General features: G+C 31.2%; 5 protein-coding genes and 1 long non-coding RNA gene across 14 annotated transcripts; 4 read left to right on the top strand and 2 right to left on the bottom strand.

Annotated features, from left to right (window-relative positions):
• The first annotated feature begins 2144 nt into the window (after positions 1–2144).
• LOC139491419 (mucin-2-like) lies at positions 2145–21811 on the top strand. The gene is made up of 10 exons (XM_071279107.1): positions 2145–2315; positions 3261–3346; positions 5360–8992; positions 10220–10335; positions 13484–13542; positions 15667–15842; positions 16099–16264; positions 16998–17186; positions 18287–18428; positions 21250–21811. Exons 2-10 carry the CDS (start codon positions 3265–3267, stop codon positions 21265–21267), a joined length of 4581 nt encoding a protein of 1526 aa, XP_071135208.1. The 5' UTR covers positions 2145–2315; positions 3261–3264; the 3' UTR covers positions 21268–21811.
• A 5054-nt stretch (positions 21812–26865) lies between these two features.
• Positions 26866–82420, top strand: LOC139491412 (intraflagellar transport protein 88 homolog). 6 transcript variants are annotated; one of them, XM_071279095.1, is made up of 25 exons: positions 26866–26900; positions 54264–54403; positions 54817–54885; positions 55595–55742; positions 56710–56776; positions 57808–57898; positions 58345–58449; positions 58939–59041; positions 59326–59440; positions 60251–60482; positions 61423–61493; positions 62072–62158; positions 62571–62670; positions 62858–62944; positions 67947–68016; positions 68676–68792; positions 70112–70220; positions 71707–71745; positions 72288–72399; positions 72979–73094; positions 73844–73962; positions 75179–75285; positions 77205–77268; positions 78760–78882; positions 81852–82420. In XM_071279095.1, the coding sequence occupies exons 2-25, from the start codon at positions 54302–54304 to the stop codon at positions 81971–81973; spliced, it is 2475 nt and encodes an 824-aa protein (XP_071135196.1). In that variant the 5' UTR covers positions 26866–26900; positions 54264–54301; the 3' UTR covers positions 81974–82420. The 6 variants fall into 6 exon arrangements, with proteins under 6 accessions (XP_071135196.1, XP_071135198.1, XP_071135195.1 ...); XM_071279097.1 differs by having other exon boundaries at positions 26876–26900; positions 54293–54403; XM_071279094.1 differs by lacking the exon at positions 26866–26900 and adding an exon at positions 50367–50456 and having other exon boundaries at positions 54297–54403.
• Positions 27152–39157, top strand: LOC139491414 (transaldolase-like). The gene is made up of 9 exons (XM_071279100.1): positions 27152–27396; positions 28725–28848; positions 29500–29607; positions 31010–31141; positions 32801–32861; positions 33497–33611; positions 34552–34681; positions 37222–37289; positions 38608–39157. The coding sequence occupies exons 1-9, from the start codon at positions 27303–27305 to the stop codon at positions 38766–38768; spliced, it is 993 nt and encodes a 330-aa protein (XP_071135201.1). The 5' UTR covers positions 27152–27302; the 3' UTR covers positions 38769–39157.
• Positions 44013–45373, bottom strand: LOC139491415 (uncharacterized). The gene is made up of 3 exons (XR_011656536.1): positions 45332–45373; positions 44690–44758; positions 44013–44146 (listed from the first exon to the last, which is right to left on the bottom strand). It is a non-coding gene; the product is annotated as an uncharacterized lncRNA (long non-coding RNA).
• A 2377-nt stretch (positions 82421–84797) lies between the features above and the next one.
• On the bottom strand, positions 84798–96946 carry LOC139491411 (transmembrane protein 45B-like). 3 transcript variants are annotated; one of them, XM_071279090.1, is made up of 4 exons: positions 96682–96946; positions 93272–93366; positions 89813–89944; positions 84798–86986 (listed from the first exon to the last, which is right to left on the bottom strand). In XM_071279090.1, the coding sequence occupies exon 4, from the start codon at positions 86981–86983 to the stop codon at positions 86102–86104; it is 882 nt and encodes a 293-aa protein (XP_071135191.1). In that variant the 5' UTR covers positions 86984–86986; positions 89813–89944; positions 93272–93366; positions 96682–96946; the 3' UTR covers positions 84798–86101. The 3 variants fall into 3 exon arrangements, with proteins under 3 accessions (XP_071135191.1, XP_071135192.1, XP_071135193.1); XM_071279091.1 differs by lacking the exons at positions 93272–93366; positions 96682–96946 and adding an exon at positions 92061–92378; XM_071279092.1 differs by lacking the exons at positions 89813–89944; positions 93272–93366; positions 96682–96946 and adding an exon at positions 88153–88286.
• Positions 96947–96987: 41 nt separating this feature from the next.
• LOC139491410 (uncharacterized) lies at positions 96988–109731 on the top strand. 2 transcript variants are annotated; one of them, XM_071279089.1, is made up of 6 exons: positions 96988–97111; positions 101503–101632; positions 102883–103383; positions 103693–103850; positions 105727–105893; positions 108682–109731. In XM_071279089.1, exons 2-6 carry the CDS (start codon positions 101605–101607, stop codon positions 109712–109714), a joined length of 1887 nt encoding a protein of 628 aa, XP_071135190.1. In that variant the 5' UTR covers positions 96988–97111; positions 101503–101604; the 3' UTR covers positions 109715–109731. The 2 variants fall into 2 exon arrangements, with proteins under 2 accessions (XP_071135190.1, XP_071135189.1); XM_071279088.1 differs by having other exon boundaries at positions 108646–109731.
• Positions 109732–112862: the final 3131 nt, after the last annotated feature.

Genomic DNA, 112862 nt, shown 5'->3' with positions numbered 1-112862 from the left:
CACTCATTGAAATGTGTGCAGCCTGTCTTTGGGGGGAGGGGTACGTAGTGTTTCGAATAATGCAAATCTATATAAACATGAAATTTTCAGAAAATTTATAATTTATAAATGCCAAAGACAAAAGTACTGAATACTGGTCTGCTTTTACTATGCAATATATCATTGATTTTTTTTAAAAACGGAATATACCTTTATAAAAGAAAATTTGCAATGGACTCAGTGAAAATACTACAATTGTTGAGATTTTGTGCTACATTAGAAATTATAAGTTTTTTCAGACAACACCCTTTTAAAGATGCTGAAAATCTTCATAATCAATAACGAGATTTCGGCATAAACATGATAAACTAAAGTCAACAGTAGATTGCGGATGCTCAAATCTTATCAACCAATTAAGAAAATACACATCGAGACAAAACAAAACAAAAAATTAAGAAGGGAGTCAAATAGACTCCAAAAGTATCAAAAAGTGAAGTAACAAAAACAAAAAAAGAACTCCGAGGAAAATTCAAAACGGAAAGTCCGTAATCATATGAAAAAATCAAAAGCTCAAACACACATCAACCCAAACGAATGGATAACAACATTCATATTCCTGACTTGGTACACGCATTTTCCCATGTACTTTATTTGTCAACAGGGTAAATGAACTTCTTATAGATATCAGGATTGAAATTGTGTATGCTAGAAGCGAGTTTCGACCCAAAAAAATATCAAATAAGCTCGATAAAAAAAATATAAGTAATAAGACCCAAAAAGTTCAGCTTCTCTTCCTCTGTCGGTATTTATATAACTCCAATGCGAATTCACGTTTTGTCTATATGGAACAACATGAAAGAAGACACAGTCGGTACATTTACAGATCCCACAACTATTCTGGTATTAGAATTGAGGTGACAGTAGAAGACCAGGAAAACATTCTCTACACAAGTAAGTTGAGACACAGTAACATCATATCGTTCAACCAATCCCTGATTATGACAGTGTCGACTTTAGTCGTTTATCTTCATATTTCTGTGTGATCAGTTTTTTGTTTCATGAGCACTCTCCAATCAATCAAGCTCATTAATTTAGCTTATGCATTTATTTTAGTGCAAGGGTATATTTTCATCTATGTACATTTTTGTAACTAAAACTATGTGAATAGCTTTAACCTTGAACAAGAAAAATTTATATCTAACAAAACTATGGAGGTTTGAAAATATATTGTGTAAAGATGAAATTTAAATCCATTCTTTCCATTCATATTTTTTAAAATAAGATCACTTTACATTATTAAAATTGATTTTTTGAAATGGTTGACTGAGTTTGAAATATTACATAAACAAAATAAATATCAATACATGCAGTAGCGAGCGATAGTCGTTATTATAAGCGTTCATAATAAGTTTAACAAAGTCTTATATGAATTCAGTTTGTCGGGGGGACATTTTAACCTTGTGTGCAATCTTGAGTTCTCTATTTTTTACTCGGATTTAAAACTTGTATCAATACCTTTGTTTGTACACTTCTATGTAAGTGGAATTCATTTTAGGTATTTTGTCCTATCCGCGAAAATAAGCGAAAAGTTACACCCCGCGAAAAAAATCCGCTATACGGTATTTCCTCGGAGTTCAGAATATTTGTTATTTTACTTTTTAAAATTACAAGTATTTCGCAATTGCAATCTAGCAAAAGATGTCAGTATTCTATCAACTTAAATGTACTAAATAGAAAATTAACAGTATTTTTCAGTGAATTTATCCGTATGTTTGTTTATAAAAAAAAGGTATTAGTGGATAAACACAATTCATTTGGTAAATTACAAAGAGCCAAAATTATCAACTAAGGTATGCATATGATTAACTGCTTGTCCAATATGCAATTTTCTAGGAAATTGTTTGGATCAACATGAAAACGTAGATTTATAATTTGAATAATATCATGGTTATTCATTAAGCCATAAAATAAATGTTGATAACATAATACTAATGTTTGACGTTACAGAATCATATCCATTGTCATTCTTTAACGTTTACGGGTTATTTTACTTAGAAAAATAATGTTTTGTTAGCACATAAAAGAACTGAAAATATTTATAAACATCTTTGAATTTAATATATTTAGGAGTATAGGTTGTGACAAGTACATTATTTATTCAAAACAGTTATGTGAGTCCTTTTACTCCATACCAGTAAAAATGCAATTCTCAGAAATGTTGTTGAAATACCTGTCGTATTTAACTACCTGAATAAATCTATATACTAGAAGTATTTAAATTTATCAAATCTGGATTCTGATGTTGCTGACCAGACTGAAGGTTGAAAAAATCATAAGTATGTATAAAATATTACCTATTAATGTAAAATTTATTTTTAAAAAATGGATGCAGCAGAAGACATGCCATTTATACAATTTTCTTGTTTTAATGGCAATTATACGATCAATTCCATCATGTAATAATGATAAGTATATATATATACTGTTACATTTTGTATATTCAAAAAAGATATGAAGACATATAGTCTTGTATTATTTTAATTTTAGTTTCTTGTGTACAATTTGGAAATTAGTATGGCGTTCATTATCACTGGACTAGTATATATTTGTTTAGGGGCCAGCTGAAGGACGCCTCCGGGTGCGGGAATTTCTCGCTACGTTGAAGACCTGTTGGTGACCCTCTGCTGTTGTTTTTTATTTGGTCGGGTTGTTGTCTCTTTGACACATTCCCCATTTCCATTCTCAATTTTATCTTTTAACATATGTCAAATGTAATATCCGAATTAAAACAAAATCTTTTTGTAGATTATATATTGTTCACATTCATAATAACATCTATTTAAAATATGCAATACCAGGAACTCTTTTGTTAATATTTTAAAATAGATTTAAATTGACAGAAATAACTAGACTAGAAAAATGTGCATATTGCAAGTCTTTATTCCTGGTACATATCATATATTATGTAAAAGCGAAACAAAATCTCTTATAAAGAACAGAAATTGGTCGACAAAAGTTATCTCGAAAAAGGAGAGATCAGAAATTAGTAATATAATGTCATCACAAATAAAAGGTAGGACAAAAAAAATAAAATAAAAACAACTATAAAATGTAAACTATAAAATTTTACACACGCCTTTAAACTTGTATGGACATTGCCTCCTTTTGATACGACACATGTCTTATTCAAACCCTTCTCATTCAAAATATCACCACTTGGGAATTATTTTTTACAAGATATAACACATAAATGCTGATAATGAAAATCTTATTTCTTTCAGAACAATGATCTATTCAGATTTACTGGCCATTTCGTCATTGCTTATTTTGAAAGGCATATCTACATCGAATGCGCAATGTTTTACTGGTAAGATATTCTTAGAGCAGTACAATAATAACCACAATCAAATTACTAAATTTACTGTTAAATTACTAGTATGTTATTATGTTCTATGTAATTCGATCTAATATACTCAAAATACTTTAGATGTCTTTTATTTTACTATTGTTCTCTGCTGTCTATTCATGTTTTATGTTATGTAATATGTATTGTTAATTTTGTCTTAGCATGCTTATGCTTTTGCAATTAAAGATTCATACATTCATTCAATAAAAATATAATAAACAAATATTCAAATAAATAAAACAAAACCAGCTCCGGTATACCTATTACATGCCTGTGACAAATTTTGTTACGACTCTATGAACTTTGTGGAATAAGGTTTTGTTGATTGTCGACGCAAACGTTTTCCCTTTTGTCCTCAATATTCAGATGAGAAAGGGAGACATTACGATTTTTCTTAAATTCATCATACTCTAAATTGTGTATGATTGTCGGTAACTTGCTGTTTGAAAATAGTCCATCGAAGTAAACGAAGAACCAAATATATGTGAGATTGACGTATGTTTGTGGGAGGCTGCTTAATTTATTCTTAAAATATGTATATTTAACAAGTATAATAATCGTTAGTCACATAATATCAAAATCATGACCAGGACTTTTAATTAGACATAGACTATGAATTGTACAGTTACTGTTGAACTATGTTATGTGACTGACTGCTTCACCTTCTCAAGATGGTTTATAGTAACAAGATTGTAAGTCACGATGTATCTAAAAGTGGGACGGAATATACCAGAGGGACAAACTCACAAAAACTGACAACGCCTGGCTAAAAATGAAAGAAGACAAACAGACAAACAATAGATTACATGAAACAACATAGAAAACTAAAGAAATACCAAAACACGAACCCAACTAAAAACTAGGGGTGATCTCATGTGCTCCGGAAGGTTAAGCAGATCCTGCTTCATATGTAAGAAATGAACAACTTGATGACAGACAATGCATCATGAACTATTCTATTGGTACGATAGGTATGGAACGCCACGACTTCTTCTGATGTTAATTGTTTAATATGTTCGGTGCTTTATGCATTATGTTCAGTTGTATGTATATTGTGTTCAGTAGTTTTCATATTATCTTCAGTCGTTTTCATATTATGTTCAGTAGTTTTGACATTATGTTCGTTGCTTTGGTTATTATGTTCAGTAGTTTCATTATTATAAGTCAAAACAACTGAACATAATATACATACTACTGAACATAATGCATAAAACACCGAACATATTAAAAAATCAACATCAGAAGACAGTCATGGCGTTCCATAGATAGGTCTCCATCTAATACCATATTGTTATGCATACCTAGTATAGATGCATTTTAGACAAAGTTGTTTTATTGTCAACGATTGCTGATCACAAAGTATTAGAAAACTAAATATTCGGACAAAAAACTAAATGAAGTTTACAAAGTAAACGAAAGCAACTGAACCCTACAAAGTATAACAAAAATACCAAACTCCAAGGAAATTAAAAAAAGGGGACTTCGATAAAACGGACAAAATCAAACACGTCATCAAACAACAAAACGAGTGAAAAACAACTGTAATATAATTTTGGTCATGGGAATTTCTTCTAATTGCACATGACCATAGTCTTTCCGATGTACATCTACCTGTGAAATTCAGCTATTCTTTGCTCTTAGTTAACTAGATATAGAGGCTTTATCCAACCAGATATGTATACTATCTTTGACACAAAGAGTACCGCAATGCCTACAAAATAGAACTTGGCATGTATTCCAATAAGAAACCAAACGGAGCTTTTCAAATAATGCTAATCAAATGTGAGATGATGTGGATTTATGCGTTTACCCAGTATATATAGAAATTACAAAATTCATACTTTCCTACTTGACTCCCTTTAGAAAAATGTTTAATAAAATATGATATAGAATTAAAAAATAATATATATACACAGCGACATAATGTATGAAGTCATTATAAAATCTTATTGAAACTTTGATTTGGGTTTTCAGTTGCAGATGTTTGTGAAAGCTACTGTCATGTACTAACAACACAGGAAATGACAACAACCGCAGAGATTACAACTACACCAGAGATAACAACGACCGAAGCAACTACTACACTAGAGATCACAACGACTGAACCTACTACTACTCCAGAGATAACAACGACCGAAGCTACTACTACACCAGTGATCACAACGACTGAAGGTACTACTACTCCAGAGATAACTACGACTGAAGCTACTACTACGCCAGTGATCACAACGATTGAAGCTACTACTACTCCAGAGATAACAACGACTGAATCTACTACTACGCCAGAGATAACAACGACTGAAGCTACTACTACACCAGTGATCACAACGACTGAATCTAATACTACTCCAGAGATAACAACGACTGAAGCTACTACTACGCCAGAGATAACAACGACCGAAGCTACTACTACACCAGAGATAACCACGACTGAAGCAACTACTACACCAGAGATAACAACGACTGAGGCTACTACTACACCAGAGATTACAACGACCGAAGCTACTACTACACCAGTGATAACTACGACCGAAGCTACTACTACACCAGTGATTACTACGACTGAAGCTACTACTACACCAGAGATATCCACGACTGAAGCTACTACTACACCAGAGATTACAACAACTGAAGCTACTACTACACCAGAGATTACAACAACTGAAGCTACTACTACAATAGAGATCACAACAACTGAAGCTACTACTACTCCGAAGATAACCACGACTGAAGCTACTACTACACCAGAGATAACTACGACTGAAGCTACTACTACACTAGAGATCACAACAACTGAAGCTACAACTACTCCGAAGATAACCACCACTGAAGCTACTACTACACCAGAGATAACCACTACTGAAGCTACTACTACACCAGAGATTACAACAACTGAAGCTTCTACTTCACCAGAGATAACTACGACTGAAGCTACTACTCCGAAGATAACAACGACTGAAGCTACTACTACTCCAGATATAACTACGATTGAAGCTACTACTACACCAGAGATAACAACGACTGAAGCTACTACTACACTAGAGATCACAACAACTGAAGCTACTACTACACCAGTGATCACAACGACTGAAGCTACTACTACTCCAGAAATAACAACAACTGAAGCTACTACTACACTAGAGATTACAACAGAAGCTACTACTACACTAGAGATCACAACAACTGAAGCTACTACTACACCAGAGATTACAACGACTGAAGCTACTACTACACCAGAGATTACAACAACTGAAGCTACTACTACACCAGTGATAACAACTACTGAAGCTACTACTACACTAGAGATCACAACAACTGAAGCTACTACTACACCAGAGATAACCACGACTGAAGCTACTACTACACCAGAGATTACAACAACTGAAGCTACTACGACACCGGAGATAACGACTGAAGCTACTACGACACCAGAGATTACAACAACTGAAGCTACTACTACACCAGTGATAACAACTACTGAAGCTACTACTACACCAGTGATAACAACTACGGAAGCTACTACTACACCAGAGATTACAACAACTGAAGCTACTACTACACCAGATATTACAACAACTGAAGCTACTACTACACCAGTGATAACAACTACTGAAGCTACTACTACACTAGAGATCACAACAACTGAAGCTACTACTACACCAGAGATAACCACGACTGAATCTACTACTACACCAGAGATTACAACAACTGAAGCTACTACTACACCAGAGATTACAACAACTGAAACTACTACTACACCAGTGATAACAACTACTGAAGCTACTACTACACTAGAGATCACAACAACTGAAGCTACTACTACACCAGAGATTACAACAACTGAAGCTACTACTACACCAGATATTACAACAACTGAAGCTACTACTACACCAGTGATAACAACTACTGAAGTTACTACTACTCCAGAGATCACAACAACTGAAGCTACTACTACACCAGAGATTACAACAACTGAAGCTACTACTACACCAGATATTACAACAACTGAAGCTACTACTACACCAGTGATAACAACTACTGAAGCTACTACTACACTAGAGATCACAACAACTGAAGCTACTACTACACCAGAGATAACCACGACTGAATCTACTACTACACCAGAGATTACAACAACTGAAGCTACTACTACACCAGAGATTACAACAACTGAAACTACTACTACACCAGTGATAACAACTACTGAAGCTACTACTACACTAGAGATCACAACAACTGAAGCTACTACTACACCAGAGATTACAACAACTGAAGCTACTACTACACCAGATATTACAACAACTGAAGCTACTACTACACCAGTGATAACAACTACTGAAGCTACTACTACACTAGAGATCACCACAACTGAAGCTACTACTACACCAGAGATAACCACGACTGAATCTACTACTACACCAGAGATTACAACAACTGAAGCTACTACTACACCAGAGATAACCACGACTGAAGCTACTACTACACCAGTGATAACAACAACTGAAGCTACTACTACACCAGAGATAACAACAACTGAAGCTACTAATTCACCAGAGATTACAACAACTGAAACTACTACTACACCAGTGATAACAACTACTGAAGCTACTACTACACTAGAGATCACAACAACTGAAGCTACTACTACACCAGAGATAACCACGACTGAAGCTACTACTACACTAGAGATAACCACGATTGAAGCTACTACTACACCAGAGATAACAACGACTGAAGCTACTACTACACCAGTTATAACTACTGAAACTACTACTACACTAGAGATCACAACTGAAGCTACTACTACACCAGAGATAACCACGACTGAGGCTACTACTACACCAGAGATTACAACAACTGAAGCTACTACTACACCAGAGATTGCAACAACTGAGGCTACTACTACACCAGTGATAACAACTACTGAAGCTACTACTACACCAGTGATAACAACTACTGAAGCTACTACTACACCAGTGATAACAACTACTGAAGCTACTACTACACTAGAGATCACCACAACTGAAGCTACTACTACACCAGTGATAACAACTACTGAAGCTACTACTACACTAGAGATCACAACAACTGAAGCTACTACTACTCCAGAGATAACCACGACTGAAGCTACTACTACATCAGAGATAACCACGACTGAAGCTACTACTACACCAGAGATTACAACAACTGAAGCTACTTCTTCACCAGTGATAACAACTACTGAAGCTACTACTACACTAGAGATCACAACAACTGAAGCTACTACTACACTAGAGATCACAACAACTGAAGCTACTTCTACACCAGAGATAACCACGACTGAAGCTACTACTACACCAGAGATTACAACAACTGAAGCTACTACTACACCAGTGATTACAACGACTGAAGCTACTACGACACCAGAGATTACAACGACTGAAGCTACTACGACACCAGAAATTACAACGACTGACATGACAACAACACCAACAACAACGCCATCAGAGAAGTTTATATGTGAATATTATTGTTATACAGTGGGAGGTTGGTGTAATATTTCTGTGTCAACACCACTATCTTATGCAGCCAAGGTAGCAAAGTATGATAATCAGGAACTACTTCTCGGTAAGCTGTTTAGTTATGCATTTTTGTATATATGAAAATGGTTTTAAATGACGGAAAACCTAAGCAAAAGCTTTATGTTGTCCCCTTTCATTATCATGTATCAAGTACCTTTCAACTTTTATAAGCAATTGATAATTATGGCAGCATAAAGGCCCATTCAATTATTAATTATTACAAGTAATAGTGGGTTTTTTTCTCATATGAACCTTGGGCATCAATAACAATGATTGTAGTACAAAAGTTAATTCACAAATTATAGGATAATTTATATTGTTAAACATTACAATTGGTGGTTTGACTATGCAAAAGAAATCTACATTTCATTAGAACCTAACGAATGATTAGGAATTTACAATACCTAAAATAATAAAAGTATTGCTTTGAATTATATTTAAAATTTCGCGATGTCACTTTATTATTCAAAATTAAGATAATATTTTGAATTATTATGTTTGACATAAAAAAGGAGTTAATAGGCAAACCAGTGAATAGTATGACAACATAAAATGTATTAAGGATGTTTGCTGCTAAATTTCAAAATAAATAACTTTCCATAAAACTAGTAAATATTGATAGGGGATTACAAAAATGTAATTGAGGAATCAAAAAATCCAAAAAAATATAGATGTCAATGTGCTTGTATTCGAGATATTAGCCATTGGAATTTTGGAGGGGAAATTTTCTCTCTTGATTTTTCTCAAAAAACTATAAAAAGATAAATAAGATTTTGTAAGACTTTTACAAATGGCTCATATTTACACGTAAAAGATTTATAAAAAGAAAAATGGGGGTTCATGGTCAAATTTTTTAAGGCATTCAAATGGATAAAACCAGCGGATTTCGATAATCTGACTAAAATTCCAAAACATGACAAGCGAACATCCTTAAGATTTTTAAAAACAATATAATTTCGAATGATTGAATTATAACTTGGGACAACCGGCAAAGACAGTAATTACTGTACCAAGATAACTCCTTTAGCTAATGAAAAGCAGTCACACCCACCTAAGCAATCACACACACAAAGTAATTAATCGCTTAGATGAAAATCTATTAAGTATGTTTTAATCAGGACTTATGAATATATTTTGCCCTCTTTCATAATTGGTGAGACACCCAGCAGTATTCAGGTTTCAGAAGTGTCTCAATATTTATACAGATTGAACGATATACTAGTATAAGTGCAACTGCTTCCATAATCTTAAAGTACTATGGGTTTTTTTTCAGATTCAGCATATTTTACCATTAAATTGACGATATCTTTGTGTATTAATTGGACAAACGATTACTACTATCCCCATACTGAAGCGTACCAGACTATCAGTAAACACATAAGTGAAGAGGTAAGATTTTAAATTAAGAAGATACATAAATAGAAATCAAGCTTTTCAAATTGATGTGTATGAGTGCAATTATTCCTGCAAATAATGGGATTCAAATAGCTAGACATTTTTATATATGGTTGTCAACATATTGTTGATTCGATGATGTCTCAATCGGGAACATATAGTCTTATGTCCAACCGGGAACGAAGAGGATTTGTAGGTAGAAAAGAGAATGCCGATCTAAGTATATGCTGTACCGATCTCTGGTAATAGAGTGTCTGTTTTTGTTACCCGCACGGTTTTTGTATGCAAAATGTGGCATGTTGAAACGTAAACAGAAATTTTAAAATAACCGATGTATTTATCATTTTAATCATAATCTAACATATGATGTTAAACCCTTAGGATTGATGTGAATGTATCTAAATCTCAGCATTATTCCAAAACCTTTCAGTTATCTGGCTAAAACATCTAAGCAAATAACTGCGTTTACTTGTTTCAATAAATGTTTATTTATAGGACTCGGCGGTTACTGTTTTTTAACCTTGAGTATCATATTCAATGTTCGTCAACCTGTTGTGAGTAAGGAAGTCTTTTCTGTATTATAGCGACTTTTTTAAAGTACATTTGATATACAAATATGTCGTTTAAATTTCAAAGTATTCATTGGACCAATACATCATCTTTTAAATTATCATTTTTTACAATATTATGTTTTGCTATTCATATCACAGGAACATATCAAAATATGTTAAGTTAAAAAAAAAACGGATAAAAAAACAATTATGTAAATTAATATATTATGTTCAGATGTGAAAAAAATAGCCAGTGGAATAAAAGATAAATTTCCCTTTGCTTAGGAAGATATGAAGATTTCTCCACACTCGATGCCCTCGTGAAATATGTTTTTCTTTCTTTGGTGAACAAATCATTCATATCTCACTCAAGCACTGGAAATAAATGTATATAATCCTTTGCTCATATACAATATATTTTTGAAAGGTTGCCCTAACAACAGTTAGATTGATATTTCCGAACAATGCAGTTTTTAAAACGAAACATATTCTGTAATCGGAAAACATGGAATTAAATTATTTTTTCGTTCAAATATTTGTTTTTAGATATTTAACCATTATACCACAAGATTAACAGTTTAAGAAACATTGTTTCTATGCATTTGTCCATGGAATGATTGAAAGTAAGACAGTTTTCGTGTAGATTTCATATTACAAAGTTTACTAGTCAACTGTACAAAAGTTGTGTAATTGTATTTTTTCAATAACTTAATTGGTATAGAATTTGATAACAGCCATAACTCTACGCATGCAATTATAATTCCCTATCTAAATTAATATTTATAACATTCCTTCGTCTCTCTCATATATCATAATATCATCTCTTGTAACGTTTAAAATCTTATGTTTGAGTGCTTTCTACTGTCATGTATTTTCAATTACATGTTCCTTTGTGTGGTACACAGTCTTTTAAGTTGTTCATGTTGTACGTGTGTGACATTTAACATTTGAATAGATTTTTAGAATATCTTTAACAAAATAGTAGTGTTAAGTGTTGTATTACACAATGTCGACAAAACGATGAACAGACACATTGTGGAAATCGATGCTCTATCAATCTAACATCCTAAAACGAACACATAACCTATTACCTTATATTTTCCTTACTCAGAATAGTTAAGGTTTTGACAATCGTGCTTTTTAATAATGTAAAGTTATGAATCATCTTGTTATAGGATATGATTTGTCTACAATTTTTTTCTTGGGTCATAGTATATACTTGTTTAACATTGTTTGATTTTTTTGGTGTTAAACGTTACTTTCAATATATTTGACTACATCGTTGCGGTCAGTTTTCAATAGTGGAGAAATTCGCAGTATGTATTATGATTGTTTAACATGTTAAGCTGATATAAAGTTCTGGAAGAGTAGATCTAAAGGTATTCGCAATAGTGAAACATCAATAATCACAAACTTTTAGCAAACGTAGCTTACTGATGCTCAAATCTCATCGATCATTCGCCGTTTAACAATCTAATGCATTCTGGGTAATATATTCAAAAGTGTACACCAAAACGTCGTGATTGGTTAAAATCGTCCTAAACAATGGAAGTTCAACCAATGACGTGGCGTTATTTTCATTTTAGGGTACGAACAATGAAATTACCCATAGTCCTTTAGATTCTGAAACGGCCAATTCGGAAGATACAAATAATAATCAGTTTTCGCTTAACACTTTTCAGCAATTCTTAGCATGATGGTGTACTTTTTCTCGGTCAACAAAGTGAAGATAGTATTCTTTTCTTATACAAAATGATTGCTGATCCATTATCAGCATAAATTTATCCTTGTCAAATGAATTAAAAACCAAGTTAGATAGTATTATTAAAATAATGCAAAACTTTGAATATATAGTTGAAGTCCCCTTTTCAGAATTATTTTGTTGAATTATGAAGTGATAACAACCACTCATAATGAAGATTAAAAAACATTTTTGAAAAACTGAAATCATTTAAACAAAATCATGTGAAGGACCACTTGTATCCATTCTTGAGTTATGTTACCAAAACCAGGTTCAAACATTTTGTCATTACCTAAATTATATATTGGACTAAAAATGTAATAAAAAATTGGTAAATAAAATTGAGAATGGAAATGGGGAATATGTCAAAGAGACAACAACCCGACCATTGAACAGTCAACATCAGAAGGTCACCAGCAGGTCTTCAATGCAGCGAGAAACTCCCGCACCCGGAGGCGTCCTTCAGCTGGTCCCTTAACAAGTATTTATACTAGTTCAGTGATAATGGACGGCATACTAAACTCCAAATTATACAAAGTCGTGTTGTGTACCAGTTGCAACCAATATTTGGTGAAATAAAACACTTTTTTATTCTCGTTGCATTCTGATTCACTGAAAACATGACAGAATAATGATTAAAGAAGTATTTCTTTACTCTGCTTGTTATGAAAATTAGTGAAGATTTTCCAAAAATGCCGTAGACGTTATTTGCTTCTTAATCAAAGAAGGTTGAATTGTTTTTGGCCATTGTTGACGCTAAAAACTAAAAACAAAAAATTAAGTTTAGCGTAAGATGTTTAAACAGTTGCTATGAATTTTTAAGTAGAATAAGTTCCTTGCATATTTTCAGTTGCTGGTGATGTACAAGCCTATGCCAGGGTTTATATCATTATCAATTGTAAGGTTCATGTAAGTATCTGTATATATTAGTCATCCATTTTATGATGTCTGTGTGAAATTACTTTTCCTTTGTATATCATGATTATGGCAGCTTGATTCTGGATAAATGACTTCCGTGCTGGTTTCTTTCGGCCATTGTTTTCGTTGTCTAGTGGGTGGACGAATCAATTGATGCAATAAATTTGATTTAGCGATGTGTCAACCAATACATTATATCATTCTTCAACAGTTATTTAAAAACCTTCTGATACAATTTCGTTAGATTACACTTTTGAAGTTCTTTGTAGTATTCAAAGTTAGTTTTATAAGCATTAAGTTTAGTACTGTATGTTCAAACAAATAAAGAAAAGATATAAGCCTTCTAATTTACTACACCAGGCGCGCGTTTCATCTACAAAACAACCCATGAGTTGTGCTTGTCTTAAAGCAGTTAGAAGGCCAAATACAAAGTAGAAGACCGTTTATAAAAAAAAACGAATATTTCGAGAGAAAAAAAATGAACCAATTAAAGGCGTCAGTAATTAGCGGATGTTCAAATCTCGTTAGTCGATTCGAAAGAGAATGAGTCAAAATGTCTTAATCATCAATAGGAAACATTTGATAAAAATAAAGAGCAGACGAATGTTTTGCTATTATTGAGACGGCTGAGGCAGTGTATGCCTAGGCTTAGAAATCCCAAAGTGTATCGAATTTCAACATGTTATGAACAGTAAAACTGATCCAGGTAACTTGTTTTTTGTGATACTTTCCTTTCTTTATTCTTTCATGCATGCAAGTATAATATGATCATATTAGCACAAGGAGAAGGGTAATTTTCTGTAGATTTTTACTGTGTGTGGCGTAAGTTTATGAACCTGGTGTAAAATAAGGGAAGAACAGAAAAGAAAAAAAAATAAGAGAGGATGAAATTTCTTTTTAGCGGGTATGTAAATGTTTGGCTTTCACAGTGAAAATAAATTACAAAAATTAAAAGAAGTTCGTAACTTTTAAGAAGCCCCGTTGGCGACATAGCTTTCAAGATGTTTCGGCCACGCGAACAGCTCGGCTATAGGTCGTATTGACAACAATACCAGTTCGGACATATTCGTTTTGAAAAGGAATGCTACTTTATTACCAAATAGTCGTTAGCAAAACAACGAACGTTAGACGCTTGACGATAGAGGGCATTCCTACCCTCATAAGTTTGAGAAAAATACGACTGCATAAAATTCTCAAACCATCACTGATATATCCTAAATATGACAGGATATGATTTTTAAGGAATTCGCCATTTTGGTTTCCTTTTTAGCTACAGGTTTGGAACTTCAAAGGGCTACTCTATATACTTAACAAATTTCATTAATAATCAGCATTTTACGATTTTTCTTAAAACATTCTATTTCACAGATAATAATGGATATGCTCCTAATGTCGTAACTACAATCCCTTTTCGCGAATGTGACCTCCCGAATTAGACGTATTATCAGGTTTGTACTAACATGAGCTGCACGACGGGTGCTACATTTTGAGCAGGACATGCTTACCCTTCTGGAGCACCTGAGAAAACCCCTAGTTGTGGACGGGTTCGTGTTGCTTAGTCTTTATTTTTCTATGGTGTATTTTGTGTACTATGATTTGTATGTTTGACTTTTTCTTAATTAGCAATGGCGTTGTCAGTTTATTTTCTATTTATGAGTTTGAATGTCCTTTTGATATCTTTCGCTCCTCTTTTTTGATACAAACTTTTATCAAGGACGTATAACTAAGTACATTGTACATACGTCCTTGCTTTTATCAATAAATGTATAGACCACCAATATGATAAAAAAAATGAACAAAAAAGAAAAGAAAAATGTATGGAAAATATATGGAAAGAATATGTTTATCATTTAGCGGGTATTTAACGCTTGGAGCTGAATATGATTGGATATGATTAAATGCAGATTTAAAACGTATTTTTCATTTGTTATTTTGACCTCTGATTCTAAAAGCAGATTTATTTTCTTCCCTTTGCAATAACTTAAAATAAGATGGCCGAACAAGCAATATGACCGAAGCGACTGTGGCCGAACTGGTAGATTGGCCAAAACGTTTTTCATCGTTGACATATTAGCCTCTGAGCGCAAGTAGAAATAAATGTATTATCTGTTTCAGACAAGGCAGTGTCGTTGTAGACTATCGAATTAAGGTATTGGCATCTGCTGACAGCGACGAGGTTTATGCCTATTTACATGAAAAGAAGGATGCACTAGAGAGTTCTGTAATATTTAAAGGTTATAGTTTAACAGATGATTACATAAAGGACCATGGGAACTATTTTCTTCGAAGTGGTAAATATAATGTTTGTGTCATGATGTCAATCAAGTTCTTGATTGTTTTTTTTAATCAAGTATATTTAGTGTGGTTGATAAAAGAATGCATTCTGTTTATTAGAATTTCGGTTTATTATAACCATGACTGTTCAATCTAGTTGTCTTTTAAGTAATAAATTGCTTTTGAATTTATTTTATCAACAGCGTTCCTGCTGATTATTTTTTAATAGATCATTAGGATTTCCATTAATTGGCATTTTTGTTTTTATTTCAGCAAAAACAACGCTTGAAAATAAATGTTCTGCCGCTGGTATCTGTCCAACGGGATACGTTTGCAAACAATCACTTGTATCATCGTTAATTTGTGAACATAAATGTAATAATCATGTATGCCTCAATGGTGGACTATGTTATTTAAATGAAAGCAACGCGTTTTGCAAGTAAGCTTAACAAATACGTTATTGATATGCAAATGCAGTATCTAAAATAAATGTACTTGTTTTCTTATATTTCACTTCTTTATTACGTCTAACTTGATCTACTGATCTTTTGAGAAAAACCTGCTTATATTAACAAAAAGTGGTCTTCAAGTAGGTCGAAATTTATATATTATATATTTACCAATCTAAAATTTTGAGTACTATTTGGTCTGAAAAACACGCCTTCAATTTGTAAGATTTTCAATTATCGGTTGTTTATTTTCTCAAGCTTTCTTTTACGTTTTATCTTTGAGCTAATTTATGCGAGTAATGACTGCCTAGCTTTGGTTCTCTCTTATTGATAAAATCTACGCATTCTTTTTTTTTACCCACAATCCGCGTGAATTTATTCATCAAACTAGGTTCTTAAAGATGAGATATTTTTCATGAATAAAAATTGCAAATGTTATGAGCAACGTTGAATAAGTTCTTAAATAATCAGATGACAATCAATTTTAGGAAATTATCAACTGTAATTATTGTAGTTGTAAGGCATACATGTATGTCTTATACAAAACATATGTCACAGCTTCTGAATATTTTTCTTGTAGGTTGAGATAATTCCTTTCTTTCATTATGTTTCATGATCAGTTGATTTGAGAAAGTTTATTTTGAACATACTAAATATTGATAAAATATAATGAAATTATATCTTCCCTTTCGCATAATTTCTATTTCCCTTTTTATATTCCAGTTGCCCGGAGAATGAAAAACATGTATATAGTGGAATGAATTGCGAGTTAGTAAACAACAAACAGGTAGAAGAAAAGAATGATGACCCATTAATAATTGGAGTTTCGGTCGCTGCTGGGATTGTCTTTATTGTCCTTTTGATTTGTCTAGGTTGCTGCTCTTATAAACACTACAGCAGAAAATACAGCATGTTAGTATTTGACAGTTCGTTATAAAAACATGTATACTAGGTATAAAGTTAATTAAAAAAAATAAGAAAATGGAGGATTGAACCTGGTTTTATAGCGCGAAACCTCTCACTTGTGGGACAGCCGCATCAAAGTCCATTATATTGAAAACGATGTGTGAACAAAATGTCACAAATAGGGGAACAACAACAACACGAACTCCACCAAAAAACTGGGAGTGAATTCAGGTACTCCGGAAGGGTAAGACGATCCTGCTCCACAAGTGGAATCCGTCGTGTTGCTCACGTTATAACAAAATCGGTAAATAGTCTAAATCGGTAGGTCACATTCTTGAAAAGGGAACGGATTGTAGTTACAACATAAGGAACATATCCGATGTCATTTGTATAAAGGATATTCCATAACGGTCAAGAAAATCGTGATGGCGTCCGTAAAATGTACGAAGTGATGTTTTCAACTTCACAATTTCGAACTCTATAAATCATAGATAATTGTATTTATTAAATATGTTTGAATATTAGTATTGTATTGCATTTATAGTAGACGTCACCTAATCATCTATCGAGATAACCTCGGAACACTGACGACGGTCATATGACCTGATATAAACATAAATGTAAAAAGACCAAGAAGCACGTACGATCTTGATTGTTTGCTTTCATGTTATATATTTCACAAATATCTGTATATCATCGTCTACCTATAAAAGAAAGTTTGTTTTTGTGGGCTGGGTCAATCAACAACATAGTTGTTCATGATGTCTCGATCCTTTGTTTCACTTTTCAGTGTTTACATTCCTTGCTTTTAGATAAATAAACCACACGCTGAAAATTCGCAACCAATCTCCTCTAAAGGTTGAATGGAAGGTTACATAAATACGGGTTCAAATGAGGTTGATTTTTTACCTTCAATCCAATAATTCATTAACGATATTTTAAAACTCAATTTGACGAACAACACTGTTCTTAAAATTGTGTAAATAAATTCCGCTTGATGTGCTTTTCTTTTCTTGTGACAAATTCATATTCAGATTTTAAAATGACCCTGTAGACAATATTGTCTATCAATTAGGATGAAAATTTATTGTTCATAAAATTTTCAGACATGAGTTCGACGTAGAAAGTAAAAGCTATAGTCGAGACATAAAAGTGCAGTTAGGGGAAGTCGATGATGATGATGATGATGATGATTTAAAAAACCTTGGTGATATGTTTGATAGAATTGAGGACACTGAGTCAACTCTGGTGAGTTTTCAATTTAAACAATGCTAAAGAGTTTAGCTTCACACTCCTGTTTGGTCCAAGCTTTGGACATCGGTTTAGAATTCAATGTATGATGCTAACATAGTCTTCAATATTTCATCGTTGTTTATATAAAACTATCTCAAAAATCTCGCATTTATTTGGACATATGTGGGGGGAAAGGTAAACGACTATAAAGTATAATTGACATGAAGTACAAAAAGGTATGGAATTTGAAATAATCTATTAACGATTTTCTGGAGATTATCATTATCTGCTTACAAAAACATGTATGAATACTGTGATTGATCGAACAGAACCTGCAAGATCGACCCTCTCGAAAACCCTTATGCCATTAGAATTTACAGCAACCTGATGTACATCCATCAATAACTCTTTGTTTATGTAGACCACATTAAGCTGGACTTTTTGAGAATTTGACTGTATTGGATTATATCACAGATCAAACACAGAAAATGTCTAGATGTTCATCAACACAGGCTCTTCTTTTGTGCGATTTATTACGTGACTTTTGAGAGTAGAAAATTTCGCGGTAGGTCCTTGTGAATGTCAAACATTAATCTTCTCTGATATAAAAACATCAACAATTGGTACTTTTTAGTTAAGAGCGATTTAACGTTTTCGGTAGTTATACATCATCGGCTGTATAATATTCGATTTGAGCGTTCCTAATGAAAGTAAATCCAGAAAAGCGCATCGGACGCATGATGTTATAACGTGTTATCTTTATTTTTTGAAATATAACGAAAACAAGTTGCTGCGAAGTCAAACAAAAATGACTTTTCTAACAAAAAAATTGGCGAAAATTATTTCAAATCAGAAGATGTGGTATACATTGATTGCCAATGAGACGAATATCAATTATTGAATTTTGGACGAGAATATAAACAACTTTAGCGGTTTTCTACTCGTTTGTCTTGTTGTTGTCTCTTAAACACATTCCTATTTTCCATTTCAATCTTAATTATATAATTACGTTATCGTATGGCCTTACAATTTGAACCAAACCCTAAAAGTATATATAAAAAAGGAGATGTGGTATTATTGCAAATGAGACAACTCTCAACAAGAGACCAAAATGACACAGCAATTATTGACGATAGGTCACCATACGGCCTTTAACAATGAGCAAAGCCCAAACCGCATAGTCAGCTGTAAAAGGCCACGACATGACAATGTAAAACAATTAAAACGAGAAAACTAACGGCCTTTTTTATGTAATATAGTTTGTTCTGAAAGCTTAAAAGAGAAAATCACTGCTTAAACAATAATCAAGAAACAGTTATTGACTATGTGGAACGCATCTATCCAATCGAACTAGAGATAAAGGATACTACAGATACAGTTACGTCGGCTTCATATCTTGACTTACATCTAGAAATTGACAATGAGGGTCGGTTGAAAACAAAACTTTACGACAAAAGAGATGATTTCAGCTTTCCAATTGTGAACTTTCCATTTCTAAGTAGCAACATTCCAGCAGCACCTGCATACGGGGTATATATCTCCCAATTGATACGATATTCCCGTGCTTGCATTTCCTATCATGATTTTCTTGATAGAGGTTTGCTGCTAACAAGGAAGCTATTAAACCAAGAGTTCCAAATGGTGAAGTTGAAATCATCCCTTCGTAAATTTTACGGACGCCATCACGAGTTGGTTGACCGTTATGGAATAACTGTTTCACAAATGATATCGGATATGTTCCATACGTCGTAACTACAATCCCCTTCCCTTTCATGAATATGACCTACCGAATTAGACAATTTACCGGATTTGTAATCACATAAGCAACACGACGGGTGCCACATGTGGAGCAGGATCTGCTTACCCTTCCGGAGCACCTGAGATCACCCCTAGTTTTTGGTGGGGTTCGTGTTGTTTATTCTTTAGTTTTCTATGTTGTGTCGTGTGTACTATTGTTTTTCTGTTTGTCTTTTTCATTTTTAGCCATGGCGTTGTCAGTTTGTTTTGGATTTATGAGTTTGACTGTCCCTTTGGTATCTTTCGTCCCTCTTTTATTGCTAATAGGAACTACGGCAACATTATTGGCTCCTGATTTGAGGACACACATATATGCAGCGGGTTTAAAAGAGGGACGGAAGATACCAGAGGGACAGTCAAACTAATAAATCGAAAATAAACTGACAACGTCATGGCTAAAAATGAAAAGGACAAACAGACAAACAATAGCACACATGACACAACATAGAAAACTAAAGAATAAACAACACGAATCCCATTGTGTATTTGAGTGTCAAGTATAGTGGTGTAACAACACGACATACGCAGGTTTACAGTATTTGAATACTTAATATATATAAAACTGCAGACATAAACATAAATAGTATCAATAATAAAACTTTTTTTAAAGTAAAGATTTTACATTTTATAAGAAAATTGTCATTTATCTTTTAAAGAAAAAAGATTTAAGAAGAATAGAATTCAATAGTCTTTATTTGAAAACGAAATCGTCTAGACAATAACACAATACATAAAAAGAGCAATAACCAAATAAATATTGGACACCGTAAAACGTTAACATTCCACACCAATGACTTACGCCTAACATATGACATGAGACGTATAAAACATTGGAACTCTATCAAACTCCTACACTTTTACAAAACTGGTTGGCTTATCTTTCTGTGTGTGTGGGGGGAGGGGGTAGCATGGATAGTAACATTTGTTTCATCAAAGTTTTTATTCAAGGGTAGTATTTGTTTTAGATGTAATGTCAATCTATGGCCAATTTATAATGACGATTGTACACTCAAATCATGTCAATTTTTTTCTATTACAGGAAAGTACTGATCTATAGTAAGGAAATCAGAATGCAAACCCTAAGAAACTGTCTCCCAGTATAAAAGTGAAGAGACTGGTACATCATTATGAGTTATCGGTTTATGTTGCATTTCTATAATTTTCTTCGTACTATATAGAAGATAATCTGATGGAAAAGCAATATATACATTTTGGTGCACTCGACAAGACATGTACTAGACATATTTTACCTCAGCAGCGAAGAGTTAGTTTGATGCTCTCTAAAATGATAAATGAAAGGAATTGGCATCTTAATTAAGGAACATCTTGTACCATGATCTTTTGTTCAGAGATAATATAATACATGTTCTAATATGATTGATGTTGTACCGGGTGAACTGTCGTATATAGCCAAGTTCGAAAAATTAAAACTTATACTTCGATCATGGTCATTTGCTGATATAAACTGCTGGTCATTTTATTTTATAATTTATAAACATATTGAATTTAATGATGTATGCAATTTGTTTTAAAAATATTCATGTGTAATACTATACTTTGTGTTAATATTAATTCGAAATATAGTTCTAATATTGCAGTCATATTACTGTTAGTGTCTTGTCTTAATGACTACCACGGTGTATATACCACAAATTGTGGACTGCTTGTGTCCGAGGATATACATTTTCTTAAGAACAGTGCTTTTGAACTGACTTGGAAATACTTTGATTTTTATACATTGAATGTTTTCACTTGAATGAATAAAGAATGCATATCTGAAATTATCTTCTTAATGATCAAATGTTCCTTCGGTTGGTTTGAACGTATTTTTACCTTTGAAAACTATTTACACCACTTCGGTGTTGACATGAATATTAATAATGTGGTTATTTTATTAAATTTCCTGTTTACAATTTTTCGAAAAACTAAGGATTTTCTTATCCCAGGTATAGATTACCTTAGCCGTATTTGGCACCACTTTTTTATTGGAATTTTTGATACTCAATGCTCTTCAACTTTGTACTTGTTTGGCTTTATAAATATTTAGATATGAGCGTCACTGATCAGTCTTATGTAGACGAAACGCGCGTCTGGCGTACTAAATTATAATCCTGGTACCTTTGATAACTATTTAATTAACTGTTACTTTTCAAACGCTTATAAAGCTTCATTTCGAGCACCGATGGCAAAACTATTTTTTAAATGCGCATATGATGCACGAAATTACTTCGATACTCTTATAAATTGGTATTATTTTACATTAAAAGAATTAAAGTGAGAGAGAAAGCTGTATGAATGTTACGAAATAAAATTCTATCTCTGTCAAAATATAGTCTGCATGATTTTGTTTACTGGGCGAAGGACATTAATTTACATAAAGGCATTAATAAAGGCATGAAAATTGTGATTGATAAATATTTAAATCATAAAAAGGTTAAAACTCCTTGACTCATTTAGCACTATGTTCCTTCTTTTCCGTTGGATTGATGTAGTGTGGTTTGTCTTAGAGTGTTGAGATAAGTGAACAGTTCCTTGTGTATTGAATAGTATTTCTCAAAGGTTTTCAATTATGACGTAACTCATTTAGACAATTTCTCGTATTACTTAGGTGTACCACTTTCAATTGTCTTTTTTTTTTATAAGTATGTATGTTTTTAAACTTATAACATGCATATCACCTATGAAAATCAGAGATTTTGTGTCATGATTAAAAAAAAAATATCCATTCTTACCGTTTCTGTAAATTTCTCATAGAACAAGAAAAGTTTGAATTAAATTTTTTTGTTGAGAAAAAAAATCGTTTCCGAAATTAATAGCATCATGATGAATTATCTATGATGCGCTTATTGAATATATCTCAATACAAACATTATGAAATATTACTATCTGTACAATATCTTATTTTGCGCAATTGCAGTAAGGTACTGCAGTATATATCATTATGATGATATTTTTACGCAAAATAGAATTTAGTGATGCTGGCATTAGTTTAAAGGCAGGAGAAGTTTACCGATGTTTTTGTATATGTTATTGTTTATAATACATGTAATAATGTTTGTATTCTATACGCCCTCCTGGGGTCCTAATTGGTAAATAAAATTATTCTATTCTATTCTATACCCAAGCGCCTTTGACGTGTACATGGTGTATTTCCAATAAGTTTGTATGCTATACGCCCTCCTGGGGTCCTAATTGGTAAATAAAATTATTCTATTCTATTCTATACCCAAGCGCCTTTGACGTGTATTTCCAATAAATTTTTAAATTTCGTTTATCTATGAAGACGATACAATACAAGGTAAATCGAATGAACCCCCAAAAGGAACGAGACACGATTCGAGGCAATGTGCGCGAAAACGTATGATAACATCTCCATGCACACAAAAATAAATTGTGTCTACAAGAAACACATACAGATACGCTCCACTCCAAAAGATCTGAAAGCCATAATATGAAACGTTGGTGATTCAGAAAAAGGAAACAGAAAATTTTGAAGCTAACATAATTACAGGTCAAAGTTTCCTCTTAGATTTCATCAGTCTTAACTTAGGCGCAATTATATTACATAATGACCGTCATAAGTTGGGTACATTCAGTCATGATTTAACTATATAGCAACCACAAATCTTTTGGTTAACTGACATGCCGCCATCAATGTCAGCTGAGTTGCAAAAAAAAATTAAGTTTAAATAAAATGATCACACTTAAAATTAAAAAAATAGCGAGTAGCCTACCAATACCACATTCGAGCAAACCATGACCTTGGGTTGTTTAAACTTCTAGTATGTCATTTAATCTAATTTTTAATCAAAACCCATCTTCTCAATCTTATATTCATATGTTATCCTCTTATAGTTGCTGTGATTCCCTCGGTTTTAGTTTGTAACCCGGATTTTTTTTCTCTCAATCCATTTATGACTTTTGAACAGCGGTATATTAGGGACGACATCAAAAGATCAATGTAAGATAAAAAAAAAAAAAAAAACTTAATTCAAATAGTTTGGGGGTGGGGGTTGAACTGCTGCAAGCTTTGGTTATCCGACATTGATTTTTACATATATCCATATGGGTCAATCAAATTTTCCCAAATTAAGTCAATAGGGGGGTAGGGGGGTCAGTGAAAAAAACTATTTGAATTAAGTTTTTTATCCTTCATTGAACTTTTGATGTCGTCCATTACTGTTGCCTTTATTCAAAATTATCCATAATGATTATATAGTTATTCTTGAACCATTTGGGTTTTGGTTATTCTTTATCTTTTTTTTTACCATAATGCTTAAATTTGATACATCTATATCAGTATAAGTCCAGGATTATAATTATTGTCAAATGTGTGTTCAATATATTATTCAAATGAAAATGTGACATTTGCTCGCTTCAATCTGTTTGTAAAATCAGTCAAGTGAGAGATAATGAAGCATTCAGTTCAAATGAGATAGCAATTTAAAGCGGATGAAACATGTAGACAACCTGAGTTTATCTTTCTTTTAAAGAGAAAAACGATTAGATCCATGACAAAAGTTGTTCCTCTTGGTATACATGTAGTTGTAAGATGTTTGCCTGAGTTGATCCATCTGTATACGAATGGCAAAGTTATCTTTAACAGCATACTAGTCTTGTGTCTTGACAGTAGTTATAAAGGCGACAGTAATTTATCAATGTTCAAATATCGTATATCAATTAGTAATACACAATTAATAAGCTGAAAATCACACAAGTGCAAGTCATGATGATTCACTTCCTACTGACGTATCAAAAACTGTGTGTGCCGGAAAAATGTTTAAAGTCACATGATACTTCACTGAATTAAAACAAAGTTGAATATGTTTTATATACATTGATAACTTAGTTTTTATACTATAAAACAAGTGAACTTGGACTTCTTTTAAAGAAAATCCTAGTTTAAATCAAAATTTTCAATTATGTACTGATATAGAATTATTGTCTTTCCGTACTCGAATTCCGCCGATCTTTTTTACGTATGCAGTGACCCTAACAACAATATCTCTCGTTAAAAGCTCGCCATTTGCAAAGCGCAAGTGTACATATGAGTGGGAAAGAAAGTAAACAAACGTGCACATGGTGCAATAGGGAGGTTAATAGTAAATGATTCTTAAATAAAAAAATTAAATACTCCAAATCATTTAACAACTGTGATGAAAAGGTGTATATAATTAACAAATGGGATGCAAACTCGAAAGTTATAATCAGTTTACCGTCAACAAATTCAATCACTGAATATAATATGGGTGTCTAAAATACGTTATAGATTCGTAATAAGTCTTAATAATGAGCATTTGAGGACTTCATTCTGTATATATGTAGGACTCTAAAGTGCGATGGTCTACGCTAAAGTGCGATGGTGTCTCATGCTAAAGTGCAATAGTTGTTTGTTGCTAAAGTACGTGTGTTCATGCTAAAGTACGATGTTATATAACGATAAAGTGCAACGAATCAATTGGGGAAGGTTCGAAGGATTAAAACGTTGAAGTACATGGATGTTAAAAAAATAGTATTTTTGCAAAATCTAGTATGTTATTAAACATGTTAAAGGTATAACATATGTACATGTGAAAAGCTTTATAATTTATAATATACCGGTAGGCTTCAGTGATTGTTTTCAAATTTAGAAGACCGACCAAATAATAATTGCTAAAAAGGCATGCAACCCTGTGTAAACTTTGTTCAGAGCACTACGGTTAAATATTACACACTCCGCTACTTTTGCATAGACTATTTCTGTACTAAAAATATGTAGTACTGGAAATCTACTTTTAATATTCAGTACTATTTTGTTACTCTAAAATTATTGTAATATTTAGGTACATGTATTTTACAGTACTTTATTTGTACTTGAAATTAAGGTACTACAGATTTTTGGTTACTACCGTTACATTTTCAGCATTTTGAAAGTTTTTCTATTTCAAATCTCTTAAAGTTATGATTTTCAAACATGAAATATTGTGTTATTTCTGTACCAAAATATTTGGTACAAATCAAGTACTGTAAAATACAAGTACCTAAATATTACAACAGTTTTAAAGTAAAGAAATAGTACTAGATATTAAAAGTAAATTTCCAGTACTGCATTTTTAAGTACAGAAATAGTACCTATGCAAAAGTAGCTGTGTACATTGCATGTTATAGAAAATGGGAGTTTTGTGGCAAATAAAGACATTTTTTTTATATATCTGCGAACAAAACACGAACTTCATTACTATTCATCTATTTGACCATGAGGTGCTATGGTTTATTGTCTACAAAATTCATAAACAACCTAAAACAATAAAAAAAAAAAACTCGTGCTTAAATCACTAATCTAGAAGGTGTACTTGAATAAGTCCATTCTTTTTACTAGCTTTATAGATATAGCAGTGGTGTGAGTGCCAATGAGACAACTCTCCATCCAAATAACAATTTATAATAGTAAACCATTATAGGCGATTGTACGGCCCCCAACACGGAGCCTTGGCTCACACCGAACAACAAGCTATGAAGGGCTCCAAAATTACTAGTGTAAAACCATTCAAACGGGAAAACCAACGGTCTAATCATTATCTATATATATATATATATAAAAAAAAAAAAAAAAAAAATCTTTCGTTTATCTATTAAGCACAAAATATGTCACTCTAACTATAGGAGTACACGGAGAAAGGCTGCAGGTATATTTTTTTTTTTTTATAAAATGTGCATACGTCGTCACAAGCTAGGGTAACGAGTCTGGCGTAAATACAAAATCTAATCCTGGTATCTATGATGAGTTTTATTTAGTGATTTTTAAAATATTGTATTCTGCAGCTGACATGCTACTTAAAGAGCAACGCTTTTGTTTAAATATCTTATTTTCCTCCGTCATATTGCTGAAGTTGGAGAAGCTTTTTAGAAAGCTAACACTCGACGCTGTTAAACATGTCGTCTCCGAGTTTGTCCTAGTATTTATATTCAGGAAAGCGCTTCCGTCATTATGTCTGGTTCCTTGTCAGTGTTGCATGCCTAGCTCATCCAACATCAATAGCCTAACAGGTAAACGTTTGTCCCAAATTTTGCATCCTGATTTAGCGGAAATATTATTCACAGTAATATCCTGAGATGTCTGAGCCACAAACTAAAAAATCCGCCATGACAACACTGGACCAGCTAAAGGAATTAACTGTCATAGTTGCAGACACTGGTGATTTTGAAGGTAAATATTTTTTTTACATGACAAAAATTATGAGATCTTGTCCATGTTGTTGTCGCATGTCATTTATAAACATGTACAGTATACACAATATGATCAAGTTAATATGACACAGGTGTCCCAGTTACATATGGAAAAAAAGCAAATTCTGTAAAATATTAAGTAATTTACAACTATTGGAATTTTTTTTCAAATTGATTTAAAAATTTTCGTGATTCGTCAAAATATCCTTATCATGATTTGTCAAAGGTCTTAGTTCTAATTATCATTACCGTTTTTTTTTGGAAAAAAATTAATGTGATAAATTAACATATTTGTCAAAATCATTTGATTTTTTTTAGGCACCTTTTTTTATGCATATTTTATCGTTATGCTCCAAAAATTACCGTTAATGTCGTTTGGCAGGAATTTTTACTGTTATTCGTCATGAAGGTACCCCCATTACAACCCTCTTTTATACGTCTGTTTACAGGACGTATTATGGTATGTCTGTCCAGCATCAACATGTCGGAAAATAACTCAAAAACGGTTTAACGAATTGTCATGAAACTTTGGCATGTTTGGTGAATTATATATCTATTAACGTGTGATCCCATTTAATTTTCATAACTTTTACATTTGACATTGTAAGTTTTTAAGTTTTGGAGGGTTTGTTCGTTAAGAATAGGAGGATTTTCTAGTTTTTGAACAATACATGACATGTAACTCAAAATGGTTCAGCAATATGCAGGAAACTTTGGTGTATTGTTTATATCTATTGACATAAGCTCCCTTTCAATTTTTTTATCAATTTTATTATTTACGTTTCAGCGATTTTATTCATAAAAAAGGGGGGGGGGAGTGTTCATACAATGTGTTGAGCAGTTATCATGAAACTTTGGTTACTGGTTTATATCTATTTAGATAGCATTCCTTTAGTTTTCCTGAATATCTGATACACTGTATGACAGTGATAATTTTTTGTACTTTATTCTTTGAAAAAGCTATGGCCGCATCATGAGCTCATGGCACAGCTGTTTATTTATTTAATATCAGCAATGTCAACATTAATAGCGTTTTTTTTGTCACTGATCATGCTGATGAAGGTAAAGGTAAAGAACTTCTATAATTATATCAATTTTATATGGCTTCACTTGAGTGTCAAACAAACCGCTAATCAACAATGTTTACCTTTGGCAAACTGCTGTTATGTATTACATGTACTTTAAAAAGCTTTGTGAAATTGTGTATCTGAAAACACTTCAAAGTTCATGTTTAAAAATGTATACAGAGACAGAAGTTATATGTCATGTTTTAATTATTTATCAGAAGTTATTTAATTACTTTCATAGCTATGAAGGAGTATAAGCCTACTGATGCTACAACCAACCCTTCTCTGATATCAGCAGCAGCAAATATGCCAGCATACCAACATCTTATTGAAGAGGCTGTTACTTTTGCAAAAAAAAGTGGAGGGTAAAATTAAAATTAATACTTTGTTAAAATACAGCAATGTAAAGTGAGTCTTTTAATCAATGTAAAGCTAGAATGTAATTGATGAATATGTGATGAAGACTCATTTCAAAAGAAAAAATATGTACAATAATAAATGTCTTATATATTTATATGTTGATGAAATGCACAATTTGGTGTATCCAATTATCGATTATTGTTCTTTTTTTACATTACATTAAATTATAAAAAGTAATATCACAAAAATACTGAATTCTGAGGAAAATTCAAAACAAAGCCCCTAATCAAATGTCAAAGACAAAAGCTCAAACACATCACACGAATGGATAACAACTGTCATATTTCTGACTTGGTACAGGCACTTTTTTTATGTAGAAAATAGTGGATTGAACCAGGTTTATAGCTACATTTATAGCCTAACCTCTCACTTTATGACAGTCATATAAAAGTCCTTATGAATAGTATGAATAGTGAATTTTGAAATCATGACAAAAAAGAAAATAAACTGAAAAAGAAATATAAAAAAAAAATCATCATGCTGTGTAACTGTACTTTAAACATGTCTTTATTATAAGAGTAAAAACAGAAAGAAGACAAGGTATGTTTTTCTCTTTTAACAAACATAAAATATCTTTTTAAATTTTATTTCAATAGGACAATGGAACAACAAATAGAAGCTGCTATGGATAAGGTATATGTATTGTTTGGTTTAGAGATCCTGAAAATTGTACCCGGCAGAGTTTCAACAGAGGTTGATGCAAGGTATATTTTTTTTTTGCAGAAATTCAAAACATGTGTTCCAGTTAATTTTTGTCTTTGTCACTTTAATATGTACGGAGGACGCAAAGTGCCAATTTGATATCTGTACTTAAAATATAAATTGCAAAAGTCTATATTGCAGGCGGTTAGATATAGAATATGGAATAACGATTAATGAACCAGCCACTAACCTTGCAAACATTTTAAATATGTTATACTGTAAAAGCAGAAATTTTCGTGGAAAGAATATATCCACAAAATTAAAAAACCCACAAAAATTTAACCTAGGCCACAATTAAAAATATTTTGGTTTGTCCAAACCCTACCCAAGGTTGAGACAGTGGGTAGGTAGGTAGGCATTTTTTTTATTTTTTTTTTTTAAGAAATTGAAGTATCGGATGTTCGTTAGTCTTTATGCCTATCTGATTAAAAAAAACAATTCTTCAAATCAGGACAATAAAAGAATTTGAGTAGGCAGCTTTTTTCTGGGTAGGTAGGGTTTGGGCAAACAAACCTATTCTTTTTTATGGCCCTACATATAATATCCATTTATTAAAAACCACAAAATTAAATCCCAATGAAACCTTATTTAGAGACAAAACCACAAATTTTGACCCCAAGAAAAATTAATGTTTCTACAGTATATGGAAAAAGAAGTTTATTGGTTGTAATAACACTTTATAAATGTTTCTAAAAACAACTTTCTAAATTTACCTTCACCAGGAACACAGAAAACCATAATTTTGAAAATAAAAGATGTATAACTTTTTGACCAATAGTGAACAGCTAGCTTATATGACCAAAAGAGACCTTGCAAGAATAGCCAAAACCAGATATTAGTTGTTTAGCAGTTACAAAACATTATTTTGATATATCATTGTTCAACCCCATATATACCTCATTCAAATTTTCTTCATGTCTCGTTTAAGGATGTACTTAGGTGAGGTTAAGTGAAAATTAATAAATTAAGAAGTTAAAATTGATATTATAAGCTGTTAGAGCATCAATTAAGGATAAAAATAAGCTAACAATATTGATAGGTCATGGACCTCCTTTTCGAGATATTTGAGATTTAAAAAATGGCGGGAAAAGGCTGACTCGGACTTTTACCTAATATTTGCATTGGTATTATTAGGTCTCAAAACAAAAGAAAGAAAATTAAGAATCTTCTAAAATTTTGGTAAATGACCTTTCATGAGCTATTAAGTCTTATATGAAAAAATAAATGGGTGTTATGGGGCAAAATATTTTACATTGTATCGTATGGAAAAACACCAAGGAGTCCGAACATTTGACACAAATTCCAAAACCTCACCTAAGTACATCCTTAAACCATTTTGTTTTGTATGTAATGCATGATAACACAAGTTGTTTTGTATGTAATGCATGATATTATTATTTTTAGAATGTCATTTGATAAAGACGGGATGATTGCTAAAGCCAAAAAACTGATAGACATGTATAAAGCTGCTGGTGTGGGCAAAGATAGAATTCTTATTAAATTATCATCTACATGGGAAGGAATAGAGGCAGCAAAGTAGGTATTTTTAGCAATATTCCCATAAAAAAGGGTAAAAATAGATGGCGCTGCAAATCTCGGCTATCCGATAAAATTTAAGCCAAAAATTTTACAAATGATATTTGGATGATCTAAGTATTGTGTGTACTGAATTTCAAGAGTTTCAGCAAAATTCACTCCTGGACATTTTTGCATGGTTTTCTGTGAGACAGGCTCTGAAGTTATGAGCTGATTAATGAACAAAAAGTTTGACAGCTCTGACATATAAAAATAAAAAGAGAAGGTATAATTTCAAATGAGACAACTCTCCACTAAAGAACAAATGACATAGAACTTAAGTCAACTTTAGGTCACCATACAGCCTCTAACCATGAGCAAAACCCATACCACATGATCAGTTATAAAAAAAATGACAAATGTAAAACAATTGAAAAAAGAAAACAAACAACAGGATTTATGTAAAAAACAATGAATGAATTACAAATAGGATATTCTTGTGCAGCAACTAATGACATCAACTGTTGAATTACAGGTTCATGTCATGTGATAGACACATACAGAATGTGGCTGGTTAAACATGTATATGTAACATGTTCATTTTTCAGAAATATTGAATGCTTTTATACAATCTTGTTAATACTAAGGCTCATGCTAGTAGGCTACAAGGACAAAAAAGTGTTTCCTTACTTTCCATTGCTATGAATTTTTATACCCCATTTATGGGAATTATGTTTTCTGGTCTGTGCATCCGTTCGGTCGTCCGTCCGTTCGTCCCGCTTCAGGTTAAAGTTTTTGGTGACAGGTGGAGGTAGTTTTTGATGAAGTTGATGTCCAATCAACTTGAAACTTAGTACACATGTTCCCTATGATATGATCTTTCTAATTTTAATGCCAAATTAGAGATTTCCCCCCATTTACACGGTCATATAGAAAATGATAGTGCGGATGGGGCATCTGTGTACTAGGGACACATTATTATTTCACAAATGCCATAAGAACTGTTTTTAAGTTCCAGGAAAATAAATGTTTTTTCTATGTTTTTGTCAGAGACTATCGTAGATCTACCATTGTTTTTAAAATGACAGAACACAACTATTTATTAATTTCTCCATTTGACAGCTCATAAAGGGGTAAATATAAAAATAAAGAAATGTGTTATTATTGCCTTTGAAACAACTATCAACCAGAGAACAAATGACTTGGATGTAAACAACTAATGAACTTGATGTGCTTCTTCATTTTAAAAAAAAAAAAAAATTTGGGGGGGGGGGGGGGTGTCTTTTTATTGTGTCTATGTGTTGCAGTTTTATTGAAGTGTACCCAATATCTCCTTTTATTGAGTTATATGTATATGACAATGTCAAATGATTATGATGATATGGATGACTTCTGTTAACTTAGATTGTCTTCTTTGTGGTCTTCATCCCACTTACTCTTTGAAAAAATATAAAAAAAATCAAACCAAACTTATGCAGCTCCTTCTACAGGACATGTAGTTGTGCACCTGCTGTATTAATGTTTTTCTGTGTGATTTTTGGTTTTTTTCCCATTAATTAAGCATATTCTTAAAAAAAAATCAAACAAGCAGCTTTAATTTGCATTTCTAGTGTAATTGAATACATACAAAGATGCATTTTAATTTATTGCAACAAATTAAAAATTTAATGTGTTTTTCAGGGTATTAGAAAGCAAGTATGGAATACACGTCAACATGACTTTATTGTTTAACTTCTATCAGGTAAGTAAAAATAAGTAAAATAATGAAAACAATTTGAAGTGTATGTGAGTGGTTCTGATAGTTTTGAGAAAGAATATACGAAATAAAAATGCACACTAGATAACAGAATTAAAAGCACCAACACATTTTGATATTTTTGTTTTTGTTTGGTAGATCAAAAGTTTTGTTGTTGTTTGCCTAGCAACAGAAAACTTTTCATGCACAACCATGGTCAGAATAAAAATCAATAAATGAATTGCATGTCAATGTATATAGAGGGGGCAATGTACATGTATACCCTAATTTATGTTAGAAAAAATAATCTGCAATTGAAAATAAAATGTTTTAGTGACATAAGTTATTTAATTATAACAGGATGGATGTCTTATGGCCTAAGAGCCCATCAAACCTTTTTTATGCTGTGTATATCTCTCCCAATATTTGACCTTGTGTTGAGGAGTCTCATGAGTGTGCGCTAAGTATTAATGCTTATATGAGATTAATAATATAACTTTTTTATGAACTTTAGGTTAAAAACAGTCATCAGTTTGTTTCAAATCCCTGTTTTTAAAAGACGTAATAGGCTATCACTACTACTTGTATACAAAGTTTAAATTTCAACAGATCTTATATTTCCATTACTTATATTTCATTAGGCGGTAGCATGTGCTGAAGCTGGAGCAACACTTATCTCACCTTTTGTTGGAAGAATTTATGATTGGTTTGTTAAAAATACTGACCAGAAAACTTTTGAAAGATTAGATGATCCAGGTAGGTGTGAAAGTACATTTCTCTAATTCTTTGCAGATTCATACTCATTCTAGCCTGTTTCTTAGTTATTTTTATTTATTTCTTTTGTTTGCTTTTTTCACATTTCTTGAGCGGTGAGAGTAAATATTTCTCCTCAGTAGTGAAAAATCTGCACTCAGCAAATAACTGGTCGAAATTTAATTATGACTTTTAATTTTCTTGATTTCTGCTGAATTTCCTATTGTGACGTCATGAAATAAGGCAAGCATGTCTGATGATTTCGCATATACAGAACACAACTTTATGAAAATCTTTGAAAAGGAAGGATACAAATCATAAGAGAAACAGATTCCAACACTATATAAACTTGTGTTTTACAATATTTCTCCACTCTTTACTGTAAAGTTTTTAAACTTATTTAAAAGGCTCAGCAAGCCTTTCACTTTAAATATTAAAATTTAACTGTCTTGAGTGGAAAAATATTGTAAAACTTGTTGCAGTAATGAATTCTATATTTCTTTATTTCCTGGCTGATTTATGCTGCTTCTGACATGTTTATTATTTTCATTTCATCAACCTGTTGTTCGTTTGATCTCAGTTCTTCATTAGTCTAAATTCAATTCTGATGTAATATTATCCGCCTATCCTTTGAATTTCTTATTGTTACACCACAGAAAGAGACAACCCTGTCTAAAGACCTTACAAAGAAATAAACAATAATTGAGAATGGAAATGGGGAATATGTCAAAGAGACAACAACCCGACCAAACGGCAGAAAACAGCTGAAGGCCACCAATGGGTCTTCAAAGCAGGGAGACAATCCTGCACCTTTAGGTGGTCTTTTTGCAGATCATTTGAAAAGAGGGATTTAGTCTGGTTGCATATCATTTGAAAAGTCAATAAAGTAGTACTAGGATATGGTAATTGTTCATTGAATGTGCATGTATTTTTTTACTTTTAGGTGTGAAAAGTGTGACAAAAATCTACAACTATTACAAGAAATTTGGCTATGATACTGTTGTAATGGGTGCTTCCTTCAGAAATACAGATCAAATACTTGGTCTAGCTGGATGTGATCTCTTAACAATCTCGTAAGTAAAAAGGAGGCATAGCAGGGGCTCATCCAGCCAGGTAAAAAGGGGGTGTTTCAACCATATGTCCCCATTCATATATGCATTGATCATTAAAAAAAAATGGCGGGTTACAATCAGGGCTTCCAAAATTATTTTTAGCCAGCCGAACAATTTATATATTATCCCAATTTGAATCCCTTTAGACTAAATAAACAAAAGGCAGTTATGGTAATCATTACCAAGTTGCCAGTTGGCCATCCGAATGATTGACATTAAAAAAATTCGAAGTTCTAACGTAAACTGTTAAATTGGCAGTGCATCATTCGAAGTGTGCAACATCAGCGTACTTGTATCTGCCTTAGCATCTTTATTTGTCCAAAATAACATGGTCAAAAACTTTACTTTCGTTTTAAATTTAATACTAGATGTTATCTTGACAATGGTAAAACATGGACCAGAGACAGATACTAAAATCCGTGAACGTTTGTAAAGCATGAATGAGTGTTACCTCGATCTACGTCGTTTCTTCAAGAAAATATTCGAAATAAGATGAGATAATTTATCAATGACAATTTAAGCATTTTTTGAAGAAATTAGGATGCATAATCAAATTTCACACCTGGGCACATGCGCACACATGTACTTGTTCTAATAGAGACAAGTCTCTGGTTCAAACAATGTGATTATGACGATTTTTCATTTTTACCTTTTTAATTTTTCATCAAATCATATTTGTAAACGTATTTCTGATAATTTAAATTTTTTTGACTAAAATTTTTAGATCCAATTCGTTGAAATGTAAGAAAATAACTTTTAATAGACCGATCTATATCCGGTTCAAAATAGTTTACCTGTCACCTCAACAGGTAAATTTCAGCTGTTCGACAACTAATTAGCCTTGATTAAAATGAGAAGGTATTAAACATGTTAAAGTAGGGGTTGTTTTGATAGTACTTAATGATCATGTCACTTTTATGACCGGAAATATGTGGTGTTAAAGGCTAAAGGTTGGGTCTAAAGATCACCAATTGTGATAAAATGACAGTCTCTTATGAAAGCCTTGAAAAAAAAAGTAGAGCATTTCATGAAGTTTTATGTTATGTTGATGTGAACTTTTAAAAAATTCCAAGTTATGGTTTTGTAACTGAACATAGATATAAGACATTGGCTGAAATTGCAATTGAGGCATTTGTTTCCTATATGAACATAATTTCTAGTTAACATCTCTTAAAAGAGAGATGAAAACATTAAAGGAATATTCAAACTCATAAATCTAAAAACAAACTGAGAATGCTATGGCTAAAAACAAAACAAAAAACAACTAACAACAGAACAGAAAACCCAACATAAAAAAACAGACATTGACCAACATCAACCCTTCAAAAAAGCAGGGGTGATCTCAGCATAAGCAGATCCTGCTTCACATGTGGCACCATCATGCTACTTATAAGTATATTCTTGAAACAATTTCTAGAATTAAACTTTTTTTCTTAACCTGATTTTTGGATTTATATGACTGTAAAAAAATAATTGGTGAAGAAAAAATCAGATGGCGTGCACTTCTTTTTTTGCTACGGCCCTTTGAAAGTACCCAATTTTGATGGTTTTTCTATTTTCATCACAATTTTAACCTATTTTTGGGCTATTATCATGAAAAAAATCACAATTCAACAATTAAACTTTTTGTCATACTTTCAAATTTTCAATAAAAATGAAGGGAACCAATCTGCATAAATTTGAACTAAAAAAACTATAGGTAGGTGTTAATATAAGAAAGTTTTATCATATTTTTATGCTTTTTTGTGTCATATTTACCACGTTGTCAATTTTGTAAATTTGTGATTTTTCTCCGTTTTAAGTACAATTTCCATATTTTTTCAACTTCTTTGTTGTAAACGATTGAAAACATACATATCTAAGAAATTTGAAAACAAAAAAGGAATGTGGGATGTAAATGTTTCTGAAAAAATAATTTTTTGTATCCTCACCCATTTTCTCAAAATTTTGGCTAAAAAGACTGACTTGATTGGTAAAAAAATTTGAAAAAAGGGATTACTCAAAAACTATTCATTGGAAATATCCAATTTTTTTCACTGAGTTAAGTTTGATTATAACATTTTTTGAAATTCATTGATATTTTCCACTTGTATCACATGTGTTGGAAATAATTCCAGAACAAGATTTTAATCAAACTGGAATGTCAGAAGAATACCTCCTTAAGTTCAAGACAATTTGGCTTTTCAAAATTGAATCCTTTATTTCCCTGCAGTAATCGAACTTTTAAAAATATGCCAAGTTAGGGTTTTGTAAAAAAGAGGAAGAAGATATGAAGGGGGCATTTGAAAACTTATAAGTGAAAAAATGGCAAAAAGCATATCGATGAACATTCAAAAAACTCTACACAGAAAATAAAAGATCAAAGATTGAATAACACAAACCCTGCCAAAATTTTAGTATGTACTAAGCTTATTAAAAAAATGGTGAACAATCCTTGCTTAAATCATAACACCTTTCATTTATTATTACAATAAGTTTTAATGTGATTTATTATTTTTCAGACCTGGTTTACTGAAGAAACTGTCCGAGTCAAATGAACAGATATCTCCTGTTTTATCAGAAAAATTAGGTGAAATATTTATATTAATTGCATGATTCTTCGAAATATTTTCATATAGATTTTCACTTACTTATACAAAGCTTTAACACAAATTTATAATATTTTCAAATAGGTGTGTTGTAAAAGATATTTGGTGGTTTTCATTTGGCTTTTATGTAAAAATAGGATGTTAGGTGATTTGTATTTGGCTTTTATATGAAAATATAAAATCAAGTCGTTTGCATTTGGCTTTTATGTAAAAAATACTAGAAAATGCTCATGAAATCGTGATACAATTGGTAAGGTTTTGAAACAAAGTTTTTGAATTTCGCAAGCTGTACCTTGAAGGAGCATGCACGAAAGCATATTAAAGACTGATCAATAACAGTCTCTAAATTAAGATATTTCCTCAAAAATTGGTGTTTTCTGTGGAAAAAAGACTGTTTCAAAGAAAAATTTAGGAATTACAAAACACTACATTTATAAGTCATATAACAAATATTTCCGACTTTGTATGGATTAAGAGCAGTTGCGTCTAAATGAAATCGGTCTCTTCCTTTAGAAGTATAGATAAGGAGATGTGGTATGAATGTTGATGAGGGAACTATCTACCAGATATCAAAGGACACGGATGTAAACAACTATATTTATAGTAAAGCTTTCATCAATGAGCAAAATCCTTATACCATATATCAATCTATAAAAGGCATGACATTATCTAAAAAAAATTAAAATGAATATTAACTACAAAGCTTGATTTTATGGTCAAAACTATAAACAAACAAACAAAAATGTATGGTAGACACCAATCAAAGCACATTATGTTTATTGTGAATGAATCTGTACACAGTTGTTATACATAAGCTTACTAGTCACACACAATATATATAATTATTATGAAGAATATCAGATGAAGCAATTAACATCTACTGCTACTGATCAAGAAGTCAAGTTGACTCATACCACATCTTCTTTTTTATATTTGAATAAAACTAATTTAAAGAGGAATTATAGACTGTGAATACTGTGAGCAGGTGCTGAATAAAAAAATTATATATTAGTTGAGGATTGAATTACATTCAAATTTATAGTAGGGTAAAATTAAAATAAAAACTCCAATTTGCCTTTTCAGAATCTAAAGGACTATGGGTAATCTCATTGTTCGTACACCAAAATGAAAATAATCTTAAGTCATTGGTTGAATTTTGATTGTTTAGCATATTTTTAACCACTCTTTATGTTTTCGTGTAAGTTTTCGAAAATGTTACCCAGAATGCATTAGATTCTGAAACAGTGAATTCATTAAACGATCAGAAATCTTAAAAACTGTATATTCTCTTTTGTATAGCAAATTCTAGTGACTTGGAAGAGGTTACAGTAGACGAAAACAAATTTCGCTGGGAGATGAACGAGGATGCCATGGCAACAGATAAATTAGCTGATGGAATCAGACGATTTGCTGTTGATGCTGTTAAGCTAGAAAATCTATTCAAACAAAAATTACAGTGAAAAGGCAGAGAATAAAAATGTACTTTAAAAGAGATAAATTAGATCTGTAGATATATATACATAGATATTTGTATGCAAATTTAAATACTGCCATCAAATCAAAGTTTAAAAGTTGGCTTTGATCATGTGATATTAAAATAATGCTTTGCTTAGAAAGTAACTATCATAACAGAATTTTTTTTAATCATTCAAAGCAAGAATGATATCTAAATATTATATTAATAAAATTGTGCGATTTAATATCATATATATGATGATAAGATCATAACATTTATTAGCTTTCTAATATTTTGATAACTGTGATATATATTTCAATGAAATAATTGTTGATAGGACAACATAATCATGTGTTCTTTAAAAAATGTTATTCAATAAAATGAATTTTTCAATTTGTATTCAAGCTGTTTCTGCACTTAGTAAGTTGTTTATAGTCAGGGGTTTATTTCACACCTTTATTGGATTGGTGGATGTTGAAGCTATGTTAAAAAAAAGGTTGATACACAGGGGCTAAATGATCCTAGCCACAAACAATTTATTAGTCTTGAGAAAAGACTTCAGAACAACGGCTACACAGCTTTCCCACTACAAATGCATATAGCATCCTGGTAAACAGGGAATTTTAAAATACATTTGTACCATCTTATTTCTAGAAACTAAAGCATCACATCTATAACATAATAAGTACACACATAGATTTATAACAACAGCATGGAACTTTTGCAGTTTTTCCCTTCATTGTTACATCCCTCTGGAATGTGGCCATAATGGAGCATTTAGGACCTGTTGTGAAAATGTTGGCATAATACTAAAATTAAGGGAAGTAACTTGTGCTAGTGACCACATTATCCAATAATGTCAGGGTTTAGGAAAAATACAAAGGGTATCAGAATGTTGTTATGACCCAAAACCTCAGAAATAGTGTAAATCCTGTAAAAGTGTCAAATCAAAATGGTGGAACAGTGTGGTAAATTACACAAAATAACAAACATTGTACCTATGTTTGAAAGCTTCTGACTTAATTTAATTTCTGATGATTAATGTTTGCTTAGTCAAATTATGCTATATACTGAAGGCCATAATTGGTCAAGAGACAATACTTAACTTCTTGGAATGAAACCTTTGAGCGAACATTCAAAAACAGAGTATTAGTCACAAGGTGTCATTATTCAACAAGAGTCCAGAAATGGACAAAGTCTCATTACTTATAAAAATTTGCCAAATTGAAACAATTATATAAAGTATGGTCAACTTCTCATACGGGAATGCTAAGTTTGAAAATTTTCAGACAAGGTACTCGAGATGAAGTGTTTACAAGGTGGCATGGTACTACAGTAGTCCAAAAATTGTGAAAATAACTCGTGCAAAAATTGTCAAGTCAAATGAAGATACCAGTAGTATGATCAATATTACATGATGAAAAAGATTCATACCGCACAACAAGCTATAAAGGGCCCAAAATTACTAGTGTAAAACCATTCAAACGGGAAAACCAACGGTCTAATCTATATAAACATGCTTTGGCTTTAAGGATGTTCAAATTAATGACAATTGTTTTTTCATTCAGTCACAGTAGGTCATTGTGTTACGGCCAGTTATTTAACTTTAATCGGTTTGCTTTAATTAATCTAACGTTAAGTTTACAGGACCAAAAGTAATGGTCACTATTTAGAACAATTCTATTTGTGGCTTTGAGTTTTCTAAAAGTAGGTAAGTAAAATTGAGAATGAAAATGGGGAATGTGTCAAAGAGACATCAACCCAACCATAGAGCAGACAACAGCTGAAGGCCACCAATGGGTCTTCAATGCAGTGAGAAACTCCTGCACTTGGAGGGGTCCTTCAGGTAGCTCCTTAAATATATGTATAATAGTTTAGTGATAATGGACGTCATACCTAACTCTGAATTATACACAAAAAACTAAAATTAATCCTACCAGGTAAACAATTTTTTTTTCTAAATTAAAGTCACGTTTGTAGTTGTATAAAAAGAACTGTTCCTAACAAGACAGTTCAGATTGTAACTAGGCACTGAATAAAAACAGTTCCTCTTACCCATTGAATTTAATAGTGCCACACTATTTATGTCAATTAACAAATTGCAGCAGATGAGGGATGACTAGAAAGATTTGGTTTTCAACAGAATCTAGACATAATTATAGTAGAAGTTTATAATGCTCCTTGGAAAAGACCACAGAGTTTTAAAATATAGAAAGTTATAGATACTTAGGAAAGTGAACATATAACACTGCTGATATAACTCGCTTACTTTGGACAGCACAAGACATATAGTAATGTGAGATTTCAACACTTCTCTTTGTAGATAACTCAGTAGGGAAAAACAATTGAAAAAAGCAGTAAGTTATATGTAATCAATTGGAATGATACATGTAGGTAGCACTCTATAATGATTTACAAACAATTAAGGAACATAACTCCTGGACAGGAAAAAATGAAAATCATCAATATTAAAATCAACCTTTATTTTGTCAACAGAAGCAAAATATCAAATTTAAAAGGGATTGATATAAAGTTCACTATTTATAGCATGAAAATGGTTGGAGGTTCTTGGCAGCTTACTAACTCAAATTAATAAATGCATTTTTCAACAGAAATAATTGTCTAAAATATAAGTGTAAAAAATTCATGTTATTCTCTAATCTCATTTTAACATAGGTTGCTAGGCAATATATTTGTTAATATTTCACACTCAGCTTTAGCCAGGTGTAAAATATGGTTAAATATAATGCCTACCCATTCTTAAATGAGCATATAGAGTTGTATGGTATGAAAGAGTTATTTTGATTCTGATGGACAAAAACAGTATTTTTATAGGTTGAAGCATACATTTTTTGTGCTAATTAGTATTCTAATTCGCTTACATTGGACCTTTTTTTCAAATACAGAATATGTTTTGTCTGTTTCAATTGTTTTTGTCTAGCCTTCGACTTTAGTCGAAAAAAGTGAGACAAAGCGATCCTACATTCCATCATCGGCAGCGGCGGCGGTGGCATCCACAAATATTCACTCTGGTTAAAGTTTTTAAAATTTTAATAACTTTCTTAAACTATCCTGGGTTTGTACCAAACTTGGACAGAAGCTTGTTTATGATCATAAGATAGTATACAGAATTAAATTTTGTACAAAAATAAATCTATTTTTTCCTAATTTTACTTTTAATTGGACTTAGATTTTCTGCCAGGAAACAACACATTCCCTCTGTGGTTAAAGCTTTTAAAATCTTAATAACTTTCTTATACTATTTTGGATTCGTACCAAACTTGGACAGAAGCTTCTTTATGATCAAAAGCTAGTATCTATAAGAGATTTTGTTTTCTTCCAGTCAACATTACATTCAGTCTGCAGTTAAAGTTTTTAAACATTTATTAGATTCATAAACTATCCTGGATTTTTACCAAACTTGGACAGAAGCTTTTACAATCAAAAGACAGTATCAAGATGAATATTTTTACTGATTTATTTCCTCATTTTTGTTGAGCCTGCGATTAACAGAAAAATGTAGGCGAGACACTGGGTTCCGCGGAACCCTCACGATTTTTTTTAACTTTATTAATAGTCAATTAAGGGGAAGTAATTAAGATAGTTTGATATAATTAAGAAATGTACAGCAAAATTGCTATTCTGTTGGTAGCAAGAAATTAAGTCTGTGACGTCATTTTTTTCATATATATTCTAACAGACTTTCAGCACATCATAATAGTCTGATATCTGTTAAGTTGTTTTCCATGTAAAATCCTTACAATTCTAATAATTTTGCTTACAAACAAATGTGGGTAAACATTCTGGCCAATATTTTTTATAATGTTTAAAAATTAAAAATGAATAACTTGAGCCAGATTTTTTTTTTTATTAATGTTTTAAATGAAGACTCCCCCCTTTTTTCCATTCCCTCTGGTATTATAAATTAAATGTAATTTCTTCCAAACTTTTTGTTCATTTTAAAGTTATTTACATCCATTAAAAATGAAACAAACAAAATGTCAGTGTCGAAGTTGACGTCAATAGGAATTATTTTTTTTTTTTTTTTTTTTTTTTTTATCCAACATATATAATATACAACAGTACAGTTATCAAACAATAAGTTCATATATATAAATGTAATATAATACAACCTATTAGAAAATGTATAGAACTTGAAAATAACATTTTGTTTGGATTTTATAATTGTATCTTATTAAAAAGGACATACAAAAAAAAAATATAGAGAATTAATAAATAAAAGAATTAAAAGATGATTAAGAAAAAGAAAAAAAACAAAAGCAACAAAAAACAAAAAACAAAAAACAAAAAAACAAAAAACCAATATAAAAAAAAACAAAAAATCATTTTGATGTCTGCTAATTTTTTCATAGTTGCTAATCCACCAAATTATCCAGTAAAGCCTCTTGGTTAATGCACCAAGCTTGATTAAACTTTTCAAAACATTTATTTTTAACTGATATCTTCTTCTCCAAAATATAATGATGCTTTATTTTTTCAATCAATGCTGTTAAACTTAATTCTCCTTTAAAATATCGTGTATTATATATATATTGTTTAATCCAGAGAAAAATATTGTTTTGAGGGTCACCTTTGTACATTCGTGATAAATTTCCAAACAAAAAAATATCCTGTGTAAATGGTATACTACCTGTACGAAAAAATCCAGGCGTCTTTTACACGGATTCCAGGCGGATATTTTAGAGGGAATCCGTTTAAAGTCCACTTTTACACGAATAATCTTTCTTACATGGATTCCAGGCGGGTTACGGGCGGAATAGAGCCGAAATATGCAAATTTATCCGCCTGTCTTAGGAGGAAAAATTTCCGTCTAATTAAAAGGAAAAATGTTTTTCTCAAAAATATATCCGCCTAAAGAGACGGAAAATATATCCGCCTAAAGAGACGGAAAATATATCCGCCTAATGAAACGGAAAATATATCTGCCTTCGAAAAAAAATCCGCCTTAGAATATGAAAAAAAATCCGCCTTAAGAATATGAAAAAATTCTGTCTTCAATGAAAGAATTTTTTCATTCCAAAGATTCAGGTTTTTACCACTGCCATGCCTTCTTGCGAAGAAAAACTAGGCCTTCATACAATAAAATGCAAAAAATGTTATCAAACTTGATCGAATTTATTTAAGCAACTACAAATTACTATACATGTATGTATAATTTTGACATTTTTAGTTCTTCACAATTTCTTCATTTTCAGTTATTAGTCATATTTTTAAGGGTTTTTCAGTGTTCTTTGAATATAAATTATTATCACAAGTTCCTGAATTTATTTCGTGCATAACTGATTTGCTCTGTAACAGCATCATTGATATGACCATCTTGCATGGATCTGTTGTGTTTTGTGCACCAAGCAGTAACATAACCTGAAAAAAAAGAGGACATAAATTAAAATTACCATGCATTATTGGTTTAACTAAAAGGAATTTGACAAATTTCTCTATGTTATACAGGTAAATTGTGAGCTGCCTAAGTAGGTGGGGTTTTCCTTCATTTTGACATATTGACCTGAATTTACTATTTTTAACATATATCATTCAATATACATATTACAACAGAAACATCTAAAACTTGAAATTATAAGATTAAACTATGAAAAATAAGATGTTAAGCATGTTTTAAAGAGTAATTATATTTTAAGGAAAAAATCCTTGTAAAATCAAGGGCAGATAATTATAATGAATTTACTATGACCTGTTTTGGGGATTTTCTCAATAAAATAAGACCTGTGGGCTGTAACCCCTGTTTTCAATTTGCTAATTTTAAAGATATATATCATGTTTATATCAAAAAAATATTACAGATGGTTTTACAACTTTTGATTTTTTTCAAATTTGTTAAAAGTCCAATATGTGCAAAAGTTACTTAAAAAGCATTCATAAGGATTTCTTTCATATAAAACTACTTACTCCAAGTCTGATTGAATGTGTCCATTCTTCAGTCCTATCAGAAAACAATTTTCTTTTGTTTCACCAGTTCTGAAATATAAAAAAAAATTGTCTTATTACAATTAAACAAAATAATTATTACATATACTGTGCATGAAGTGTATAGGTTATTCTTTGCTTTGATTAGTAGATGTAGTATTGGTCTTTTATTTTACTTTAACATCATAGGCCCGCATTTACATGTACAAAATGTTTGTCTTGCCATTTTAAAAATCTTAAATTTGATCCATAATCATGATAGTTGAGTACATATGTACTAAATTTTAAAAGATAACACTTTATGATTTTTCGGAATAGATGTCTATTATATATATTTAATTATTACAGTCATACAACAGATCTCCAATTTTGCCAAAACTTAACTATCAAATAATATCATATAAAAGAGATTGTCTTAAAGATATAAGTCTTGTGTCATACACAAATACCACAGTAATTATGAACATGATGTAATTATGCAAAAAATGAATGGTCTTATATAGTTATTTTCTTGATCCTACATGGTACTTATATATATATATATGTCACAAGTTATTTGAAGGAAATAGCAGTTTCATAATATTCAAAAAGGTTGAAATACTTATATTCATAATTTCAACTTACCAGAAGATTCAATCCAAAATATATATGAAAACATCAATCTTCACAAATCCAATAGTCATGTCATCAGAAGAATATATACATCTGCACTTTTTAATGTTAATAGAATACTTTGGCTCTTTTTAGTCCACAACTCTAATGATCCATGGTAAAATTCATATTTTGGTCAAGATAAATATTTAAGACATCTTTTCTTGTAATGTCTGCAAGTTCAAATTTTGAATCTGACCTGAGTGTTGGGGTTATTTTGGGAGTTGTTTGATTCCTTGAAATGTTTCCCTAATCATTATACTATTAATTACCTAAATCTTAAATATTTGATTTATAATAATAAATAAATAATATTCACCAATTTTTATCTATTATTTTTATATTTTGGACTGTAGCAATTTAAGAGAAATGTACAAAGCAATGTGGTCTCCTTCATAAGGCCCCAACTCTTGAGTGTGTACATATCATTTCCTGTCCATTTCACAGAGGCAAATGGAAAACAGATGGGGGACCTACATAACATTTCTATCACTAATTGATAAGAAAGAGACTGCATGGAAATACTATTTGTGTATTATCATGATTATTACTTAATTAAATAGAGATACACTTAATAATTAATTGTACTTGAAAATAAATTAATTTAACCTGCAATTCCTATGTTGGAAAATTCAAAAACAAGTTATTGTTATCACTGTTAGTGAAATAAGTATATATATTCTAGTCACTTTTTATATGTTTAAATGTATATAAATAGCAACACATAACATAAAGTTATAAATTACCTAACAATGCTATCACAATTTGAATTTAATTGAATTTAATATGCCATCTTTAAGACTCTTTAAATATAAAAATATTAAATATGTTGGATTTCAGGGGGGTACAAATACTGGCTTTATGGCCCAAATAATCACCATGCATGCACTCTCTCATCAGTAATGATACATTTTCATTTGAAAAAAAAAATTAAAAGAACAATTCTGCCTCAAAAGTTAGAAAAAATTTCTAAGTACAATTCCCGCCTGATAAATTTGAACAACTATTTTAAGTCCAATTTCCTCCTAACAAACTTGAACAAATATACTAAGTCCAGCATTCCGTCTATGATATTTCTTTTACTAAAGAAATCCTGTTAACTCAACAGGAAAGTAGTAAATATTTCGCCTAAGGTCTTTGATACTTCAGGCGGATTTTTTTCAATATTCCATGTCCGCCTTAATTCCGTCTATAAGTCTTAATTTTTAGGTGGATTCCGCCTGGGTTCCTGCTATTTTTAAGCGGAATCCTCCTAATATTCTCATACGGGTAATACCGTTATGGAGAAACCACATTTCAGTTTGCTCAATAAATTGCTGTACATAATAACAATCCCACAGTATATGTTCAATTGATTCAAGTTCAGTCTTACAAAAAGTACAATATGGGTTTTGCACAATCCCAATTTTGTTTAAAAATGTATTTGTTGCCAGAATTTTATGATTAATTCTATACTGAAGCCATTGTAGCTTAGTATTTTTTGTAATAGCAAATGGTAATTGAAAAATCTTTTTCCAGTTTTGATTTTCTAAAACTAAAATTGCTTCCCATCTTTTTACTCCTGTAGGAACAGTGTTGTTTTTGTTTAGCACCAAATACATATCTTTTGATCCCTTTTTGCTTTTGAGAATGGTCTTTATAACTGATGGTATGAAAGGAGATACTAATTTATAATCTCCCCTTTTAATTTTTTTGGAAGTCTTAGTTAGCATAGAAATTATGCTATTATATTTCATGATGTCTATATCCATCTGAAAACACTCCTGAAATTGATAAAAATTTAGAAAGGTACCATTCTCCCCCACAATATCATTTACATATAAAATACCCTTACTATGCCAGTCTTTGAAAAAAACTGGTTTGTTATCAATTTGGAATAGGTTATTCATCCAAATTGGACTGGAAAGAAAATATTCCCAGTCGTGCAAATTCATTTCTTTTTCAATTACCATTTGCCAAGCACCCAGTACATCTTTCCAAAATTTATTCTTAATACTTTGCTGTAGTTGCTTTACATAGCTATTACCACAACTAAATAATCTATCTTTATCAACATATGACAAAAATATATTTCGCCATTTACAATCATTTCTACAAATTCTTCTAATCCAAGTACATTTCAAAGCATTTATAAAAGCATGTAAATTAATCATTTTTAAGCCTCCATCACAATAATCTTTTTGTATTACATCTTTTTTCACTCTATGAACTGGTGAGTTCCAAATAAACTTATACATCAGTTCATTTATCTGTTTAATAATATCTTCACTTGGATTAGGTAGTGACAATATTAAATGATTTAAAATCGGCAACATAAGTGTCTTTACAACAGTAATTCGACCAATAACAGTAATGTTACGTCTAGACCATTGTTTGACTAGTCTTTTTATTTTTACAATATTTTCATCATAATTGATTTTAACTAGTTTTTCTAAATCAACATCAAAATTAACACCCAATAATTTAAAGGATGTGCTTCCCCAAGTAAGATTTTGATTTGTACAAAGTGTCTCTGTGCTGTACTTTTTATTTCCAATCCAAATGACATGAGTTTTGGAAAAATTTATATTCAAACCAGAAATTTTAGCAAACCAATCTAGTTCCAGTAATGACTCATTTAAAGATTCTTCACTACCATCTAAAAGTAGTGATGTATCATCAGCAAACTGCGAGAGTTTGTGTTCAACATCAAGAACTTTGATTCCATTTATATTTTTGTTATCTCTTATTTTTAACGCTAAAATTTCAGCACAAAGAATGAAAAGATAAGGCGATAATGGATCACCTTGCCTACAACCCCGTTCAACAGTGAAAAAGTCTGAAAGATTCCCTCCCTGAATGACTGCTGAATTAATGTTTTGATAGAGCACTTTCACCCAATTTATAATAGAATCGCCAAAATTAAAAAATTTCAATACATTTAAAAGAAATTCCCATGAAATGTAATCAAAGGCTTTTTCAAAATCTATTAGCAATAAAAGGCCTGGTATATCATTATCTTCAGTATATTCCATGATATCATAGATCAATCTTAGATTTTCCCCAATATATCTTCCACTCATAAAACCTGTCTGATCAGTATCAATAAGTTTAGTCAAAACTGTTCTAAATCTTCCTGCTATAACCCCAGAGCCAATTTTATATACAGTATTAAGCAAAGATATAGGGCGCCAGTTTTTAAAAAAATGTCTAGGTTTGTTACCCTTTGGAAGACATGTAATTATCCCCTGTTTTTGAGTAACAGAAAGTTCCCCTTTATCATACCCTGCATTCAAGGATCTTACAACAAAATTTTTTAAATCAGGCCAGAAAAATTTTAAAAATTCACTTGAAAAACCATCTGATCCAGGCGTTTTATTGCTTTTCATTTTTTTTTAAGTTTCACCAGCTTCCTGAACTGATATTTCACCTTCTAGTTTATCTTGTTCATCCAAAGATAACTTTCTAACATTTACATTTTGTAGACTATTTTCAATATCTTTGGGTTTACAACATTCAACATCTCTGTTTTTGTACAAATTTTCATAAAATATTTTAACCTGTTTAAGTATTTCTTTTTGGTTAGTTACAATATCACCATTTTCTTTTTCAACCTTTGAAATAATCTTGCTGGTAAAATTCTTAGATTCAAGTCCACAAAAATAACTTGTGGGTTTTTCTCCCTCTTCTATCCACTGTATTCTAGATCGAACTATTTTACCATGCATTTTTTCCTTTCTGAATTTTTCTAGTTCATTTTTTTTGTCTTCCATTGAATTGCTGTATAGAACCTGAGTTTACATTTTCTTCTAAAATATTAATGTCATCTTTTAAAGTTTTTTCCCTTCTCTCTCTTTCCTTCTTTTTGAAGCTAGAGTATGAGATAGTTTTGCCCCTCACCTCCATTAATAGAGTTTCCAAAAACAACTGACTATTAATTGTAAAATGAAGATCATTATTATTCACTTCATTAATATTGTCAAAATTATATACCAAGGCTGCATACTGTTTTTTTACATCCAAATTTTTTTCCTTCATAACATTAACATAGTCAGCATCATACAACAAAGAATTATTGAACTTCCATAAACCTTTCCCCCTAATGAATGGATTCAATTCAAGTTCTAGAATAATTCTAGAATGATCCGATCGGTAACTGGGTTCTACACAGCAATTTTTCAAAAACGACAAAATGTTTTCAGAAAATAAGAAAAAATCAAGCCTAGCTTGTTTGAAAGGTGATTTTTTTCTCCAAGTGTATCTACACAGGTCAGGAAAAAGTTCCCTATAGGGGTCAACTAGAGATCTATCGTCAATCAATTCTAATAGTTTGTCTCTAGCATTAGGATTATTTATGTGTAAATAATTATAACAATCTAAATTTGGATTTAACACAAGATTAAAATCTCCACAGATAATAACATACTCATTTTCAAAATCATCAATAATATTTGTGCTTATCTCCCTTTCTTTGTATAAAAAAATCAGAGTTATCTCTCTTTTAACTATAGATCATTTTCTTTCTACAATACATATTGATGTTATTTTTTTTTTTTTTTGTACACATAATCTTAATTTTTGTTGAACTATTATTTTGTTGGTGTCATATAAGGCAAACTGCATAAACTGACATATCCCAACTACAATGTGGCAAAACATATTGAAATATTTATTTTTTTTAACACTTTTTTTGTCTGTTAATTTTATTTTTTTCTATGAATTGAATGTCTGTAAAGTATTGAATTACACTGTTGGTCTATGTACGAGGCTTGGTAATACATGTATGTTGAGAATTTTTATACCACCATACCTAGATGTTTTGAGCAAATCTTTGCGTATATGTCTTTGTGTCTCACTCATGTGGATGTATAATATGGATGATCATATGTAAAAATGCATGCCTATATGAAATGATGATGTACACATATTTCAAACCATTATGGGCTCTTTAAAGATCAATAGGAAAAATTAATATATAAAATAAGCTTGGTCGGTGATAGTAATACTTATTTTGTTTGTTACTAAGGTTGAACTTCCGTAAACTTAAATTGAATTGTGGGAAATTCCAGTGAATATTTTCTTGGAGACACCGGAGTAAGGTGAAAATATTGTTTCTTAGGTAAATCATAATATTTCTAGCATATTGATACGGTTTAGCTTAACCTAACAAGCGCGTCTTCATTTCTTGAAACTGTTACATTCTATGAAAGCTTCATTTTGCCGTATCTTCAAAATATACAAGTTTGTTTATAAAATTATTCCGTACGGACACTTGACAGACAGAGCCTCGGTCATTGATGCATCAGAGGTTGGGGAATCTAATTTAATCTTTTTTAGGTTAAATTATGCTGCAAATCCAATGAAAACACCAGTGAAGGGATAGTCAAATGCTCTCTCCTCAAATCAAACACTCTGTAAACGATCTTACAGGTATCTTACAGGTATATGAACGCTTTCAACGAATCCGGGTCTGTTCGCGCCCAATCACGTTCGCACCCTTCCACATTCGCCCCCATTCACTTTCGCACCCCACATGTTTGCACCCAAATTTTGTGAAAAGTTCGTTCGCACCCCACACGTTCGCACCCAATTTTACCAATTTTTGTATTCTGTATTCTGTAGGTGTCGCTGTTGACACTGGATTGTCTCCCTTGTAATTATTTAAAACTCGCATGTATTTATATCTCACTCTGGTAAACAACTCACTTGTACTTTAAAATACATACTATTAGGTGGCAACTGTGCTTAACATATTTTTCCAAAAACTAAAAAATATATCTACATTTATTAATTAACATGAAAATTTAAAGGAAAAGAAAGAAAAAGAAAAAATAAAGAAAAAAAATTAAAAAAATCTAACATTACATTAATCAAACCGGCGCGACTCGCAAATAAAGTCACCCAACAATCGCATTAGTGTTTCATTAGAGACGGAGACATTGTCGTTTTTTTCTATTGACAATAAAAGTTCCAAATCAATATGTAACGATCCTGTGTTGAAGTATATCTCATGTATAAGTTTCTGTCTTGCCTCTTCATAATTTTCACAAAATAGTAAATAATGTTCCACAGTTTCTAATTGACCGCATTCACACTTTGGGTCTATATTTTGATTGATTTTGTTTAGTCAATTTTTTGGAGGTGTATTGGTATAAATATATATGCCATTGTTTCTAAATAATTCGAGATACTGACAAGTTTTTTTGTGTCATGACAAGTTTATAAAAAAAAAGTCCTTGTTTTTAAGTCAGATTATGTTATTCTGACAACAACTATTTCATTTGTGTGTTGAATAATTCTTAATCGTGTTTTGGTTAGTGTATTGAAATAATTTGTTTTTCACTGTTTCTAGTCAATTAAGTGCGAATCTGACAACATGTTGAACAACTGGTATGCATGGTAAGTGTATTGCTATAATTAATATTTATTTTATTAGTATTTACATCAAAGCAATTTAAAACAACAATCATGATTTATAAACAACAGTAAACAATAACACCAAGTTAGGCTGTTTATAAATACCAATTAGCAATAATCATACATAATCAACATTTAATAATTAATCATCAGATTGATAAAAAAAAAAATCTATTCAATAAATTCTCAAATTTTATTCATAAAGAATACAATTATTTGTTATATTCATATGAATAATTTCTAACAATTTAACTTAAATTTTATTAAAAATTGGGCGCGAACATGTAGGGTGCGAACGGACGTGGGGGGCGAAAATGTGAGGTGCGAACGTGTAGGGTGCGAAACTATATTGGGCGCGAACGGACCTGATACCGCTTTCAACAGTTCAAGACCTTTTGGCCTAGTAGAAGTAGTCCGAGATTACTTTGACGTCCAACAGCTTTTTGCCAAACAAGCTGGGGCCATAGATCGTCAGAGCTTGTCCCATATCAAAAAGATGATATTTTCCTGTCCAAAATAGATGCGCTGCTTCGTTTCTTCTGGAGCCGACTGACAGCCTTGGAATTATATCATTTGGACATCAATTAGAATAATATTTGCATACTTCAGTCTCGAATCGGCTAAGTCTCTTGTAACTTGACATCCATTTCCAAAATAAAAGTTAAAATGTCTGAATCATTGGGTCACTTTGAAAACTGTCAAATATGAGAAAATAAAGGGCAGCAGGTAGTCCCACAGGACGCAATTACGACTGGACACAATTGCGAACGATTTCCAATGTTTGCCCACTGAGATCATATTTATTTATATTTATCAATACATGTTTTTATAAATAAAAACCCTATTAAAATTCCCTTGTTTTCATGATAATACAATTTATGTGCCATTTGTGAATGTTGAAGACGATGACAAAATCATTCCGATTATATTATAAGAACGGCAATCTGGCCTGCAAGTTATATAAAAAAAAACATAAAGGTAAGTGCATATTGCCTTCTTTTGTTAATATAAAGAAAGAAAAATATCTCCCGATTCTGTTCATATGCGTGATGCCTTTTATCTTGCCCAAATCACCCCACAATTGACGTTTTTTAGACTCTAATGACCCTATTTATGGTAAAAAGCAAATATGTTTATTTTATTGAAAAGTCCAGAGAACTCCAAAAAATGTTGACCTATATAAAAAAAAATCAATAGATGAATGATAAGTACACAATTGAGATGGATAAACTTGAATTTAGTGCTCCTTTAATGGAGGAACTTACGCAAAAACAAAAAAAATCAGAAATCTTTCCTTTCCACATGACCGACATTTCGTCTGCAACCACTGCTGAAGTAATTGAAGGAAAAAACAAACTTGTGAATGTTATTTTCCTTTGAAAATGTGTTTGAGATAAAGATTAATGTATGCTTTATCAATCTAGACTGTTGTCATTGATTTCTTCTGCAAGATATATCAATATAGTGCTGTTCGGAATTGCGTCCATATGTGACTCTCTTGACCTGTAAAACGAGGTCACGCAAATCTTACTAAAGTATCCTAACGTGAATAAAAAATTATGTGGGATAGGATGCAAAATGGAAAGCCTTCATATATCTTAAATTCTATGGTATAAACAATTCAAGAAAAGTAGTCTACATAAAAAAATATTAATCACAGTTCAAAAATCGTTCGTAATTGTGTCCGGTGAGGCTAGGTGAAACTTACATAAATGAAGAGATAAATGAAAAATGAACAAATTGATGCCCGATTTATATCATTCCATGGCCGTCAGTTGGCTCCAGAAGCAACAAAGCAGCACATTTATTTTGGACCGGCAAATATCCACTTTTTGATATGGCACGAGCTACAATGTATGCCGTCCCATTTTGGCCTTGCTAGTTGGCTATAACTATGACATCCAAAGACTGTTTTGCCAGACAATCTGTGACCTTGTCTGGCAAAACTGCCGTTGGATCTCAGAGAAATCTCGGACTAGTTTCGGCCATGCAACAGTTTCATACTTATGAAGTTATCAAATCAAATCAAATATGTTTATTTCCTAATCAAAGGGCCCTTATAGGCATATCATATGATTATGTCACTGTCAGCATCGATTCTTTGAGCATGTTGAGGGAAATAAAATAACACAATAAGAAGTTCATTAAGTTCAAGACTTAAATTTATTTCTTTAACCGACATTATCATAGTTTCTTACAAAATATTAACCTTGTACCAAATTGTTAACACCACAAAAATATGCCATTCACAGATAGATACATCTGAAGCGGATTATGTAAAATGTGAAGAGTCAAAAATTAATATAAATTCAAAATAAATTATTGACATTCATTATAAATAAATTTCTCTCAAAAATAAGGCTCAAAGAACTTTTTATATTATTTATAATAACAATAACAATGTACACGCATGTTGGCATATGAATACACAACGTCAGAGTGGACTTGGCACCATAAAAGTTGACAACATTGAAAAGAAAAGTAATATTTTTAACTAATCAGAAGACAGTAAATACACCAAATTTATTTATTTATCAGACAGTATAGATGAACCGAATGAGTATGATGGAGCAAACTAATTTAGCGGGAGAAGATGAGGATGAGATGTATTCAGGTTTCAACGATTATAATGCCACTTTAGATACAGATGTAAGTTTTTTTCCATACTTATTGGATAGCAGTTCACAATAGTTTGTTGTAGTTCAAATTAATACATATATGCATATAATCATTGATGATAGTGGAAGAAGCTTAAAAGTTTAAAAAAAAAATCGTTAAATCTTATTATGTACATGTAGTGCAGCTAGTTGATTTGTAATATGAAAACTGAGTTCACATACATGAGAGCAATCTGTTAATTATTGCTGTCCCTGTACTATGTTAATATGATACATATGACGTAATGTTATTCTACATCTTTATGAAATTACTATTGAAGAATGTATTAAAGAAAAAAGTGCTTTGTCCTTATAATGATATAATTCTTTTTACATTGACATTGTAACATACACTTTAATGCATGTTTGCTTATGTACTTATGTATTTTTAATGTTTTTAAATAGGATCTACAACATGATGAAAGCTTTCAGAAAGCTGTAATGAGAACAAGTCATGGGAGAAGACCACCTCCAGTAAGTGCAGAACCATATATATTTTTTCTGATACATTTCAATGCATCATCATCAGTTTGTCTTTTGTACCACCTGTAAATAAATAAAAAAAATATCAGATTTCTTCTGATCTCTCACTGAAAATTGTATAATTTCTATAATATCTGCACCCATAAATAGTCATATAAACTTTTTTATGATATTTATTTAAATCTTTTTAATGATATGATATTTATTAACATGTACAATTTGTGTTGCTTTGTTTAATTCTTGTGAATTCTGAAAAATATACATAATGTAAATACCTCAGCCTTTATCATAATTCTATTTCATGTTTAGAGGAATTTCGGTATTATATATCTGCATATATTGGTTTTAATTATTTTGTCATGTTTTACATAGAGTTATTCATATTAGTTTACCAGCAAGATTAGCAATATTTGTATCTTACAACTTGAAAGGAAGTCCTTTAAGTTTAACTTACACATTAATACAAGTTTGTTATATACTATAGCCTAGGTGGTTGAGTGGTCTAGTGTGTCACTGTCAGGCACAGTACAAGGTGATTTGGTGCCACAATATCTCAGTAGCATGAGTTTGAATCCTGACCAGGGAAGAACAACACATTTGCTTCCACAAATTTACAGATATAACATTGTTGGGCTGATGTTCAGACGAATTATATATATATATATATATATACATGTATATATTGTACTTTCCATTTTAGACTGGAAAGATTCCCGGAACAGCTGCCAAAGGGCGAGGAGCCATGCCATCTTCAATGGGACGCTTGACCACTGGCCAAGCTGGAGGTGAAATGGCCAGACCAATGACAGCTGTAAGAGCTGCAGGTTATACCTCTTTTGGAAACAGAGGTATGTGTAATATAAGGTGGTACATAACACTTCAGGGAGATAACTCTGTAAAAATTAGCTGTGTGTTTACATCCCAATCTATTGTTATGGAAATATTAAGCTTCTCAATGATCAAAAATTGTGTTTTTAAACTGCTATATATCTAATAAAAATTTTCCAAAAAGTGTGTTTAAGTTTTGGGAAATTTTTATATTTTTATCAAAGGGTCAAATGAAATATTTTGTCCAAATTTTTATCAAAGGGTCAAATGAAATATTTTGTCCATATTTTTATCAAAGGGTCAAATGAAATATTTTGTCCATATTTTTATCAAAGGGTCAAATGAAATATTTTGTCCATATTTTTATCAAAGGGTCAAATGAAATATTTTGTCCATATTTTTATCAAAGGGTCAAATGAAATATTTTGTCCATATTTTTATCAAAGGGTCAAATGAAATATTTTGTCCATATTTTTATCAAAGGGTCAAATGAAATATTTTGTCCATATTTTTATCAAAGGGTCAAATGAAATATTTTGTCCATATTTTATCATGTTTATGAAAATTAAACGAGCAAAATTTATTTTAGTCAAGGTGTTTGGTACCATGCACTAGAAAGACTTGGAACAAGACTGCAATTTTATTTGTCTGATGATACGGTTACATAAGAAAAACCACTATTTTAGAATAAGAGCTTGTAGTTATATTTGGTAAACTCATCAAGGTTATAAAAGTGACAACATTTTACAAACATTGATTATGCAGTCTTTAAAAATACATGTCAGGATTCTTTTTTGACAAACTGTTTGAACCAGGAGTTATATGACATTTAAAAAGGAACCATCAGCACACAAAGTGTATTTGTGAGGACACAAAGCACTTTAAGGTTGAAGAATTACACGAATGCAGTTTCATTTTCTTTTTTTAACTGAAAATTTTAATGTTGTGATTGTGTTGTGTTTATGTACATTTTTTGTTATTTTCTAGGTGCAGGTTTTGATCCTTTAAATCAGTCTGGACCAGCTCCACCACTTGAACCAAAGCCAGAGGATACGTAGGTTTTCTTAGTAGAAGTTTCTTAAATATTTTACAGTCTGTAACACTAATTTGTACTGTATGGTAATGAAATAGGAGGTGTAAAAGTACATCACATAAATAAAATTTTACAAAGTTTCACAAAATTCTGTTTAGGTTTCAAGAGCATATAATTACAGTAATATCTGCACACTATAGTATACATTTGTAATTGCTTCCCATATTATTAGAATTGAATCAAACTTTCTCAGTATAATGCCATTGTCCACCTGTTATTTTGTTTTCTTGATCTTAATTTTTTTGGGGTTTTTTCATTGCTTTAGATGATGTCATTTAATGAAGAGAAATTTCACCCTGTCAGCATCTATATGATTGTGGGTCAAGTCATTGTTCCTATACCATTATGAAAAAAACATGTTACACCATTGGTTGGATAATCATTGTTTAGAACATTGTCAACCAAACACAAATTAGTGCATGATTTTGAAAATTATTGTCAACCAACCAGAATCTGAAATTGTAAATCACTACTTATTCAGAAGTATATTATTATTTTTATGCCCCACCTACGATAGTAGAGGGGCATTATGTTTTCTGGTCTGTGCGTCCGTTCGTCTGTCCGTTCGATCGTTCGTCCGTCCGTCTGTCCCGCTTCAGGTTTAATTTTTTGGTCAAGGTAGTTTTTGATGAAGCTGAAGTCCAATCAACTTGAAACTTAGTACATATGTTCCTTATGATATGATCTTTCTAATTTTAAGGACAAATTAAACTTTTGACCCCTATTTCACGGTCCACTAAACATAGAAAATGAAAGTGCGAGTTTCAGGTTAAAGGTTTTGGTCAAGGTAGTTTTTGATGAAGTTGAAGTCCAATCAACTTGAAACTTAGTACAAATGTTCCCTATGATATGATCTTTTTAATTTTAATGCCTAATTATATTTTTTACCCATTTTCACGGTCCATTGAACATGGAAAATGATAGTGCGAGTGGGGCATCCGTGTACTTTGGACACATTCTTGTTTTTATCTATTTATGATTTGTTTTAATAGGCCAGAAGAGAAAATAAAACAACTTGAGAAGAAAGTAAATGAGCTAATAGAAGAAAGCTGCTTTGCAAACAGTACTGGTGATCTTAGTCTGGTAATTTATATATTTGGAATGATTTGTTATAGATTTTGTTTGTGTCTGTTATAAATATGAGACAGCTAACCATAAAAAAATACTGAATAAAAAAGGCAATTTATATATATATCACTTTCTAAAACAATGGATTTCTAGACAATTATATATATGTGTGTTGTGATAGTAATCATTTGTTACAATAAGATACAAACTTAACACTCAAGCACAGATTTAATGGTAGAATAAGTATATTTATTGATATCTTGAACATGTTGAAGATTTTTTTTCATATTTCACCCAAAACAAATATTTAAAATTGCATGCCCAAGGGTAAAATAGCCTTTAAAAGTTTAATAGTTGCATAGTTTATTTCTCAACAAAAATTTAACAGTGAAAACAATTATATTAGTCAGGTCAATGGATATAATCTGGATCATGTTTTAATGATATTGTTTACTTTTTAGGCATTGGAGAAAGCTAAAGAAGCTGGTAGGAAAGAGAGAGTATTGGTGAGACAGAGAGAGCAACAATCCATGGGAGACTCCATTAATCTGGATCTTACTTATTCAGTTAGTATTTTGTTAAGTTATTAAAAATATTGAAGGAATATTCAATCATTTAGACTGCCAAGTTGGAGCAAGATCAAAGTTAATTGGAAGTGTTAGCTATGTAATAAAAAAAAAGTCATAAGGGTCCTGCTGAACCCAGTGTATTGGCTACTTTTGCTGTTAGTTGCAGGCTCAACAAAAATGGAAAAGAATTACTAAAATTTTCCTCTGGATACTATCTTTTGATTGCAAGAACTTTCTATCCAAGTATGGGAAAAATCCAGGATGGTTTAGGAATCTATTAAATGTTTTAAAAACTGAATGTCATGTTAAATGGAAAAAAAACTAAGTCCATTTATAAGTAAAATTCTAAGTAAACCAACTAGTTGAAGCTAAGAACCAAGAGATAATGTTGTATTTTCTCATTATGTGATTGCTCACTTTTATATCCCTTTTATTAAGGTGTTACTCTATTTTAGAAATTATAAACATTTTTCCTTTCTTTTATAGGTTCTTTTTAACTTGGCCAACCAGTATGCAGCTAATGAAATGTATAATGAAGCTTTGAATACTTACAATGTTATAGTGAAGAATAAAATGTTTTCAAATGCAGGTAAGTTAGCAGAAAGTATGCAAAGTTTTCTTCAAAAGTCAGTGGATACAAATTAAAATAAAAAAACATATGATTAATAGAATTTTCTAATCAACTGTTTTGTTCTTCCCAAGTATTAAATATGAAAATTGGCATGAAGTGATTTCTTTTGTGAGAATCAATTTCTTAAGTTTCTGAAGCAATCAAAATATTTACTTTATTTAGAAAAAGAAGATTTGAATTAAAGTGTGTTCATTTGTTAAGTTATACACTTGTATATATTCATTTGTTTTGTTGCATTGTAGGACGTCTCAAGGTCAACATGGGAAATATATATTTTAAGCAGAGGAACTTTCCTAAATCTATCAAGTTTTACAGAATGGCCTTGGATCAGGTTCCTAATGCACATAAAGAAATGAGGTAAGAAGGTTTATTTTTGAAAAATGTGTTTTGTGTGTCTTTAAGGTAAAAAGGTAAAAAAAAATTTCGATTAATTCTACTTTTGTACTTTTGGTATAACCTCAAATTTATTATCAAAACAAATAACAGACACATTTTTTTTTCTCTTTGTATTTTGTGCTTGTAGAATTACTTTGCAAAATGCAACTAACACAGAATATAAATGTATGATATATTTGTTGAATTCTCCTGGTTTCATCAGCAATTTAAAAAAAACACACGTAGGAACCATAACATCATTTTAGGGCTATGGGACATTGTTCCCAACTAGTAGTGCAATAAAATATATTTGAAGTAGAGACAAAAAAGGTTAAAAATATACCCTGAAGTCTTGTATTTATATTCATCTGATAAGACTTTTCATTTTGTTGACTGGATGGTGAATGATAGAACTAACTGAAAGAAAGGATTCATATTTGAAATAAATGAAAGATAAATAGTAAATTATGATTAAAATTCATAGTTTAAGGAAAAGACATCTATCTACACATTTTTTTCATTGACTTATTTTCATGACATTTACTAGAAGAAAAATAACTAGAATATGAATTGTGCAAATATTTCCAACTTTGATCTTCCCTTACATAAATATGCAATTCTTCATCAAATATACTAGTAAGCATATCAAACATGTTCTTATAGATTCTCCTTCTGTTGTGGGAGATTTTCAATAGTAGATAAGAATTTAAATTTTCAAAGTATGAGCTTTAGAAGTTGAAAAAACATTACATTAAATGAACTTTTTTTATACCTGTATCACTTGTATTTCAGAACAAAGATAATGCAAAACATAGGAATAGTGTTTACTAAGATGGGCCAGTATAATGATGCAATTACATCCTTTGAACATATCATGTCAGAAGCACCAAGTTTTAAGACTGGTTTTAACTTAATTCTTTGTTACTTTGCTCTTGGTGATCGTGAGAAAATGAAGAGGGCATTCCAGAAATTGTTGACAGTAGATTTAAAGGTTGACGATGAAGACAAATACCTGGCACATAGTGTAAGATCTCGTTTTAACATCTTTTAGTGGGTCTCATTGGGGTCTTACCCTGACGCGGGATTACCGATTTTTTGTAAGCGTGACACGTGAAAGTTAAATTATTGTGCTGTGAAAAAGGGAAATTAAGTCTAGCGGGATACAGAAAATTACAAAAAAATGAGAATTGCTTAGGTACATAGTGTAAGCAGGATACAGGAATCTGACAAAACAGTAAGCAGGATTCGGGATCAGAACCCCCCCATGAGACCTTCCTATTACTATATAACTGTGGATTCATTTATTTTTGTGGGTACCAATTTTTTGTGGATTGAGGAATGCCTGTATTGACAAAGTCTGCATACAAACCTTTAGAAAATTTGCAATTCTTTGAACATTTAAATTTGTGGTACAACTATAACCACGAAATCCACAAAAATTGGTATCCAAATAATATTAATGAATCCACAGTATTGTTATTATTTTATTTTTTTACATTTTCACCAATTTTATTTGATTGTTTCTATTATTGTGAGAGGGTTTCTTTTTTATGTTAATTTTGATAGTTGATATTTGCTTGTCATGTGACAGCAAATTTAATATCAAAAAGAGGTCAATTTGCAATTTTGAATTTCACGAACATCTTTCAAGGAATCAAATATACAGGAAAAGAATAATATGTGTGTACATTTATAAGGTTATTTATACTTTCAAGTTCTCTTCCAAAATAAATCTCAAATGCTTTAAAGATTTTAGTGTCATTGAGATGCTGTAGTATTTATGTTCTCCTTCTTCTGTATATAGAATTAAGCTTCTAAGTCATGTAGGTAGGAGAGTAAATTATTCTGATTTCCCCCACATCTTGTTTTATTTCTCTTTAAGATGATCTAAGAAGATGTCGTAAGCATGTTCAATTAACCTGTTTTAAATTTGTTTCTCATTCTAATTGAATTTTTTTTTTCAGGATGATAAACAATACAACTTGGTTGTAGAAGTAATAAAGAATGATTCTTTGAGACAAAACGAAAGAGCAAGGTAATAATATACAAATTAGAACATGATACAAAACAAAAAAAGGAAGTTAGTACATACCACAAAGCAAAAAGATAATTTTACATGAATTGGTATGTGACACAAAACAAAACAAAAATTGGTACATGATACACACAAAGAAAATAAAAATTGATACATGACTCAAAACAAAAAACAAATAGGTACATGATGCACACACACACACACACACACATACACAAAAATTGGTACATGATGCACACACACATACACAAATGACCTTGAACAAGAAAAAAATTTTCTTTTGTTTTCTGCAGATAACAGTTCCTTGCCTTGTCATTATTTACTTTTTCTATAAAAAGCTATTTTAAAAATATATATCAGTGTTTCTTTTGAAACAAATGATTGTCAGATATTACTATGTCGTCTCTATTTATTGGAAGATATATGTGTATATGTTTTATATAGGATTTCAATAAATTTTCAAGGAATTGAATAGCACTATAAAAAAAAAATTAATAATTGTAGAACGGGAAATTGTTCAAAGAAATGAACAGTTGTAAAAAAATATTGAATAACTGATTTATATTTACATATTGTAGGAAATATGAAGCTGAGAATTGTATAAAAACTGCAGCTAAGATTATCTCCCCTGCCATAGAACCAACATTTGCATCTGGATATGACTGGTAATGAAATGTTTTATCGACCTAAAAGCAGCATGTCCCAAGAAACAGTCATTATTCTCAGAAAAAAAATAGTTTCTTACTGAAAACAGTCTCCTTAACATGAAAATGGTTAATCTAGTTTGCTAGTACTCAAACCTATCACAATTGGCTCTCCTGATCTATAGAGCTTTTAGAATTGATTTATTTTTTTTAACTAAAATCAATAAGGCGCTGTAAATATGATCTTTTCTTGAATTTTTTTAATATAATCACAGTTTTCTTTGGGCCGAGGGAATGAATTGTATATGCTGCCTACAGGATACATTAATTGTATGGCCTATACACCTGTGTAGGGATACAGGCCCTTCAGAATGATACAAATATATCATGTACATGCTTTTGAAATTTTTTCATTTTTTTTCATTTTTTTCAGGTGTGTTGACCAGGTGAAGAACTCACAGTACCTTGATTTAGCACATGACCTTGAAATTGACAAGGCCATCATGTATCTTAAACAAAAAGACTTTAATCAGGTAAAACATACATCTCTTTTTATTGTGTGATATAAATCTGAAGGTGCCACAGCTGTTCATATTGATGCATTTACACATGTATCAAATTATTATTTCTATTTCAATTTCATTTCAACATTTGCATAATCAAAATTACAAAAAGACGAGACATATCTATGTGATAACTGTTTATGTTTAAATTTGACAGGCTATAGAGACTCTGAAGTCATTTGAGAAGAAAGATTCCAAGGTGGCAAGTACAGCCGCAACTAATTTATCATTCCTCTACTTCTTGGTTAGTATATAGGAGTTGGATCTCTTGCTTATTATTGTTAAGTTGATATTCCATTTGTTTTGATATTTTACTGTGTGCAATGTAATGTATGCATGAAGTCACCTACACTACATTTTTGATTTAATGAGTAATACAAGAATCTGAAAGAAAGTGACCATCTGTACCACGTGGAGCAAAGCAAAATCATCAATAGGATTATGCTTTTTAACCATAAAAGCATGAAGGATGTATGATTGCCTATAAATTCTTATACATTAAATTAGTGGATAGTTGTCTTATTGGCAATCATACCTCTGGCTCTTCACTTTATAAGACTTTTAAAATGTTTTAGGGGTAAAAGGATGGATTTTCACTATCCCAAACAATATTTATTAATAAAGTTTGAGTTAACTAGTTTTGATACCATGGAATTTTGTATTCATATATGAGGCACTATAAGAGATAGAAATATCATGTCTGTGCACGATTGTGTGATTGTTGTATCCATGTAAAAAATATGTCAAAAATTTGGTTTATTTAATGAATGGCTATTATCTATTTTGAATTTATTGAACCATAAAACTAATTTTTGACTCTTCCCATTGAATAATCTGCGAAGCGGATTATGTAAAAAGTGAAGAGTCAAAAATTAGTTTTATGGTTCAATAAAATCAAAATAAATTATTGCCATTCATTATAAATAAATTTCTATCAAAAATAAGGCTCAAAGAACTTTTTATATTAACAAGAACAACGTACACACATGTTGGCGTATGAATACACAACGTCAGAGTGGGCGTGTCGCCATCAAAATTGACAACATTGAAAATAAACTAATAATTTTAACCAATCAGAAGACAGTAAAAACACCAAATTTGGTTTATTAATCAGCATCTAGCAAATTAGGTCATTTTGGTCTATCATTTGCTTTTGTGACCTCTCCCTCAAGTTTCTATTTTTTTATTCATCTTTTGTACCGTAAAATGTAGTATGATTAAAATTTGCATGTAGACTTTAATAATGAAATCTTTTGACTGCTTTAAAGAAAAGTGTTTTGACTTTCCGTAATTATTTTTCAACAGCATGATAAATTCAAGCATGTTTCTTTCAGTTGAACTTGCAAATGACTTAACACTCAATGGAATGAACACTGTTTTAAAAAAAAGTAGATATTCCACTTATAAAATAAATTCTGTATTTTCACTAATCTGGTATCATACTTGTTGTCTATAAATTTCTACAAAACGAAGTGAGAAGGAATTCATGAAAATAATGCCACTTTGGATTCATTTATTTTCGTGGTAATCAGTTTTAGTGGATTGAGGAAAACTTGCATTTTTGTGGATATTGGATTTCGTTGTTCTTCAAATCTCTGCATACTAAGCCGATAGAACATTTGTAATTCATTGTGGTTCACCTGGTTCACCTGTATCCATGAAACCAAGGAAAAATTGGTATACAAGGAATTATAATGAGTCCACATCACTTGATTTACAATTAAAAAAGTCTATACAATATAGACCCGATCCGCCACAGAATATTTATAGATCGTCATTGGTCATTTTAATGAGAATGATTTCCTCACTTCAGCTGGTATGGCGAAAGTGAGAAAAGCATTTGAGTTGAGATGATCAATGATATAATCTTTTTACTGTAAACCAACTTATTTTCGCAAGTCATTTATTTTGCGACTTTTTGTGAGTAGAAAAAAAAAATCACGAATATAAATTGTCAGGAATATGTAAAACTTTGATTATTTCTAACTTAAATACATCAAGTAAATTTGAGAGTAGCGAAATTAGAAAGGGCAACACGTGAAATAAAGTATCCATGAAAATAAGATGGTTTACAGTATCACTATTTTAACATTGATGTTTACATAAACAATGACATAGATACGCCCTTGTTTCTAGTGATTAATTTTTTCATCTCTGTACTATGCTGAGAGAGAATTATATCAGTCAGTAAGATCAAAGGAAAACTTCGTAAAATAGCGATAAATATTTATATTATTTAAAACATCGAGAGATGGTTTTTTTATGTTGTGTCACTTACATGACAATAACCCTGACAGTGAAAAAAATAAATTAGTATTATTTTACACGACGAGAGTTGTTTTTTTTTTTTATGTTGTGTCACTTACATGACAATAACCCTGACAGTGAAAAAAATAAATTCGTATTATTTTACACCATGAGAGTTGGTTTTTTTTATGTTGTGTCACTTACATGACAATAACCCTGACAGTGAAAAAAATTAATTTGTATCATTTTACACGACGAGAGTTTTTTTTTTTTATGTTGTGTGACTTACATGATAATTGTGTTTTATACAGCGAGGAGAGGTATTGTACACATTAGTTTTGTTGTATATCTATACATGTTCTGTTTATTCCTTTAGCGGTCTGAAAATGCTATACATATCTTGCTTGAGTCTTCCCATACAATATTATGGATGGTTATATTTTATTTGACTCTTTTATTCAGCCATAGTTTGCTTAAGTTGAAATGAATTGGGCGCATGTCTGCATTATCTGTGCATATTAAAAGTTTTGGGAATGTTTTTATTTTTTGACATTGTAAATAGACGAATAGATATATCCTTTTTTTTTACACGTATAAATTAACTGATGAAGTTTTACATTTTTATATTTTTTTTCAAGATGTTTAGAAATTTTTCTCACAAATTATCCAGAAGTCATTAGAAATATTTAATTTGAAGTATGAACATATAATTACACCCATCATGGATTTTACTTCTTTAGGAATCACATTTCATTTGATAACTTAGACAAAACATTTGGGTAAGGGGGAATTGAAAATCACTAAAAGGAATTTTTGAATGACGTCCTTACTTTTAGCCCCTTTTTTTGTGTGCATAAGAATCACAATAGATATGCATGTAGTTGTATATGAAAATATATCATTGAAAAAACAATACCTACATTCTAAAAGATTGTTATTTAAGGTGGTACCTAACACTACAGGGAGATAACTCTGTAAAATCAGCAGAATGTTTTAATGACGTTGTGTTCATATGGGAATATTAAGCTTCTCAATGATCAAAATAAGTGTTTGTCAAACTACTATATATATAACCAGTGTAATTTTTCTGATTAAACGGTTGGTTCAAATTTTTTGAAATTTTTATATTTTTGTCAAAGGGTCAAAGTAAACACTTTGTCAAAATTTTCAGAAAATTAAAAGAACCAAATTAATTTTAGTTAAAGTGTTAGGTATCACCTTAAACATTCAATTTAATGTTTCAGTCTGATATAGATTGAACACAGCAGTACTGAACCAGTATGTTCATTATTATTATTATTATACAAATTCCACAAGTTCTTGAAGTACAAGATCTGATATTTATCCTTTCGTACATGAAAACACAAGACTAGACCATTAAAGCTTTACAGAATGGTGACAGTGAAACCTTTAAGTATGGCGGAAAGCCCTTATTAAAAAAAAACTGGTTTTGTTTTGATTAATTATAAGTATGGCCTTCAGAGGCAATCTTTAATTCTAATTGGTAAATTTTACAAATTTGAAAATAAAAAAAGTAACTAAATTTGTGTACCTTGTGAAAGGTTGATTGCCTCCAAATTTCAGCCAACTTTTATATGTTTGGTTAAGTAATATTATGGTCATTAACAATAAAGGCTCTTTTAAGTTTGGACTGTCTAGTTAGATATTACCACTACATTTCAATTTTGTTTTGTGAATTTTACCATCAATTTTATTTTGCTGACTCTCTCCCACTATTCTTTTTTATATACCAGTTCCTGGAAAAGACCAGCATTTTCCATGAAATCTTGTTTTTGTGTTAGCTAGTGTTTTTTTTAATGATTTTGACGTTGTTGGATAGCTTTCACTTTTTAATAAGTTCGGTGTTTATGTATATATGTAGAGCATTTTCAGTCACCTTAGGATGTTATTGAAATAAACAATTCTTGTTTATGGACATTTTAAGAACTTGGAATAAATTCAATTCCTTTTTGAATCCTTAATTAAAATATGAATATATAGGGATTAATACTTTATTTTTTACTTTTCCCCACTCTTTCATTTCTGCAGGAAAAATGATAAAAAGAATATTTTTTCTTGAGCTGATTTTTATTTCAGTAAAATTCGCTCATGATAAATGTTATAAAACATTGTAGAATAAAATATAAACTAAAGTATTTGTGATTTTTTGTTTTTGTTTATGTTTTCTTGTTAATTAAATTTTTTGTTTGTTTTTTTCCCACTTGTTTTTGTATTTTGGGGAATATTTTTTTTGTGTTAAAAATATCACACATAAAGTAAATATCTATGTAAGATACCACAATTTGTTTATCAGACAAGAATATTCAAGTGTGTGTACAATGCAAAACGCCTGCATACTTCTGGCACCAATATTACTATTTTCATATTTCTTGGCATGTTTTCACACCTTTTCTCATCTGACACGTTATAAATATGCATGTCAATATTCTTCACAATTTATACATTGATACATCTTTTTCTAGGGTGATTTCCTTCCCCTTCCTATCTAATTGATTTAGCTCTGAAAATTTTTCTCAACTATCGGTGGTATCTTTCATATACCATCGCTACAAAGGTAACTGGTTCTTTTCACACTACAAAAAATCAAATTGACACATAAAATTCCTAGAGCATTCTAATATACAAATTTATTGCAAACAGAAAAATTAACAAATACCAAAGAAAAGGTGGAAAGGTAGGGGGGTAAACTATGGTAAATTTAATGGGATCTTTCAATTTTTGCCGTGTTGCAAGACTTTTGTTTCTCAATTTATGCTTAAAAAAAATTTATGTTTTAAAAATTCAATTTCTTATGGGCAAACCCAACTGCAATATCCAGTGTACAGGAATACAATGTGCAAAAGTTTCTCTGTTAAATTTGAGCAATCTTTCTATCCCATGTCACAAAAACACCAATACAACCTAATTGTTGTTCCTCTTGTGATTTATTAGATATTTTAATGAAATTCATGCCTAAATGAATGTGATTTATTTTAAAGGAAAATGACATGGCTCAGGCAGACAAGTATGCTGAGGTTGCCATGCAGGCAGACAGATATAATCCTTCAGGTATATAACATACTGATAAAGAGGCTCATTTGATTGACACAATATGAACAAGAGTTACTCCCCCTTAGTTGCCATGTTGACATGCTAAAATTCTTTCATAAATCTGCCAAAGATTGCTAGAATTTAGAAATAAGTGTTTTCATTTGGCTTTCTTGATTCCTCACTACGATACAATAAAATTGTCAAAGGAAAATCATTCATTTACCACTAAATTGGCGGCCAAGGAATAAATTGGAAACTCAAATTATGTCATATTGAAACCTATCTATTCCATGACATTATTCAACCATAAATTGTACTAGTTATACGCTATGTCACTAATATTTAACAGAAAAGTTGTCATAATGATTCTGAATGTTTGGACAAGATTTTTTTTTTTTAAATTTGAATGAGCTTTGGCATGCTTCACGAAAAGAATAAATGCTGAAATTTATTTGTTGTGCAAAGGAAAAATTTTACCTTGAACATGTAAGTGGGAACAAATTGGTTCCATTGTTTTTTATTTGTAAACAAAGTTTGATTTAGGTAGATTTATAATACAGTTTTTTTACTAAATCTCGTATATAGAATTGGTTTATCATGCACACAAATTACTACATGTTTAAAAAACCAATTTTAAATGATGCATATTTATAATGAAAATTCTATTGTGTTTTCAGCTCTTGTAAACAAAGGGAATGTATTATATACAAAAGGAGATTTTGAGAAGGCAAGAGAGTTTTATAAGGAGGCTCTACAGAATGACTCTTCATGTGTGGAGGCTCAGTATAATTTAGGTAATATTGTAACCCAGTTTTAAAATTAAGATAGAAGTTCATAGGTGAAAAAAAGGATGTAGTGTTAAGCAAACTAGAAATAATTAATAGGTGGCATAAAGAATGTATACTGTGGATTCAATTATATTTGTGGTTATCATTTTTCGTGGAATGCGGTATACTTGCATTTTCACAGATATTTGATTTCGTGGTTTTGCCAATCACTGCATACCAATTTTAGATCTATAGAAAAAGTGTAAACTGTTGAACATTTAAGGAATGACTGTAATATTTTTTCTGTCTATGAAGAAATAACATAAAAAAATTGGTGCACACTGAATAACGCGCGTAGCAGGTTATTTAACAGTGTACACCACATTTTTTATGTTATTTTGAATAGACAGAAAAAATATTACAGTCATTTCTTATAATTTAATTCTAAATTCCATTTTAAACCGTAGAAAACCATGAAAAAACATTGATGACGTCACGGTCACATGACTAAATTATGTCTATGGGCTCATAACAAAATAACGTCAGCCAATCAGAAGACGCGTTACATCCAAAATTAAATTATTTAAATTTGTGGTTCACCTTAACCCATGAAAATTAGTATCAAACAAATAATTTTGAATCCACAGTATGCTCTGCTTTACTACTTTTGAAAAACATTAACGAAAAGAAGCTGCTTGAAATATAAAAAAGGAAAAAAAGATTGCAAAGGGGACAATGAATAACCATAAATCAAAAAAATTATCATGGACAAAAGAAAAAGAAAAAATAAAGAGACTCAGACAATCAAAACTTTATAAAACTAAAGAAACATAACTTATAATGTCGCAATATAAAATGCACATCTTCTAACGCCACAGGAAAAAAGACTTTTTGTCACTGGTTGAAAATTTCAAATGAAACACCTTCATAAGTCCAGAACACCAAAACTGAACAAACAACTACATAAACTAATAATGTTTTATGGTATGCAATTGTTTAATAAGAAAAGAAAATTTTGTAATGAAGCATTGTATTTTAATATTTATCAGTAAATAAAAGACTTTGAAATAAAAAAAAAAATGAATATTGATATGGATTAGGTAAATTATTGGCGTATTTGAAAATAAATATCGCACTCTCTTAAAAGTAAAGATCAAACATAGTGGAATGTTTTCAAAACAAAAACTGCCAAATTAAGTTGCTCTCATACTTTTTGATTTTAGTACTCATTACTCAGAACCCCTTCCTAAAAATTTTGAATCTGAGGTAAAGGGCAGCAGATTATACATGCCTGTTTACGGTATTATGTTTGATCATCGTTATATGTTTCTATATCTATGTTTTAGGACTGACCAATAAGAACTTGAAACGTTTAGAGGATGCCTTAGACTGTTTCTACAAGCTTCACGCTATACTGAGAAACAGTCCACAAGTTATGTACCAGATCGCTGATATGTATCTTTTTGTTTTTAAAATTATAGTTTATTGGTATTTGGCTGAAACATGTTGCTTTGCAATTTAAAGAATCAGTACTATTTTATACCAGTGTTTCTAAACCTGTAGACTTTTTCACATGTTGGGAAATTAAAACATTGAAAAGAGTTGTTTGATACTCCAGGCACCAAAGATGCTTATGTCTATCAGTGTTCCAGCTAGGCCGTTTTCAGAGGGCGCGGTGCCCGCCCTTTTCCGAGTGGCGCCCTGTGCCCTTTTTACAGTTTCCAGGGCGCCCTGCCTTTTTTGAAGATCGATTGCATATTAATTTGCGTATTGATATGATACGCTAATTACTAAATTTTACCTGGGGAAAAGATTATGACTTTGTTTACCACCCCAAGCTAATCAATGGTTACAACTGGTGTCATAATCTGTTGTTATAGGTAATCCGTTTATCGGATGGGTCATTAATGATCATCAACATCTATTCGTTCAAATAGAATCGGTCAGTCGGCAATTATCTTTGAAGAAATGTGCATACAACAACTTCGGCACAATTTGCGATGTTTACCGTAGTTTCATGGAAGAAACGTAATGACAGAAAGTTGGAAAACCATTATAAACTCGTTGAAGACATTGTTTTACTTGATTTCTGTAAAATAAACAGAAAATTCAGACGTATTTGTCATTGACTGCCTTCATTTTTGATACGAAAATAACAAAATCGGCTGCCATATTGTGATCATATTTACATCATATTTACGTACTGTTTATAATCCTCCAAAGAAGGAGCACACCCGAATAAAGAAAGATAACTCAATCTGATTTTTTTCCTAGCATTGAGTAACCCATTTACATATTCTAAAATGTGTCTCCATACTTCTTGCTTAAGAATATATATGTTTAGGTATTTATTTTGAGTTATGGGAAAAGTTAAAGAGGGTCTTAGTAGCAGTGTTGGTAGGGTGCCTTGGTCATCTTTTTCTGTATTCTTTATTTTTGATACTATTTTTCACTGTTGCTTTATATCCTAAAATTGTGAATTTACTGAGCTCAGCTGTTTTGTGCTGCATTGCCATCAAGCACAGCAGGGGTAGAAAGGTGAAACTGGTAAAATGTGGTAGACCATAGAAACAGTATGAAACAGATCTCCTTTCAAAACATACTGCATATAAAGTTCAACTGTGCCAAGCAATGATAAAAAAACTTGTGTGACAAGCTGCTTGACAAGTTTTTCAGCCTTAAAAGTAGAAAGATAGAGTTCTATATGGGCTAAAGATGTTGTTCTTGTATAACCTGTGATTCAACGAATAAACACAAATGTTTGATTAACATCTTTTATTAAAATATGCCCTTTTCATATTATCATATCGCGCGTTAAATGCCCTTTTTCAGGATTGGCACCCTGCCCTTTTGAAAACCTAGCTGGAACACTGTCTATCATAAAAATATTAAAGATTTTTACTTTGATGGTTGAAATAATTTTTCCTTAACTGAGTTAAAGACATGATCAATTAGAAGACACAGCACAAGCAACAGAGTGGTATGTATATTATAGTTGTAGGAATGATTTATAAAAGCTATCAGTACCATACTATATATCAATATAAAGATAAGAAGGTGAGGTATGATTGCCAATGAGATCAAATGAGGTAGAAGCCTTCGACAATGAACAAAATATGTTGTGTTGTAAGTTTTCCTCCTGCAACAAAATCTCAATTTTTTTAAGGCTGTCACTATAATGTTTTTTGGTATCTATATAGATATAAAAATATGTAGTATGAGTGCCAATGAGACAACTCTCCATCCAAATTACAATTTGTAAAAGTAAACTATCATAGGTCAAAGTACAGTCTTTGACAAGGAGGTTTGGCTCACACTGAACAACCAACGGTGTAATCTATATAAAAAAGTGAGAAACAAGAAGCACTTATGAACCACATTAACAAATAACAACTTTAGTTTATCAAGAACTTCAAATGTACTATAGAAAAAATATTCTAAAAACTACATTTGGAAGATATGCATTAAATGGCATTTATAAAAGTTAAGACAGATAATAAAATGTTTGATTTTCTTTGTCAGGTTTATGCAGTTGATTGGTGTTGCACCAACAGATACATCAGTACTGGCTAGGACAGGGGAGATATATGACAATGAAGGAGACAAGTCACAAGCATTCCAATATTATTATGATGTAGGTATATTAACAAGCTGTAATAATTAGACTAAAGAGATATAATTCACTATTTCAGAATCTAATGCATTCTATGTAATATTTTCAAAAGCATACATTAACAAGATGTGATTAGTTTATAACGTTCTAAACAATGGAAATCCATTCAATGGCCTAATGTTGTTTTCGTTTTGGTGTACGAATAATGAGATAATTCATAGTCCTTTAGATTCTAAAAAGCCGAATTCAGTATCTGTTTCAGTTTTTTTTAGTTGGAATTTTAGATTTCACTTTGAAAAACCAATCAGTTAATGAGTTATTGATTATTCTGGTTGTACCAAAATTAAAACTCACAGAGAACCTATCTATTTTATTAATTTAGTTGGGCAGTTTAATTTGCAAAAATTTAAATGGCCAGGTTAACAGCAACTGATCATGGGAAAGGTTTTATTTCAATGCTAAACATCTATAAAAATGTTTTTATACAGTTTGAATTAAAAACTAATGGCACCAAAGTTAAGATGAATGTTTGAAATTTTAAGTTTGAGCTATGTTTCCAAATGTTAAAAAATGTAAACGCTTTTGTTATTTAATTTTCAGTCTTACAGATATTTCCCATCCAACATTCCTGTTATAGAATGGTTAGGAGCCTACTACATCGATTCTCAATTTTGTGAGAAGGCTATCCACTATTTTGAGAGAGCTGCTATTGTTCAGTAAGTTTTTATATATTTAAGAATTTGTTGTGTTATGAAATAATTTCTAAAGCAAACTAGATAGTACTAAATTTTAGCATTTGATTATAGCATAAAAAGACCTGAAAAGAAAAGACTGAACACTTTCAAAATTATTCTGGCCTAGAAGTTGTTCAGACCTTTTTATTGCCCAAACAAATGGCCTCACTACAAAGTTGTCGGCCATATAGTTATACTCCTTTCCTTTATTCCATCATTCCCTCATTCCATCATTCCGCAACAATTCATTTTACAGAATTTTTTTATTAACGCCTTCAGATATTAGGTATGTGAGTTAACTATGCTAATTTTGGGCTTGGAAGTTAGATAAATTGTTAAAAATCATAGTTATACAGACTTTTTTTCTTAACGCCTTCAGATATTGGGCTGATTTTTGGTATGTGAGTTTACCATGATGAGTAACAAATCAAGTTTAAGTTTTGTTTAGCTCCGCTAATTTTTGCCGAAGTTACGGTCTTTGGACTTCGATAAATTGTTGAAAATCTGTTCTACAGACTTTTTTTTCTTTATGCCTTCATATTTTGTGCTGAATTTTGATATGTGAGACTACCATCATGTTTGTGTCGAAATGTGTTGTTGAAATTGCAGATTTTTCAACTTTTTGAGACGGGGCCATTCTTGTCGTTCTGACACATCTAGTTTCCCTGTATTATATTCTGTGTGCTTAAAAATGATTTCCATTCAGTAACATATAGTGTTAACTATTTCAGACCTAACCAAGTCAAATGGCAGTTGATGATAGCAAGCTGTCACAGACGAAGTGGAAATTATCAACAAGCATTGGAAACTTACAAACATATACACAGGAAGTTCCCTGAAAATGTAGAATGTAAGCTTTTTTATAATGTTAGACCCTGTTCATACTAGCATTTTTTTAATCAATCTAAATGAAACCAGTTAGCCTTCATATCACCTTTAATCATAACGATCTCTATTTGCCTAATCTGAATCCCACTACAAGTAAAATTGCAATCAATCTGACCTAATTACCTGGGAAATTGTAAACATTATAAATAGAAATATTTAATCAAATTAATGTGTTAATACACACTCTTGCCAAAAAATAATGGAAAAGTTATTGTTTCACTTTAATAAACAAGTTCAAATGTTGATACTGGTGTAAACTTGCCATCATGCATTCACACAAATTATTTTTGATTTAATTGTGCCAAGTAAGGTCAATCTTTGGGTTTGCATTTAATGTTAGTTCAGGTCACTTTAGATAGATCTAAACTAATCTACCTTTTTTGGTGTTTTGATTTAGACAGATTGAAGATTGGCTCAAAGTGTTCACATTGTACTTAAATTGATCTGAGTGAACTGATCCAGTTTAAATCAATCTAAATGTCCAAGTGCAAACTAACAACAATATTTATGTTATTTAAAATTATCAGTTGGAATAATGGGAGGCAATCAAATCAAATACAATATCTATTTTCTAAGGAGCGATATTCATGCAATAACTTTTTTATTGTTAAGAAAATATTAAAAAAAATCTAAATATAATTGTGTCTTTTAAGACGTCACTCGTTTAGGCTTTATTTGTGCGACTACAATATGATATACTGTAAACCAACTTAATTTCGTAAGTGATTAATTTTCGCGACTTTCTAAGTAGAAAAATAATGCGAAATTAAATCGTCGCGAATATGTATAACTTGGATCTCTCTTTATTAAACTACATCAAGTTAATTAGAAAATCGTGAAGTAGACTAGCTGGAGATAAACGCGAAATAAAGTATCCGCGAAAATAGGTTGGTTTACAGTATGTGATTGCGCACTAACTTTTGGTTACTTTCTGTTTTAAATACTGTAGATTCATTTATTTTCGTGGATTTCATTTTTTGTGGATAATTGATTTCATGGTTTAACCAACATCTGCATACAAGCCTTTAGGACAAAAATAATTTATAGAACACATAAATTTGTGGTTCTCCTGTACCCTCAAAACCCTTGAAAATAGGTATCCAATAAAAAATAATCCACAGTATGTTGTTGTCATATATATTAAGTAATTGATGAGCAATATTTTATTTAATTTGTAGGTTTGAAATTTTTGGTGAGGATTTGTTCAGATCTTGGTTTAAAAGAGGCTCAGGAGTATGCCACAAAGTTAAAGAAAGCTGAGAAAGCTAAAGAACTGAAGGACCAGGTAAATGATAAGATATCATATTGGAAAAGATAGATTGTCCATCTGTACGTCCGTCCGTACATCCCGAAACTGATTTTTATGCCCCACCTACGATAGTAGAGGGGCATTATGTTTTCTGGTCTGTGCGTCCGTTCGTCCGTCCGTTCGTTCGTCTGTTCGTCCGTTCGTCCGTCTGTCCCGCTTCAGGTTAAAGTTTTTGGTCGAGGTAGTTTTTGATGAAGTTGAAGTCCAATCGACTTCAAACTTGGTACACATGTTCCCTATGATATGATCTTTCTAATTTTAATGCCAAATTAGAGATTTTACCCCAATTTCACGGTCCACTGAACATAGAAAATGATAGTGCGAGTGGGGCATTCGTGTACTGAGGACACATTCTTGTTGTTCTCTAACTTTAGTTTGCCTCATCACAATTTTATGGAGCTTGTGCACAATGCTTATTAACACAAATAATATCCAGTTTGAATTTGGGTGGCATCACTTTTACATCACTTTACAAGTGGAAAAATTGCTGCATATTTTGTTTCTGTTCTCTAACCTAAGTTTCCCTCAACCAAATTATGTGAATCTTATACACAATGCTTATTTATATCTCAAAACTCAACATCAAGTATGAATTTTGATAGAATCATAAATTTTACCCGTGATGAGTTATGTCCCTTTATAAGGTTAAATGATTATGCAAGCTGAGGCATCAACTGTGTTCCATGAACACTTTCCCCATTTATTGTATCTTTTGTTTTTCATGTTGTTTGACCACAACCTTTTATAGATTACTACCTATGGTATTAGTTTAGCTCAGTGTTATATATCATTTTATTCTGGTATCACCTAATTTGAACAAAGGTATACAGAAAAACATATTAATTTACATTACATTGCATTGTACATTTGTATTAGAAGCAAAAAGATGAGTTATATTTCAACAGTAGGATCAGGAGTAGTACAGCTGACAGGTTAACATCAAAGAGAATTCAGTTTGTCATTTATAATTCTAATAAAGTGTTAAAGGCTTTATTCTAGAGTTATATTAGCTTCTGTTGAGTTTGTCATTTATAATTCTAATAAAGTGTTAAAGGCTTTATTCTGGAGTTATATTAGCTTCCGTTGAGTTTGTCATTTATAATTCTAATAAAGTGTTAAAGGCTTTATTCTGCAGTTATATTAGCTTCCGTTGAGTTTGTCATTTATATTTCTAATAAAGTGTTAAAGGCTTTATTCTGCAGTTATATTAGCTTCCGTTGAGTTTGTCATTTATAATTCTAATAAAATGTTAAAGGCTTTATTCTGCAGTTATATTAGCTTCCGTTGAGTTTGTCATTTATATTTCTAATAAAGTGTTAAAGGCTTTATTCTGGAGTTATATTAGCTTCCGTTGAGTTTGTCATTTATAATTCTAATAAAGTGTTAAAGGCTTTATTCTGGAGTTATATAAGCTTCCTCATCTTAGTCTCTTAGCCTATTCGATCTGCTTATTTTTATATTGTGTGCAGTACCGTTGATTGAAAAAATTCATTCAAATTTTTGGTACCAAATCTGCATATCCTTTGAACTTAATTAACAAAGATGGATTTTTATGCCCCACCTACGATAGTAGAGGGGCATTATGTTTTCTGGTCTGTGCGTCCGTCCGTCCGTCTGTTCGTTCGTCCGTCTGTCCGTCCGTCTGTCCCGCTTCAGGTTAAAGTTTTTGGTCAAGGTAGTTTTTGATGAAGTTTAAGTCCAATCGACTTCAAACTTAGTACACATGTCCCCTATGATATGATCTTTCTAATTTTAATGCCAAATTAGAGTTTTTACCCCAATTTCACGGTCCACTGAACATGGAAAATGATAGTGGGAGTGGGGCATTCGTGTACTGAGGACACATTCTTGTTTTTTATGTATAAAAATTCATGAGATTGACTTGTATTTTTCAGCGTGCAAGTAGTGGGACAAGAAGAGGTAGTGGTCGAGCCAAACGTGAAGGCAGTGCTGGAAGTGGTATGTGTTATTTCATAAGATTAATAAAATATTGTAAAAGTATCATCATTTGTTAAGTTACCTAGTTCATGGACTTCAAATAGATATAAGAAGATGTGGTACGAGTCCTAATGAGACAAATCTTCATCCAAGTTTATTTGTATTACAAAATGTAATTACCAATTAAAAGAAATAATTGGGCACCTCCATCATAGATAATTGAGCCAAATAGTTTTCACTTTTTCACTGTTTTTATTAGGTCAAAATTTCTTTGATTATTGGTTGGACGGAATCTGGGTTAATTTGATTTTAATAATGATTTTTACAATCATATAAACTTAACATTCCAGTCCAACCAATAACTAAAGAAATTGTTCAATTGCAAGGTATTTTAGGGGGGGGGGGGGGGGGGTAGAAAGCTTTTTTACACAAAAACAAAAATTCTCTTACAGTTTTCTGATAATTTTCAATATTTAGCAGCCTATAAAGAAATATTTTAAATTTCATCATTTAATATCACAAAATTATGTGTACTTTTTAAATCAAAGCTATTAAATTCTTATAACAACTTTTATGTTTGCAAATGCTTAAGTATTCCTCTTATTAGAATGAAAATTTACAGTCATTTATCAACATAATATCATTTAATATATTTACATAGCATAATTTCACAAGAATGTCAAAGTAGTTTTTGGAAAAAACTACATTTTTAAGATTAATAGTTTTTCTTCTAATATGATTTTCAAATTACAACACATGAGCCGCGTCAGATAGAAATCGACCTTATGCAAATCTACACAATACATGGTTAACCTATTTGGTTTTGAAAATAAGTTCAACAGAAAGTCTAGGGCTTTGTGCTATAGTTGAGTTATTTATCGAATGCTTAAAAACAGACCAAACTTCATCCTTTATTTTATTGTATTTCGTATATGAATGTTCCAAAATCAACCAGTCTTATGCATTTAATACATATCTACATACACTTGCATAAGGTTGGTTTCTATCACATATAAGAGACCTTGACTGATTCTCTACTTGCATTCTGAAAAGACATAGAGTAGAGGTCAGAGTAAAATAGTATAACTCTTTATTTGATTTGAATTGTTTCTTTTTAATTGTAATGACTGTAATACGTTTTCTGACTAAAAAGAAATAACATAAAAAAATGTGGTGAACACTGAATTACAAGCGTAGCATCTGTGTTATTTTAAAGTGTGCACCACATTTTTTATGTTATTTCTAATAGGCAGAAAACCTATTCATGCTATTGCACACATTTCTTACAATTTAATTCGGAGTAAATCATGAAAACTGTTGATGACGTCACGGTCACATGACTAATTTATGTCTAAAGTGCTGATAGACAAAACAACGTCAACCAATCAGAAAGACGTGTAACATATTAATAATTTAATTTTGGATGTAACACGTCTTCTGATTGGCTGAGGTTGTTTTGTTTATCAGCTCATAGACATAATTTAGAATTTTGTTAATTTTTTTCTATTACAGATCGTGAAACAAGTGCAGGAGGGTCAAGGAAACCTAGCTCTAAAGGTCGAAGGTCAGGTGGAAATCGACTAGATTTAGATGATGATGGTAAACCATATCAAGTGAGCAACAAACAGGAAATTGGTATGATACTATTTACTGCTATCTATATTTGTGCTTAAAAATATGCTGATGTAGTATGCTTCATGAACAAATAATCTATTCCATGTTATAAAATTGGTAGAATTCATACATTGTTCATGCAAGACCAAGTATTAATATACCTTGGAATAAAAGTTTGCTTTAGTAGTATATATGGAAATCAGATCAAGGGTCTGGAAAAGTTGTCTTTATGGTCTTTGTCCAATTCACTTTTAACTTTGTTAAGCAATGGATAGTGAAAAGCAAATTTTAACAAAGCCGATTTTTATGCCACATTTATGGGCATTATGTTTTCTGGTCTGCATGGGTCTGTGCGTCTGTCCATTTGTCAGTCTGTCTCGCTTCAGGTTAAAGTTTTTTGGTCGAGGTAGTTTTTGATGAAGTTGAAGTCCAATCGTCCTGAAACTTAGTACACATGTTTTTTATGATATGATCTTTCTAATTTTAATGCCAAATTTAAGATTTTTCTCCATTTTCACGGTCCACTGAACATTGAAAATGATAGTGAGGACAGGGCATCCATGTACTGGGGACACATTTTTATTTATTTTGTTTTAGAATGCCCTTTTAAAATTTCCACACTGTTCCTGATGTTTAATGTAAAGTCAACATTCCAGTCATTTCAGTTTTCCTGTGCTATCTACTTTTGAAATTTTAAAATTTTGGCCCGGTATAGCTTCAAACGTGTGATAGAGGTATACCATTCAGTTTTAGTTTACATATATTATATACATAGTATTTCCTCTGTTCCTAGTGGGAATATTTCATATTGCTATCTAGATGTAAAAGGCATATAAAAATACTGTGGATTCATTTTTTTTTTCGTGGGTACCAATTTTCGAGGTTTGAGTAGAATTTGCATGTTCGTGGATATTTTATTTCGTGGTTTTGGCAAGGTCTGTATACATTCCTTCAGAAAATTGGCAATTTGTTGAATATTTGAATTCGTGGTTACCATAAACCCACAAAATCCACAAAAATTGGTATCCAACGAATATTAATGAATCTGCAGTATAAGAAATGTTTATCATATGTGCTTTAGAATATCTGTTTATGCTGCTTAGGGCTGTTCCAGAATTAAATTCATGAGGGAATTGGAGGCACTTTTAAAGCCCTGACCATCCATAAGGCAAAAACTTTCATTTCTTAATTGTAGCAAAATTCAAAGGAAAATTAAATTCATTTGAGTGCCTCTCATCCCTCCATTTCGATACATTTTGGAACAGTCCTTGCCCATATTATCAATGTCATAGTACTTGTATTTATTGTCTCATCTGTTTAGAGAAATGACTGTCTTCCTATTTTGTGTGAAGATACTAAATTGTATATCATTTGCAAGAATTTGCATGCATGTATATTCATTCATACATTGAAGAAAGAAAGAACATAAGTTACTTACTGCAAATTCAGAAAATATTGCGTGCATTTATTATTGCAATTTTGTCATTTTACCCAAAAATGTGATTTTAATTTTTGCTTTATTCTGAAAAATCCTGTTTGATTCATGTACAAAATTTCAAAATACGAGTTAATATTGCGATTATAACCCTGTCACATTTTTCGCAATAATTTCTGAATTTACAGTACTTAAACAGTTGGGACTTTGCATATACATATTGCATGCTGATAAATTTGTGTTTTTTTGCATGCATCTTATAGGACAATCAGGTTCGTATACACAAATTTGTATACTGTGTTTCTATATATACCATGCTTTACTATATATTCTTACTGTGTCTGATGTCAATTTTTTTTGCCAAGAACAAACTTTCTAAACAAACACCAACAAGGAATGCCCAAACAACTATAAAAAAGTATATATATTTTTACGCATTAACAAACCCACAAAATCAACAGGTTATCAAAGCTTGATATATCTATTTTGAATAACAAAGTAGGGTTTGCATAATTATAATGCTTGGATATAGGAAAATACCTTTTGATGTGGTATAAGACCATGTAATCTGTAATAACTGAAGGCTTAAATGGCCTGGGGAGAACACTAGTATACGTAAGTTAATGGTAAAAGGGAGATTTTATCAATTTCTTCCTATTATATACATTTCAATTTATTTATTGTGTGTCACTATTAGCTTCTTCTTTGTCACAATATTTTACTATGTGTGTACTGTCCTCTGATAATCATATTGTCCAGTTTCTTGGTGTTAGCTGTAACAACCTTGCAGAATTGCTAATAAGGTTTGAATGGTGATTGGGTCAGTTTACAGATTCAACTGTGCTTGCTTTCAAGCCTTCATTTATGATGGCAACAGGTCTTCTGCAAACTCAAAGCAAAATTCTGATATATTTATCATAGATAAAAATACTGCTGATTCATCATTCTAGTTTACCAATTGGATAACAATTTTATTGTGGTTATTTGTAACCTCAAAATTAATATAAATGTAAAACAAAGTATTTTTTATCATTCTAAAGGCTTATATGCAGACTATAGCAAAATTAAATATTCATGTAATAATTATTTTTCCCTAATCCACAAAAGATGGTACCCTGAAATAAAAATATCTAGATTTGATAACTTTACCACTGCATCATAAGTACCAGGGGTGGATCCAGCCATTTTAAAAGGGGGGGGGGGGGGGGGTCCCAACCCAGGATAAAGGGGAAATCCAACTATATGTTCACATTTAAATGCATTGATCGGCCGAAAAAAAGGGGGGTTCCAACCCCCGGAACACCCCCTCTGGATCCGCCACTTAGTACTGGTATCATTTATAAAGATCATATTAAAGTTTCCCTGAAATCCAAATTTAGTCTATCGAAGATGGAGTTTTTCTGGTAGGACTGTAATGCACTGTACATTTATGCTGTATAGATATAGTTTTCTAAGACGGATGTATATCAATAGTGACATAAGTGTGTGTTTTCAAAAAAGAATCGAGAAATGTTGTTTTGAGAGATATAAAAAAGTATGATTTTCTCTTCTACAGATTCCACATATTCTGATCCATTAGGACCACAGATGGAAAGACCAAAAACAGCAGCAAATAAGCGTAATGACCATGATGAACTGTTTGATGAAGACGTGGGAGATGATCTTCTACCAGAATAGACAATATAATAATAGAACTGAATGGACTAAATGATACATGCAGTTCACAGATATATTTATTTATTTATTTATTCCGTCCATTGTTCATGTGTATTTTTGTAGAATTTTACATTTGATTTTTAAATCTTTACCAATAACTTTAATATCTTATATAATTTAAAATCATATTGAGCAATATTTTCAGATAGTCATTATCTATATAATTGCCTTAAAGTGGACAAGACAGTGAGTGACATTATTTTTCATATTGAAAAAAATAATTATTCCCTTTGAACAGTTAAATAGTTATCTCCCTTTGAACAGTTTAATAGTTATCTCCCTTTGAACAGTTTAATAGTTATCTCCCTTTGATTTAAAATAAGAGCAATTAATTGAAAGAAATATGTGTTTCACTTTACATTGATGTGTATTGTGTTTGTTAAAGAATAAAGGAATGCTAGCTTGTTACAGGATTGTGTTTATTTCCAAACCGTTCTGTTTTGATATTTTAATATTTGAAACAATGGTTAGTTATGAAAGATGTTATTTGGATGGAAAAATCTTTGTCATGGGTTATATTGTTAAGTAGTAGTCCAAATAAGAATCATGTAGAATTAGAATATTGTGATTAACTTCATGAAGGGCTAGAAATGTTTATTTTTGTCAATCAGTTGCCATACGAGTGAAGATGAAAGGAATGAGTTATATTCCATTTAATCTTTTCTAATAGATATAAGACGATGTGGTTTGAGTGCCAAGTTATAATTTGTAAAAGTAAACCATAATATAGTCTTCAACAAGAAATCTTGGCTAACACCGAACAGCAAGCTATGAAGGGCCCTAAAAATAACTAGTGTAAAACCACTCAAACGGAAAAACCAAAAAAAATCTATATCAAAAAAAGAAACAAGAAACACTTATGAACCCCATTAACAAACAGAACATCAGATTCATGACTTAGGACAGGTGCGACAAATGCAGTGGGTTTAAACGTTGTAATGGGTAGGAACCTTCACACTTATCTGAATCAATTAATGATATATTTAACATAGGCTATTATTGGAGTTATCTCCCTTAACATAAGCAACTAAAATGCATATACAGAGGGTTTAAGTCTGTCTTTGATGATATTTCTAGTGTATATAATGTACAGGTCTGATAATGTGCATATTTTGCATTGATAAAAACATTTCAAAAATTTCTGAAATTACAATACTAGACATAAATAAACTAGATTTTGATTGACATTTATCTTTTACACTTGGGACCTGTCCACTGATAACTATGATTGGCAATAAGACAACTTTTCACTAGATCCCAAAATGATGAAATGAGCAACTATAAGTCACTGTACAGCCTTCAACAATGAGTAAAACCAATACCTTCATATATGTATTTATATATTCAGCTATAACAGACCCATGTGACTTCTTAATATACTGTGGATTCATTAAAGTTGGTTCGATAACAATTTTCATAGATTTCGTAAACACGAATTTAAATGTTCAACGAATTGTTAATTTTCTATATGCTTTTTATGCAGAGATTTGCAAAACCACGAAATCAAATATCCACGAAAAATCCAATTATTTTCGTCAATCCACGAAAAATTGATATCCACAAAAATAAATGAATCCACAGTATAGTGAGTATACTAATTCCTCAATGAAATGAATTTAAACTAACATTTCTACTTGTATCCATCTGATGAGTTAAGCCTTTTAAACTGATTTTCAGATTTATATCGTTCTTATATTGTGATGTTACACCATTGTCCCAGGGTAGGGGAGGGTTGGGATCCTGCTAACATGTTTAACCCCGCCACATTCTCTCAAGTCAGGAGCCTGTAATTCAGCGATTGTCATTTGTTGATATGTTACATATTTGTTTTTCGTTCAGTTTTACATAAAGTAGACCGTTAGTTTTCTCGTTAGAATTATAATACATTTGTCATTTTGGGGCCTTTTAGAGCTGTCTATGTGATTTGAGCTTTGCTCATTGTTGAAGGCCATACAGTGACATATAGTTGTTAATTTCTGAGTCATTTGGTCTCGTGTGGAGAGTTGTCTCATTGGCAATTATACGACATATAACTTCAAAACTCTCTTAATGTTATAGGCCTTCCAGGGCTTTCAAATATGATGGTTTGAGCATTCCAGATCTAGGCAAATCTGGAAAATTGCTTCTGATTCACAAATTTTATAAAGTGTTATTTTCATTTGCAGTATAAATAATGTCTATTCTCATTGTTAAAGGCCATACAGTTGCCCATAACTGGTTACAAAAATCACTGAGGAAAATTCAGAACAGAAAGTCTCCAACCAAATGGCAAAATCAAAAGCTCAAACACATCAAACAAATGGACAACAACTGGCATATTCCTGACTTGGTACAGACATTTTCTTGTGTAGAAAATGGTGGATTAAACCTGGTTTTATAGCTTGCTAAACCTCTTTATTTGTATGACAGTCATATAAAATTCCATAAATTGACCACGATGTGTGAACAGAACACACAAGAGTGATCTAACAAGTCAATAGCCTGTCAACGATAAGGTTCAGTGAGTTTCAATCACCTACATGGTAGAAGCATTCTACTCCAATGTTTAAAATTGATTAAAATTGCCAGTTTTCCAACCAAGGTCAATGGTTCTCTTCAGAGAACTCCAACTTCCTTCACCAAAAAAAAAAACAAAAAAAGCTGGCCACCATGATATAATAGTACTGAAGTGGCATAAAACAACAGAATCAATCAAATTTGCCTGGCTATGAATATTACCAAGGTGTGTAAAAATATTCCTAAACACAATACGAGCAATTACTAAGTCTATAAATAGTTAAACATCTTAATAAAAAATATACTTTAATATCTATCACATACTAAATGGTACAACAATTGCAAAACAAACTGAACATTTTATCTAAATGAAGAAAATTATGCATTTTTCCTCATAAGGGGTGATAACTCAATAAATATAATTCAACAAAGGAATGTATAATGAACAAGTTCTGTGAACATAATGGATGACATAACATGAACATGAACAGATAATGACATGACAAGGGAGTGTCCAAAAGCAGAACTAATTTTGGTTGCCACATATAATATAACATGGAATTGGGTCAACAAATTTAACCTCAACATATGAAATGAAGAAAAATTATCAAACTTTATACATTAAATTTAAATATAACAAAAAATCTGTTCATATGTAAATGTTTATAAACTTTTGAATAAAAATAAATAAAAAGCATGGATTTTTTTTTGTAAATATAATAAAAACATAATATATATAAACTCCTGAATAAGTACAAATAAATAGGATGTAAAAATGTTTGTATATATACATACCTATTATTGATTATAAAAGAAACAGTATTTTGCAATACCCGACAGAAAAATTGCACTAAGTAATACTACAAATAATTGGAAATTTATCGTACATTAAACAAGATGGAGACTAATTTTCTAATAGTACTTAGATATTAATCTAACAGATGCAGCCTTGTAACATTGCAATGAGGAGTATATCACGCTCTATATAATTGATTGACTGACTAGTGATTGTTTACGCAGTGTTTTACATTATATACATTGACCATGGAAGTATTATATTGTCAATATAATACTTCCATGCATTGACGGATCCTGATATTTTCATAAGAGGGGGCCTATTGACTGCCTAAGAGGGGGAGTGTTACTCTTAAATAACAGCCAAATTGTTCCCACAAAAAAGGGGGGGACTTGGTCCCCTACCTCTTCCTAAATCCACCTCTGACTACCGATAGTTGAAAAAATAAATGACAATTACAAATATTGAATATGTCTACAAGATTTTCATAAGTGCAGATTATGTAAATACTGTGGATTCATTAATCTTCGTTTGATACCAATTTTCAAGGCTTTCATGTTGTACAAGAAAACCACGAATTTAAATAGTCAACAAACTGCAAATTTTCTATAGGAATTTATACAGACCTAGCCAAAACCAAGCAGTTAAATATCCACGAATATGCAAGTTTTCCTTGAACAACTAAAATTGGTACCCACGAAAATAAATGAATCGCCAGTATAATGACTGTGGACAAATTAGCCGAATGCTTAACTGATATCATGGTATAAATTATTCTTCTCTGTATTATTCAAGTATCATCTGACAACTGGTTTCTGGTACTCTATATCACTATCGTCACTGTCTCCCATTGAAATTAATGTTTGTCCATTGGTTCCAGTATGAATTAATCTCTTCATACAGATATCATCTTCTCTGTTTGTATGAAATCTCTTTTGATAAAAAGCAACACAACTACCAATTGCGAACATTATTAAAAAATTGATCCCACAATGCCAAGTGAAGTACATGGTCACAAAAGTGAATTCCACATGATCATCTGGTTTCCATTTTTCCGCATATGGGTTAGGATTGTACAGTACAAACCCTATTTGCCAAAACCAAGTCCCTTGAACAAGAAAGAAATAGGCTCGAGAAAGCGCGGCTAGAACATTGTGACGATATTTCATTTCTAAAATAACCCCGATTAAATTTAAGATAATTGCGTATATAAGTAACGTATGTACTTGTACATTCAGTTCATTTCGTCCATGAAGATGGAAATGAAATAATAAAGCTTCAACACTTAAAGCTATAAGGACTATAACATAATCCAAATCTTTAGGTATAGGTGCTTTTAAATATACAAGAAAATCTATCACGCCACTCATTCCAAAAAAGAAAAACATTGTAGCATGCTGAGCATTTCCAGGAGTGGTGAATTTATGAACATAGAAATTGTATCCAGTATATATTTCTAAGGAAAATCCAACAACTACTAATAATATTTTGCCTATGGATTCAATCGGAAAATCTCTGAAGCGGCCACATAGACAAGTACATGGGTAGGTAGGAGTAGAAGTGAATCGTGTGTTTCTGCGTAGGGATGTGTAATATCTGTTAAACATCTGCACTGTCCACCATAATGAAAAAACAATGAAGAAAGATCCTGGTAAAGCATGGCCGCCAAAGTTTCCCATTATCTGCAAATTAAAAACAAAATCAAAATCAGACAATATAGATTTATAGCTTTTATAGCTGACTACGTGGTATGGGTTTTACTCATTGTCGAAGGCCGTATGGCGACCTATAGTTGTTAATTTTCTATGTCATTTGATCTCTTGTGGAAAGTTTTCTAATTGGAAATCATTCCAGATATTCTTTTTTTTTATATTAGCAGTAATATAGTTATTCAAATCATTTTTTTAACCCTAGGATTTCAATGAATTTCATTAATATATACATTTAATTGTTGGGGTATCTTTATTTAAGTTTCAGTTTTTACAATAAATAAACTGAACAATATAAAGATTTTGTGTCTGGTACATGGAACCTGGAGTTTTGGAATATTTTTAAATAATTATACAAAAGGCATGGCCACCAAAGTTTCCTACAAATAAATCAAAAGATACATGTATGTACTTTTTTAAGCATTACAGTAAATTAAGTAAATCTTTCTTTGAACCCCATGATTTCCATGAAATTCAATAAAATAAATAATTAAAAGTTTTTAGTATTTTTATTAAAAAAAAATACAGATAAATATATAAATACAAATAGTTTTTGTGATCTTGTACATCAAAAAAGGGGTTTGGGAATATTTAATAAAATGCTTTCACAGTGACAAGACATTAAAACTTGTACATGTACTAAAAATTACGTATTGCTATTTTAACCTTATTGAAATATTTCAAGATTTTATTTTATTTTATTTATATGTGATATATCAGAAAGAATTTGAATTAACACATTTGTCTGTAATTAATATTATAATAGAATATGTCCATGATTTTAAAACAGAATTACTTATAAGATAAATAAGTAAAATTAGCATATTTAATTAGTTTAATCTGATATTTTCTCCAAGGACTTTAGCAATTATAGTTTTATAACCCAGTCGATAAATCGACTTTTTCTTTTTTTCAATTTATTACTTCCTGATTAAGAGTATGATATCAGAAATACGATATTTACCGATTAACTTTAACATAATAAAGCAACTTGATAATTTGTATAAATATCTAATAATAAACACTATAAAAGAGTACATTTCTGATAACAGGTTCAACATTGATTAGGTCAAAGGCAATCGACCAGCGAAGAAACTAGAACCTGTAATATTTCATCATCAAATGTATTTACAACTAACCTTGACTTATAGCTGAAAACTAGTACTGTGGATTCATTTATTTTCGTGGGCATCAATTTCCGTGGATTGCAGAAACATGCATTTTGTGGATATGTAATGTTGTGGTTCTGCCAAACAGATACAACTTTATAGAAGTTTGTATTTCTTTGAACATTAAAATTCACCTGTACCTACGAAATACACGAAAATTGGTATCCAACGAATAATAATAAATTCACAGTATGTTATTGGGTCTCGGGTGGAAAGATGTCTCATTGAAAATCATACCACATCTTCTTATTATTCAGGTGTTTAAAACCTAGTAAATATATGAGAAATTCTCAGAACATGAAATCATCAATATCTCTCAATTCTATGAAGGTCCTGATGGGGGGTCCTTTAATTCTGTCTTCTTAAATCCATGAAAATTGGCATCATTATACAAATAAATCCACAATATCTTCTATAGCCACACTAAACAATTGTCATGGAATATTTTCACATGCATATTTTCAATGAAAAAAAACATTACTAAATACTTCATCTGGTCTTTTAAAATAGATAAGTTATTTAAAGACATGCAGGACTTAAGGGATAAATTCATCAAAGTATGTGAAAATTCATAAATATTTGATAAAAGCTAAATACGAATAAAGACAAAATAAGAAAACATTTATTTACCTTCAGTCTGCTCAGTTTATGACTATCTTATTTGATCAAGGATACAAATAGGATCAGACACAAGTTTAATCAACTTACATAGTGTTATCCTATATACATTTATACTTGTAATGATAACAATGTAGCATGTATATATAAAATTACTGTAATAAATGATAACATGAGTAAAAGTAGTTGTGGAACAGTGGCGGATCCAGAAATTTCATAAGTGGGGGCCCACTGACTGACCTAAGAGGGGGCCCGCTCCAGTCACGCTTCAGTTATTCCCTATATAAGCAACCAAATTTTTTCCCAAAAAGGGGGGGCCCGGGCCCCCTGGGCCCCCCCCCCTTAAATCCGCCTCTGTGGAACCATAGCTCATAAAAGTTGTTTAATAATTTGCGGAAATTGTTAAAAAAAATATTAAAAGGACCTATAAGCTACTGTTCCAAAGCTAGAATATAAAGTAAATTGTTCATAAATTATGAAGTGGTTAAAAGGCTTTTGGGATTTGGGATGTAGAGTGTAAGATCAATTCTATCCATGTCTGATTTTCTCCCATGCGAAATACAGCCATCAAAGATCAGCAGAATATAATAACTGCATTATTCTAGTTACTGAGGAGGTTGGATTAAGAGGGTGAAAAACATTGAGGATACGGAATATAGAAATATAGGAATGAAAAAGAGTAGTTCACTGAAAAAAAGATTAACATTTTACGAAGTGGGAAAAAATTCAAAAAGCTGAATTTGAAATGAGCACCCTTGTGTTAGACCCTTCAACAATGAGAGTAACTACAGACTTCTAAATCTCTTTCCTTTATATGTAATTTATTACAAATATATTTCAATCAATAAATCAGAAGTAGATCATGACAATTAGTCAAATTCTAAAAACTAGCAATATTTTAAGTTAAAAACCTGGTTTTCGAATTTGATAAAGATTGAAAAGGGGGGGGGGGGTATCAATCTACTTGGTATTTTGTCTATCATCCAGTGCAAATATATTACAAAATACCTACCTTACTTAAATTATGCTATCTGTGTTGATTTATTCTGACAAAAATTCACATCATATTACCACAGGAACATATATTGACATTAAATATACAATGTACTGTTCCCAGATTTCCACTTCACAAAGTCACCATTACCTGTTAAAAACAGAAACTAAATGTATCTTAAATTATCTTTTTTAATAACTAATTAAAAAGAGTTAATAATTAAAACATTTCTCGATCATCCAGAAGTAAATAAGTATATCTGTATGGTTATTTATAATGTTTAAGAGTAATTTTTTGCAATTTGAATGGCTGATATTGTCCTCATAAATTTCAGTAAAATTTTTTATTACGTCAATTGGAATTATCTCCCTTAAACCATTGACCTATTTCAAGTAATATTGTTTTATTTACTTTATTGTCTAATATTTTGATTTTCAGAGTTTTGGATTTAATGTCTTAATATATTTGGTTGATATTGTCCTAATAATTGAATTTTAATATATGAATTTGTAATATTTAACAAAATCAGGATAAATTCATTACAGTTTGCAATTGTCCTAATACAGAATGTATCAGGTTTGGCCTAGCCTCACCTGATATGAATTTTATAGACCCGATAAATTCTTGTATTAGGACAATTGCACACTGTGTAACTAATAATACATGTATCATACTTGCCAACTTTTTAAAATCTCCATGGGGGTTTTAAGCAAAAGAGAACCTAATGAATACCTAATCCTGTAATTACTGTACTAAATTGGAATATATATGGTTTTGAATGAGTATAAAATGTGTTCAAATTTGTTATTTACTCCTATGAATGCAATTTTAAAGTATTTAGACCACATGGAGTCATGTTTTTCTTAAAAAGGGGCCACAACTCAAAGTATTTGAATTTATGGGGATTTCAAATATATCACTTTTGAAAAATCTGTAATAGCTTTATCTTTTTGTTTAAATGTTTAATTCATTTGACTAATAATTCAGTTTAGGCTACTTTTATTAATTATTGACATTGGGCTATCAGGGAGCATCATTTAATCTCCATATTTGTGATGGACATTCAGATTCATTCGTTTATCTACCTTTATTCATTTTTTATCCTTGAAATTTTTACCTGAAATAATTTGAAGCCATTTTATCTCTTATTGGCTTCAACAATGAATATAAAATTATATGTATCATGTACTTTTACATTATTATCTGAATAATCTGCATAGGCAGATCCAGGGGGGCCTGGGGGCCTGCCCCCCCCCCCCCCCTTTTGTGGGAAAAATGTGGTTGATTATATAGGGAATCATTGAAGCATGACTGGAGCGGCCCCCCTAAGGAAAAGTTCTGGATCCGCCACTGATCTGCCACGGTTTACAAATAAGAAAACCTATATAACACACTTAACACTTAAAAAAAATCTCACAACTTTAAAGAACACCTGCAAAGCAACATCTAAGGAAAACAAAGTACTATAGGTCAATTATCAGATGAAGCTGATCACCAGGAAAGACACCTACAAAAACTCCATAGAAGAAGATCTACCACCAATGCAGTGCATAAAATCTTAACGTATATATTTATAACTATGTTTTTTTTTTTATGTTTATATTTGTAATTCTTCACTGTCTGTATTAAATGTTGTATTTGTGTTTGCTTGACCCATATGGGTGTATTTTGCAAATAAAAAAAAAAATTATTATATATATTTCAGTCAATAAATTCAAATCTATAAATGTAATTTTTGACATATTTATAAATTTGAATTTTTTTATTGATATATAAAATAAAAAAGTTCCAAATTTATAGATAAATCAAACACATATATGGCTTAACATTTATGTGTTTCAATAAAAAAAAATCAATTTTTAACTACATTTTTTGCCATATAAATCTAATGTTTCATTCAATGCTTTAAATATTAAATATATTTAACGCTATTCTTATCATTTTATGTTTATAGTAATAGTCAAATTTTAACCACAGATATCAATAATAAATTACCTTTATAAAAAGGGTACATGTAGGTAAAAACAATATACTAAACTGACACCCTGTTCAAATGTCATTTTTACACCAGCAAAATATAAACCACTTATTCACCTGTTTAAGTTTAATTATTCAATATAAATGCCAATTATGTACAAAAGCAGATAAATTATCATTGAAAGAAAATGAAAATACAGAATGAAATAATGTCCATAATTGATTATAAGTGACCACGATAACTGACCACTGATAACTAACACTCCTACAACATTATAAAGTCAATTACCTTTTCGTTCACCTACATAATTAAAAATCCAAGCTTTGTATCTTTTTGTCCTACTTTCTACCCTGCTCATTGATAATAACAGATACGTGATACAACAAACGTGTTGTTATATTTGTTATACCAATTTTAAGTATTGATTTAAAAAAAGGGGAGGTAACCAATATCAGTCAGCACTTTCCTGCAGGTATTATAATCCTCCAGGGAATAGAGCTAAGATTATTCCTTGTAATTAAATGAAATGAAATAGCTATGTCTACTTACTTAAGGCAAGTAATGATGCTCATTGCAGATCAATGAATAATTTAAATTTGTATAATCAAAGATTTCCAATTAATTAACCATAGGGATTTAAATACCTGGCCAAGAAAAAAACATCCTTTTCTTTTGATTATTGTCTCAGTTTTCTAGGTTTAACAGCTTTAAGTATAAAAGATTTTCTAAAGATGTTTGAGCTGTTCTAAATGAAATGTATGAGCTAAAAATTGTAAAAAAAATAAATTCTAATATAACTTAATTGATGCATATTTTTTTCTTCCTTTTTTATCAATTTTCCAAGTTAGTTTGCATGTTCAAAATCAGATTGGGATCAGTTTCCACAATACCTGGGACTATTATACTAACTATAATAATCCCAGACAATACAAATATTTGTTTACGTCATAATTTTTCAATAATGATATCTTATCATTTTTTACTTACTTTGTTTTTGCAAGAATGACATATATAATACAATGTATCTTTGTAGTATTATATGTCTATTTCTTTACAAAGTCATTATGTGATCTTATGTCAGGCTCATATTGTGTTGAATTATGAGGGGGGATAGGACCTTTATCGGGACTCCGGGATCGGGTGTTTTTAAGCTCGGGATTTCGGGATTTACCCCTTCGGGATCCGGGAATTCTTTTTTTCAAATTTCGGGATCCGGGATTTAACTTTATTTAAATTCGGGACCTCGGGATTTCATGTTTTTAAGGCCGGGATTTCGGGATCAGGACCCCTCCTACCCCCCCTCAATTATACTTCTGATGTGAAATGTAAATCGCTAATATCTCAGATACATAATTGGTTAAAAAACTAGTTACATATATATTCCTTTAATATGTTCATATTAATTTTGAAATATCAAAACAAGTATTTTAACCTAAAATTCATACTTTCTCATTTTTCTTTTACAGAAAAAAAAATTATCAAAATAAAACTGACCTTACCTATTAAAACACATTCATCCACAATATCTTTTCCTCTGGCAGTGGGACAAATTCCAATCCATTTTATCAGTTATCTCTTCATGCTTTAATGAAATCTTTCAAAAGAAAAAGAAAATATCTAGTTCAAAAATCAAATGTCACTTTATCTTTCAATCTACAATCATTAATTATATAATAATACTTAGGTGTGTAAAACATAAACTGTGAAAATTCAATCAATAATGGATAAATCTCCACCAAGGGTTTTAATTGCCCACTCTACCAAATGACTTTGATTTTTAGAAATCATCTTTTAATTAATCAAATTGAACAGAGCATATAATGTTTATCAATAAAAACAACCACTTGAAACACATTATCATGATGAAAAGCAAAATGTTTTCACAAAAACATTTAAGTGCTCAAATATATAAACATATTATATACTTTTGTAATGGGTCGGTGGGAAATCACATAAAACAATTTACCTTGCTGCACTAGATAATAGATCGGTTCAACATGTTCAACAATTTACAGAAAAGAGTGATGATAAACAAAAAGAACAGAATAGAACAGAAAAGGAGAATACATATATTTATTTTACATTTTTTTATACTCACAAAATTTTAATATTATTAACAATTAACAGGCTATTATTTCAACTTGGAATTATTATTAATTATGGAATTTGCTAAACTTGTGCTTGAGATCTTTAAAAAAAATCAATGTTTATTCTGTATTTTAATGTTCAGTGCGGCGCACAACACTACCTATTACAACATGTACAAAGAAGATAGTACATTTTCAATAGAATGCACTGTGCCGTGCACAACACTATCTATACAAAATACATTGTATGGAAAGTGTTATGCACCACTCAAAACATTACAATACAGAAAAAACATGGAATTTAATACAAATTTCAAGCACAAGAAATTATGCAAATTTCCTTAATTGACAAAAATTGGTATCCCTTAATTTCTCGTTATAAATGAATGTATAACTCTAGCTTAAATTGCGATCATTTGAACTGACCTTCCAAAATGTATGGCCAGTACTTACTCATATATGTTTAACTGTAAATGCAATTAGGAGCAAATATAAAATCGGTGCAAATGAAAAAATGAAATCGGAGGAAATGAAAGAATGAAAATTTAAAAAATCGGTGCAAACGTCATACGCTCGTTATGATTCCTCAATAGGAAATCAACTCCTTAACATTAATTATCCTTAAATAATGATTTTTCTCCGTTTCTGCGTTTTTTCATTTGATTTGATTTTTTGAATATATAAGTGTAGACATAGATCAGTGTGGATACTACACAGTGTTTTCAGACAAAAAAGTTCTCTGTTTTTCGAATAGGGTTTTATGTTAAATTGTGTTGCACAATGACCGCCAACCTGTACGAAACACTAAAAATAAGCAGTGTCCCAATCTTTAGTTTCAATGTTCAAGACTACTAAGGCAAAAAAAAAAAATAATAAGTGTGTTTATATATCGATCCTATTTCATATTTGAACAAAGTAGGGTAGGCAGGTGGGAATTTTTTTTTTATTTTACCTTTTTTTTTTTATACATTGAGTCTATGAGAGGGACAGTCTGACTTTAACAGTGTTTATTGAAAAATATGAAGATATCTTTATTTTAGAGAGAAAATTTATTTATAAAGTTGTTTTTCTATAGGTCACCAATTTCACAAAAATGTATATATATATCATTCTAGAGTTCATATTTAAACAAAATGAAACCTCTCAAAACCATCACTGTTTGAAGAGTTAAGCTCTTCAAAATTTATGACTGAATGATATCATATGGCTCTATAAATCATACAAACATTTTCAGAAAAAAAAGTGGGTTTTTTTTATCAGCAGAAAGATTGCACATGTCAATTTCCACTACTTTTATAGTAGTTTGAAACTGAATTGATTTTGTAGGAAAGTTTTACTATGATATAAAAGATCATTAAATGTTTGATCATATTTCACTATGTATTAAAATTAGCACTCAGTAGTATACAAATGTATCAGGAAAAATAATGCTGTTAAATCATGTAACGTGACAGTATCCAAATTGCACCTATTTTGACAGTTATTTCACCCTATTTAATGATCAAGAAAAAAAATTCCATTCTGTGTTTATTTTGTAGCCGTATCCTTCTTTATTATATAGGTACACCAATTTTTTTTAAATCCATATTGAGTCGTAAAAAAATGGGTTTGAATCAACCTCCAACAGGGGCGGATCCAGCCATTTTAAAAAGGGGGGGTTCACAACCTAGAGTAAAGGGGGGTTCCAACTATATGCTCCCATTCAAATGCATTGATCGGCCAAAAAAAAAGGGGGATTCCAACCCCCAGAACCCCCCCCCCCCCCTGGATCTGCCAATGTCCAAACTATCCATGAAACCATAATGAGGAGTACCCAAATTACATCCATGCTTACATTCACATCATTAAAATCAAATAACAGATGTTTTGTTTTATTTTTTCAAATATTTAGAACAATTTGACATTAATACATGCTCACTGTTAATTTTTTTTTTAAATGGATGCTTATAACATTTTTTTTTTTCATTTTTAAAAGATGACTTTTTGAGAACGTCGCATGGCAGTGTTTTCGTATATTATCCTTTTCCCATGAAAGCTTCATCTGCTGATATGAACTGTGAACATTTAATGTATATTTGAATAATTACAACTATTTTGTAAGACGTGTATAATGTCAAATAATCAAAATACAAACTGTTTAGTCTCAAAGAAAACTTTTAAGAATTTTTAGGCTGTTTATATGAGGGTGGTAATGGGGGTACCTTCATGACGGTAAAAATTCTTGCCAAATGACATTAATGGTAATTTTTGGTGCATGACGATAAAATGTACACTTTCTTTTAGACGTTAAAAAAAAATAACCAATTTTCACGAATCACGTTAAGTTTTTCCCAAAAATGATGAGGTAATGAAAATTATTTAAGTCTTCTGATGAATCACGTTAAGGATAGTTTGACGAATCACACTAAAAGTTTAACTAATTTGACGCTAATGGTATCTGAAAATGGCCATTTGATGCCTGACGGTAAAGGGCATTACTACCCTCTTATATTGAATAGGTGCAATTTGCCCGGTAGCGTGACGTTACATATCAAATGAAATGAACAAAATCTGAAAATGGTACACTTTTTGCTACATAAATAAATTACATCCTTTAAAACATCAAATATTAAATATGTAACTATATATATGAACATTATTTCTTTACTAAAAATTAATCAAATCCTTGCACAATTTAAGCAAGCTTAGAACAATAAATTCAAAATCTTAGTTTAATCAATTATTAAATATATGTCAAATGAAGATTCTATATAATATAACAATACAGTTATAAAGTTGTTAAATATTAGAATAGACTACTAAGAAGAGCCAAAATTACTAACATCTTTGTATTAACATTAAACATGTTAAACATGTGAGTGACCCTCTAACTCTTCCCTTCATCACATTGTAGGAATTTGTTTGCTGTGTTTGTTGTCTCCCTTTTCACATGTTTTTAACGTTTTTTTTATTGCAAGGACAAATGTTTGGTTGATAGTAAATTATCCAATCAACACATATATCACCGTCCATAGTCATTTTTTCTCTGTACAAATGTAATATTACATTGCTTCCTTAGGTGTTATGGGTTATCATGATCACCGTTATGACAGATGTACATGTAAGTACACACAAACTGAAAGGGGAAAGAAACCTGTGGGCAATTGAAAGTTCAAAATCCAGGACGATAATGTTAGGGACAGAATCTTCGTTGACTCCAAGACTGATGCAAAAATGAAAATCTTGTGGAATTTAAGGATAAACAGACACTAAGTAATAGGAAGGAACACACACACTGATTATTGAATGCCTTGGACAAACAGTCATAATTAAAAAAATTTAATAGCCTAGTATAGCTAGCTAATATTTCAATACATTTCTAATGATCTCTAATCTCTCTAAATTTATACTGGGGGTACATATACGAAATGAAGGGACTTACATTTTACAATAAAAATTATATGGTTTATGCAGGGACTGCAGGAAAGTCAATGGTTTAATTATGTCAATTGATGATACTACAGTGACATTTTCACCCCTTTTTCTCTAATCTTTAAAAGAATAAGCCCTTTTTTCTCTAATCTTCCAAAAATTAACCCCTTTTTTTCTCTTATCTTCATTTTTTTTGCCCATTATTCTCTAATCTTCATTTTTTAAGGGCATTATTCTTTAATCGTTTAACCCATCCAAACCCATAGTTAACAATACAAAAATCAAATGGCACATTTACTTTTGGGATAGGATTGCTCTCCTTAGTTAATGTGGTAGCGATACTAAGTCAGACATAAGCGGTTGTCCTCAGCTAAGGAAGTACTTCTTTAGCTCAGTCTGTTAACCTGTTGTCTTGAAACATAGAGGTTCCAGTAGAGACAAAGGAAATTCATGCTCTCAGCTGTTATACACTAAATTGGCACACAGAAAAAAATTCCTATTGTGAAAATAATACAAAGATGGAACATGTACTACATGTACTGAACCCTCAATCTTGGGATCCAAGGGCAGCACTCTAACTTATTGAGCCAAAGAAAATCATCCCTAACACAAATAGTCACTACTTTCAAGTCTCAAGTTGTAACAACTATCTCCCTATTTTTTTTTTTTCGCGCTGCATAATATAACCATCCATACAACATTGTACAAGCAGCTCACATCACTATTAAGACATTGGACCTGAGTATTTACTTTAAAAACTCCCTGGCCCATTTTATGAAACGGGAAATTCGATTTGAAAAAGTCGTTAAGATGACCGTAAATCATAATCAAAATATTTTCAAGATGACCGTAACATAAAACAAGGATGACCGTAATTGGTAAAAAGATGACCGTAACTTGTAAAGGATGACCGTAATTTGTAAAGACTGACTGTAATTTATATAGGACGACCGTAACTTTTATAGGATGACCATCAATTCTAAGAAATATCCGTATTGTATTCAAAGCTTTTTTGTTGAGTTTGTCGATCTCAATAAGGGATGGGTTAGCGGATATAAATATGTTTCATAAATTTCTTTTTAACCGGATTTTTGTGACAAAAATGTCGGTTATTGATTTGGGGATGTACGGCGGGCGGGCGGGCGGGCGGGCGACAATCAAATGTTGTCCATGCATTTACTCATAACCGTTCAACCAAAGCTTTTAAAATTTTAATATGTTGTTACTAACAACTAAATGAAGGTCAAGTTCAATAATGGCGATTTTGACTTTTACCGTTCAAGAGTTATGGTTCTTGAAAGATTGAAAAATGGAGTTTCCAGTCGTGTCCGTGCATTTACGCATGAAATGTTCTACCTAAGCTTCCCAAATTTCAATATGTTGTTACTGGTGACAAAATGGAGGTCAAGTTCAATAATGAAGATTTTGATTTTTACCGTTCAGGAGTTATGGTTCTTGAAAGATTGTGAAATGGCGTTTCCATTTACGTTGTTACATTTACTCATGAACCATTCAATCTAAGCTTTTCAAATTTTAAGATGTTGATACTGATGACAAAATTGAGGTCAAATTTGATATTGACGATTTTCACTTTCACCATTCATCAGTAATGGTTCTTGTGATATTGCCAGGACACAAATAAATATTAATAAATCCGGTTTGCTGTCGTTGTGACAGCCTCTTGTTTTGAACTATAATATAATTGGCCATATATAGGATTTATAACAATGATAGTAAATTGCATATTTCTCGTAAACAATGAAATATTTATTGATATCGACGTTAAAATTTGGCTTTAGAATTAAAAAGATCATACCATAGGGAAAATGTGTACTAAGTTTCAATTTTTTTTTTAACTTGAAGCTGGACAAACGGACAAACAAACAGTCGAACGAACGAACGTACGCACAGACCAGAAAAACATAATGCCAATAAATGGAGCATTAAAAACATTAATAATACATACGAATATTTGGTAATGGAGCCCATGTGTATGGTTCCAGAGGAAGCAGATTAAAATCTTAATTTGTCTTGATATATGCAGGCGGAAACACTTTTGAAATAGAACAAAAGAATCGAAGCTCTGTGTTTATCGAGAAAGCGATAAATGTTAACTGTAATGTTTGATATAGTAACAAAATTTTAAAAAGTTAATAGAAACAAATAAAACGACAATTTTCTTATTTTAAAAACACCATTTGCATAAGTTTTTAATGTATCTATTACATAGTAATGCAAAACAATAAGATATCAAGTCGACGACATGGTTCTTATCGGGGCCTTTTATAGCTGACTATACGGTATGGGCTTTGCTCATTGTTGAAGGCCTTACGGTTACTTATAGTTGTTAATGTTTGTGTCATTTTGGTCTTTTCTGGATAGTTGTCTCATTGGCAATAATACCACATCTTCTTTTTTATATATAGTATCTATAGTTGGAGGTAGAAAATGCATAACCTCCGATTTTTTTTTATCACGGACGGAGAACATATCAATCTTTTAGTTCAGAAATTTTCGTGTCTGCCCTTCCATTATGTGAATCAAGAAAAAATTCCCCAAAACAGGTAACGATTGTATCGAAAAGAGAAAAATCGAGTGCATTTTTTTATGTTAAGGCATGTTTGGGGGTGTATATTTTGTCTTTAAAACGTACAAAGCAAGAGTATTTTATATAGCATCTCGCTTCAGATTCTTTCATTATTATATATCAAAGCTACAGGTTGACTTTATAACGTAAAAAAATGACAGTACGAAAAGATGAAATATATGGGTCAAGTGAGATACCTATCTAATGAATCACAAAAACAGAGTAGGTGTGTTCGAATAGCTATTTTTTCTAAAAGTACTTGACGACAGTCTTTTAATTTGGATGATGAAAATGGATATCTTCGAAAAATTATGATTTTCTTGTGTGTGATAACTAGGGTTTATAATCTTCAACAACTAAAAATGTTTAGTCTGCCCTTCCACGAAATATTTAATTAGAATTTTTTTAAATGCTTAAGAATTTTCAAAAATTCCATCTGACATCCGAACAGACAATATTTTTAAGTTGAATCAATGCAGACAAGATCATTAACTAATTCTCATTAGCTAGTAGATACATTTGTCTTTTAAAATATAACTGACATATAACGATCGATCATAATGGTGCTATGTGGATAAATTTATCAGTTTTCAAGAGCAAAATTGGCAGAGCGTCATCCCTACAATGGCTTCCATTTCTACGATTGTGAGCATGAACTGGCGTAATGGGGAGATAATTTTGAAGAAGTAGAATCCTGACTGTATGAATAACATTTCTGTATATATACAAATTGACAACGTTCCGCCTTGTAATACGCTTTTCGTACAATACTATTTTAAGGATCTACTTTGCTGGAGCTCACCTTCACTAGTTTATTCGAATGATATTTTCAAAATATTTCTGTTATTTTATTTGCACGACAAAATGAAAGACGATATAATATCAATGGGTGTACATGCAATTTTTTGACATTTTTAAAAATGTGTATTTATTATATGTCATTAAAAGGAATCCCAGAAACAAACAAAAATCTTTTGTCGAGCAGTTGAAGGCTGTGCACCCCATTTTTTTTTTATTATGCTTGTAAGGTGTCATTTTATCGCGCTTTTGTGGCATGTTTTCCCTTCCTGTTCATTTGCATGTCTTTTGGCAATCATTTGATACAAAAAGATAGTTATATAATTACGGATATTTCTTAGAATTGAGGGTCATCCTTTAAAAGTTACGGTCATCCTTTAAAAGTTACGGTCATCATTTACAAATTACGGTCATCTTAATAGCAGTTACGGTCAGCCTTGTTATGAATCGCTGATTCTGTTACGGTCATCTCGATTGTGATTTACGGTCATCTTGGCGATTTTTTCAAATCGAATTTCCCGTTTCATGCACATTTCTCAGAAGTAATTAGTGATTTCCGAGTGATTCTTTTATAAATTTACATCGTTTCATTGTATGATTTGTAAAGAAACAATGATATAGAAACACTTTAACAGACAATACAGAAACTGACCTAATTTTTCATCCGACATCTTGGGATGACCGTCAATGCAGTTACGGTCATCAGCTTTACCCCAGTGATAATGAAATTAAAAGTACTTTTAGTTTCCTTGAAATATGAAAATTTATTAACATTGGTTACATTATAAGATCACATAATTTTATGAAATGAATTACCAGTATAAAATTATCTTTATCTATTTTTCAGGTTTTTGTTTAAATTATTAATTAGACTGAATGAGTGTGTGCTGACCCAAAGATATCCCAAACCTATAGATATATTAATGCCAACTTGATAAGGAGAGGATAAATGGATCATACTTATAGTGTTAGATCAGGTATAATCCGTCATTTATAAAGCTATTCTATAGAAGGGAATGGGATTTGCTCATTGTTAAAGGCCTAAGTAACCTATAACTGCTCACATTTAGTAGTGTCTCATTGACAATCATATCACATCTCTATATTTTTATATTTACAGCGGAAATTTTAATGAAGGAATAGAATTTGATTTTTGAGACTTGTGCTGACAACTTGTCAGTAACAAGTAATGTAACAATTTGACAGATGTTAGTATATTTTATCTTTTTCCAAAGAAGACCTATTCAGATTGAATAAAATAAGAAGATTTATGCTATATTGTTAATAAGACAGCAACTCAAACCTTTAACATTAATACTTGATATACAATATGTCAAGCTCTTAAACATAGAGTCTTGGAAATTTGTAAATAAATTAACCATATACTTTCAAATAAAATTGAGAATGGAAATGGGAAATGTGCCAAAGAGACAACAACCCGACCATAGAGCAGACAACAGCAGAAGGTCACCAACAGGTCTTCAATGCAACGAGAAATTCCCGCACCCAGAGGCTTCCTTCAGCTGGCCCCTAAACAAATATATACTAATTCAGTAATGAACGCCATACTAGACTCCAAATTGTACACAAGAAACTAAAAGTTAAAATAATACAAGACTAACAAAGGCCAGAGGCTCCTGACTTGGGACAGGCGCATACATGCGGCAGGGTTAAACATGTTTGTGAGATCTCAACCCTCCCCCTATACCTCTAGCCAATGCAGAAAAGTAAACGCACAACAATACGCACATTAAAATTCAGTTCAAGAGAAGTCTGAGTCTGATGTCAGAAGATGTAACCAAAGAAAATAAAATGTCTGCCACTAGCACCAAATTTGTACAGGACAAAAGAGATAGCCCTTTTTATTAGTTTCCCTTAGACAACCACTTCTACTGCTGTGGATTCATTATTATTCGTTGGATACCAATTTTCATGGAATTCGTGGTTACTGGGAAACCAAAAATTTAAATATTCAATGAATTGCAAACTTTCTAAAAGAATACATGCATACTTTGTCAAAACCACGAAATTGAATATCCACGAATATGCAAGTTTTTCTCAAACCACGAAAATTGGTACCAACAAAAATAAATGAATCCACAGTATATATTTTAATTTATGGTTTTTCTTTTTTATGTAAAGGTATAATAAGATTTGGAAATTTGCCTAGCTTATTAGGATTCTAAGATAAATTGACTTATATGCTGAAGTATTTTTATTATTTTAGTGCAGATATCTCCAAACGAAGGAACACCTGAAGCCTATTATCAATTAGACCAGATCATTGTAGACTTCATGCAACAACAGGACATTACTGGTGGCTCTCTTGCAATCTGTTTCCATGGCAACCTCATATACACACAAGGATATGGTCTTGCTAATTCTGGACTAAACGCACTGTCATCATCATTATTTAGGCTAGCCAGTATCAGCAAGACTATTACAGCAGTGGGCATTCTAAAGTTAGTAGAAGATGGGGAATTGAAACTGGACCAGAAAATATTTGGTCAGAATGGTATTTTGAAGAAATATAAACCATCTGGTAAAGGTGATAAAAGGCTCTTGAAAATAACTGTGAGACATTTACTGCAGCATTCTGGGGGATGGGACAGGGACCAAGTTGGAGATGCTGTGTTTTGGAAGTTGCGTAAGAAACAGAATGATGATCTATACAGTGATGAAGCTCTTATTAGATATATGTTGTCCAGGAAATTACAGTTTACACCTGGTATATAGTTTTACAGTTTAAAGTTTAGATTAAATCGGTAGGTGTCTCATAAAAAAATAGATGTCAAACAAGATGGATGTAAGCCCCTCAGAGTACAGCCTCCATGGTTTTTTTTTCTGAATGTTACCAATTTGGGATCTGATATTTTAACATGGTTCAATAAAAGTGTTTTAGTTTGTGTGGCTAAGGACTACAACATTTGTTTTATTTATCAGGTCTGCGTCATATAACTGGCTGCATGGCAGATAAAAAACCAAGGATTGATAATTTGCAAGCCAAAGTATATAAACTTTGTTTATATTTTTACAGGTAAAAGACATGCATATTCTAATCTTGGTTACTTAATCCTTGGTAAAGTGATAAAAGAGGTGACTGGCATGCCATACATAAACTATATCCAAGAAATTTGTAGACCATTCAATGTTCTTCCAGGATATGCTAAACAGATTGATGCTTATTCTTTGGAGGCAAGTTCTTATGCTTTTTATTTATGTTTTTTTCTTTTGTAAGAATTCATTTGCTAAACTAATACACATTTTGTAGGGGTCAACTGAAGCCTTGCTCAGTAATCCTCAGTGTGCAGGATTTTCTTACTGAGTTGAAGACTCATTGGACTGGTCTATTCTGCTTCTTTGGTTGTGTTGGTGTCTTTAACACATTCCTTATACCTTCGCTTATACCTTTTATTTTCAATTTTATTTCTGTGATTTTCACCTGATAAAATGTAAACAAAAACCTCATTTTAATTTTTTAAAGATTTTTACCTGAAATAACCCTTGTTTTACATAAATAACATAAACTCAATCATAATTAGTAAAGAAGAAGTGACCTTCCAGGGTGACCATGTTTGTTTTATTTATCTGGATAACTATAGTAATTATTGTGATTATTTTTATTTGTTTATGTGGGTGGTGTCATGTAAAATATGAATAAAGTTCAATAATCTCATCAATGATACCTGAAACTAGTCATTTTATACGCCAGATGGTATCGTCTATAAAAGACTTGTCATATTTCTTATTTTATGGTATCCAATATTAGATGTCGGTTGAAATACAAACAAACTAGATTATGGACAGTTTAATAATGGTGCAATAAATTTGATTCATCTAAAATATTAGTTTCTAATATTAACACGAATGGCCTGCATCTTTTTGATATTACGCAGTTATTATCACGATTATAATCACTTGCCTCTAAAACAATTTCATATTACATCTTATTACTATGAGAATTATTATCAAGGGAAATTGTTAATAATATTGTATTTATTACCAGAATCCTTCAAGGACTTTCCATGTGGGTCTGAAATAGGAAGTCCTTCAAAATTGTATTGTTTATGTTCTTAGCCATTTTTCTCTTTTCTTTTTAATGTTTGTTTATTTTCATGAAATCTTTATTTTTTATCACAATTTTCTATAATATTTTCTCCCTATTCTGTAAACCCCAATCATATCCTCTTCTATATAATTATTTCACTTGTAAAAATGGGTATTATTTGAGATAAAAGTAATATATATTGCATGATTGTGTTACAATAAACAATATTCATCTATATTGGATTGTAAAATTGCAGTGCACAATCTGTCTAGTTCTTTGCTTAGTCTGCAAATATTTAGACAGATTGGCAATTAATATGTAAGACTTTCATTTTAAAGAAAATATGTGATCTATGGCATTATATATATAGATTGTTTTAATAAATACTCAATAGTGTTTGTTTGTTTCAGTTTTTCAACTTAGTCATATAAGGGCAGATAACTCTTTTAGAAACATATTTTTTACTGGAATAAGAGTATTTTTAATTTTTACTTTTAGGAAGAAAACAAGTTTGGTAACATGATTTTTTATTTTTTTATTTTCTAAAAGCATACTATAAAACCTATCTATTCACAATTTATTTCAAAATTCTGTCTCATAGTCTAGATTTCTTTTAAAAAACAAGTTTTTTTTCATGATTAATCAATACAAATTGGGACAATTTTGGATGATTTGTAGGTTGTAAGATAGCACAGTGACCCTACTTAATTTTGACCATTTTGGCAAATTATAAGGAAATTCTATCTGAGGAAATATATATTGATAATCCACCATGACTTGAACACATTATATGTACGACAAGACTTTTAACATGACAACAATACTATGTATAGCTGTTTTAAACATGGCAAACTTGAAAGGAAATTGTATTCAGAAATATTGCACACTTATTCCACAAATATGGAATACTTTATAGAAAGGGACATAACTAAGAGAAAAATTTAGGCATGGAATTTTGTGACTATGCCAAATGTTTTGATTAAAATTTGAATTGCAGTTAATAAATTTAAAATGTATTTACAGGTAAAATATTTTAACAACCGTGAGAATATATTGGAGCCATCTGTGTTTGAAGGAGAAGGGTATGTGCCAGCTCAGTATGGAGGATTTAAGATGGAGGGAACTGAATCCTATGGTGGTTTAGTTATGTCAGTTGTTGAACTTTTGGCATTCTTCAATCAAATTAACAGGTATTGTGAAAGAATTACAAGCAAAACAATCTTATCTTACTTTACACTCATTTTTTTGCTATTTTATGTAAAAGGATTTATTTATAGTTCCTTGTGATAGTTACAAATAATTATAGCTGTCTAAGCACTCTTCTAGATTCGGTTACACACCATTATTCCGACAGCCCATTATTCCGACAGCCCATTAGTCCGACAGCCCATTGGTCCGACAACCCATTAGTCCGACAACCCATTGCTGCGACAGCCCAATACTCCGACAACCCATAAGTCCGACACTTATCAAGTCAAGTATCAGGGTAAAAGTATGCGTCTGTCTGTATTATTACGTTTACGATATGTAATAACATATTTTAAGAAATGACTCCGTATATATAACAGAAGGCTAAGGTAGTTTGACTACTTTCTATATACTCAATTTCAAAATCTGTATATAAAATATAAAAGAAAAGAATATTTCATTTTCCATATTAAAGGATCTTAATTTTGGAGATTTTCTCATGATTCAGTATAAATTTAGAAAGGAGAGCAAAAATTCAATTCATAAAGTCTAGAAATGAAAAAAATTGGTATATAATGATATCTTAACAATACAAACCTCATTCATGCATCCATGTTATGATGCATGAGGATTATACTCTGAATAAGCTTTAAGACTTCCAGGGTTTGTCAATTTCTACCCTAGTAATGTGTACCCTCTCCTTATGCAACAAATTATTCTATGTGACAGGAGTTAGCTCTGGGTTATATATTACCACAAGTTGTCACCTGGATGTTTTTATTCAAATTAGATCTTTAGATTCTATATATAGAAAGGAATGTGGTTTATACCATGTTGACACAAAGTTCCAAATAAGACAGGATATATGATAGAGAATATACATTTTCAGTAAATTTACAGGTCAGATTTTTTTTTTCTTTCAAAATCAGTAAAAAAATATCTGTTAGAAATCTTCATGCACTTATCAAAGCATTATGTCCTTCTCTGTGCATCAGTCTGTCTATTCACCCACTAGTAGGTCTGTCTCAATTCAAAAAGTAGTCATATCAACTTCAAACTAATTAATTATACGCATGTTCATTTTTAGCTCTACTGGCTCAATGGGCCATGTGAGCTTTTCTCATCACTTGGCATCTGTCGTCCATAAACTTTTACAAAAATTTCTCCTCTGAAACTACTGGGCCAAATTTAACCAAACTTGGCCACAATCATCATTGTGATATCTAGTTTAAAAAATGTGTCTGGTGACTCGGCCAACCAACCAAGATACCCGCCATGGCATAGGGGTAAAATGTAGATTTTGGCTTATAACTCTAAAACCAAAGCTCTTAGAGCAATTCTGACTTGGGGTCAAAGTGTTTATCAAGTCAAGATCTATCTGCCCTGAAATTTTCAGATGAATTGGACAACTGGTTGTTAGGTTGCTGTCCCCCTAATTGGTAATTTTTGGGATACGATTGCTTTTAAGCAATCTGTAGACTTATACCATTGACTCAGGGCCATGCCCTCACGTCAACCGTTTTATTCTAAACACCAAGGAACATCTCAGTTTCTTGAGATTGTCTTGCTTTAAATGGTATAAAAAACAAAAGGATTGAATTTAAACAACTGTCCTATAAGTTCTTCTCATAATCTTCATGTTTCAATATTTCCCTCGACTTGTATGCTTGTTTTTAAGAACACGGAAATTCAGATTTAAGCAGTATTTATGTTAAGTGTTTTTATAAAATTAGAAACACGTCAGAGGGAATTCCCCAGTTTTGATAACATGCGAGAGTTCTCTGAATTCCGATCAATAAATCTAATTCTGTCATATAAGAACTGAAGTGGAGTTTTCTTATATGTCACCGTTATGTAACTGATATTCGATATTTTACTTCCATAAAGAACAGCAATAACATTTAATATACGTCCTTGCTACAAATCACAAGTCTAGGGTTTGTTTAGGTAATTTTGCGCATGCATATATTTTTCTTGACTTGAAGGGGTATCAGATTGAATGGTTGCTCTGGATTCCCCACTCCATTGATCAATTTGAAACTCACGAGATCCTTTCTATGTCTGTCTGCTATTGAGGGTTATTGTTGTTGCATAATTTTAAACCATATGCACCATTTAAATTAAAATAAATGTAGTCCACAATGTTATTCTAATTATCACTTCAAGTTGTCTCTCTTCTGTTAGTAACTTTCGTCAAACGGCGATACTTCGAGTAAAATTAACACGTTCTGTCGATAGATGACAATTTTCATTTATTAGGTAAATTTTGGTAAATTTTTACAAAATATTTTCCTCTGTAACTAAAGGGCCAAGTTAATTATGCATAGAGAAAATTGTAAGTAGCAAGAATGTTCAGTTAAGTAAGATCTACAAACACATCACCATCACTCAAACACAATTTTGTCATGAATCCATCTGTGTCCTTTGTTTAATATGCACATAGACCAAGGTGAACGACACAGGCTCTTAAGAGCCTCTAGTTATGCAAAATTATCAAAATATATGCCAAATTTAATAGGTTTTGAGTCTTTTGACCCTGAATTTTGTAGTATATTGAAAATGGAAATGAGATCTACCAGTAGTGTGGGCTGGATATTGTGTCTTATGAACACATACAAGTAATCTTGGTTTTATACATTTTCAGTCTGTTCCCCCTTAACTTTTTCTTGGAACTTTACCCCCATCCCTCTGCATTTTTGCTAGAAATTGTGTTAAAATGTCAATCTGTTATATTTTTTCAATATATTCTTGCAGTGACAATGGACCATTAGTTTCAGAAGAATTTTTCAGACTTATGATTGAAAAGCCGAGTTATGAGTTCGGAGACCAGTGGTATGGATTAGGAATTGATGTTCAAAATAGTGGACTAAGTTGGGGTCATACAGGAGCCATGGAAGGGACATCAACAACTGTTCATTGTCATAAATCTGGACTAAGCTGGGCCTTGTTTTTCAATACTTGGGCCAAAGATATGGACCTAGATGGGCTAATGAAGTATGGCCTGTCAAAAATTTTACATCTACCATTATGGACCAAGTCTCTTTCAAATAATGAATTTGTTGTTCATTCAGAGGAGCAAATTGTTTATTTATTGTTACCATTAGATACCTTACAGACTTGCATAAAATCATTCACAGATTATTGCTTGTCACATGTGGACATGACTGAATATAAAGGATCACTATGTGTGAATGCCATCTGGAAAAAATCAACAAGCAGACATCTTGTTTTCATCAACAAAAATATAGAAAATATTTATCATCTGATTGAAGACTGTAATTTATGTAATGCATATATTTATATGTTGGAGTCATATTGTTATGAAAATGACATCTATTATATAATTGGAATAAGAGAAAGTCATTTAAAAGTACAGCAAGAGATTTGTTTAAACTTGGATGCTGCTCAACATCTTATAAGAATGAAAAAAATGAAAAATAGTGGCTTCACAATGAGAACTCAATCAGTTGCAGGGAAAGTTGATACTTTATTTGTTTCATCTGTTTTTGACAAAGAAAAGAAATCAAATTTTGTATCCTGGTTGCAAATAACTATGGAAAACTTTGTTTTTGAACTTGGAAAAAATTCTAGTAAAAACTTAGCTCCTGCATATGTTAACTGTTTTTCTATTGGTGGAGACCCTTTTGTGTCAGCCATTTGGATTCCTGGAGAGAAAAAGCAATATTTGCAAAGACATGATGTATCCATATATGGATTTTTATATGAACTTCAAGAAAGTGTTAATAGTCAGGTGTATTTAGAAAAAGTATGCAGTTATTATAATGATGGTGTTTTGAATTTTCTTGCAGTTTGGTCACAATAAAGTTACAAACAATTTAATTGAAATTTGTGTCAAACCATATAAGAAAATCATCATCTGCATGTTTCAAAGCTCATTTAACTCTTATATACATTTGTTGTTCTGGCTTGTAAGCTTAATATATGCTTAAATTATAACTGGGAGAGTGATTGGGGTTGAACAAATTCATGTTAGTTTAAACAATATTTTTTTAAACAAAACAATTTTTATTCAAATAAATTATCATGAGATTTATTACATAACTATCATGCATAACAATATAATACACATGCTGTTGCGATAAATAAACTTCTGCGTATTATAAGTCATAAACATGTTTCAAAAGTTATATTTTTTTACAAAGGGAGGCAATTCTTTGGTATGATAGACTTGTTAACTGTCAATGCAAACTGTATGGAAGAAACATTTCTGGATGCATGAAAGCATGATAGATTTTTATTTCATTACTACCTATTTTGTAATTCCCTATCACCATATATGCACTTACACAATCAAAAATATTACCAGTTCTCACATAACACACAATTGTTTTTAAAAGACAACTGTAAAGAGGTACATATTTATTGTGCCATTTCTTTGTAAAGGTATGGACTAAATATATAATAAGAAGAAAATGTGGTATGATTGCCAATGAGACACCTCTCCATCAGGGACCAAATTCATAAAAACAATTACTTATACGTCTTCATACGACCTTCAATAATGCGCAAAACCCATACTACATTGTAAACTATAAAAGGCCCTAAAATGACAAATGTATAACTATTTAAACAAGAAAACTATAATGGCCTGATTTATGCACTAAACAAAAATGATACACAGCAACAAACAACAAGCACTGAATACCTTGTTCACTACTTGGGAGAGGCACATAAATAATTTGACTGAGTTTAACATTTTAGAGGTGACCCAACACTCCCCATAACCTGGATAAAGGTTTTCAACAGCAGAATATAAGAACAAAGTATACAAGAAAATAAAAAAAAGAAATATGACATATTTATAAATTTACTTCTTCCTTAAAAAAATTCTGCTATGTAAACAACTTCAGTAATTTGAAAATGAACATTTTTTTCACTAAAAGGGACAAAATCAGATGGTTATGATCATAGAGTTTGAATAACGAATTTCATGAATTAAATGTCCTGAAAATTGAAAATTAAACAAAACATTAATATTTTATTAGTATTTTAAAAGTGTTGTACACACTATCATGATAATTTTGTTAGAGGCACATAACAATTGAAAATTCATACTGTTATTTAAGAGTTTAACATGCATGAAAAATTATCCCCCACATGAAAAAATTGAATCTACTGGCAACATCGACCCTCTTTCTTTATCCTTGAATGCTTTTGATCATCAAGTGCTATTCTGCGTTTTCCAACAAAAAGGGGAGATCATATTAAACTCAAAATCAGCTGGTCAAAATATCCAAAGTCTGAAAAAAACAATTTCTTAGTAAAATGAGCATTGGGTGGTCACCGGTCCTAATCATAATACCCTGGCTGATAAATAGTATTGTATCATATTTACAAAAATGCATTTATCATTACAGATATAATGGAACATTATGGAAAACTGCTCCCAAACCTGCAATTATTGTCAATGTAAGATTTTAAGAAGTGTCATTTTTTAAATATTTTAACCACAACATCTGGATATTAAATAAGTATCTAAAATGAAAAAAAGACAGATTTATAACACTTTATCTGAAAACGTTATTTTGACCCCCCCCCCCTTTTTAGCTCACAGTTCCAAAGGAACTGTGAGCTTTAGCCATCACTTGGCGTCCGTTGTCGTTGTCCGTCGTCGTCGTCCGTGTGGTGTAAACTATACTGAACGACTTTAGAAACGCAACACTCAGTTTGTTGATTTTTTTTTACCAAATCTTGTTTGATTTTCTTACAACTACTTTGCATGCTTATCATACTTCTTTCTCCGTACAAAAAATCAAAATCGGACTTACCTGTGGTTATTGAACATACCGAATTTTTGAAGTCGCACGACTTTCTTAAAGCGAAAGTGTGGACCCATGAAAGATTGTTTCAGTTGTTTTGCTTTGTGAAACAGTTCTTTCAATCCTCTGCCTCACTTAAACCAGTTTAAAAATGTTGCGTCTCCATTTTGCCAAGACTGAGAAACAAAAAACTGAATTACCCCTTGAGAATACTGCAAACATTAAAACATAAACGTGCTGCAACCATACTGTATGACTTCAGAAACTCGTCTTACTGTCGTTCCGACAACGATACAAATAGACAAGATTTGTTGCTGGCCATCAATGAACAGATAAACATTTAGAGACAATGAAACGTCAACAGAATTTGATTACACACGTCATTTGCCAGACATGTTTACGACCGCAACGTCAACTGCTAATCAAATTGCCGAGTGCCATTGAGTACAGATGCATGCCATAAATGTTTCCCATCAACTGAATTGCCAAAGAATCGACTGAAGGAAAACCTTATAAGCCCTCAAGTTCCAACCGCATTATTGCCAAAACCAATTAATGGGTTGAACAAATGCAAAACCAGAAGGTGTAAAACAGAACCCAAAACATGTCAGACAGAATTTGTTGACCTTTCTGACAATTATTTTGGCGTTTGTAACATGCAGTCATTACTTTTGACGGGGACACATTCATTCAAAAATAATACACAAATAATCTAGTGTTGCGTTTCTAAAGTAGGTCAGTATATTTCAAAAATCTTCTCCTCTGAAACTACTGAACCAATTCCAATCAAACTTAAGCTGAATGATCCTTAGGGTATCTAGAATAAACTTTGTGTTTTATTTTCAGTTTCGTCCAAAAACATGGCCACCATGGCTAAAAATAGAACAGAGGTAAAATGCAGTTTTTGGCTTATATCTCAAAAACAAAAGCAGTTAGAGCAAATCTGACATGGCGTTAAAGTGTTTATAAGGTAACATTCTATCAGCCCTGAAATTTTCAGATGAATCTAATAAACTATTGTTGGGTTGCTGCCACAAAATTGGTAATTTTAAGGAAATTTTGCAGTTTTTAGTTATCTTGAATGATATTAATGATAAAGATGAACTGTCATGACTGTAAACAGCAAATATGTTCAGCAAAGTAAGATCTACAAATAAGTTCATATGACCAAAATTGTCAATTGACCCCTTA

This window comes from Mytilus edulis, chromosome 10 (assembly GCF_963676685.1).
Source record: "Mytilus edulis chromosome 10, xbMytEdul2.2, whole genome shotgun sequence".
Taxonomy (NCBI): domain Eukaryota; kingdom Metazoa; phylum Mollusca; class Bivalvia; order Mytilida; family Mytilidae; genus Mytilus; species Mytilus edulis.
Note: the sequence above shows the minus strand (reverse complement) of the source record. Positions and strands in the feature narration are given on the sequence as shown.

Bases quoted from the DNA above. Each gene is read 5' to 3' on its own strand.
- LOC139491419 (XM_071279107.1), top strand. From the start codon at position 3,265: ATGATCTATTCAGATTTACTGGCCATTTCGTCATTGCTTATTTTGAAA. The intron at 3,347-5,359 runs GTAAGATATTCT...TTGGGTTTTCAG, and splicing joins GAATGCGCAATGTTTTACTG to TTGCAGATGTTTGTGAAAGC. The intron at 16,265-16,997 runs GTAAGCTTAACA...TTTATATTCCAG, and splicing joins GAAAGCAACGCGTTTTGCAA to TTGCCCGGAGAATGAAAAAC.
- LOC139491411 (XM_071279090.1), bottom strand. From the start codon at position 86,983: ATGGGAAACTTTGGCGGCCATGCTTTACCAGGATCTTTCTTCATTGTT.
- LOC139491414 (XM_071279100.1), top strand. From the start codon at position 27,303: ATGTCTGAGCCACAAACTAAAAAATCCGCCATGACAACACTGGACCAG. The intron at 27,397-28,724 runs GTAAATATTTTT...TTACTTTCATAG, and splicing joins AGACACTGGTGATTTTGAAG to CTATGAAGGAGTATAAGCCT. The intron at 29,608-31,009 runs GTATATTTTTTT...TATTATTTTTAG, and splicing joins TCAACAGAGGTTGATGCAAG to AATGTCATTTGATAAAGACG.
- LOC139491412 (XM_071279095.1), top strand. From the start codon at position 54,302: ATGAACCGAATGAGTATGATGGAGCAAACTAATTTAGCGGGAGAAGAT. The intron at 54,404-54,816 runs GTAAGTTTTTTT...GTTTTTAAATAG, and splicing joins ATGCCACTTTAGATACAGAT to GATCTACAACATGATGAAAG. The intron at 56,777-57,807 runs GTAGGTTTTCTT...TTGTTTTAATAG, and splicing joins GAACCAAAGCCAGAGGATAC to GCCAGAAGAGAAAATAAAAC.
- LOC139491410 (XM_071279088.1), top strand. From the start codon at position 101,605: ATGGATCATACTTATAGTGTTAGATCAG. The intron at 103,384-103,692 runs GTATATAGTTTT...ATATTTTTACAG, and splicing joins GAAATTACAGTTTACACCTG to GTAAAAGACATGCATATTCT. The intron at 103,851-105,726 runs GCAAGTTCTTAT...ATGTATTTACAG, and splicing joins TTGATGCTTATTCTTTGGAG to GTAAAATATTTTAACAACCG.